Below are 117,880 nucleotides of genomic sequence, written 5' to 3'. Positions count from 1 at the left end.
AAGGAGAAGTGTGATAGGTTTTCAGCAGACATTTTGATAGACAGAAAGCGTTTACCAGAGGCCTTAAAAATAGCCCCGATTTCTGGTGGGATGTGGGGAGGATGAGAGAGGCGAGGAGGAGGGAAGAGGTTTCTGATGATGTGCCCTGGGCATCAAAGAGCCGCTGGTTTGGGATTTCTGGGTTTGGATGATTCCAAACTGTTTCCCTCTTTTCGGCAAGACCCTCCTATCATGCTGGCATTTGCTGACTCTTCTGGAGCCCCCCTCTGGGGTTGTCGTGAGGTTGGAAGAGAGACTCTGCACAAAGCTTGCACGTGAGAGTGTGGCACGCTGCCAGTGACTAGGGTGTTTGTTGCCTGGGAGATTCATGACATCCTCATTTAGGGAGGCGATGTGTCCCTTTCTGTGAATTAGGGAAGGAGCGGAGGGGCCAGGGAGGGCGGCTGCCCATGACTCCCACAGAAGGTCCCAGCCGCCTCGGCCTGGTGTGTCAGGGGCCAGGCTGACTACAGTGACTGTGCTGGACGAAACCCAGCCTGCAGGGTGGTGGGCTGCCCGCCGGGGTCTGTTTCACGGCAGCCCGGCCCTCCTCTGAGCACCCTAGGGGTCCGGGTTGTGCCCAGGCAGCATTGCTGACCCACCAGCATGGTTAATAGAAAAGCGCCCCCGCTATGCTCTGTAAAGGGCCTCGTCAATTGCGGAGTGCCCGGGAGCAAGCTGTACTTTATGTGGCAATAGCTTTAGCTCAGGCCCTCCAAGCAGACCTCCCCGTCTCACCCTCCTCCACCCTCACACAGCCACCAAGAGGCCTGTCTAGAACCGACTTCTGATTTGAGTCATGATATACTCCTCTTTGATGCAAAAAGCTGACTCATCTGAAAAGACCCTGATGCTGGGAAAGATTGAGGGCAGGAGAAGGGGATGACAGAGGATGAGATAGTTGGATGGCATCACTGATGCTATGGACATGAGTTTGAGTAAATTCTGGGAGTTGGTGATGGACAGGGAGGCCTGTTGTGCTGCGGTTCATGGGGTCACAAAGAGTCGGACGCAACTGAACTGAACTGAACGCTCCTCTTTGGGGCTTCCTTGGCGGCTCAGCAGTAAAGAATCCGCCTGCAATGCAGGAGATGCGGTTTCAATCCCTGAGTCAGGGAGACCTCCTGGAGGAGGGCACAGTAACCTCCTCTAGAATTCTTGCTTGCAGAATCCCATGGATGAAGGAGCCTGGCGGGCCACAGTCCATGGGGTCACCAAGTCAGACATGACTGAGGCGACTAAGCATGCACACATGCACGCTCCTCTTTGAAAATCTCTGCAGGCTCCCCTTTGACCTCCAAGGGTCAAGTGCACAGTCCTTAGCATGGCTGTCAGGGCCCCTTGACAATCACCCCACCTAACACCTCCCCCTCCCCCCAGGAAGACACATCCCGGGTCCTCTGCGCTCATCAGTCACGCAGGACAGGCCCTTCCTGGCTCCACACTCATCCCACTGCCTGACAGGCTGTCCCCTACTCCCCCCCCTCCCCGCCTGGAACCTCCTGTTTCAACATTTAAAACTCAGCTACAAGGTGACCCCCATCTACGAGGCCTCCTCCGACGTTCTCAAGCAGAAGTTCGCACACTCCTTGACCACCAAGGAGCCTCCTGCCTGATGAAGGCCAAGATGTTTCCTGTTATTCAAGGGCCAGCCCCTGCCCCCTGCCCCCCAGCTTCTGCACGAGGCTTGGGTATCTCTGAACGGTATAGCCTGGCCTTAAGAAACGTCACACGCTTTCCATTTCAGCCTCCTTAGGAGACTTAGGGTAAACATTTACCCCAGAAATTGTCCTAGGCGTGGGAATTGTGTAACGGAAGATTAGAAGATATTAAATGCCATTAAAAGGTCTCATCATTTCTGGGATCACAACACAGAGAAGCACTGGGACCTAGAACTGCAATGCGCTCTGAGCTGTGGCGGGCTTCCCAGGTGATTGAGTGGTTAAAGAACCCTCCTGCCAATGCAGGAAACATAAGAGACATGGGTTCGATCCCTGGGTCGGGAAGATCCCTTGGAGGAGGAAATGGCAACCCACACCAGTACTCTTGCCTGGGAAATCCCGTAAACAGAGGGTCTTGGCAGGCTACAGTCCATGGCGGGGGGGGGGGTCACAAAAGAGTTGGACACGAAACTCTGGCAGGCGTTCTCAACTGGGGGTGGGAGTGAAGGCGTTCTGGGCTTTTCTGACCCAGACTGGATGCTGAGTCCACTCCTCCCACCCCACCTGGCCTAGTCACTGAGTATCAGAGTTGCCCGTGTGTGGGGCAGTCACACGTGCTTCCTGAATCTCCACTTCCCCATCTGAGAAAGGGAGCAGGTGAAGCCGGCCTCAGAGGAATACCCCGAAGGTCAAATGAGCATCTGCCCACGAGGTTCTTGTGCTGTGCTTACTCACTCAGTCGTGCTGGGGTCTCTTTGAGATCGCAACGGTATCCCGCCAGGCTCCTCTGTTCCTGGGGATTCTCCAGGCAAGAGTACTGGAGTGGGTTGCCATTTCCTCCTACAGGGGATCGTCCCGACCCAGGGATCGAACCCAGGTCTCCCGAATTGCAGGCGGATTCTTCACCATCTGAGCCACCAGGGAAGCCCAAGAATGCTGGAGCAGGTGGCCTGTCCCTTCTCCAGGGGATCTTCCCCACCCGGGAATCCAACCGGGGTCTCCTGCATTGCAGGGGGATTCTTTACCAGCTGAGCTCCCAGGGTTCTTAGCAGACACTAAAACCAAGTGAGTCCCACTCTCCTGCCCCTTCCTCGCGTCAGCTAGAAATTCCCCCTGGGTCCCACAGGTGCTGGTGGGCGGGAGTCCTCAGTTGTGGTGCAAAGAGACGCTGAGGCCAGAGGGTGGGACGCCCCTGGGCAAAATGCAGCCGCCTCTCCTCTTCTTCCTGCCGCTCAGGGGGAAGCTCAGACGCCGCGTGGCAAGGGGCTCTGTAGCGCTCACTCGTGTCTGCGCCCGGGGCTTAGGGCGGAGGTGGCCCAGGTATGCCCGCGGACTTCATCGTGGGGTGTAGCCCGGCCTGGGGTGGGGTGAGGCCCGGCCTGGGGTGGGGTGAGGCCCTCTTCCAGGAAGTACACCAGGGGGCGCTGTGGAGCAGCCAGAGGCGCGGCGCAGGGCCGCGGGAGCCCGACCAGGCCGTGACGCGGGCCGGACAGAGATCCCTTGGAGGCCCGCCTGCCGTCGGCACAGGCGCCCGGCTCAGGAACACCCCTCCGACTCATCTGAGCACCAGCCGGAGCACCTCTGTCTGAGTTCCTTGCAGAGTTGTTGACAAGAGCGGGTGACAATGTGCCACGTTCAATTGTAGGTGCTTTGTGTAAATGTGTGTGTGAGTCCCTCGGTTGTGTCTGACTCTTTGCGACCCCACGGACTGCAGCCCGCCAGGCTCCTCTCCCCATGGGATTCTCCAGGCCGGCATCCTGGCGTGGGTAGCCATTCCCTTCTCCAGGGGATCTTCCCAGCCCAAGGATCAAACCCAGGTCCCCTGCATTACAGGCGGACTCTTTACCAGCTGAGCCACCGGGGAAGCTTCCTGTGTGATAACTGGAAATTCTCACGACCCTGGAAGCTAAGCACACAAACCACCCTAACGAGAGACACTGGCAGCTGAAGCGGAGGGGTGACACGGTGCCCCAGGTGACCTGGCCATAGGTGGGAGCAGAGAATGGAGCCCCTTGGCCTGGCCGCCTTACACAAACAGCTGAGTTTGCCCCCACAGCTTAGATACCGTTCAGGTTACCTCCAGTGACTTCAGGGTAAAGCAGCAGCAGCCCTGGCCTAGAGAAGATAGCTCAGGAGGCTAAGGGTCCCACTTCCTCTTGGGTGATGGACCTTTCGGTTGCCATTTTCAAGAAGCCCAAACCCAGCGTGACTGGCACGTGCTCTTGGCCCCGGGGCTTGCGTTCACTTCTTCCCAAAATGTTTACCAGCCAGGCAGCGGGTGCCAGGGGCGCAGACAGGCAAGTTCCCAGTCCTTGTGAACTTTATACTGGGGTTGGGAAACAGCTAACAAGCAAATCCATCAATAAGAAAATTTCAGAAAGTAAAAGAAAAAAAAAGAGAAAAGCAGGTTGGGATCTTCCTGGTGGTTCAGATGGTAAAGAGTCTGCCTGCAATGCAGGAGACCCAAGTTCAATCACTTTGCCAACAAAGGTCTGTATAGTCAAAGCTATGGTTTTTCCACTAGTCATGTACAGATATGAGAGTTGGACCACAAGGAAGGCTGAGTGCCAAAGAATTGATGCCTTCAAGTGTTGGTGCTGGAGGAGACTTTTGAGAGCCCCTTGGACAGCAAAGAGATCAAACCTGTCAATCTTAAAGGAAAACCCTGACTATTCATTGGAAGGACTGATGCTGAAGTTCCAATACTTTGGCCACCTGATGCGAAGAGTTGACTCATTGGAAAGACCGTGATGCTGGGAAAGATTGAGGGCGGGAGGAGAAGGGGATAACAGAGGATGAGCTGGTTGAATGGCAATGGACATAAAAGTGTGTTAGTTGCCCAGTCATGTCCGATTCTTTGTGACCCCATGGACTGTAGCCCGCCAGGCTCCTCTGTCCATGGGATTTCCCAGGCAAGAATACTGGAGCGGGTTGCCATTTCCTGCACCAGGGGATCTCCTCAACCCAGGGATCGAACCCAGGTCTCCTGCACCGCAGGCGGATTCTTTACTCTGGGACATGAATTTGAGCACACTCCAGGAGTTGGTGATGGACAGGGAAGCCTGGAGTGCTGCAGTCCATGGGGTCGCAAAGAGTCAGACGTGGCCGAGTGACTGAACAGCAACAGCAAAGCAGATTAATGGGCCAGAGATTGAGCAGTAGTTGGAGGAGGGGGAGGGAGAAAAGAGTGATCAGGTCGGTGCAGCAAGATCGTTCTGCATGAAGTCCGAGCCGCACATTTCCAAATTCTGTGATCTCCTTCCAGAGGAGGAAACGGCATCCGACCTGCACGGCACCCTCCTATAACCACCTCTCCTGTCATAGCGTCAGTTTAGGCACACGTTGTGCATTAAACAAGGGAAGACTTGTTTTCCAAGTGCCAGAGGTCTGGAGCTCAGGCAGGCCGTCTGCGCACCTCACTTGCTCACCTGGCCCCAGGTGTAAATGGCACAGAAACGCAGGCCCATTTGGGCTGGGTAGCTGGCCGGGTCAGAGGGCTCTGTGGTAGTTGTAGTTTTGAGCGTTTTGCAGGAAGGAGCCTGTTTATGCTTACAGTTGGCAGGAGCTGTCACTCTAAGCCAAATTCCCAGCTATGAGCAATAAAGATCCAGCCCCTGTGGGCTGCAGAACCAAAGAACTGAAGGATCCCTGAGAGATTGCCCAGCCTCTGTCTCCAGACAGGGAAGGTGTAAACCCTCCTGGCCCCAAGGCACTGTTTCTCTTCTTGAATGTATCTAAGGGCAGAGGCCATAGAGGAACCCCAAATGCAATCACCACCCGCCCCCGCCCCCCGCCCCATGTCCTCAGGGTTACATTCTGTCTCTGGTTGCAGGGTTTTCACTCAGAAATGTGGTCTCCAAAAGGAACCTGAGCAAAAGTCATTAAAGGATTGGATTCCTTATCTGGTATCCAGGGGCTGTCTCCCCTGCAGACTGAGCTTCTGTTCTTATGAAAATGGGAAGCATTTAGAGAACAGGAACCTCCGTGTCTTCACCGCTAAGAATGTATTATCTTGATTAAGGTAATGAAGGACGTGCTCTGAAATACGTGGATGCAGACCAAAGCAGATGGACAGAATTAATCTGTGTTTGCCAGCTCTAGCCAGCGCACTGCAGGGACTTTGCAGACCATGCCAAGCTCCTCAGGGATGGCACAGTGGAGACGTGTCACTGGGAACAGGCTGAAGGGCTTGGGTGACCCCAATGACCCAAGTCAGGTCTATGCCTTTGATGCTGAATATGTGTTTTGTTTTGTTTAGAAGGCAGGATATTTTAAGGCAGTTTCATTTTGGAGACGTTGACAGCTACCATGGGCAGCCCCATTGTTAGGACACAGAGGAAGACAGGATGAATGAGTCGTGGGCCAGTTTTGTTTTTAACATACTTTTTTGTATTGGGATATAGCCGATTAACAGTGTTGTGATGGTTTCAGGTGAATAGCGAAAGGACTGAGCCGTACATAGCCATGTATCCATTCTCCCCCAAACTCCCGTCCAGGCTGCCACATAACATTGAGCAGAGTTGCCTGTGCCATAGAGTAGGAACTTGTTGGTTATCCATGTTAAATGTAGCAGTGTGTACACGTCCACCAGTCATGGGCCAGTTTCGAAGTCAGAGGGCCCAGCTGTGCGCTGGTTCTGGAACATCGCTCCTCCCTTGGCTGGGTCTCTCCTACCGGGCCCCGGAGCCCCCAGAAGCTTCCCCCGCCCTCCATCTGTGATTCCATTGTATCCTTCAGCGCGTTCACTAACCCCCGCAGTGCTTGCTGAGTGCCTACTGCGTGCGGGGCGCTGCTTAGACGGTCATGCTAACCCAGTGATACGACAGTCTCCTGTGCATTGATGGGCCTTCCTCAGTGCAGGGTTGGGGGGCGGCGGGCGGCGGGCGGCTTCCCGAGGACCGTGAGCATATCTTCATTCTTGCATCCCCCAGCCCCTGAAGCAAAGCCGCTGCTCTGTAAACGTCTGTGGAGCCAATGAAGAGAGAAACGGCAACAGTGTAAGAGGGTAGGTCCTGAAACAGAAATGAGCATTTCTCCCTATTTTTACGGGTGTCAGAACATTCTCAGTAAGCGCTGCTCCGTCTGAGTCTTCACAGCGGCCCCTTGAGATGCACTTGTCCTCATCTGCAGCGGGAAGGCAGCAGCTCGGGTGGAGGATGAGCCACTCAGTAGGAGAGGGGACTTTAGAGGTCACATCCTCTGCTCGTTCTACTCCACAGGGCAGTGCTTGGGGGAGGGGAGTACTGAGCTGGGGAAACCCAGGGAAGGGAGCGATCGCTCGCCACGGAGAACTTCAGAGAAGGCTGGGCCCAAGGCTGCAGAGGGAGGGAGGAGGAAGCCCCCCTGCCAAGGTTCGGTGGCTAGTCATTGAGTCCCTGGCCTGGCCTGTGGTCTGGCCTGTGGAGATGGCGCTGAAGAGAATCACTGACCATAGGTGTTGGAAGTCACCTTGGAATGACCCAGCCAACCAGCCCATAGCCTGGGGACCCTTACCATTCCCTGGGAGTGCTTCTAAAAGTGTGGTTCCCAGGCTCCAACTCTAGGTCTGGGGCAAATCTTCCTAAAACCCTTCCAGGACCTTTGGGGTGCTGGGGCCCCCTTTAAAAGTCCATTCTGAAGTTGTCTGCCTACTGGACGCAGTCATCGAGTTCAAAGCCGCTTGGGAGGCGGCATGGCTCTGCTGAGTCAAAGGCTCATTGGGGGTGGTCTGAACTGCCCCCAGAGTTTGCAGTCTCACCCCTGTCTCCCGGCTGCATGCCCCCTACCCTTGGACACATTGGTCCTCCCTCTCCTCTGCCTGAACACCAAGGCGCAGCCTCCGAGGTTGCCTCTGAGTCTGTATGCTGATCTGGTCTCTCTTGAGCACCGAGCTCACCCCTGAACTGCCTGGTGCTGGATGCCGTGGCTGGTGGGGCATCGGGGGGAGGATGGCAGGGGCGTAGCCCAGCGTGCCGAGCCAGCACCGCGTCTGGGAGCATTTCCAGCTAATCCCCAGACTGTCTCTTCCATGGCCCCTCTCCAGGACGGACAGCAGTGGGGGCAAAGGAGAGCTGGTTTCCTGGGCTCCCACACTGGCCTTTGCCGCCTCCATCCTCTTTCTAAAACCCAGATTAAAAGGAGTGAGAAGACTGTGGCTGGGGGGTCATTCATGGCTTTGACCAGGCTCCTGGGCAGCTGAGCGGGAAGGCCTCCTTCCAAGACTATTAGCTGCAGGTCAATGGGATTGTTTTCTGCCACGCTGGCACATAGCTGGTCTCAGACTACAGTCAAAGGAGGTGAAAAGCAGGCATGATACTTACCACACGTGATTTTTAAAAATCTACACGCCTCTTCCCACTAGGCTGGAAACTCCCTGAGAGCAAAGACCCGCCTGCTTCACCTTTGTGCTCTGCGTCTGCTGCCTCTACATGTCCAGTTTGTTGGTTCAATGAGAAGACCTGCATTTAACTAAGATTTGAGTCATAAAAATCCAACATGAATATAGTTTAGTTCATGACTCTCTCTCTATATATAGAAAAGTACAATGTTTCTGTCACCAAAAATGCACATATCAACACATATGAATATTTAGAACAAATTTCTCTCTCAGGCCTCCCCCATCAGTCCCCACTTTCCTTGGCTGGAAGGAAGTACTGGAATAGTGGAATAGCGTCCCAGATTATGACAACAAGTTAACTACACCTTGAATTTTAATTTTAATATTAAAAATATTTTTGAAAGACATGTAAAAAGTGTTAAGACTAATCAAAGACATCAAAAATATGTTTAAAAAACTTTTAGGTTCTATTTTCAACAAAAGTGAATTCGGAAAAGCAGTAACTTCAAAACTGAAGAAGCTGCAGTGAAACTGTTAGGTCCTTGTTATATGACCCTTCAAAAAGCAAAGCAAAAAACTGAAGTTTTTTTGTGTGTGTGTATATAACTGCACCAACCTATCCTATTCCTATCAGAGTGGCAGAAGCCTATCAGGGCTTCCCTGATAGCTCAGTTGGTAAAGAATCCGGCTGCAATGCAGGAGACCCCAGTTCAATTCCTGGGTCGGGAAGATCTGCTGGAGAAGGGAAAGGCTACCCACTCCAGTATTCTTGGGCTTTCCTGGTGGCTCAGCTGGTAAAGAATCCACCTGCAATGCGGGAGACCTGGGTTTGATCCCTGGGTTGGGAAGATCCCCTGGAAAGGGGAACAGCTACCCACTCTAGTATTCTGGCCTGGAGAAGTCCATGGGTTCGCAAAGAGTCAGACACAACTGAGTGACTTTCACTTTCACATCCTATTCCTGCAGATCTGTCCTAAAGAAATAATTCAAAAGCTGCAAAAAGCTACACAAAAGAAGATTCCAGCCTTGACTTCTGAATCAAAAACAAAAAAATCTGGCAAAGTGCAAATGTTCCCCCAAGGGAAATACTTAATAATTTACAGTACATCAACACATTGAAATCTTACTCAGTCTTATAATAATTATGAAGACTATAGAAATTTGGAAAAAGAATATAGTTCTGCTGATTTTGCTGGGATTACAAATGTTAAAAATATGCATGTGTGCCTACTGGCAAGAACATAATGTGCAAAATAATGTAATCTTTGAGAATGAGATAACGTATACCAAAATATTAACAATGGTTATCTCTGACTGAAAGGAGTATGGATGGTTTTCGATTTTTCCCTTCAATCTTCTCTGTATTTTCCACGTTTCCCATGTGTTTTGTTTTGGAAGGAGAGTATAATGGATTCTAGAGTCAGCCTTTTCAGCCTGGAAAAATCATTTATGATGATGATGCACACTGTGGGTTAGCATTTACTTTACTACTATTTCTACAATAAACTCAAGTATTACTTCTTTAAAAAGTAAATGGATTAAGATACCCAGAGGCTGACTGCTTCTCACGACGTCTGTGGCCACCTCCCTGGTCTTCACTGCACACCTGTATTGTGGACCTGATAGCGTCCACTTGATTTCCCGTCTTTCGCTCTGGTCTGGTCTGATCACAGCAGCCGGAGCGCTGATCTGAGTGTGTATGTCAAGTTGACCCTCTCACGGCACCCTGCAGGGGCTCCCGTCCTACCCGGAGGTGCAGCACCTTAGAGGTCCCACGTGCTCTGTCTCCCCACCCCCATCTCCAACAGCTCCGCCCACTCCTCCCTCCAGCCACACTGACTGCCCTTCCCTCCTTGGGACCTGGGCATCCCCTCTGCCGGGAGCAGGCTCCCCACCCCTGGAGTCCTCATCCCCCCACCCCCTGCTCCCAGGAACATGGTTGATATTTCAAGTTTTCTGCTGCTCAGGCGTTGCTTTGTCTGTGAGGTCTGCCTGGACCAGCCACCTCCCTGTGTGAGATCGCGTCCTCTACAACCCCCCGTGCTCTCCAGACCCCTCTCACTTTGCTCTGCTTTTCCATTTCCCATCACCTGTATCCTTCTCTATCATACTACTCGATATATTATTTACTATATATATTTTTTCTTTTCTGTCTCAGGCATTAGAATGTAACCTCCCTCAAGGAAGGAAATTTGGGTTTGGTCTGTTTCCCTCAAAGATTTAATACATGCCTGTCTTATAGGTGCCTATAAATATATTTTGAACTACAGCTAATTTAAATAAGATGCGCTCCTGTTAGGAACTTCATTAAGAAGGAAAAAAGCAGACTTCCCTGGTGGGACAGCATGTAAGAGTCCGCCTGCCAATGCAGGGGACACAGGTTCGATACCTGGTCCAGGAAGATTCCACATGCCGCAACTAAGCCCGTGGGCCACAACTACCTAAGCCTGCGTGCCCAGACCCTGTGCAGGCAACAAGAGAAGCCACTGCAGTGAGAAGCCTGTGTGCTGGAGGGAGGAGTGGCCCCCACCTGCTGCAACTAGAGAAGGTCCGCGCACAGTGACAAAGACCCAGGGCAACCGAAAATAACTAATTTTTTTTAAAAAAGAAGGAAAAAATCGAGCTGAGGTCCAGGCCTGAGTTGGAGAAACTAACAAAGCTCTACAGGGTCTGGATCCGGAGTCTTCGGGACATGGCCCATGGAAGTCAGGTCTGGGTTGACCCTGTGGTTTATCCCCGGGCTGGAGCAAAACCCTGACCAGAAGCCAATGTGCATAGGAAGGAAATGCATGATAGTTTTTTGTGTAAAGCGTGTAGAGAATCTCAAAGCTATTAATTGCTTTAATTAAGAGATGCAACTAAAATGTTCACTTCACTTAATGTACAGTTTAACTCAATTACCATCTAACTCTAGGGGTGTGATTACCGGCCAAGGTTACTTTATAAGAAACCCTTGTTTCAGTAAAATAATACATTGTTTATCTGAACCTCTTCCGTGCCTCCCTCCCCTGCCTCTGTTCATTCCATTCATCCAACTCCAACATCCGATTTGGGGTGCATTTCCTCTCAAGAGGGCAGATAAAACCACTGTCTTTGGTGCAATTAACAAAGCTCCTTGTTTCATAATTTCCACGCCCACCTGTTCTTCTGTTCTTTGCAATGAGGAGGTCTGAGCCACAGGGCCTTGGGCCAGCTGAAAGCTGTGCCTCTCTGACACCCACCCTCTAGCAGAGAGGTGGGACCGTGTATCTGCTCTGGCTGGTGGGTGCCACCGACAGACATCCTGGGTCTGCTCCAGCCCCGGCCCACTGTTAACAGGAGTGCCCAGCCAGCTGCAGGCAGACCATTCAAAAAACGAGGATCATGGCATCCGGTCCCATCACGTCATGGAAACAGATGGGGAAACAATGGAGACAGTGACAGACTTTGTTTTCTTGGGCTCCAAAATCACTGCAGATGGTGACTGTAGCCACGCAATTAAAAGACATTTGCTCCTTGAAAGAAGAGCTATGACCAACCTAGACAGCATATTAAAAGGCAGAGACATTATTTTGCCAACAAAGGTCCGTTTAGTCAAAGCTATGATTTTTCCAGTAGTCATGTGTGGATGTGAGACTTGGACCATAAAGAAGGCTGAGCGCTGAAGAACTGATGCTTTTGAACTATGGTGTTGGAGAAGACTCTTGAGAGTCCCTTGGACTGCAAGGAGATCAGTCAATCCTAAAGGAAATCAGTCCTGAATATTCATTGGAAGGACTGATGCTGAAGTTGAAATTCCAATACTTTGGTCACCTGATGCGAAGAGCCAACTCATTAGAAATGACCCTGATGTTGGGAAAGATTGAGGGCAGGAGGAGAAGGGGATGACAGAGGATGAGATGGTTGGATGGTATCACTGACTCAATGGACCTGAGTTTGAGTAAACTCTGGGGGATGGTGAAGGACAGGGAAGCCTGGTGTGCCGCAGTCCACGGGGTTGCAAAGAATCGGACAGGACTGAGCGACTGAACAGTAACAAAGTCCACTTGGGTAAATCCCAACTTGTCAAATTATCTTGTCTTTTAAGAAAATGGATTATGTATCCAGAATCCGACCATCTCTCATCAAGTCTATGACTACCATCCTGGCCCAAGCCACCACCGTCTCGCCCCTGATTACTAACAGCATCCAGGAGTAGGTCTCTCATCTTCCACCCTGACCCCTACAGTCTGCTCAGCTCCACAGGACCGTGGGACTGAGGCTCGCTTCATTGAACCTATTCGAAGCTGTCATATCAGCTGCTCATCTTCTTGAGATGAGATCTAAGTGTGTCCAAAAATACTTCCAGGGACCTGGGCTTGGGCATCAGCTGTTCAGGGTGGCTGCTGTTTCCTCAAGCGTTTGAAGACAGGGGCACGCGGAGGGACGTCAGCCAGGGCTGGTGGAAACTGCCCTCATCAGGAGAGGAAAATGTCACATCGCCAGTGTAGACACAAAATAAAACACCCAGTTTCATGTTTGTGATGTGAGTGACTGTCCTGTGTGTTGATGTGTGAGTCACCAAGGGTCTGCTCCTCCTGGATGGCTAACTCGTCCACAGTGGGCCCCTGCCCCCCCTGCTTCTATGGTGGAGTTTGGTCGGTTCTGGTTTCAGGGCAAGGGTAAACATGCTCAAAGCCTTAAGTTTATTGTGGGGTGTTGCCTTGATGGGACTAAGAAAACAGATACGCCTGTGTTATTCTCAGAATGATTTCCAAACTAACGCTGAAGCAAAGTGATCTAGTTTTCTTTGTAATTCTGTTTAAGAGGCATAAAAGTAGATCCACTGACTATATAAAAGGCTTACCTAAAGTATACCCTGAACCACAGGGAGCTGTGCACCCTTTTATCTCAACTTATGATGAAGCCCTTAGTTAAAAATGTGTAAAGAGAAACTTTTTTGCTTCTTGGGGCAAGGTGGCTTTCTTTGCCATCAGACAAATGGTTTCAAATGGTTGTAGAGTGTGAACAAAAGCAAAGTCTAGTGTGTGGGAGGCCTTGCTTTTGTCATGCCTGATAGTGAGAGTGATCCGTCACTAGTCCTGGAAGATTTGCACTGGAATAGAAGCCTTGAGCCTTGTCGTGTTGGTTGTTTTGTCTGTTTGTTTGTGGGGCACTCAGGGTGGCTGCCAGCCCATGGTCACGCTTACCTTGCCTCTTCAGCAGGATTGCCCTGGATTTGCGGCTGTGGGCTGGGTCCCTGGGTACTTTCAGGGCAGGGACTGTAGTGTTAGAACCTGCCATCTGTTGGTGAAAATTTTTTGGATTCTACGAGATGAGTCACTTCTTTCTCCTGCTGTTCCTTCTGCTGCCAGGTTGAATTTACCTACTGGACTTTATCAGGGGATGCGCTGGAGTGGCTTGGCATGAAATGCTTTGTCCTGTGCAAAGTTCAGGTCCCTGACGAGTGATCATCCCAGGGCCAGTGTTAGAAGAGGTGGGGAGGAGGCTCCCCTGAGTTTCCACAAGATGGAGAGAAGACCAGATGCCATCCAGCCTGGCCCTCACTCCAGAGCCCTCCCGGATAGAGTGACAGCCGTCACCATCAGCTGGCTGGAGTCTACAGTCTAAGGTGCTTCCACATTTTCTTGCCAACGCCATCATGCTAGGGTGCCCACGCCATCATGCTAGGGTGCCATCATTGGCCAGCAAGCGCGGCACAGGGCAAGCCCTGGGCCACTGTTGGTTAAACAAGTAAGTCAGGCCTGCTGCAGAGGGGCCACCTTCAGACCTACTAGGGCCAAGAGTTGGGTCCTGGGCTCGGCTTAGCCCATGGGGCCAGGGCACCTGATGGGCAGTACCACCTACAGAGCCAAGAACTCTGACATTCTGATACAGCCTGTTCTTGCCAATCTCAAAAGGAGAGTATGTGGAATGATCTGGGGGAGAAATTCAGAAGTCTCTTTCCATACAAACAAGCTTAATGCTTTGATAGGCTTCCCTGCTGGCGCAGCTGGTAAAGAATCTGCCTGCAATGCAAGAGACCCCCTGCAATGCAGGAGATCAGGTTTGATCCCTGGGCTGGGAAAAGCCCCTGGAGAAGGAAATGGCAACTGACTCCAATATTCTAGCCTGGGAAATCCCACGGACAGAGGAGCTGTGGGCTACAGTTCATGGGGTCGCAAAGAGCTGGACACGACTTAGTGACTAGACCACCATAATGCTCTGGTATGAGCTGAGATCAGCAGCTTTGGGAAGGGCAGACATCTGGAGTGCCTGGGAAAGAAGACTTGGAACTCACAGCAGACCCAAGTGCTTTGCCAAGGAGAAAACTGCAGACCGGGTCCACGCAGCTGCTGTCCACGGGCCAAGTGTGGTGGCTGAAGTCTTGGGCTGAAATAAGAGGACTTCTCTACTGACTCATTTTCACGTAAATTGACCTTGTTAGTATTACCATCTTTTGTCCCCTCCAACACACACACACACACAAAAAGCTTATTAAGGAGTTTCAAATCTAACTTTATTAACAGATCCCCAAATATACTAAAATATTTCTATGCTTTATGCTTTCCATTTTTTTTTCCCACCACCCCAAAATTCTAAGCTAACAGCAGCAGCAAATCCCTAAGTGCACAACATTCTAACTTCTTCAAGCATGCTCCGTTTCACTGCAGTTTTCTAAAGATTTCCTGCCTGGAGAAATTACCAAGTCCCAGGTGGGTGGGATTTTATTCTTACCACAGAGTAGGTGTGATTTCGTGGGAGGCTCTTCCTTCAGCCTCCAAGATCAGAGGCAGAGTTCTGAGCTCTCGTCCCAGGTGGGAGGCGAGACTCCTGGACTGTGAGTACCAGGCATGAGCTACCTGGCCCTCTGCGTGGTCAGCGGCCGGAGGATGTGGCCAGTGGCGGGGGCCTGACTGAGGCATTGCCCGCCCTGGCTGACCTTTGCAATCAGAGGAGCGGCTAACCAAATGGCATTAAGAAATGTTGCAAAACATTCCAAAATAGCCTATTCTAGAATGATCTGGGTGGTGTGGGATGCGGTTTGGGACAAGGCAAGCCTTCTTCAGAGGAATGATGCTGGTGTTACTCTCCAGGGCTGTGTTATCGATTGGCTGGAAGTAACATTTCCAACTGCAGGCCTTACCTATGCACAAGATGCACCTGTTTTTGGTTTTGGTTTCTTTTGCTTTTTTGGCAGCATGTGGGATCTTAGTCTCCTGGCCAGGGATCGAACCCACGCTCCCTGCATTGGAAGCCTGGAGTCTTAGCTGCTGGACCACCAGGGAAGTCCCGACATGCGCTTGCTGCTATGTTTCTAGCAGTCCTGCCTTCTCTGTGTACCTAGCAAGTGGGGGTGCTTATCAGTACTCAGAGCTTCCTGACAGCAGGGCTCTGGGAGGACAAGTGTTCCCCACTCTGCATGGTGATTTGGCCATAAATGGGATCCAGATGCGACGTGGGAGCCTTGCTGAGCTCACCACACGAGGGAACTTTGGCAGATTTCCACGTCAGCACTTCAGAGCTGAAAAACGAGGCTCGGGGGCCTGCCTCACAGCTGCAGGCATCATGCTGACTGGCCAGACGTTTACTCGGGCACGTGGTCTCAGCACAGGTGCCGCAGAGTGACGCCAAACCCAGGCGCCCTCTTCCTCCAGGGGACTCTAAACCAGAGAACGCGGGCACCTGTGTTATCTCCAGGGCGCCTCTGTGCTTGAAGTTGGAAGACCCTGAAACTGGGGGATGAAACAGCATGCCCACACCCAGATCAGCCAAGGGGGCCTTTCCTACAAACTTGTGCAGACTCGTGGGTTTTTGTGTCATTTAAAAACAAAAGATACCACCACTGACAAATGCCAAGGATGTCAGATTCTGCTGGCTTTTCTCAGTTTGGGGGAAATTTTGTGCAGAGAGCAGCTACCAAAAATTGTAAACCTGGTTAGACTCTGTTATAAATATAAAGTGGCTCCTGGCTACTCGCTGCTTACGGAAGGGATTTATTTTCCAGCTCTTGGACTCTCTTGGAAATGTTGATATCTTGGGGGATCTTGGGGGGTATTAGCTAAAGACCTGTTCTTTCCCCTGAAACCACCTCACATGAATGGTAATCCCCGAGAACTCGAGCCACCCGAGACTGGCAGAGGGGCTGCTGCCCAAACAGGGTCAATTGCCTGCTTCTTAAAGATGCTTGCAAGAAACACAAATGCCAGTGCAGTACTTCCTCAACCCTGGTTATTTAACAGACCAGAATCCTCTCTGGGAAGTGTTTAATCCTGCATCAAATACAGAAAGGTGAACCGCTGGCTTCAAACGAGTGCAAGTTCATTGTAAAGGCAAGCAGGTGCTCCAGGAAGGACCTGAGCAGCGAAGGAGAAGGCCTGGGAACAGCTCTTCGGGGAACAGCCTTGGCCGCTTGCCAGTTCACTCCAGCGATGGAGAGAATTGAACAACGGGAAGAAAATCTTCATAACACATTCGGTGCGTGTGTAGATTTCACGGCTCCGAAGAAGATGCTTGGAAGGCGGGCATCCCAAGAGCCACAGATGCACCAGGTCCACATGGCACTTGGAAGCAAGCTGCCGGGGAGGCCGTGGCACCCATGCACGCTCCTCGCTGAGACACCCACAACCCCAGTTCGATGGCTGCGGACTCAGGACCAGCCTTCCCCCTCTTCCTGGGAGATGCCCAGCACCGACTTGTTGGGGATTCCACAGTCCTGCAGAGATTTGCTGAGGTCAGAGAAACGTCTCCTGGGCACCTCCATCGTTTCGACGCTGCAGGGTCGGTAGGTGGCCTTGTTTGTGTGCTCGGCCACGGCCACAACGGTCTGCAAGGCATCAGTTGGCCGGAAGTGGCGGACGAACCTTCGGCCTGAGGGTGAGCGGACGGCGAGCAGCAGTCTGGGGTCTTGATCTGATGGCTCTTCCAGGTCTCCAGCCCTGGAGGAGGTCTGTCTCTCGGTCCGCACGAGGACTCTCCTCTCTGGGGAACAGGCTTGAGCCTGGGGATCTTTTTCACCCATCTTCATGGTGCAGGTCTCCTCCTGGGAAAGAGCCTGGGCGCTGCTAAGCTGCAGGGAGCCGGCTTTCTTAGCGACTGTCTCCAGGGCGCCCTCCTCCAGGGTCTTCCTGTTGATGGAAGGGAGGACTGGGTATTTATTGAGGGAAGAGGATGCCCCAAAGGGTACCTGCTGCAGCAGCTCCGGGATCTCACTGGGGGCTCCCTGATCTGGAGATTTGGGGGTGCAGGCTCCTGGTTTCTGGCTGCTCGGCGACTCGCAGGGAATGGCCGGAGGCAGAGAAGGTGGTGCGCGGCCAGAACACCCCTCCGTGCCCAGGCGCTTGTGCAGTCTCGGCCGAGTGCGCCCCTTGGCGGACTTGGGCCTCGTGACATGCATGTTTAGTGAGTCTGGCCGCCAACGGAAGCTGTCAGTCACTGCGCTGCCACCGGGGCTGCACTCAGGGGGGGCTCTATTCACAGGGGCTTCGGTGGCCATGCTTCTCAACACCCCTAAGGGAGCAGGAGAAAAGAGGAGGCCATGGGTTAAACGTTCTGGGACTTCTGGACCTGAGCCGTTCACTCCCCAGGGGCCAGAATAAGGACCAGTCACAGTGGGGGTGGGGAGAGGGGTGGGGTACAGAGCAGCTTCTCTCTAGAAGCTGCAATTCATTCATTCATTCATTCATTCACTTCAGGCATTGGAATTGATCAGTGAACCCAAGTCCCTGCAACTCAAAATATTACAGCGAGAAGAGACTGGTGTTAAACCCACAGCAAACAGATCTTTTGAAAGAGTAACAGCTGCTATGAGGAAAATAAAAGTATTGCACCAGAGAGTGACTGGGCTTCCCTGGTAGCTCAGGGGTAAAGAATCCGGTTGGGATGCAGGAGACTGCCTACGATGTAGGAATGCTTAGTTGCTCAGTCATGTCTGACTCTCCAATCCCATGGACTGTAGCCCACCAGGCTCCCTTGTCCATGGGATTCTCCAGGCAAGAATACTGGAGTAGGTTGCCATGCCCTTCTCCAGAGGATCTTCCTGACCCAGGGATGGAACCCAGGTCTCCTGCATTGCAGGCGATTCTGGACCGTCTGAGCCACCAAGGGGCTCCCTTTTTTCCAAAGAGGGCAAGGAACCCGGTTTGGTTGCCCAGCTGGGAAGCCACGCTCAGCTTCACTTAAGAGCTGAAAGCTAGACCCACAAGCGGCTTGCACTCCTCACAGAGGAGGGGCCCAGTCCTCACTGGGGAAGAGCCCCTCTCTGCCACGCGGTTTTCCCTCCCTCCATCCTTCCTCCCTCTTTTCCCACCTCCCAGAGCTTCTTTTCATTCAACCCTGCTGTGTGGCTCTGTGCACGTCACTTCACGCACTGACCCTCTGCGGCCCCCAGTCACCGGGCCAGGGGAGGAGAGGAGACCCCCTGCTGATCCACGCACTGGCCAGCACTCAGCGAGGACTCGGCTTCCAGACCGGGGTCGGCAGTCCCTTTCCATAAATGGCCGGAGAGTAAATATTTTCGGCTCTGTGGGCCACCGTCTGTCGCAGCTCCTCATCTCTGCCCGAGTGGTGTGAAAGCCGCCATCAACAGTGTGGAAATGAACGGGTGTGGCTTTGCTCCAAGAAAACTGCCTTTATGGACGCTGGCGTTTGGAGTTCGTCATTTTCATGCAGCACGAAAGCGTCTTCCCTTTATTTTTCTCAACCGCCCAACGCGGTCGTTAGCTTGCGCAGTGCTGTGCTGAGTCATCAGGCGTGTCCGACTCCGTGTGTCCCCACGGACTGCAGCCCGTCGTGCTCCTCCGTCCGGGAGGATTCTCCAGATGGGAACACTGGAGTGGGTTGCCATGCCCTCCTCCAGGGGACCTTCTTGACCCAGAACAAACTCAGGTCTCCCATGTTGCAGGAAGATTTTTTTACCGTCTGAGCCACCAGGGAAGCCCTGTTAGCTGGTGAGCCACACAGAAACGGTGGTGTGGGGACTCTCCCTGGTGGTCCAGTGATTACGAATCCACCGCGCCACGCAGGGGACATGGGTTTCACCCCTGCTTGGGGAACTAAGATCCCACGGGCCGTGGAGCAACTAAGCCCGCTCGCTGCAACCAGAGTCCGTGCAGCGCATCAGAGATCCCATGTGATGCAACTGACACCAGACACAGCCAGATAAATAAATAAATATTTTTTAAAAAAACCCAGAAAGGAAGAGTGACGCCCCAAGGCCATCAAGCCAGCCTGAGAAACAGAACCCAGGTCCGTAACACCCAATCCTCAAGGACCAGGCTCAGCTTCTCCCCCACCACCGATCACGTGTTGCGTCTTCGTGAGCTGTTGACATTTCTGGCACGTTGCTTTCTTCATCTACACAAGTAGCTGCATGGCCGGAAAACATTATGTAACTAGCGCTAAACCTCAGCCTCTTTGTCTGCAGCAGGAGGACAGTAATATGAAGCAGAGTAGGTAAGGCCGTGAAAACCAGACTTGTAAAGGTTCAGGCTTTTCTGCTTTAGGTTTCCTGTGTGTTTAGGGCTTTCAATTATTTAAGGTCCAAAAGTCTTACCAGCTGCCTCAGAGTTCTTCTCCAGGGTGTCCGCGGTGGGTCCACTCCCAGTCACCTCCGACTAGCTGGGTGACTCATGGGACCCATGTCTGCCCCCCTCACTGCTCAGAAATGCCCGAAGGTGGACTCCAACGAGCTACTGCTTATGAAACTGTCCCCCCAAAAGTGTTCTAATGCGTCCCTTCTTCTCCCACAGTTTTTTTATTTATTTGTGGCTACGCCCCACAAGGTGTGTGAGATCCTAGTTCTCCGACCACAGATCGAACCTGGGCCCTCGGCAGTGAAAGCAGTGTTCTAAGCACCCGGCCACCAGGGAGTCCTCCTAATCCCACCCTCGAGTCACACACTTACCTCTCACTGACTTACTCCAGGCGACTTTCATCACACAACCCTGAGTGATTCAACTCAAGCCTCTTAGTTCTGCACCCCAATATTCCCATTCTGTGCCTCCTCCTACCACTGCCTCATTTTAGGGTGCATGGCCTTCCTCGCTACTAAAACCACAACTGAAAACAAACACGCAACATCCCTGTGTATTAAGTCCTACTCAGCTCAAAGTCTGCTCTGCCTTAGCTGCAAGGACCTTGTGCGTACTCCACTGTGCTCACAGCCCTAGCCTTTCCACACTCCCAAGTTCCCACTTCTTGTCTTTCACACTCAATCTGGCTGCTGGGGAGTTTGGGAGCCTTCTCAGCATTAAAAAAAAAAAAAAGCCTGCCCAACTCCTTGTTAATTTAATCTATTTTCTGATCAACTGTGAAGAATGTGGGGTTTTTTCCCCTTCAATTTCAAAGCCTTTCACTTGTAATTAAGCAGCTCTGCACCTGGACTCAGCTGCATGGGAAGGTCAGAAGTGCCCAACTGTTCTGCCAAAGAGAAGCTCAACTGGGAAGCCGACTCCCCCTCTCTGCCCACCTTCCCCCCCTCGAGGAAAGGCTATTAATTCGCCACAGCTTCTACAGAATTATCACAGACTTGGCTTCTAACTCCCACACATGCCTGGGGAAGGTTTAACTGTCAGTAAGTTTGGTAACTTAGAAACCTCTTCCTTAACAACTTTGATGAGGAAAGTCATGTGTTCTCACAGGCTCTCTGCTGGATTATTTTTAACTGTAAAACTTGACTGTGTGCATGCACTTTCTATACCTTTTGGTGCTATATAATTATCCATGTTCAGGGGGTGTCATAGTCAAGACACCCTGGTCATAAGATAACATGACTTTGAGCTATCTCAGAGGGAAAAAAATCCTCAATTATGACTAATTCCTCTAAGCCCACTCATGGTTATTTAGAGATTAACACCTCCTTCAGGTAAAAGCGTTCCATCGAACCTGCTTTCATAACCCTCTGCCTCCTCGCGAGCGCAGGGACCATCTGCTTTGTGGAGGGAACACCAACTCTCCTCAGCTTCTCCCGCACAGAGAGGGGAGGTGGGGGAACAGGTGTCTGGGGACCTGGGCCAGCGGTGCCTTTAGATTCTCACCGTGGGTCTCACACTCTACCTGGAAGGCTTCTGCCACCGCCATCGTCAACCCTGCTCAGCTCAGCTCAGCACCTCTAGGCCTGGCACACTCTCAACCACAAAGTGATTTTTGACAGGATCTAGGCGGAGGCTTCCGTCAAGCTGCCAGCTGAATAGGCAAGTGGCCTGTTTACTTAAAACATAATAGATGTACCCAGAGGCCTGCTAGGAGTCAGAAAACAAACACTGATAACTGCTCCCAAGGAACCGCCTAAAGGACAGGTGCCCACTTCTTAGGATTAATTCCCAAAGCGGCTGGAAAGAAGGAGAATTTTGACCAGAGAACCTAAAGTCATATTCCTGCTTCCCAAAGGCTCCGACCTCCCCCCAGCGGGTCAGACCACCCTATATCACTCACAACCCAAATCTAAGCCTACGATAAATGCAATAAAATATAACCACCCACACACCATCTGCTGGTATATGCCAAGGATACATACATTTGTTTTGAATTGGTCTTCTAAAAATGTTTATCAGTTGATACTCTCCCCTGCCAATCCCCACCCCTCCTTGCGAGGCTTTCAGGATGAAAACACTCAGAAGAATCAGGAGAGGACAGTTGGCCTGAAAATGAGAACACTTTGGTACCATTCCCAGTTCTGCCTGGACTAATGATTGGAATACACTGTCCTGTGCAGGGTGCCCCGTTCAAAACGGGGGAGTGGAAAACGGGGCCACAAGGACACCAAGTGATCAAAGGTTTGGAAAAGGAACTGGGGATGATTCCAATAGCAGTGAGGAGCAGGGATCAGGGGTCGGTGGAGGGGAAGAGCTCAATTCTTTTCCAAGTACAGGCAGCTCCAGAAGGAAGCAAGCTTAGGCAGCAGGAGCAATGTGGGAGGAGGGGCAAGAAAGAGCCTCTAGAAAGTGCCAGTTGACTTGGGTGAAAGAACACTGGTCTGGGGGAGGCTCAGAGCCGGTTCCGGCCTCTGCCCATGTCACAGGACGTCCGCCTGTCCCTCTCAGTCAGCGTCCGGTCTGTACTGCCCACCCAGGAGGACATGGCCCAACGGTTTCGGTTTCCAAGGCCCCTCGGCTTCAGCAGAGCCCGGGAACCGTCCCACTGCGGCAACGGTGAGCTCTGGCCAGCCGGGCTGGCTTTGCCCCTGGGGAGCAGCCCCTTCCCTCCTGGAACCCTGGCCTGTTTCCTGGGGTTCGCCCCTGGGCCCTGCTCTGGGGAGGACGGACGAGCCCTCTGGGGCTCGAGTCTGGCCCCTCCAGGCCCCCGGGGAGGCGGAAGACAGACCCTGGGGCCCGCCCAGCGGCCCTGCCGGCCGCGCTCACCTCCCCGCGCGGCTCCATCTGCTGTCGGTGGCAGGGCCCAGCCCGCGGGTAAACAGCCTGGGTCTCCCGGGCAACCACGCGGGTGGGCGGCCACGTGCTTCCGGTCTGACCGGAACCGGCCAGAGGGGGCGGGGAGGGGCTGGGCGCGGTGGGGGTGGGGGGTGTCCCTGGGAAACCTGGGGTTGGGACCCGTGCCGGCCTCCCCTGCCTCCTCTCCTTGCCTCGCTTGCCTGGCTGCTCGTCCCCTGGGGGGAGAGGACACCAGGGGAGGGGAGCCTGGGGCTGGGGGCCGCCTCCTGCCGGCTTCAAACCCTTTTTGTGAGCAGTGGCTCAGGCGCTGACCCTCCTCAGTGTCCCGGCTTTTCAGAAGAAGCTGCTGAGCTGGCTGGTTCTTGTGAACCCCGGAATCCCAGCGGCTGTTGTGGGGCGTCTGTTTGGGTCTGGTACCGCTGACTGCCTGATGTGTGTGCCTTATCTCAGCGCCGCCCTGTCAACACCTGTCTCTTGACCTCCTCCTTTCCCCATCGGCCCTCCACTCCCAGGCCACATCCAGAACCCTCCTGTAATTACATCTGCAGCCGTCTGACCCTCCTGACCACTCCTTCCGCTGTGGTTAACTCCAGCCACTTCTACCATACTTGTCTTCCAGCGCCTTCCAGAGGCTGGTTCATGGCCTTTTCTTCTTTCTTCCCATCAACCTGCGTCTTCCCTACCCCGTCGAATCCAAGCTCCCTTGCCTCAGCTGTTCCCTCTCAAGCCCTGACCTGTCTTTCCATCACTCCCACCGGATGAAATCCCAGCCAGTCCACCCACAGCAAGGTCCTGGAGAAATCCTGACAGGCGGTGATGTCATGGACACGTGCAGTCTCCAGCCTCAACTGGACCCTCAGCCTTGACACAGAAATCCTTCCCCTCTCCCCCAGCTTGGTTTTGACTCCTGTCTTCTCACTGGCTGTTTCAAACCTTGTCCTCTCTCCTGGAATCCCTCACCTTTCCCCATTCCTCCTGCTCAGAAGATAACCTTTCTCTCTCTTGAGAGAGAAAATAGAAGCCGTCAGATGGAAGCTTCCTCAGCTTTCTGCCCTCAGACCTACAGACTCGCCTACTTCTGTCTGCTTGCTTTTCTTTCTGCCTCCGGTTCCAATGGGAGGGGACCCGTCCTCTGATTCTAAGACCAGCGGCTGCTCCAGGGCTGCCCTGAAGCCTGCCCCTGTCCACGGGGCCCTGCCCTTCCACAGCCTTCTCACACCCCAGACCTTCACTCCTGCTGTCTCCTCTGCCTGGAACATTCTTCTCCAGTCTCCGCAACCCTTCATCCCCTTCCTTTGCCTCATGCCCACCTCAAATCCCAACTTAATAGATGAAGGTTTTCTTCCAAGATGGAACTAAGGGAGCCTCAGAAGGAGTCCTCCCTGGACTCTTTGGTCTTTCAGGCCCTGTTCTAGACTCTTGAAATTCACAAAGGAATGACTAGCAACTGTATCATCTGAGGACTTGGTGGCTCAGATGATAAAGAATCAGTTCACAATGCAGGTGACCTGGGTTCGATCCCAGGGTTGGGAAGATCCCCTGGAGGAGGGCATGGCAACCTACTCCAGTATTCTTGCCTGAGGAATTCCATGGACAGGGGAACCTGGTGGGTTACAGGCCATGGGGTTGCAAGGAGTCGGACACGACGGAGCCACTAATGCTTTCACATAGATTATTAGAAGATTGTGTTAGGAGACATTCAAGAGCCGTATATCATCAGAAGAAGGAATTCGGATTCATTGTGTAGCCTCATGGCGATACATTTGCTACCTTGGCTAGCTCAGATATGTGGACCCAGGACTCTAATGGAGCTCGGCCCCGACCCTCCGGCATGGTGTTCACACTTGGCTGAGCAGACAAGTTGCGCAGCCATAGGGAGTTACAAATCAGGTCCTTCTCAGCACAGTCTGAGCCACAGGCTGGAAGAGCAGTGCTGGCCGGACATGATTCTGTGCCAAGTGACTGGCAGGGACCGGAAGTTCTCCGGGGGCCTGGGGAAGGGGGGCTTGTTTCAGCAGAGGTGTCTCTTCCCATCTCAGAAAAGAAGCACCTGATCTGGGGGAGCCGCTGGAGAGGGGCCAGGGCTGGGCCGGCTTCCTGCGCGGGTCACCCCCTCACCCGCCCTGCACACCCAAGGAGGCATCTGAGGACCCACGAGGGTGCAGAAGGTGGAGGTTTTCGGAGCTGATGGCTCTGCAGCTTTGTGCTGCCGGCTTGTTTCTTGTAAATGGTTTTGTCAGAAAATATCTAAGCCGGGCTCTTCAGCCCTTCAACGCCCACCCCAAAAGAAGATGAAAGTGGATTCTTCATCAGCTATTTTAATATCACCTCGGGATTATGCAATCTTTTGGAAAATCAAATTGGCTTCTCACCCCGTTTGTGTGTGTGTGAGTGAGTGTTTGTGGGCGTGGATGTGTCCCCATGTGGGCACACGGAAACAGTGCTATCCCGGGGTCTGTTTCATCTATAGCAGTCTGTGTCTTTTGCTCCCAGGGGCCGTGGAATGCACAGCTCTGGGGGGGGACTGCAGGGAAGGGAAACAGAGGAGGCCGGCCAGCCAGTTGCTCTTCCGCCTGCCTGTTAAAGAGAAGGCTGACTCTGTGCCTTTGTCTTGCCTCCTTTGAAGAGGATGTCTTTAAAGGATGAACCCTGTAATACTGGGTCTCTGACGCATATACAAAGTGGACTCTCAGTAAACATGACCCTGGATCACTGCCCTGTGGGTTTACATGTGGACTCACCTCCTTTCCAGCCCTGGGTCTCTCTGCTCCCCAGCCCTCATCCTGGGCTCCAGCCAGCTTGTTTCCCAAATGCACCCTCAGCTTTTTCATCTTTAGGGTCTTCATGCCTGCCTGCCCGACCTTGGTCCCTTCCTTGAAGTTAATCCAAATTCACTGACCCTTTGAGACTCTTCTTAAAAATCACCACTTTCTTAAAGCCTTTCCTGACCTTACCCGCCCCCCACCCCCGACACCCTGCTGTGCCTTCTCTAACCCCTTCCAGTCCAGTGGAACATACCAAAGATGGCACCGTGGACTTTACTAGGTCAGCTCTCCTGATCTTCATCACTCTCCTCCTTACAGTGTAGTTGTAAAAAACAATTGAACTTCAGAGGCCCCCAAGTTAATGATTGGCAGAGCAGTGTTAGAACCCCAGTTTGGCTGATTCCAAAGCCCACTGTGTACCCCGAAGCCCCATCTCCCACCCCGGCGTTCCCACCTGGCACTCGCCCTGTGCCCGCCTCTTATGCTGGTCACGAGGCGGCAGGCATGACCCCTGGGGTCAAGGCTTGAGTTTGAATTCCAGCTCCACCACTTGCTAGCTGGCGACCTTGGGCAAATGCCTTAACTTCTCTGGACCTCAGTTTCACATCTGAGAGTGGAGATGATAAGAACAGGATTGTTGTGAGGGTGAAATGAGATGACGCATGTAAAGGTCTCAGCCCTGCGTGTGGCACACAGTGAATGCTTGATGGGGGTTTAGTCCATTACCCTGTTGTTCTCGTCTCACAGGGCAGGCACCTCCCCTTCAGTCGGTCATGATCTCCCTGTGGGCAGGAGCTTGCCCGTGTCGGTGTCCCCTGCTTTGTGGTAGGTACATAGCCAGTGAGAATTAAAGTAATGGCAGTGGTGATGTTGGTTGCACCAGCTAACTTTTCTGTGAGAGATCCTGCAAGCTGCCCATTGGTATCCCCCCCGAGGGTATGTGGCTTGAAGTGGAAATAACCTCTCCCAGGGCTGGGCTGAAGGCAGGAGCTTCCGTTTCTTAGCAGCTTGTCCCCAGAGACCAACTGGCCTTTCTGTTTGTTTATTTTTTAATTAGAGACTTGTGGATTTTGGCGTCTGTGCCCCCGTGTCCCACTCTGTCTGTCCTCCATCTCATTAGACATGTCTGTTGAGATCCCAGATAGCCTTGAAGCAGAAGGTAAACTGGGTGGGCCTTTTGGTAAAGAGGCCAAGAGACTGGCACAGTTAGTCATGCCTCCTGATGAATCAGCTTCCTGAGGGCACTACAGGAGAAGTTTCTAGAGAAAGAAATTTGCCCCTTGAAGTACCGCAGCTGGTTGTTTTTTTTTTTTTTAATGTTATTTCTGCCATATGGTTGGAAAATATCCAGAAATGTATTGCCTACTTCCCAGTGTTCTTCAGCAAAGCATACCAGACGTGGTAACTCACCTTGGCTACTGTTGACCAAGTGCTTTTACCAAGAGCTTGCTGAGTCTTGCCAGCAGTCCATGGGGGGCCGGATTATTGTCTCCGCCCCACAGATGAAGACGCTGAGGCTCGGAGAGCTTCAGTGGCTCTGCCAAGAAGTGGTCGACTCTGCACAACGCAGCGTTTTCCTGGGGCTTGGAAGGCGTTAACTACACCCCAGGTGAAACCCTGTTGACGTGACTGCAGCCACCTGCCCCACACTCACAGCCCCAGGTTCACGGCCTCGGTCAGTTATCCTTTTAATCATCCCTCTCTCTCCCTCGCCTCCTGCTAAGAGCAGCCACTCTTGTCATTCCTGTCCTACTTCTGCGTCTCAGAAAAAGAGGCTGATTCTCTTGCTAGAATTTTGTCCTCCGTGAGAGCATTGCGCCGTGAGCTTGGATGCTCCGCATGTCCTGCGGTTCTGTTTTCTCAGCTGTGTTTTGGATAGTTAGAGGGCTCGGCTCAGCGACCCCCGGGTAAGGGGGTTCGGGGTGCTGAGTTTGGAGTCAGACGATCAGATGCAGGGGGCATGGGGTCGATCCCTGGCTGGGGAACTAAGGGCCCACAAACCTCGTGATGGGCAGACAAAAACAAAAGCACAGTGGACTCAGACACACTTGGATTAAGCCCTGGCTCTGTCAATTTGCAGGCAGCATACCTAACCTCTGCCAGTCTCTGTCCCATCGTCCATGAACTGGGGTTGATCATCGGTGCCAGGCTTAGCCTCATTCTGGTCCTTCATGGTTGTAGCTTTGCTTTTATTTATGAGACTTGAAGCATGGTAGGACTCAGACCATTCTTTCATTTGATCCTCAAATATTGATTACTGCCTTCCTCAAATATTGATTACTGCACATCTCTCCACATCTAGTTTTCTTTATCCGAAAAACAAAGATAATGACAGTACTTATCTAGCCGAGGACTCGATATGAGGACTTAATGTGTAAATATGTGTGAAGTGGTCAGAATTGTGCCACGTATAAAGTAAACGTGATGCACGCTGGCCATCTTCTTTAGTAGTTGGTGCCAGGCACAGGGCTAGCTGGACTCCAGGTGAACAACATAATCGTGACCCTTACAGACCTTGCAGCCTCCTTCCTCCTTATGTTCTCCAGGGGGAGAAAAAAACGAGCAATGTTTTATCACTGTCCATGTAAGATGAATTGATGGGTTTGACAGAGTCACTCTTAGGGACCCGCCTACCCACTGGCTCCCTCCATCTCCCCCTTCATCAAGTCTCTGTGCCTCTGATCCTGTGAAACCTGGAAGGGTTTCAGTGAGGAGCAAATAGATGCAGAAAACAAATTTGAGGTCATGCAAGGCCCCCCCAAATGCCTCCTTCCTTTTGGAGGTGAGTCCAGGGCTCCTTTCTCTGAGCTCAATGGCATTTATTTACTCAGCCACTAGGGGGCACACCCATCACTCTCCTAGACTGGCCTCCCTGGACCCAGGCCCGGGCGGAGGGGTGCAGCCCCTGGAGGCTACCTGGAGAGAACATCTGTATAAAAGCGGACACCGCAGAGTTGGGGAGCAGGAGAAGCTGACACCTGGAGGCAGCTGCAGAGGCCACAGCCGGCCCCCCAGGGCGCTCAGGGCCTGGGCTGGCCTTTCAGAGATGTCCGGGAGGAGGCAAGGGGGCCGCCCTTTATTTATTTTTTTACTGAAGTACGGTTGACATACAGTATCATGTTCATTTCAGGAGTACACCGTAGTGGCTGATGAAACATGCTGCGAAATGATGACCACGATAAGTCTGTTAACCATCTGTCACCACATGAAATTATCACAATATTATTAACTATAGTCCTTATGCTGTGTATTACGTCCCCGTGACATTTGATAACTGGAAGTCTGTGTCTCTTCATGCCCTCACCTCTTTTGCCCAACCCTCCACCTCCCTTCCCTCTGGAAACCACCTGTTTGTTCTCTGTATCTATGACTCTGTTTCTGTTTGATTTGTTCATTTGTTTTGTTTTTCAGATACCACATATAGGTGGAATCATATGGTATTTGTCTTTCTCTGTATGACATTTCACTTGATCTACTATCCTCTAGGCCCATCCGTGTTGTTGCAAATGGCAAACAATTTAGTTTTTTATGGCTGGGTAGTATTTCATTCTGGAGAAGGAAATGGCAACCCACTCCAGTATTCTCGCTTGGAAAACCTATGGACAGAGGAGCCTAGAGGACCTCAGTCCATAGGGTTGCAAAGAGTTGGACATGACTTAGCAACTGAACAACAATATTTCATTATATATACATGTCAAGGAATGCTTAGGTTGCTTCATATCTTGGCTATTGTAAATAATGCTGCAGTGAATATAAAGGTCATATGTCTTTTCAGATTAGTGTTTCTGTTTTCTTTGGGTAACTACCCAGAAGTGGAATAGTTGGATCATACGGTAGTGATGCAAGGAGATCCAACCAGTCCATCCTAAAGGAAATCAGTCCTGAATGTTCACTGGAAGGACTGATGCTGAAGCTGAAACTCCATTACTTTGGCCACCTGATGTGTAGAGCTGACTCATTGGAAAAGACCCTGATGCTGGGAAAGATTGAAGGCAGGAAAAGAAGGAGACGACAGAGGATGAGATGGTTGGATGGCATCACCGACTCAATGGACATGAGTTTGAGCAAGCTCCGGGAGTTGGTGGTGGACTGGGAGGCCTGGCGTGCTGCGGTCCATGGGGTCACAAAGAGTCAGACAGGACTGAGACTGAATCTCGTTTGCAATTCAGATTGAGATTGATTGAGATTGAGACAAGAGTGAACTGACCTGAGCTGGTGGTAGTTCTGTCTTTAATATTTTGAGAAACCTCCACACTGTTTGGCTACACCAATTCACATTCCTGTCAACAGTGCCCAAGAATTCCCTTTTCTCAACATCCTGGGGGCTTGGCCCTTTAAATCATCACCTCCAGGGGCTACTCCTCCCATCTTGGCTGGGCAGGGTCACAACCTTGGAGCAGACAGAGGCAGTTCCCAGGGGGTGAGTGAGAGCGTCAGGAGCAGCTGATATCCCATCCCTGAAGAGGGGGCCTGCCAGAGACTGCCAAGCATTCAGGAAGCCCTGGAGAACCACACAGACTTTCTTCCCATGGGGCGCTTTTGATCCATGTATGGTCTATACTTACCTACTTGGTCTCCAACCAGCTTGGAGGCCCTCCTGGGGCCACAATCTTGTCTCCTTAGAAGAAGGCATGTGTGTGCTAAATTACTTCAGTTGTGTCAGACTCTGAGACCCCATGGACTGTAGCCCTCCAGGCTCCTCTGTTCATGGGATTCTCCAGGCCAGAATACTGGAGTGGGGTGCCATGCCCTCCTCCAGGGGATCTTCCTGACCCAGGGATCAAAACCAGGCCTCCTGCATTGCAGGCAGATTCTTTACCGCTGAGCCCCCAGGGAATAGTTGATGCTTAATAAGAGCCTGTGCTATCTCATTACCAGAAATGCACCCAGGTCCCTTTCTTCTCACCAAAGTGTCATCACTCGCTGTTTTGAAAGGTATGAGTCCCTTCGTCATGGGCTAAACCATCACACAGTTATTTTTTTTCACACTCAAAAGAAACAAAGGAAGTCAGCCTGTAAGATGGAACCTAATTTAAAAACATCCCTTGCAGCATCTGAGATGAAGTCTGGCTGGGACCAGGCCCGGTTAGGCCCAGCCTCTCAGCATCTACCAGAATCTTGCCAATGAGGGCAAAAGTAGCAAATTCTCCCAGGATGCTCCGGCAGGACGCTTGTTTTGAAATTTTCTTGGGAAACTTTGCCACGGGGCTCCACGGGAGGACATGGGATCCTGAGCCCACATTCTCCTCTGCCATCCTGTGAGAAGTGTGCGGGCTATGGCTACCCTTACCATTGCTAATGACCTTCCCAGATGGCTTGGAGGTGAAGAATCTGCCTGCCAATGCACGAGACGCAGGTTCGATCCCTAGGTCTGGGAGACAGCCCTGGATGGGGGGGATAGCAACCCACTTCAGTATTCTAACCAGGAAAATCCCATGGACAGAGGAGATTGGCGGGCTCCAGTCCATGGGGTTGCTAAGAGCCGTGCATGACTGAGCAGGTACACATGCACCGTTGCCAGTAGTGATGAGAAGGGTGCGGTCACCTGGTGCAGAGTTTTACAGTGCCGGTCTGTTTTACTTGCTTTATTTTAGTTGATCTCCACAAGTCGGTGCAGTAGGGGGCTGTGTGAGCAGGAGGAAGTTGTCCAAACTCACCGGGCCTCAGTTTCTCCATCTCGAAACTGATAATAGAGTCTCTCAGGTTATTGCGAGGATTAAATAATGTACAGACATGAAGCCCTTAAGGAAAATGGCACCTCGCATTTACTAATTTCTATTTCTTCTTTACAAAGAATTTACTTTATTAGAAATAGATAGATATGCTACAGTGATCTGCTAAGCGTTTTTTTTCTTTTTTTTATTGAAGTGTAATTCATTTACAATGTTGTGTTAGTTTCAGGTGCATAGCAGAATGACTTGTATGTGTTAGTCACTCAGTCCTGTATGACTCTTTGCAACCCCATGGACTGTAGCCCACCAGGCTCCTCTGTCCTTGGGCTTCTCCAGGCAAGAATACTGGAGTGGGTTGCCCTTCCCTTCTCCAGGGCATCTTCCCGACCCAGGGATTGAACCTGGGTCTCCTGCATTGCAGCAGATTCTTTACCATCTGAGCCACCAGGGAAGCCCCACTTAGTTATACATATATCTGTTCTTTTTCAGATTCTTTTCCCATGTAGGTTATTACAGAGTGCTGAGTACAGTTCCCTGTACTATGTAGTAGGTCCTTGTTGGTTATCTATTTTATTTACAATAGTGTGTCTCTGTTAATCCCAAACTCCTGATTTATCCCTCCATCCCCCACTTTCTAATCATAAGTTTGTTTCCTATGGCTGTGAGTCTATTTCTGTTTTGCAAATAAGTTCATTTGTATAATTTTTTTAAGACTCCAACTAATTTCTTAATAAATGTTTGAAATGACTGATAGGCAATTTTAGTCTCTTTAGGAGAGCAAGCTAGGATTCAGAGGGGCTAGGTTTATGAATAAGTTACCTGGTCATCAAGGAAGGAAAACCCAGGGGGACTGCCATGTAAATGGGGCCAGACTTTCCCACAGTGGATTCCCATCATGAACCGTATTTGCCTGTCAACTTGGCAACACAGGAAATATTGACTCTTCAAAAGAAAACTAAAAAAGGATGAAGGCTTAGTGTTGCCAAAGAAAGAAATTGAAAAAAAAAACAAAAACAAAAACATGGACTTTTCAAACAATTGAACCATTCTTATCTTTATATTTAGGTCTAAATACCCGAGGGGGTATTGTATTCAGAGATGATTAGGTTTGAAAAGGTCTCTTTGCTCGGAGCCCTCCACTGAGGGCTTTTGAAGACCTGCGCTGTGGTTGTGGGTTTCGCTACCACATGGCTTCCCTCATTTTGGTTATTTTCTCTCCAAATAGGACTTCAGCTGGCAGCGCCCTCGAAAACCGCCTGAGCTCCTCGGGAATGAAGGTCTTCGGGGTTCTCGTGGTCTTTGCCTCCTGCTGTAAGTAGTCACAGCGGGGCGAGCTCCAGGGTGTGACCCCCTGTCTGTCTCTGGGGCGACCCCTCCTCAGGTGGCGTCAGGTGAGCGGAATCACGCGTCGCTCAGAGGGGAGCCCGCAGTGAAGTGGGCCCCCACCGAAGGCCTCCTGCTTCTGCTGCTTCTGCAAAAAGCACTCACCCCAGTGCTGGGATCTCACAGAACATTTAGAAAATCAAAGGTTGCTAACCATTTGCCAAGAAAGAGGGCATCTGACCACTGTTGTACCACACACATACCTTTCAGGAGTCTTTGGATGCCAGTTGCGTTTATTTACTTATTTTTAAATAGATTTTTATTGGAGTATAGTCGATTTACAATGCTGTGTTAGTTTTCCCTGCATGGCGCAGTTTACGGATGTACATTTGTCCCCCCTTTTATAGGCTTGTTTCCCACACAGGTCGTTAGAGAGCTGAGCAGAGTCCCCTGTGTATACAGTGGGTTCTCATCAGTCACGTGTTTTATGTGCAGCCCTGCGTGTGTCAGCCCCTGCCTCCCGACTCACCCCGCCTCTGGCCCCCTTGGTCACCCTGGTTTGCTGTCTTCACCTTAAGTTGCCTTCATTTAAAGTCGTATGGATTCCAGAACAAAAGCGTGGACATACATCTAGCTAATGTAGGAATGATTAATTCTCCTCAGAAAGGCGTTCTTACGGTGACCTGTGGAATAATGGGTAATTATAAGTCATTGCTTCCAGGAGATCAGATTACATATTTCTGCAAAGTGAAAGAGAACTTACTAGGAAACAGTGTTGGGTGTGCTGGAAAACTCTCTGACTTGTTGCTTTGATGAGATGAGTGGAGATTTGCCCAAACCCATTTTTCTGTCTGTTTCAGCTGTGAAGCAATCACTTTTGGGTCCCTAAGTCAAAATGTCAAAAATGGGGTCCCCGTTTCACTTAGTCAGTGGTGGAAGGCACCATTTTTTCAAGATCATGATGTTAGAGGCAGGGGATCCGTGTGCAGGAAGGACCACTGCTGCAAACACCCAGCTCTGTGTACACCAAGAGCGGTGTCTCAGGATGGTCCTACCCTCTCTCCAGGCGCTGCTTCGGCCGCAGAGACCGTCCCCAGGCTTGGGCCCCTCCGCAGAGTTTGGGACCACAGGGCATCCAAAGTCACAGAATGAGATGGGAGGGCTCCTGGAAAAATCTCCCTAAACCTCCCATTTTGGGTTTTCTTCTTCATGTTTTTATTTTATTTTTATTGTAAAACTAATATTCACTTGTAATTGAAAAGTAAAATACATTAGTATAGAGTAACAAGATAAAACCCCTTCCCATCTTTCACAGACCCTTATCCATTTCTATGTAAACCGTCTTCAGAGTTTGATATACATCCTTTTAGGCCTTTACCTGGGCTTCCCAGGTGGTGCAGGGGTAAAGAATCCACCTGCCAATGCAGGAAACCAGAGAGACGAAGCTTTGATCCCTGAGTCCGGAAGATCCCCTGGAGGAGGAGACATGGGCTTGATCGCTGGGTCAAGAAGATCCCCTGGAGGAGGAAATGGCAACCCACTCCAGTATTCTTGCCTGGAGAATCCCATGGACAGAGGAGCCTGGCAGGCTACAGTCCATGGGGTTGCAAAGAGTCAGACACCACTGAGAGACTGACATACACTCGGGCCGTTACATACATGTGTTGCCAACATTTCAATAGAAAAGTAACACAGACTTGTTGTAAAAAATATATATATCAGACAGCATGAACGTATTTAGGGTTAATGTTGCCTGTTTTTTTCTCCACCTACTTCCTCAGTCCCACTGCCTAGTGATATTGCTATTAAAAGTAGTATGTTTTCAAGACATCATTTAGTTATTATCTCCTTGTCAGCAGGCATGTGGGTAGTCTCCAATTTTTTGATATCACAAATAATGCTGCAGCAAACATTCCTCTCTCCATATATATATATATACATACATATATATAAATATAAATATATACATATACATATATATATATTTCCCCTCACTTTCCTAAGCACTTTGTAGAAGTAAAAATTGCTAAGTTCTTTTGTGCGTGTGTGTGTGTGTGTGTGTGTATGCTCATTCATGTCTGACTCTTTGTGACCCCGTGGACTATGGGCTGCCAGGCTTTTCTGCCCATGGAATTTTCCAGGCAAGAATGCTGCAGTGGGTTGCCATTTCCTACTCCAGGGGATCTTCTCCACTCGGGGATCGAACCTGCATCTCTTGCATCTCCTGCATTGGCAGGGGAATTCTTTACCACTGTGTCACCTATATTTGCTGTTAAAAAAATGAATCGAGGACAGCTTTTTCTGCCTCTTAAGTATTTTGTTTCTCCTGTGAGACTGTAAGAGCCCCAGTGATTTTTGCAGGGACTGGCATTTCTGGCTTTGAACCTTTCTTGTTAATGATTAGCGTCAGACCTGAGGGTGTTTCTGCACGGGATGGTGGTCTTTTCCTGTGGGGAGCAGACTGTAGTTGACAGCATTGTCCTGAACGTCCTGGAAACTGGGTTCTCCCCCTGGGATAGCAAGAAACTAGCTGTGTGATGCAGTAGACTGACCCTCTCCCGTCCCCATTAAAGGGGCTGGCGTCCAGTTTAGGGGGCTCCGGCTAGGGGATGTGAAAGCAATCTTTCTCATCACTTCTTTCCTTCTTCCTTATTTGCTCCTCGGCAGTGATGGCCCCCACGCACAGCAGCTTCTGGCAGTTTCAAAGGATGGTCAAACACATCACAGGGCGGAGCGCCTTCTTCTCATATTATGGATATGGCTGCTACTGCGGGCTCGGGGGCAAGGGGACCCCCGTGGATAACACTGACAGGTGAGTGCAGAGGCTCTGAGGCTTTCTGTCACTTGATTCTCATTGAAATCCCTTCCTGAAGAGAGAGAGGATGTTCGGACTTGCAAATTGCAAGGAACAAACCCATTCGGGTGAGCCTGAGCAGAAGGACAAAACTGAATGGGAGTGGGAGGGAGGTCCTGAGAGGCCCAGGGCTGGGGCTGGCTTCCTGCCGTCTGGGGCCCGCAGGAGGTTCGCCGCTCGGCTGTCACCATCTTGAAATGCTGGATGGTGTTTGAATAAGGGGCCCCTTCGTTTTCATGTTGCACTATGCAGATCGTGTGGTCAGCCCTGCCCAGAGCTCTAGAAAAACGCCCAGCTCTCAGTCCTCGTGGCAAATGCCATCTTTTCTAGGGCCCTCACGTTTTAGGATTATCAGTGCAGCAAGACTGACCGCTGTCTCCCATCCTAATTCCATTCTGCGGGAAGGAGAGAGAATCTGAGTGGCCCAGTTTGGAGAAGTTGTCCATCTGGGTGAGGCCACATGGCCCAGACCTGGCTGCCAGGCCTGCTTCTCAGGATGGGGAGGGGGGAGTGTGAGTTCCCAGAAAAGGTGGAGGTTGGTGTTATCTGCGGAGGGAACGGGGAAGTAGGAGACAGGACAGTCTGTGCATCTTTTTATTTGAAGAAATAAGAAGCAAAATGTTCCTGGCCGCTTTCACCAGAGTGTGGATGAATATAGCCCCACAGCAGGGCCTGAATATCATCCCTGGAGCTTGAGCCCTCTGGGCTGGGCTCTTGAGACCACAGATTATTCCAGCCAGGAAGACTCCAGAGCCCTGGAGGGCGCCTGGCACTGCCAAAATGCCCGGCACGCGCTGAGCCCTGGGACTGGTGCTCTGCACGCAGGGCCTGGTTTAATCCTGCTAGCGCATGGTCGAGGCCAGGCCACTGTCTCCATCTTATGGGGACACTGGTGGACATTTTACGGGGGACCCGCTGAACAAAGCTGCAGAGACCGAAGACCTTCAGCCCCTTGAGTGGCAGACTCAGGATTTGCACCAGAGTTTTCTTGTTTCAAAGTCCAGGCCCTTTAACGCTCGATGCCTCCCCTTCCGAGTCCTAAGGCTGATGAGCATTCCAGCACTGTTAGCCAAAGATGACAGACAACCAGGAGCCCACGTGTGGATACAGATGGTGATGGAGGAAGACTGAGCGTCCAGCCCAAGGGATCAGCCAGTCCCCATCTCTGCATTCCTGCCACTCTGACTTGGCTGGGGCGGCGGGCCGAGGCCATCCCCAGCTGTTTTCTCTCCTCCAGCGCTGTCCCCGCTCCGTCTATCCCATTGCCGTCTCACTGGCTTTGAGCCTCAACGGAGCAAAGACCGAAGGATTACGTCTGACGTGCTGACCTTTGTCTGCTCAGAGCCTCTCCGAGGGCTGGGCACATAGTTGGTGCTCCATCATTAACTGAAGGCAAAAGGAGAAGAGAGCGGCAGAGGATGAGATGGTTGGATGGCATCACCGACTCAGTGGACAGGAGTTTGAGCAAACTCTGGGAGTTAGTGAAGGACAGGGGGAAGCCTGGCGCGCTGCAGTCCATGGGGTCTCAGAGAGTCGGACATGACGTAGTGACTGAACAACGACGGCAAGTCATTAAATGGATGAATACGTCATGGGAGCCTAGATTTGGGGGAAATTCACCTCTGAACCTCGTTTCCTCCCCCACAGAATGGGGACAAGGACTGCACCTCCTAGGGTCACTGTGAGGAGCTCATGAGCCAGCAGTAGGTAGAGAAGGGCTCTTTCTACGATTTTCAACACCATCAGGAAGTCACCTCCCTGCCTTCCGCACCTTGTCATCTGGGAAGGAGGCGGGTGAGTCCTTTCCCGCCTTCTCCCTGGGGCCGTCCTCAGGAAAGCCCCCATCTCCCTCCATCTGGCCCACAGGTGCTGCCTGGCCCACGACTGCTGCTACGAGAGGGTGAAGCGGCTCGGCTGCCAGCCCGTGCTGAACGGCTACCAGTTCCACATGGTCAACGGGACCGTGGTCTGTGAGTAGTCCTCTCGGCAGAGAATGTCCTTGACCCTGGGCCTTTCTTTAAGTTCAGCCTCGTGGGCCCAGAGAAATTTGGGAAAAGGAGATTTTTTTTCCCAAGTGCTTTGGGATGGAGAGTGGCCATTCTGAGCATCAACGCTTCCTGAGAGCCCAGCCCTGGTACCCCCCTGGTCCCCCCCTGGTTCCTGCTCAAAGCTGCGCCCCCCAGCTCCCTCCCCTGGAGTTTGGGTTTCAGCACACAGTCCCCACCGCCCACCCGGGGTCTCTCCTGGGCTCGATAAGTAGTTGTTGACCGAAGATTACAGTGAATCTTGTGCTTGGCAGCTGTTGCTATTGAGAAGCTTCTTCCCGATGTCTGTTGTGTGTTAACAAAGCAGCTCGGCTGTCTTTCAGTTGAACAAATATTTGTGAAGGGGGTTGAGTGCCAAGATGGGTAGATGCCGTGGGGGACAGCAGAGTGAATGGTGGGGGGCAGGGTAGGGAGCCCATCTGTCTTCGAGGCCATTCAGGGAAGAGGACAGAGGACAGGCGGGCCAGCGCTGAGTGTCCAGCACGTGCGGAGGGGCCTCCGAGCTCTCAGCGTGATCCGGGGCGGCTGGGTGGTGGGTAGGGCAGGCTGGATCTAAAGCGCAAGCTCACTTGCAGGCAGCCGGCCACAGCCTTGTCGCCAAGGCCGTTCAGTTCAGCAGGGCGGGTGGTCTGAACGCCCCTTCGAGTGAGTGACTCGCCTTTCGCGCGGCCTTGTGGAGTCACGGGAAACACTGTCCTCCCTTGCGTGTTTATTCAGAGCTGTGAGCGTGTCTTGGAGATCATCTGTCCCCTTGCGGGGCGGGGAGACCACCTCCCTTGCCTTCATCTCCACCCAGAGCTCAGGCCCAGGACACACTGAGTCAGGTTGGCATGGTCTGCCCGGTTCTGGCACCGGGGAGCTGGAACCTGGCCCAGACCCCTGGGGGCGGGAGGCCCAGCTTCAGCGGAGTCTGCTTTTCCGCTCTCCCATCTTCGGGCCTACTGTCGATGGGGAAGGGACCCCGTTTTTCCTATGTGAGCGCAAGAAGAGTTCCTGACCGCCCTCCAGCCTAAAGCCAAGCATCTCCACTGTGAGACCCCCTCGGCCGCGTCCGGGACACGGGGCGGGATCACGGTCTGGTGGACGGGGGGCAAGGGGGGACTGGAGGAGGGTGAGCTCAGAGGATCGCCTGCTTCCACAAGTGGTGGCACCGAGTTTCTTGTCCCTCCCAACCCCGCGTGTTGGGGGGTGGGGGCGGGAAACGGGGCGAAACTGGCTCTTGCTTGGTGGGGGAGGGGCACACAGAAAAGCTGCCCGAGGCCTCTTCATCTGGCTCGCGGTCTCGCCTTCACGTGGTCTCGTCTCATCTCGTTTCACCTTGAACTTGACCTTTGTCACGTCAGGTGTCACCTTAGGGTGGTGGAACGGGCATCGCTGGGAGAGCAGATGCGCTCCGAGAGCTCTCTCCCCTGATGCCCCCGTAGAGCCCAGGAGCCGAGAAGGAGGGAAACAGCTCTGAAGAGGGAAGCAGGTTTTCAGTAGGTGCCAAGGACCTTCCTGCCCTGCGGTCCCGCGCCCCCGACCAAACCCTCTGCTCCTCTGGGCGGGCCTGGGTCCTCTGCTCCTGGAGCAGCTTCTTTAGCAACCCTCTTCACCTTCCGCCGTGGGGACCAGAGCCGCAGCCGGGGACCCCAGGAGATGGAGGAAAGTGACCTGGGAGCAGAGGCTGGAGCCCCAGCAGGTGGCACAGAACGTGTTGCCTGCTTGGCACATCACGCTGGGTGTTGGTGGTAGGTGCAGGCAGGACCTCAGAGATGGGCTGGAACGTTCGTGGCCTGGGCTGTGCTTTCCACAGATGCTGGCCCCTGCCAAGCAGCAGCGGCCAGTTGCTCTTGAAGCTTGACCAGGAATCCCGGAGTCCAGCACCTGTCTAAGAGAGTTAGCGAGGAGGGACGTTTAACCATCCTCACCAGGGCACTAGCACCCCCTTCTGCAGCTGACCTAGCCAGTGAGTTCCAGGCTGACCCCCTGCTGTTCCCACACCCACCTCTGTTCCATCACTCAGTCACACCTGACTCTTTGTGACCCCAGGGACTGCAGCACGCCAGGCTTCCCTGTCCTTAGCCATCTCCTGGAGTTTGCTCAAAGTCATGTCCATTGAGTTGGTGATGCCATCCACCCACCTCATCCTCTGTCGCCCCCTTCTCCTCCTGCCTTTGATCTATCCCAGCATCAGGGTCTTTTCCAGTGAGTCGGCTCTTCGCATCAGGTGGCCAGAGTATTGGAGCTTCAGCTTGCCAAGTCCCTATTTCCAGGAACAGGGCTGGGAGCCAGGTGGCCTGGCTCCTGCTGCCGATGTGGGCTGAGACCCCAAGTGAACCCCACCCACATCCATTCCCGTGCCCAGTATCAACTGAGGACCCACAGGGTACCCATCCAGGGCCGGCGCTGTGTCAGGGCCCGGGGCACAGAATGAGGCAGCCCTGGGCCCTGCTGCCAGTGCTTTTGGAGAGCAGCCCGACCAACCCCTCACTGAGGCCCAGAGATGGGGAAGGGCTGACCCAGGCCTCAGGCAAACTCAATCTCATGTGTCTTGAGACTTTCCGGTGCTCTGGAACACACTGCTGGCCAGAGTTTTCTGAGTCTGCATCCGTAAAGCAGGTGCATTCACCACAGCTGAAGTTCATCAGCAGCTGAAGGAGGCTTGGCACTCAGCTCTTTGAATCCACAGTAAGCCTCTGAGGTGGGCACTGTCCTCCCCGTTATCGGGAGGACCCTGAGGCTCAGAGACGTGAAGTGAGACAGCCAAGGCCACACAGCCGAGGAAAGAACCGCTGGGACTCAGACCAGGTCGTCCGACCCCAGCTGGGGCTCCTGCCTCCCACCGCCTTCCCCGCTGGCGTGAGACTGCTGGGAGGGGACTGGACTGGGGGGCTCACACAGATGCAAGTCTTGTTACCTACAGCACGCCTGGTGTCAGAATGTTCGGCTCCGGCCCAGGGGGCAAAGGAAAGCCGAAGGAGCTTGCCCCCCGCAGCGCCCTGGATCTTCCTGTCCCAGCTCCGTACACCTCGCTGAGAAGCCCAGAGACAGCAAATGCTCTGGGGTCAGGCAGAGCCGGGCCTGAATCCCAGCTTCGTTTTCCAGCTGAATTAATTGCACGACCACCCTGGGCCTTAGTCCCCTCCTCTGTAAAGCACTACTCAGTACTTCCAGGGGTCTCTAAGGTCACTGGAGGAGGAAATGGCAACCCGCTCCAGAATTCTTGTCTGGAAAATTCTATGAGCAGGGGAGCCTGGCGGGCTACAGTCCTTGGGATTGCAAAAAGACTGAGCCCTCCCCAACTCAGAGGTCTGACCCGGAGTGGGTGCTTAATTAATACCTTTCCTTTTAGAAGTTGAGATGTCTTCTTTTTATTTTTTTAACCCTAGTTTCCTTTCCCCCTTCACTTCATGGGAAAGCACTGGTATTTTCTTTATTACTGTTGAGAGATTTCTTGGAAGCATCTCCTCTGCATTGGCCTTCCCTTGAGCTAATGTCATTAACCCCTTATAGGATGATAGCTCTCCCCCCCACCCCCCACCACAATCCCCAGTTACACTGCAGTTCAAAGAACTGCCCTGCAAGGGTTAATCACCTCCCAAGCCTCCCAGTTCTGAAATCTGGCACCCAAGCCTAATTCCGGGTTGCCTAGCAACCAGTGGCTGCTCCTGAATGTGGTTGGTATGAGCAGGGAAGGGAAAGGAGAGAAACAGCCTGGTCTGTCCACGTCTCGAAATGTCAGTGGGAGAGCAGTGCAGAGAAAGGCCTGAAACCCAAGCCCTGGGGCCAACTTGCCAGTGGTGACGGCTGCCCTCAGGCGACTGGGGAGGTCATTAGCCCTCTGTTGAGTGGGCTTGCATAAGCACTTGGCATTCGCGAGGGATTTTAAGATCTGCCGCTGGTGATGCCCCCTCCACCCACGAGTGCCCACATCTGTCGGGCAGGGAGGGGCCCGGCCGTGGGCGGCAGAGCCAGAGTTCCAGCCCGAGGCCCCTCTGTCACCTCCATCTCTGAGCCTGTGACTCTGCCCTCTGCCCAAGGCGGAGGGCGAACCAGGTAACCACTGGAGTTTGTAGTTTGCAAAGACCTTTCTCCTTTGCTGAGTTTACTCCTCACAACAACACCTCCACTCACTGACGCATCACCCTTGTCCTTTTCTAGAATCTGTCTCAACCTGACATCATCTCATCTTGTTCAATTATTTGTTTACTCATGGGTCAGCTCTCCCCTCAACTGGAGTTTGAGCTCCAAGAGATTGGGGAGCACTTGTTGGGGGCGGGGGGGGGGGCGGTGCATGCATGCTCAGTCTTGTCTGACTCTTCTGCGACCCCTGGACTATAGCCTCCCCCAGGCTCCTCTGTCCCTTGAATTTCCCAGGCAAGAATACTGGAGTGGGTTGCCATTTCCTCCTCCAGGGGATCTTCCAGACCAGGGATCAAACCCACGTCTCCTGCATTGGCAGGCTGATTCTTCACTGCTGAGCCCCCTGAGGAGCCCCGGGGTGGGGGGTGGGTGCTTACCCTCATAAAGCCACAGAGAAGGATGCCTGAAGCCATGCAGTTGTGGGGTCTGCTTGCTCAGACCTGTCCCCCTGCTTCCTAGCCAAAGGCCGGGCATATGTTAGAAACTCAATCAATATCCGATGATCAAATGAGTGAAGAAATTCATGAAATGGTCTGTACAAGGACCTGTACCCTCATTTGAAAGCCTAGGGAAGAGACTCAGAGAGGAACAACTTCCCTGAGTTGCCAGAGCTTTCAAGCGGCAGATCTGGACCCAGAACCTGACTCCCCATTTCTTGGGATGGGAACTCTGTTCACTGCCCGGCGGGCCATGTCTAAGTCCAGCCAGTGAAGCAGCAGCATACGGTGATGGAGCCCTTACCGCGTGTTTGCCGCCGAATATCTGCAAGAAAAAGACAAACTCCATGACCGGAAGGAGCTTATGTGCAGGCAAGGAGAGAGTCCATGAAATATTCAGAAAGAAAGATAGACTCGGGTAGCGACAAGTGCTGTGAAACCTCTGAAATAAGGCCACAAGCTACTGAATGAGGACGGCAGTGGGGGGTGGATGCTACTTCAGGTGTTGGGAAAGGCCTCTCTAGGGAGGTGGCATTTAGCCAGAGGAGGGTGGGGGGTGGGTGTCCCATGAGAAACGAGTCTGGCGAGGCCTGGCTGTGGAGTGAGGGGCTCCCCTGCTCCTTCAGTTGCAGGGAGAAGCCTTCAAGCAGAAAGTGATCAGCTCAAATTTTCCTTTAGAAAGAGGACTCTGGCCCCTGCCCAGAGAAGTTGGGGAGCAAGGGAAGAAAGAGGGGGAGCCACTAGTGGGCTCTTCCCGTCACACTGGGGGGAAGTGACCGTCGTGTGGCTCGGTAGCTGGGGTGGAGTGTCAGACGCTGGGCGTGCTTGGGAGGTGAACCGACAGAACCTGGTGTTGGATTCGTTTGTGAGGCTTGAAGGCGAGGGAGGCTGACTCTGACATCGTTGTTCTGAGCGTCTGGGGGTAACCATGCATCTATGAGCTTGTGCGGATAGAGGTGCACAGACTCTGCGGTCACAGCAAGAGCCTGGATGAGCCGTGCTGGGTGTGAGATTCACATCGGACGCTCGAGGGGCTATGTGAACACACGCATATTGGTGTCTGGAGCTCAGAGGGCTGCGGGGAGAACTGGGGAGTCTCTGCAGGGAGAAGTGGGGAGTGGGCAGTGCTCAGGCGGTATGTAGAGCTCTGAGCTTTAAAACAAGGGCACCCAAGGAGAGGGTTCAGAGACCAGGACGGGCCAGGTGCAGACAGGGAGCGGCCTGGCAGGCAGTCTAAGTGAGCTCACGCAGGAGCGTAGACCTTCCCATCTCATTGGTGGAAGTGTGTGCTTGCGTGCGTGCTAAGTCGTTTCAGTCATGTCTGACTCTGCAAACCATGGGCTGTAGATCCCTGGGCTCCTCTGTCCATGGGATTCTCCAGGCAAGAATACTGGAGTGGGTTGCCATGCCCTCCTCCAGGGCATCTTCCCAACTCAGGAGTGGAACCCACGTCTCTGATATCTCCTGAGTTGGCAGACGGGTTCTTTACCACTAGCACCGCCTGGGAAGCCCAGGTGGAAATCTTTCAGTCTGTTTCATGGAATGCGAAAGCATGATCAGTTCCGTCTTCATGTCTCCATTTCTCCATGAGCAAGCTGAAGGATGCAGAATCTGGATTTGGGCTTGTTGTTAAAAGATGACTTGCAGGCCTGGCATTTCTTGGCCCAGGGCTGCCTCTTCTTCTAGCGAGTGACAGGCTTGACCCTACTACAGCTGTGGGATGCCCACAGCGATAGACTGCCACGCCGGGTCGGTCCCCACGGCCTGGGGACCGGGTCAGTCATTAGACGTAGAGCTGATCGTCAGGAGAGAACTACGCTTCGCGCTCTGGAAAAGACCAGAAGACAAAGCAAGAAAGGGGAGTGGTGAGAAAGGAAGAGGGAGGCTTGGTGAAAGGAGATGGACGAAAGAAGAGATGGAGAAGAATAGGAGACCAAGAGAGAGACAGAAAGAGAGAAGGGGAGAGAGAGGAAAGCGTGGGAAATGTGACTCCCTTCCGGTTTCCAGGCAGGCAGCACCCGGGTGATGGACAGCACAGGGCACCAGGCCCTTTGGGAGGGAGGAGAGGTTGGATGGGCTGGAGCCCTGCGCCCAAATAGCCCTACTGCGTGCGCAGCCTCACGACCTGGGGGCCTCTATACGGCGGCTGCCTGGGGAGGGAATCCGGGGGGAGCTGGGCGCAGCAGAGGTGAGAGGCCCGGACGTGGATGGGACGGGGGCTCTCGGGGAGCCCCAGGGGAGCGGGGGCCCCGTGGGTGTTGTAGGATTGTCACAGATGTGCAAGGGCAAAGGCGATCCAGGCGCCAGGAGCAGCGGGAATGGCAGGAACCGTCCCTGGCCCATTTTCCGAGGGTGAGTGGAGAGCTACCGAGGCGTGGGGTGGGCGTCAACATGTCTTGAGAAGCCCAGGCTTCAGCGAGCTGGGGGAGGACAGCTTCCTGCAGGAATTGTGGACTTCAGAGAGGGAGAAGGAAAGCAACCAGACTGTAGCCAGCAGTGGCCCAGCTTCAGAGGGGCCTTCTTCTTCTAGCATGTGCAGCATCGTCATGATAACAGCGTCTATAGAGGCCTCTGTGCTCCGGGCATATCCAGACCACTCCATCTGTAAAAACAATGAAAATCCTCACGATGCCTGAAGCAGACGGCATTGTTTCTTTTTGACGCTATTGTTTTTATCACCATTTTATAAATGATACTGAAAGTAACTTGCCCAAGGCCAACACATCAGGGGATCTGGCTGCCTCACTTCCTCACCCCAAGCCTCAGAACAGAATGGAGGCTGCCTATGCCAGGGGTCCCCAACCCCCAGGATCTAATAATGCCTGATGATCTGAGGTGGAGCTGATGTAATAGGAATGGAAATAAAGTGCACAATAAGTGTGATGCCCTCGAATCATCCTGAAACCATCCCTTCCTCTCCCATCCCCAGTCCGTGGAAAAATCATCTTCCATAAAACTGGTCTCTGGTGCCAAAGAGATTGGGAATCGTAGTCATGTATGGATGTAAGAGTTGGATGATAAAGAAAGCTGAGCATCAAAGAATTGATGCATTTGAACTGTGGTGTTGGAGAAGACTCTTGAGAGCCCCTTGAACTGCAAGGAGATCCAACCAGTCCGTCCTGAATATTCATTGGAAGGACTGATGCTGAAGCTGCAACTCCAATCCTTTGGCCACCTGATGTGAAGAACTGACTCATTTGAAAAGACCCTGATGCTGGGAAAGATTGAAGGTGGGAGAAGGGGGCGACAGAGGATGAGATGGTTGGATGGCATCACCAACTCAATGGAGATGAGTTTGAGTAAACTCCGGGGGTTGGTATGGACAGGGAGGCCTGGTGTGCTGCAGTCCATGGGGTCACAAAAAGTCAGACATGATTGAGCGACTGAACTGAACTAAACACACACACACACACACAGCAACACCACTCGGACAACTCTGACTACTAAATAAAAGATCCCCACCTAGTGGTTATTTGGCCACAACGCAGACACTCAATCCCAAAGGCCCATTAACGTTTCATTCATTTACTGAAGGACTGTTAGTTGAGCACATACTGTGTGCCAGCATTTGTTCTACTTGCTGGGGACACTGGGAGGGACAAGACGGAAAAAGCCTCAGCCTCACATAGCTTACACTTTGTCAAGGAGAGACCGACACAAGCAAGTAAACAAATGTAAGAGGAGTGAGAGATGCGAAAAGTACAGCGGATCAAACGGGGACATGAGGGAGAGTGGCTGGAGAAGTTTAGCTGGAGTGGTCAGGGAGATCCTCTCTGAAGAGAGGAAATTTGACCAAGACCCAAAGGTGGGATGCCTCCAGCCACTTGAAGATCCTGGAGAGAAGTGTTTCAGACAAAGAAACTAGCAAGTGCAGAGGCCCTGGGACAAGACCAACCAAAGCATGTGACCCAAAGAGGCCAGTGTTCCTGGAGCAGAGGGCAGGTGAGAGTGGAGGACTGCGGGCGTGGAGAGGCAGGCAGGGGCCCTGTTCCGGCAAGCCTGCTTCAGAGTCCATGGCAAGGATTTGGGATGTCTTTGTTCAAATAGTAGGAAACCACAGCGGGGCTTTCAGCAAGAGAGTGAACCTCGTTCATTCCAAGACAGCCCCTGTTTATTTCCTTCCATTAGGGCGGGAGAGCTGGTGATGACAGGGATTGGGGTCATGGCCAAGAAGATGGGGAGAGGAGGGCAGAGCGTGAAATATTCTAAATGTAGAGACATCCGCGGAACTTTTGGGGTGGATGGAATGTGGGAGTGAAAGGAGGGCAGGGGTCAAGGTTGGCTGCTAGTTTTCTGACTTGAGCGGGAGGTGGTACCAATTCTGAAGCTGAAAGTGTGGGTGGAGGGCCAGATCAGTGGGTAGGGCAGGGGGGCACTTACATCAAGAGCTTCCTTTGGGGCATCTTATACTGGAGATGCTAGTGATTTCCAGGTGAGATGCCAGGTAAGCTGTTGGAAATAGGAGTTGAGCTCTGAGAAGATGGGCTGTGTGTCCTTGCCCTGGGAGCTGCTTGGGGACACTAACTCAATGCTCCCCCCACTCACGTGCAGCCCACACCTGCCCCTTCTCCTGTTTCTTTCCAGGTATCTCTTCAGGGCATGTCTAGCTGTGATGGTGGAAGGGCTTGGAGATGAAGGAGAGGGATTCCCAGTTCCTTTTTCCTTTCAGTTCTCAACCCTTGACCTCTTGCAGCGAGCTCCCTGTTCTCCCCAATCTTAGAACCAAGCCCTGGGGGTTGGCTGGAAGCCCCCGTGACCCTCTGTCTCCCTGCAGGCGAATGCGCCCTTGGTCCTGGCGTCAGCTGCCTCTGCGGGCTGCAGGCCTGTGAGTGTGACATGCAGTCTGCCTACTGCTTCAAAGAGAACCTGCCCACCTATGAGAAGAACTTCAAGCAGTTCTCCAGCCGGCCCCACTGCGGCAAGCACAAACTCCAGTGCTAGCGAGGCCACAGGGTCCCTGGTCAGGCCCGGGGTACTCCTTTGTTACTCAGCATCAGAGGGCTGGAGATCAACAGTGCGAGAGACAGAATCTGGGCCTTCGATGGAGGGAGCCAGATCATAAATATAAATAAACGATTTGTTCCAACCACAGTAAGTGCTAAGAAGCTATCAAACAAAGTGACAAGGTAGAGAGATGTCCCCTACCCCCATCCCAGGAAGATTTCAAAAGGGGAAAAGGCCCCAGGATCTGCCTTAAACTTTCCCTTCATCCCCACCCCAAAATCGGGATGCCGGGCAGACTTGAGTACCAGACCCACATCCCAGATCCAGCTGTAGCCAAGCAAGGATCCTGGAAAAGAAGGTCTTGGGTGGGCACATGCCAAGGCCCCGACAGGTGCACCTGGACCCCTTGTTTCCTGGAGGTCTGCCTTCTGAAAACCCTAAGGTAGGCAAACATCGGTGCCATTTTCACCTCTTAGGAGACAGAGCCTGGGAACATCCATGCCCACGACTGCCACCCGGACATCACAGCCAGGAAGATGCCAAAAAGATGGAGAAAGAGTGGGGGAGGGCGAATCAGGGGTATCCCAAGGTTTCTGGTCACATTTAGAAGCCCCTGGTTACGAGGCATAAATTATAATAAATACTAAAGTGATCCAGTCTGGGTGGACTCTCATCATTCTAACGCTCAGCTTGTATGGGAGATTGCAAAAATGACCACAACTGGAGATTTCCCCAGGGTCCAGTGGTTAAGACTCTGCCTTCCAATGCAGGGATGTGGGTTCAATCCCTGGTCAGGGAACTAAGATCCCAAAAGCCACAGGGTAATTAAGCCCATGTGCAGCAACTAAGACCCAAGGAAGCCAAATAATTAAAATAAATAAATAAATAAAGACTCTTTGGTTAAAAAAAAAATGACCGTCATTGTTCTTCCCTCTCTGTATCCTCACCCCTCAGTCTGTCGTTCAGTTGCTCAGTCACGTCTGACTCTTTGCGACCCCGTGGGGTGCAGCACGCCAGGCTTCCTTGTCCTAATGCTCAGCTTTTCCCATCAAGAGGTAGAGTCTGTTTCCCCCCGCTGTGAATCTGAACTCTGAACTGGCCTTGTGACTTACTGCGGTCCATAAAACATGATGGAAGTGGTGGCCCACCAGTTCCCCAGCGAGGACGCAGGAGGCCCAGTGCACACCCTCTTTCAGAACACTGCCACCGCCAAGAGAAAAAGCCCAGGGAGGCCTGCAGGAGGATGGGAGACCGCCCAGCCATGACGGTCAATGGACATGAGTTTGAGTAAACTCCAGGAGCTGGTGATGGACAGGGAGGCCTGGCGTGCTGCAGTCCATGGGGTCGCAGAGAATCGGACATGACTGAGCGACTGAACTGAACAGAAGTGATAAATCCCCAGCTGCCCGAGGCTCAAGGCCACACAGCTGACACGTGGAAGGACAGTGACTTGAGCCTAGCTGACTCTCCTCGCCCTAAGGTTCCTGCCGCAGGCTCATCCCAGAAAGAATCCAGTTCTGGAGAGACCAGGGGGAAGGGTACTGGAGGAGGCTGCCCCGGGATTTACACTTGCCCTGCGGGGAAGCTGAGCTTCTGGGTTTGGTTATTGTTTGTTTGTGGTCGCTAAGTCGTGTCCAACTCTTTGCGACTCCGTGGACTGTATAGCCCGCCAGGCTTCTCTGTCCATGGGATTTCCCAGGCAAGAATGCTGGAGTGGGTTGCCATTTCCTCCTCTCAGAGATCTTCCTGACCCAGGGATTGAACCCTTGTCAACTGCATTGACAGGCGGATTCTTTACCACTGAGCCACCAAGTTGTTGTGTGGTTTCATTCATTCATTCGTGCGTTCACTCAATGCCCAGATGCCCAGTGTGCTGAGACAGGGCTGGATGCTGGGGGTTCAGTGGGAATAGGAGGCCCCCTCTCCCCTTGACACCTAAAGCTCACAGCTGAGCTGGAGACAGGTGAGGAGTGTGGGGCGCCCAGATGCAGACATACCTGGGGGTACCCCATCCAGGCCTGCTGGTCAGCAGAGGCTTCTAGACCTGAATGTGAGTTGGGAGTAAGCCAGGCAAGGCAGACAGAAGGGAGAGAGGGCGAGGCAGAGGGAATGAGCAGAAGCCAGGCAGGAGATAAGGGAGGAGAGGCTCTTGCCCCGGAGGCCAGGGGTGAAGGTGAGTTGGAGGCAGGAGTGGAGATGGAGGGGGCTGGGAGCCAGTGAGCGAGGGGGCTGGAGAGAAGGCCAGGGTCTCCTGTGAAGGACCCTGGAGTGAGGACCACCGCACACAAGCCCCCTTCCTCTTTCTGGGCCCCAGGCTTCCTATGATAATGAAGAACCAGCATTCGTGTACCCCTGACCCTTCCTGAAGCCCCCTTTCACCTGTCCTCATGTTGTTGGTCAGCAGCAGGATCTCAGGACAGCGTCATCCCCATTTCACAGATGGAAACAGAGGGTCTGAGCCGGCAGGTGGGGCTGAAATGGGAACCCGTGTCTTCTGATTCTAACTTTCTTCTTTCCCATCCCCTTTCTCGCAATGAGGGCCGGGGAGTTGACGGGTTGCTCTCTGAGGCTAAGGTTCTGCAGTTGGGGTTCAAACCCTGCTTCTGCTGCTTGACCTCGAGTAACTAACTTGGCTTCTCTGGGCCCGTTTCCTCCTCCTAGAAACAAAGCTCTGAATAGCCCCCGCCTCGTAGGGTTTGAGGAGGGTTAGCCGAGTTGGCACACGCAGAGCTCTGAGCCCAGTGCCGGCTGCAGGAAGTGCTTAATACACTTGGCTCTTCTTCCTGGGCCCCGACATCCTGAGACCCCAGACTGCCAGCCTGGGGGCAGGAGGGCAGCGGGGTTCCAGGCGCGTGTGCACACCCCCTCCTCCCGATGCCCAGCTTTGCTGGTGGCCAGAGCTGGCAGCATCAGCTGCTCGTCAGAAGCCGTAGCCAGGGAAGCTGACAGCGCTGTTTCTGTGCCAGCCTCCGGGGAGGACAGGGCCGCCTCCTGCGTTCACAGCCGGCCCTGAGCGTGGAGAGCTGGGCAGGCTGGGTCAGGTCAGAGCTGGGCAGGCGTCAGGTGCCCGGCCGTGGGTCTAGGGCACCAAGCTGCCTCCTTCCCTCCTCCTTCTGCCTCCCCCTCTCCCTCCCCTCCCCGACCCCCCAGCAGCCTTGTGCAGAGAGCCCGGTTTTCTTGCTAAACCACAGCTTTGATCTGCCAGCTTCCCATGTGCCGGAGAAGGTCACAGGCCATCCATCCCCATCAGCATCTTCCTTCCTCCCACCCACCGCCCTTTGCGGACCTGGCCACCAGGACCTCTGTCCCAACACGCAGCCCAGGGCCCCCGTCTCCAGTGCTGACTTTCCAGCCTCGACCCCAGGCCTTGTGCTGGCAGCATCCACCTCCGTGGCCTCCTGTGGTTCTCAGACCCCACTATGCTCGTCATTATTACCCACGTTTTACAGAAAGGGCAGGTGGAGACTGGGAGTGGGTGGGGTGACTAACCCAAGGCCAAGTGGCCCTTGAGCGACAAAGTCCGTGTTGCGCCCGGTCGGCTCCTTGTGAGATGTGTGTTGATGGCGATGCTAAGGTGCAGTGACACTGACAATTTCCTAGTGCTCTCTTGGGCATCGCCCGCCTGGGCAGCGTCTCTCACTTTGGGTTCAGACCCAGAGGGGCATCAGGTGTGGAGCAAAGCCTGGATGGTGACCGATAGTGGCCCATTGTCTTCCGTGGTGGCTCAGACGGTAAAGAATCTGGCTGCAATGCAGGAAACCTGGGTTCGGACCCTGGGTATCAGGAAGATATCCTGGAGAAGGGAATGGCTACCTACGCCTGTATTTTTGCCTGGAGAATTCTGTGGACAGAGGAACCTGGCGGGCTACAGCTCATGGGGTCACAGTCTGACCCAACTGAGCTACTAACATCATCATCATCTATGTGACCACTAGGTGTCACCCAAGTTCTAGAAAAGACTTGACAGCCACTCCCTGGAAGGGTCTGAAGAACAGGAGTGAGAATGGAAGGCTGACCAACCTCTGGGCAGAGATGGTGCAGAAAATCAGAACCGGGCAGAAGTTAAAGTGGTGAAAGTAGATTTTGTTAACTATCGCAACAGGGGGAAAAGAGAATAGAACTGGGCTCAGTTTTTTTTTTTTTTTTCTTCTTTTCATTTATTTAGCCGTACCAGGCCTTAGTTGTGGCAGGCAGGAGCTTCAGCCTCAGTTGTGCATATAGGGGTCTTCAGTTGTGGCATGTGAGATCTAGTTCTCTGTCCAGGGATGGACCCTAGGCCCCCTGCGTTGGGACCGTGAAGTCTTAGCCACTGGACCGCCGGAGGAAGTCCCTGGGCTGAGTTATGTTAAGAACAAAGAAAAGTGGGGGTTTCTAACTAAGGAGAAGGGTGGGGGGAATCAGTGGATAGAAACTTGCTGAGAGAGTAGGGGGTTTTACTAAATTGACCTAACAGGATTCTTGCTAAAGACAGGTCATGGTGGTCAGATATCACCTGTGAGCTGGGTGGTGGGGCAGGGCAGGTGGGGTGAGAAATTTGATCAGATATTGAGGAAAGGTGGGAATCTTCACTAAATTGATATAGCATGATTCTTGCTAAAACTCACTCCAGTATTCTTGCCTGGAGAATCCCTTGGACGGAGGAGCCTGGTGGGCTATAGTCCATAGGGTCGCAAAGAGTCGGACACGACTGAAAAGACTTACCTTGCATGCATTGCTAAGACACAGGAATGATGCAGAGATGAATACAGAAGCCCGCAGGTTGAGGGCAAGTTGAGAAAAGGTCTCAGAGCAGCCTGACTGAAGTTTGGTCAAGGAGAGAGTCTTTGCCAGTCTTTCCTCGTTCAGGGAAAGAGGAGATCTTCTTTCTCCTGAACCGTATGAGTTCTAAGAAATGGAATATTTCCTGCCATATCAGTAAACAAAGGATGTCGCAGTCATCAGTGATTGCAGCCTGCGCAGATGGTGAGCTGGTGAGCCCTAAGGGAACTTCGAAGGAAAGAATACCTGCCATCTAGCAGCCATCAGACTGCAGCCACTCCCTATGGTGAGCCCTGGGGAGACTCAGGGTGTGAAAACACAAGATGCTAGACCCAGATAGGTGAGGTGCAAATCGAAGGAATGATTTCAGCATGCCCAGACTCTTGCATCTCTCCATACATAGAAAGGCGCAAAATTCCTTAACTTGGGATACCTGATTTCCACTCATTTACAAGAAGCTTTTGATATTCACCACTACCTGCCCTTTGTTGCAAAACTCCGATACAGTCCTAGCTCCTCTCCTTGCCTTCCCAGGGCAGATTCCCAAAGCTATTGAAACACTGTCTCTCAGGCTGCAGTTCTCATTTCGCCCCAAATAAAACTTAACTTGCAACTCTCACATTGTTCAAACTTTTTTCAGTTCAGTTCAGTTCAGTCATGTCCGACTCTTTGCGACCCCATGAACCGCAGCACGCCAGGCCTCCCTGTCATCACCAACTCCCAGAGTCCACCCAAACCCATGTCCATTGAGTCGGTGATGCCATCCAACCATCTCATCCTCTGTCATCCCCTTCTCCTCCTGCCCTCAATCTTTCCCAGCATCAGGGTCCTTTCAAATGAGTCAGCTCTTCGCATCAGGTGGCCAAAGTATTGGAGTTTCAGCTTCAACATCAGTCCTAACCAATGAACACCCAGGACTGATCTCCTTTAGGATGGACTGGTTGGATCTCCTTGCAGTCCAAGGAACTCTCAAGAGTCTTCTCCAACACCACAGTTCAAAAGCATCAATTCTTTGGCGCTCAGCTTTCTTTATAGTCCAAATCTCACATCCATACATGACTACCAGAAAATCCATAACTTTGACTAGATGGACCTTTGTTGACAAAGCAATGTCTCTGCCTTTTAATATGCTGTCTAGGTTGGTCATAACTTTCCTTCCTAGGAGTAAGCATTTTTAAATTTCATGGCTGCATCACCATCTGCGGTGATTTTGGAGCCCAGAAAAATAAGTCAGTCACTATTTCCACTGTTTCCCCATCTATTTGCCATGAAGTGATGGGACCGGATGCCGTGATCTTAGTTTTCTGAATGTTGAGCTTTAAGCCAACTTTTTCACTCTCCTCATTCACTTTCATCAAGAGGCTCTTTAGTTCTTCTTCACTTTCTACCATAAGGGTGGTGTCATCTGCATCTCTGAGGTTATTGATATTTCTCCCAGCAATCTTGATTCCAGCTTGTGCTTCATCCAGCCCAGCATTTCTCGTGATGTACTCTGCATATAAGTTAAATAAGCAGGGTGACAATACACAGCCTTGACGTACTCCTTTTCCTATTTGGAACCAGTCTGTTGTTCCATGTCCAGTTCTAACTGTTGCTTCCTGACCTGCATACAGGTTTCTCAAGAGGCAGGTCAGGTGATCTGGTATTCCCATCTCTTTCAGAATTTTCCACAGTTTATTGTGATCCACACAGTCAAAGGCTTTGGCATAGTCAATAAAGCTGACACAGATGTTTTTCTGGAAGTCTCTTTTTTTTCGATGATCCATCGAATGTTGGCAATTTGATCTCTGGTTCCTCTGCCTTTTCTTTTCTTTTTTTTCCTCTGCCTTTTCTAAAACCAGCTTGAACATCTGGAAGTTCACGGTTCACGTATTGTTGAAGCCTGGCTTGGAGAATTTTAAGCATTACTTTACTAGCGTGTGAGATGAGTGCAATTATGCAGTAGTTTGAGCATTCTTTGGCATTGCCTTTCTTTGGGATTGGAATGAAAACTGAACTTTTCCAGTCCTGTAGCCACTACTGAGTTTTCCAAATTTGCTGGCTTATTACGGGCAGCACTTTCACAGCATCATCTTTCAGGATTTGAAATAGCTCAACTGGAATTCCATCACCTCCACTAGCTTTGTTCATAGTGATGCTTCCTAAGGCCCACTTGATTTCACATTCCAGGATGTCTGGCTCTAGGTGAGTGATCACACCATCGTGATTATCTGAGTCATGAAGATCTTTTTTGTACAGTTCTTCTGTGTATTCTTGCCACCTCTTCTTAATATCTTCTGTTTCTGTTAGGTCCATACCATTTCTGTCCTTTATTGAGCCCATCTTTGCATGAAATGTTCCCTTGGTATCTCTAGTCTTTCCCATTCTATTGTTTTCCTCTATTTCTTTGCAGTGATCGCTGAGGAAGTCTTTCTTATCTCTCCCTGTTATTCTTTGGAACTCTGCATTCAAATGGGTATATCTTTCTTTTTCTCCTTTTCTTTTCACTTCCCTGTTTTCACAGCTATTTGTAAGGCCTCCTCAGACAGCCATTTTGCTTTTTTGCATTTCTTTTTCTTGGGGATGGTCTTGATTTCTGTATCTTGTACAATGTCATGAACCTCCATCCATAGTTCATCAGGCATTCTATCAGATCTAGTCCCTTAAATCTATTTCTCACTACTGTACAGTCATAAGGGATTTGATTTAGATCATACCTGAATGGTCTAGTGGTTTTCTCCACTTTCTTCAATTTCAGGCTGAATTTGGCAATAAAGAGTTCATGATCTGAGCCACAGTCAGCTCCTGGTCTTGTTTTTGCTGACTGTATAGAGCCTCTTCATCTTGGCTGCAAAGAATATAATCAATCTGATTTCAGTGTCGACCATCTGGTGATGTCCATGTGTAGAGTCTTCTCTTGTGTTGTTGGAAGAGGGTGTTTGCTATGACCAGTGCGTTCTCTTGGCACTGCGCGGCGGCTGTGATGGCTCAGGAGCGCGGCCGAGAGGAGCTACCCCACGTCCAAGGTCAGGAGCAGCGGCTGCGCTTTGCTGGAGCAGCCGTGAAGAGAGACCCCACGTCCAAGGTAAGAGAAACCCAAGTGAGACGGTAGGCGCTGAGAGAGGGCATCAGAGCACAGACAGACTGAAACCACAGTCACAGACAACTAGCCAATCTGATCACACGGACCACGCCTTGTCTAACTCAATGAAAGTAAGCCATGCCATGTGGGGCCACCCAAGACAGACGGGTCATGGTGGAGAGGTCTGACAAAATGTGGTCCACTGGAGAAGGGAACGGCAAACCACTTCAGTATTCCTGCCTTGAGAATCCCATGAACAGTATGAAAAGGCAAAAAGATAGGATACTGAAAGAGGAACTCCCTAGATCGGTTGGTGCCCAGTATGCTACAGGAGATCAGTGAAGAAATAACTCCAGAAAGAATGAAGGGATGGAGCCAAAGCAAAAACAACACCCAGTTGTGGATGTGACTGGTGATAGAAGCAAGGTCCGATGCTGTAAAGAGCAATATTGCATAGGAACCTGGAATGGTAGGTCCATGAATCAAGGAAAATTGGAAGTGGTCAAACAGGAGATGGCAAGAGTGAACATCGACATTCTAGGAATCAGCGAACTAAGATGGGCTGGAATGGGTGAATGTAACTCAGATGACCATTATATCTACTACTGTGGGCAGGAATCCCTTAGAAGAAATGGATTAGCCATCATAGTCAACAAAAGAGTTCGAAATGCAGTACTTGGATGCAATCTCAAAAATGACAGAGTGATCTCTGTTCGTTTCCAAGGCAAATCATTCAATATCACGGTAATCCAAGTCTATGCCCCAACCAGTAATGCTAAAGAAGCTGAAGTTGAACAGTTCTATGAAGACCTACAAGACCTTCTAGAACTAACACCCCAAAAAGATGTCCTTTTCATTATAGGGGACTGGAATGCAAAAGTAGGAAGTCAAGAAACACATGAAGTAACAGGCAAATTTGGCCTTAGAGTACAGAATGAAGCAGGGCAAAGGATAATAGCGTTCTTCAAAGAGAACGCACTGGTCATAGCAAACTTTTTTCAGCAGTTCATTTCTCAACTGATCATTTTTTGTTCATTAGTGACCAGTGGAACCATCTGTTGAGACTTGGCAGTAAAGGGTATTTTCTGGATGGTTGTGAACCATCAAACATTTAAACGAGGGGGATTTCTATGAAAAAAAAAAAGAGAGAGAGAAGAAAAACAGAGATTAATGAGTAGAGCAATTAAACAGTTTCTCAGTCGAGAGGGCAGCCAACTGAGAGGTTGGGCTTGAAGCATCTGTAGATGGAGAAGCGAGGAGAGCGGCAGCAATCTGTCTTCTTCCTGGTTTGCAGTTTGCAGCATCTCTGTGGATGGCCCAGACGTCGGTGTCTCGGTCACGTTCGAGTCTTGGAGAAGAGCCTGGATGCATCCAGCTTCAGGTCACAGGGCTTCTTTAGAAAGTTCCTATAAGTTTCTGGAGAGTTGGGTTTAGTTCCCCGTGATTCCAAGTCGAGAAGGATGGGGACAAAAATTGGAAACATTCATTTGGAAAGTTGTAGCCACACTTTTGGAGAAAACTAGAAGAATTAATCAAATGTGCAGGATGGCAGAATCTGTGCGGGTTTAAAGGCAGATAACAAAGCATAAAGGCAAATGGCGTCTAATTGAGAAGTGAAAGATAGCTCAGAGACAGTGAATAGGACTATGATATAATAACCCATGAGGCGGTACTAGGTTTTCCCACTGAAAGTGAGAGGGGTCGACTTTTCCAAAAGGCACAATGTGAGAGATGTGAGTTAAGTTGTATTTAGGGCAAAATAAGAACTATAGCTTCTGAAATAGTGCTGAGGAAATGCTCCAAAGAGTTAAAGAGGGGAGGAATCAGAATATACGTGATTTTGGTGAAGGAAGTTATGCACCATCAAGTATACATTTTGACAAAAGATTCCTGTTAGTCAAGAAGGTTGCTGCTTAGTTATGAGGAGCAGACGTCTCCATAAGTGATTTTAGTGCTTTTCTAGATATGAGAAGATGCTAGAAATTGGGCTCATAAAATCTTCTCCTGAAAATATCTAACTGTCTGAAGACCTGTTCTGCCACTTTTTCCCAGAGCACAGAGAGCCTCATTCCTGAGGCTCATTTCCACCCTGAACTCCTTTTAGGGAGTGTTGAAAGTCAGTGGCTGCAGTGTCTAGTGACTTCCTTCTTATGGAAGTACCTGGCAAGTGACAATTTTTAGTTGGCAGAGATCCCAGGGTCCAGTGGTGAATCTGACTCCTCCACCTGAGTCACAGCTCCTAGCAAACCAGAGATGGACAGTAAAGTGGCCAAAACAGACTTTTATTCAATAACTCCTGCAACAGGGGCCAGTATAGATTTGGGCTCAATTCCAAATACGTTTTCAAGTCCTCGGTTTTCTGTTTTTTTACTGGAGTATAGATGGTTTACGGCATTGTGTGGGTTTCTGCTCTTCAGCACCCTGAAATCCTGAGTTTTCTTAAGTGGGGATTTATAGCAGGAGTTGGAGGTGGGGACGGAAAATAGTTGAGAGGGTAGGGAATTCCTGCTGAACTGACCAAACAGGATTCTTGGAGAAGGAGGGTGGGGGTGATCTGATATCACTGGTGGGGGGAGGGGTGGAGGAGGAGAAATCTGATCAGATACTGAGGGTGGGTGGAGGTGCTCAATGAACTGACGTAGCAGGATTCTTACTAAAATGGAGTGACAGAAACCCACATGTGGAGGCCTGGTTGGGAAAAGATCTCACAAGAGCCTGCCCAAACTGTGGTCAAGGAGAACGTCTTTGTCGGTGGCCGCCCTCAGACCAGCGGAAGGAGGTCCAGTGCCCTCCTCAAGCCTTAGCATAACAGACCTCACTAACTTGAGGAGAGAAAGACCACCCAGACTGGGTTAAGCAGAGTCCTTCCTCAAAAACCATGGCCCCGTTCTCCCTCGCCACCTCCAGAGGTATCTAATACACCGTTGCAGCTCCACCCCCCCACTCGGGGGCCACTTCCAGGACTGACACAGACGTGCTCGGGCTCCATCCTGACCCCACCTGGCCCTATACGTCAAGGCTGTCGGTCCACGTGTCTGCCTCCCCCACCGCCCCGCCCCAGGCTGTGGGCTTCCTGTGGGCAAGAGCTGTGTCTGATCAGCGGTGTCTATCGTGAAGCCCAGTCTTGCCCATAGGAGACCACCAGGACAGGTTCACTGAATGAACGAACCAATCAATGGATGACCACGTCCAAGGCTTTCAACCTTTCGGCCAAAGAGTCCCTTTTCTGCTTGCAGTAGCTCATGTGAAGGGGCAGTAGGTACCGCAGGAAAAGCAGGGTTGCTCATGGAAGGATGAGTAGGAGGCCTCCAACCCCTGTCTGCTCAGCGTCCCCTTCCCCAGAGGTCACCCCTGGGTGTCCCAGGAAAATCCGCAGCTTTGGGGAGCCTCTGAAACAGCTGCTCTAGTTTCTCAGCACTTGGGGAAACTGATGCCCCTTACAGGCAAGGGGTCAAGCCAGGACCATGGAGCTGGCACCCTGCTGGACTCTTAGTCACTTGTCCCACTGGCCCCAGCGGCCCGAGTCCTCGTTAAGAAGGTGCAAGGAGGTGACATGAAAAGTCAGAGGCTGAGGATTCAGAGCCCAGCACCATCACTTTCGGCCTGGGTGACTTTGGGCAAGTTACCCGCCCTCTCTTGGCCTCTGTTCCCCAACAGAAAAAAAGATGGGATGGATGGAGAGCATCATGGAGTGGACGCCGGGCAAGCTCTCAGCCCACTGGCTGCTCGCGCTGTCTGATCACTGGACCGCAGCCCTACTTTCCAACCCTCCCGACACTTGCGCCTCTGCTGGAGGGGGGCTGCTTCTGTTAGGCCAGGGGCAGGAAGGGGGCAGGACATGCCCACCGCTGGGCACCAGGGAACCCATTTTCCCCAGAGCCGGAGACCCGGCAGGGAGCCGCTGTGCTTTCCCCCGATGCCTGGCCAGTGGGTGCCCTGCCAGGGAGGATCCAGCAGCAAGGAGTTGAGGAAGGAGGCCTTTATTAGTTTGAGGAGGGGGTGTCGGGTCCTGTGAACAGTCTCTTGGGGTCGCAGCACCTGGGAGAGTCTGGGGTGAGGTTGGGGGGCAGGCAGAACCCCTTAGCAGCAGATTCGCCTCCCAACACCTGGACTTTCAGGAGGGTGAGGGTGTGTTTGTGTGTGGAGGGGCACAGCCAGGGCTCCCATGGGCAAGGGGCCCTGGCCTCTGCGGTCCCCACCTCTTGGGGGGGGCTCCCCATCCTGACTCCATCCCTGCCTGGTGTTGGGGGGGTGTGGCAGGGGCAGAGATTCAGCTCAGAGAAGTCGGGGGTCAGCCCAGAACGAGGAGGAGAAGGTGGGTTCCTGGGAGGACCTTGGCGACTGCGTAGGTGGGGTCAGGGCAGGCGGGGGACCACAGCCGTCACCCCGTGTGGCCAGCAGGACAGCAGGGGGTGAGCGGTGGTCCCACACTAAGTGAGTGCTGACCCCAGCCCCCGGGGCAGGCGTCCTAGAAGCTGCGGTTCGGTGTGGCTTCGTCCAGTCCTGTCGTGGTTTTTTGTAGACATTCTCGCCACTCCCACAGCCCTCCCCTGGGGACTGTAAGTCCTCGGGGCGCCCTGGGGAGGGCCGAGATTCCTGGTGGATGTTCTGAGCATCCCTGGGGTTACAGCACTGCACCACTGGGTCCTTTGGGGTTGACACCAGACAAAGACAGAAGGCGGGATGTGGTGGGGCACCCTGGTCGCCCGGAGGCCGCTGACACCTGAGGTCAGCAGGGCAGGCAAGGAAGGCGTACCTGGGGAGACAGGAGGGCTGGGGCAGCGTCAGGGGGCGGCCTGCCGGGCCTGACCCTCCTCCCCCCGGCCCGCGGTCCCCTGGGCGCCAGCGGGAACCTGGGCCCGAGGGTGTCCCCCGTCCCCGAGGCTCCTCCACCCCCTTCTCCTGCCAAGACCACTGTGGTCTGGAGTCTGGTCTCCGCCCTGTCTCCCCGCTCCCCCCTCCCTTCCCTGTCCTCATCCTGTTCCCAGTCTACCCCTTCTTGAATCTTCCCCACGGCCCCGGTCCCTCCTGCCTCGTCTCCTCTTCCCCGAGCTGGGTTCCGGCTCTCCGCGCCCCCCGCATCGGGGGATTCGGAGTTGAGGCTGCGGCCTTGTCCCTCCTTGTCCAGGGAGAGAGGCTTCTGGCCCATTCCGCCCTGCCTGCCTGCTGCGTGGGGGCAGGCGCGGGGGACGCCTGGCCGTCTGGGCCGGGACCCCCGGGCCTGTGTGTTGTCAGGGACCCGGGGTACTGGGGTCGGGGCCTCCTCAGAGCTGGTCAGGGCTGCGGGGCTGTGGCCAGGCTGCTCCCCTGACCTGAGTGGGTCGGCGGGAGAGGCAGGACGGCCTGCCCGGGGGAGCACATTTGTGTGTGCCCCCATCTGGGTCCCTGTGGAGCTGGGGCGGGGCGGGGTGCATGTGGGTTCTGTCAGGGCCCAGGAGCCTGCTCGGAGGCTCTTTGGGTCACTGAGGCTGGATTTTGGGGCTGGGACACAAGCCCTCTGACCATCCGATCTGGGCCGGGACACGTGTGCCAACTCGATGGGGGCCAGGATGCTCTCTAACGGGGCTCTGGAGACCCCCAAAGCATGGATCACCCCAACTCGTCCCGCAGTAGCAGCCGAGGGGCCCCCAGAACCCAGACCTGTGACCAGCACTCTGTCTGCCTGGGAGCCCGCTCCTAGGACACAGTGAGCTCTGGGCCTGTGCTGGCTGCCGCAGGCCTGGGTCTTGAAGACCCTGGGATCCACCCTTTCGTGCCTGGCTCAGTCAGCGAGAGGCCCCTCTTGGAGGCCCCCAATCTCTTCCACGCTTGGGAGAGACCCCAACAAGGCATGTGCCCCCTGCCATGTCCAGGACAAAGCCACATCCAGGGCTGGGCTGGAGGAGCCTGGTGGCCAGGGCCAGGACCCAGACCTTTCCTATTCCTCTGGGGCCAGTCTCGCTGGAGGGCTCCCGGGGGGAGGTGGCCAGACGCACCCCGGGGCTCCCGATCCACCCCCACGTCTGCCTGCTCCATCCACCTGGCCCCCAGAGCCAGAGCCTCCTCCCGGCCCCTCCGCCAGCCCCCGGGGGACCTAGGGAGGTGCGGGGGGCGGCTCGTAGACGCTGCAGCTGGGCGTGGGGCCCTGGCAGTAGATGTTGAGGTAGTTGCGGTGCTCCTCCCTGTATATCTGCTTCTGGAAGCACAGAGCCACGCTCCTGTCACACTCGCATGTCTGCTTGTCACACTCGGTCTGGTTGAGCTCGCCTGTGGAGAGTGGAGCATGCGGACCCCGAGGTCACAGGGGGCCTCCGAAAGTGGTCCCGGGCCTGCTGCACCATCGTCCGGGGGGCCCACCCCGGGCCTGCAGGCACAGGAGGTCAGGGCCGGGGCCCAGCCTCTTGCATCCCCAGCCCTCCAGGGGCCCCTGACATGTGGGAAACAGAGAACCATGGAAGCCCAACTGGACAGTGTTGAGTTGGGGAAACTGAGGCTCAGGATGGGGTGTGGTTTGCCTAAGTCACCCAGCAAACCCGGGGCTGAGCTGGGGTAGAAACTCAGGTGTCAGGAACTAATCCCCCCCATCTCCACCCCGCCTTCTCCCCACTTTCTGCCATCACAGGCTTCCTTGCTTCAAGCCCAGAATCCCAACACCCCCACTCTGGAGGGCGCTGTGGTAAGGATGGAGGGAGCAAAACACTTATGCAGAGCTTAGCTCAGTGCCTCCCACGGAGCAAACGTTATTATTATTGGCCTTCAGAAATCATCTACCCTTGAGTTCTCAGCTCAGGTGAGCTTTAGGATACTCTGCTTGTCACTGATCTGCCGCTAAGTTGTGTCTGACTCTTTGTGACCCTGCAGACGGCAGCACGCCAGGCTTCCTTGTCCTTCACTATCTCCAGGAGCTTGCTCAAATTCATGTCTGTTGAGTTAGTGATGCCAGTCAGCCATCTCATCCTCTGTCGCCTTCTTCTCCTCTTGCCCTTAATCTTTCCCAGCATCAGGGTTTTTCTAATGGGTTAGCTCTTCACATCAGGTAGCCAAAGTATTGGAGCTTCAGCCACAGCATCAGTCCTTCCAATGAATATTCAGGACTTATTTTCTTTAGGATGGACTGGTCGGATCTCCTTGCAGTCCAAGGGACTCTCAAGAGTCTTCTCCAGCACCACAATTCGAGAACATCAGTTCTTCGGCACTCAGCCTTTTTTATGGTCCAACTCTCACGTCCATACATGACTACTGGAAATACCAAAGCTTTGACTATATGGACCTTTTGTCAACAAAGTGATGTCTCTGCTTTTTAATATGCTGTCTAGGTTTATCATAGCTTTCCTTCCAAAGAGCAAGTGTCTTTTAATTTCATGGCTGCAGTCACTGTCTGCAGTGATTTTGGAGCGGACAAGAAAATGAAATCTGTTTGGAGGGCTCTTAAAACAAAGGCTGCCCCACCCCACCCCTGGAGATTCAGATTCAGTGAGTCTGGGGAACCTGATAACTGCGTTTCTAACACGTGATGCTGATGCTGCAGATTCAGGGAACCCTCTTCAAGAACCACCCACTAGCCCAGTGGTTTGCAAACTTGCAAACTTTCCATCAGCAGAATCCTTTCTCTGATGTGAAACACTTTATCAAAGATGAATATCTCAAGTGGCTAAAAGAGAAGCCATTTGAGCTATAAAATACAGCAAAAGGCCAGCTGGACCACTCAGGGGTACCTCCCCATCAACGCTCACAGCAGCTGACCTGCTGGTCCCAGAAGTCTCCAGAACCCAGTGTGAAAACCACAGCTCAGGTTGGTCCACAGTCTTGGGGGTTGAGGAGGGAGATCTGACCTGCTTAATGGACTCCTCTCTCAAGCAGCGCCTCCACTCTCCATCTGAACAGCAGCATCTGAGGAACTCTCAGCCCTGGGCTGCCAAGGGGCCCCAGAAGTGCTTGGGTCCCCACCAGACTCTTTCCCAGAGAACAGGAGTCTTGAGTTTGTTTTTGTTTTTTTTTCAAAACTGACGTTGCTCGTGAGCTCTTAGTGAGGCGTGACACACAGCCTGGTTAGTGTAAGGGGACAGAGGGAGCCTGGGCCGCCCAGGGGACGCCTGCTGACCCCGGCAGGACCACTGAGGGGAGCTGCCACAGGCGGGGATGCTGCGCCCCTCGGGGAGGGAATGACCGTGGAGAGTCCATGGTAGAGCGAGGGAACCTGCCAGGCCTGGCTCCAGCATCTCAAATCCCTAGAAACACTGGGTGTTCCTAGCAGGGGGCCACCTCATTTACTGGGGTCCCAGTGAGAGAACTAGAAGGGAGGGGGTCTGCTCACATCCAAAGCCCTCAATGTACCCATGGGGAGACTGGAGCCAGGTGGGGAAGGACCCTGCCCAGGGCCACACAGGGAGGAGATGCTGGCCGAATCTGGGTGTCAACACAGGACTCCAGACTCCCAGGCCAGCCTGCTACAGAGTCCCAGAATCACCCGAGGATCTAGTTAAAAACAGAGAGAACTGGGCCCGCTCCAAACTCAGCCCACTGGGTCAAGGTCACTCTCTAAGTTCTCCAGAGCTGAAGTGGGGCCTGAAGAATCAGGGTGTCTATTCAGGCGGGGGCCTCAGAGCGCTTCAGGGCTATATGCCAGAGCCTGTTAGATTCAGCAAGCAAGCAAACAAAAGCAAGGTGCCTGGTGAAATCTGAATTTCAGACAATAAACAGTTTTAGTATACCACCACCAGTGAAGTTACTCAGTCGTGTCCGACTCTTTGCGATCCCATGGACTGTAGCCTACCAGGCTCCTCCATCCATGGTATTTTCCAGGCAAGAGTGCTGGAGTGGGTAGCCATTTCCTTCTCCAGGGGATCTTCCCAACACAGGGATCGAACCCAGGTCTCCCACATTGCAGACAGACGCTTTACCATCTGAGCTACCAGGGAAATTTTAGTATAAGTGTATCCCAAATATTGTGTGGGATATACTTACACTAATTCTTTATTTTATATTAATACTAATTAATGTTCTGCTAAGATTTAGTATAAGTATGTCCCATGCAATATTTGGGCTTCCCAGGCGACGCTAGTAGCAAAGAACCCACCTGCCAATGCAGGAGAAATGAGAGAGTTGGGTTCGATCCCTGGCTTGGGAAGATCCCCTGGAGGAGGGCATGGTAACCCACTCCAGCATTCTTGCCTGGAGAGTCCCATGGACAGAGGACTCTGGCAGGCTATAGTCCATCAAGTCAAATAGAGTTGGACACTGCTGAAGCAACTTAGCGTGCACACACACACAGGCACACACACACACACCCATGCACACGCATGCACACACACACATGCACACACGCACACACACACACAATATTTAGGATATTTGTTGTTCAGTCGCTCAGTTGTGTCTGACTCTTTGTGACGCTGCAGCACACCAGGCTTCCTGTCCTTCACCACCTCCTGCATTTTGCTCAAACTCATGTCCATTGAGTCGGTGTAAACTTACATGAAAACACTTTTCATTGTTTATCTGAAATTCAGAGTTACTGGGACATCCTATATTTCATCTGGCAGCCCTGCCCACAGCCCCCGGCACAGGCTAGGGCGATGGCTGGCAGTTCCTGCTTTTCCTGGGGGAGGGGGGTGATGGTGGGGGACACTCACTGCAGACAATGTTAGTGTTGTTCTCAATGGTGTAGTCATAGTGGTCCACGTAGGTGTGGCAGCCCAGGTCAAAGAGCTTCTGGTAGCAGCAGTCGTGGGCATGGCAGCACCTAGGGGCAGGGAGGGGAGGGTAGGCAGATGTGGCCAGGCTTGGCCCCTCTCCCGCCGGCAGTGAGCCCTGACCTGATCAACTGTTCCAATCCCTCACAAGTAAGACCTTCAGACCGTGGCCCAGAGAGGGCAGTTACTTGCCTGAAGTCACACAGCCAGAAGGAGTCAGGCCAGCGCTCCGGAATCTTGTCCATGACCCCCTCTCTCTGTCCTCTCCCCAGAGCTCCAGCTCTCCCTACCCGGAGCCCTGGCTGCAGCTGTCAGAGGGGTCCGGGTGGGAGAGAGGGGCCTGGGTGAAGTCCACGGCGGAGGAGACTGGCTAAATGAAGGGGCTACTCCTGACTGTGCAAGATGGCCAGGGAGGGACCAAGGTCTGGAGGGGTAAGAGGGGCTTGGGGGTGGGGGACAGGGAGCCACTGCTGATGTGGCCGTCCCATCCCCTCTCGTGAAAGGCAGGCAATATGCATTAGTCAATATGCAATATTAGTCAATATGCATTTATGAAGCCCCCAGGGATACCAGACTCAGTGCTGGCTGCTTTGGATGGGGGAAAGGAGCAGAGAACAAGCCACGGCTTCCAGGAACTTCCAGTCTGATGGGGGAGGCACGGTCCTGCCCTACAGAGCCTCCTGTCTGAGGAAGCAGGGGTCTCAGCCCTTGCTTTGTCCAGCTTTGTGATTACTGATCTTATGTGTGTTTGAAAGAACGTGAAAAGAAAAGTGAAAGTGAAATCACTCAGTCGTGTCCGACTCTTTGCAACCCCATGGACTGTAGCCCACCAGGCTCCTCTGTCCATGGAATTTTCCAGCAAGAGTACTGGAGTGGGTTGCCATTTCCTTCTCCAGGGGATCTTCCTGACCCAGGGATGGAACCCGGGTCTCCTGCATTGCAGGCAGATGCTTTACCGTCTGAGGCACCAGGGAAGCCCATGTGTGTTTGGGGACGGGACAAAGGTTCTGAGAATGGAAATTCTAGACCCTGATGCTGGGAAAGATTGAAGGCAGGAGGAGAAGGGGACGACAGAGGATGAGATGGTTGGATGGCATCACCCACTCAATGGACATGAGTTTGGGTAAACTCTGGGAGTTGGTGATGGACAGGGAGGCCTGGCGTGCTGTGGTTCAAGGGGTTGGAAAGAGTCGGACATGACTGAGCGACTGAACTGAACTGAACTTAATGCCTCCAAGCCCAAGACCTTGGAAATGGACGACAGGAAGCGTCCCAGATGGTTGAGGAGAACATAGGTCAAATGTCAGGCTTCTGGTTACAAACTCATTGAACAAGCCTCCTTGGGGGAAGGGCCTTCTCCCACCACTTGGAGATTGGACGGTCTGACCTGGGCTGTCCCAGCCCAGGTCTGAGAGTAACCCAGCCTCTCAGGACCTACCAGTCCACCTCATCCATGGGCAGGCCGCGGCCCCCCAGCCCGCAGTAGCAGCCGTAGCCCACGAAGGACAAGATGGCGTTCCTCCCGGTGACCGTTTCCACCATGGACTTGAGGTTGAGCAGGCTGCTGCGCGCCGCAGGCAGGACTGGGAGAGAGAACCGAGGGGTATGGTGAGCTCCCGGCCCCGTTCGTGGCCGTTCCCGCCTGCCTGGCTGTCCTCCCAACTCCCCAGGGCTGAGGCCAGGGGACGGGAGACAGGGGGCAGGGGAGGAGGGCAGAGGAGAAGGAGGGAGCACTCCACAGGGCGCCCCGTGTGGTGCACTGCCCACGTCCTCACCCTGAGCCCCACATCCCCCAGAATAAAGTGATAGTGGGCCCTGCCCGACGCCCTTCCATGCCTGAATCCATCAAGTGCTCACTGCTGCCCTGTTTTAAAAAAAAAAACCATTTTACAGATGAGGCGATCGAGGGCCAGAGCATTTAGCAACTGGCACAAGGAGACATTGTTGAAAATCAGTGGAGGCAGAATTTGGACCCAGACAGGGAGAGCCCAGTGCCTGACACACCCTAAGGGGCTTCCCAAATGCCACGTGCTCTCCTGAACACGGTTCTGGGCCCTGCTGGTTTGGCCTGGCTCCTGGGCTCCCAGCAGGGCCTGGGGCCAGAGCATCTCAGGGTTAATCCGGAGACAACTGGGTGTTCTGGACTTGCAGTGAACACACTCACACATGCACAAACACACACACACACACACACGTGCCCATGTATACATTTCTTCCCCTTTATCCTTGTCTCACAGGTAGTACAACAACCCTTCCGATACCAGCAGAATCATGGAGTCGGCTTCCTGGCGTTCTTCAGGCAGCTCACCCCAGGGCCGTCTGCTGCCCTCCTGTTTCCCTGCCTCCCAGGCTCCCGGGTGTGGTGGCTCATGGCAAAGTCAACATCGAGCCTGGTGTTTGGGTTCTTACCTGGGTGAAGCTGTCCACACCCTCCCAACACACACAGGCAAGAGGGCCGGTCTTACCCCATTTTATGGATGAGCAGCTGAGGCTCAGAGAGGTGGTTTGCCCCTTGCAGCCTGGACATCTGTGGCAGAGCCCAGACCTGAACCCAGGTCCGTGACCCCCGGGAGCTGGGATGCCAGCTCACCACCCCTCACCCCTGCTGCTCCCCTGGGAGGCTCCTCCAGCTGTGCCCGGGTCAAGGCGCCTAGTTCAGCACCTTTCCCCCTGCTCTCAAGTCATGCTTCCCACCCCGCTCCATGGCCTGATAGAGGAAATGCACTGGGAGAGAGAGGAAGCCAAGAATTTCAGAAACAGAGCCCAGATGGAATCCCAAAGGCTGAAATGACTTGCTTCTGGAGACTTGGCTGTCCAACATCGCTAGTGATGATGGGGGAGCTCACCACCTCGACCTGCCTCGGTGAGAAGGGCACAAACTTTGGAGTCAGACAGATGCAGGCCCAGAACTAAGGCTCCCTAGGCCTCGGTCTTCCCATCTGTAAAATGGGAATAACAACCCCAGCCTCCAGGGAAGTGCAAGCACCCAGCTCGCACCAGACGCTTGCTCTTCCCAAGGCGTCTCAGAGAGCTGATTTAGGGAATCCTGCTCCACCTGCCTCTTCCAGTCAATCTTTGGGATTTTTGTCGTTACAGAGAATAAGTAGCAAATGAAAGAGGAAACAAAGGTGCGGGGAGAAATGGCCGACGACCTTAAGAGGGTGGTTTAGAGCTTGTAAATGGCTGTTTGGGCCTGGGGCAGGGAGGAAGGGGTCCCTGCGACCTGGGGGCCTGGCTCTGATTTGGCCACGATGGAAGAGAGAGGGGGGCTGGAAGGGTCCCCAGGAACATCAGCTTCCCCCAGTCCTTTCTGTTCTTCAGGGTTCTTGTCACCAGAATCAAATGTGTCCCCAGAAGTCTGGGGGTCAGACAGACCCCCATCTGCAAGCAGACTTCTCCATTAGTGCTGCGGGGCCAGGGGCAGGGTTCATAAGTAAGGCAGACCCTCCCCTCCAGGGCCCGGGACCCATTGCCCGCTGTGAGGTCCTGGCCTCCTGCCCCTAATCCTATAGGTGTTAGCCCCGGTGGGGGGCAGCTTCCATCCCCGGGACCCCTCAACCATCAGTTCTCACCGAAAACTCACCCATCCACATGCAGGACAGACACACGTCATACCCTTACACGCAGGCAGATGTAAACATACACTCACCCGCCGCACACTCTCCTCCATATATCACACAGTTACACGCACACTCACCCACAAATACCTCCTACCCGCACGTGGTCTCACAAACAGACCCACACTCACCTCCCACACCTATACACACACATACACACTCCCACTCTCACACACATGCAACACCCAGGGCGGCCACGTCCGCACTCCACTCAGAGCAGGAGAAACAAAACCTGTGTTCACTCAGCCTGCAGCCTCTGTGCCCGGCCCCTGGGCTGGGCTGGACTCAAGGGGTTATTTTCTAAATAACAGGCCACTGTGCCTGAATTCAACCAACCATTTCTCATGTCTGGCCACATTTAACTTCATTTTGGTTCTGGTATTGTCTTTCTTTGTCTCAAACCTGGCTGGGTTCCGGGGGTGCTGACCAGCTGGACAGCCAGCCAGTGGAATACTCAGCCTCTCTTCTGCCCACACAGGGCACCTGCCGCCAGGACGCCTGCCCGTGAGTCAGCAGCCTCGGTGGTCCAGGGCAGCGGTGGGGGGGTCCCTCCAGAAAGAAGAAGGAAGAGGCCCCCGGACCACCTCCATCATCTTCCGGTACGTCTCACACCCAGATACTGCTCCACAACACGTGTGTGCAGATGTGTGCGCCCTACATGCACCTACACACTCCAGAGACACACACGCTGCCATGAACACGTGCTTACCCCTCTTCCAGACGTGTGTTACGCAACACAGACATCACCATGTGCCAGACACACCCCCTACACATAGACCTGCGGATACCTGCCTGCAAGCTCACTAGCTCCTGTCTGCACGTACACGCGTGTGTACACAAACACGTTTTCCTGTGTACACAAGCGCCCCAGTGTCGCAGAGTGTCCTGACGCACAGACACCACCAGCACTTTATGATGCTTGCTCATTTGTGCGCCCTGCGCCCTGGAGGCTCGTAAATAGTTAATGCTGACCGCCCTGGGCGTGTTTACAGGTGGCTGGAGGAGTAAACAGCCCCACAGTGAGAACGAAGCCCGGCGGAGCCAGGGAGCAGAGACCCAGCGGCGGGTCTCAGAGCCTGTGGCCAGTGGCTGAGTCACAGGAGAAAGGCTGGAGTCGGGGTTGGAAGGAGGGGTTTCCCGGCACCTTCACTCACCGCTGCCGGCCAGGATGGTGATGATGATGAAACTCTTCATCCCCAGGCGAGATCTGAGAGGGGGAGAAAGCCCAGTCCTCAGTCTGTCCCTCCCGCAGTATGTGGTTCCTGGCCTGTGGCTCCCTCCTGGGCCTCGTTACATCCTCGGTCAACACCACCCCTCGATGCCCGGGTTCCTGCCGCCCTTGCCCTGTGATTAGCTCCTGTAGGAAGATCTGAGCACCTCCCGCCTGCCTGCACCTCCGGGAGGAGCAGCAATGCAGAGCCGAGAGGCACAAGAAGCCTCCTTCCCTTCCACCCCGAGCCAGGCTTCCAAGACAGGAGAGCTCCCTCTCTCGTGGGGTTGGATCTGGTCACACGTCAGAACCAGCCCCTTTCATTCGCACGCCAGTCACGTGACCCCACCTGGTGGCTGGCTTTTGTACCCGGAGCCGAGAGACCAGAGTCCCTGGGTTCTAGCTGCAACTCTACATCCAAAATGCTGTGTGACCATCAATAGATCCCTTACCCTCTCTGGGCCTCAAGTGCCTACGAGGACTGATGGATCCCAAGGGCTCTGGTAGTGCAGAAAATGCAATATCTCAGCCATCATCAGAGGCTCAGACTTTCTGAAGAAGTGGGTTCTAGGAGCCAGCTCTCCACCCACCTCCCTGCTCATCTCCACCGAGGGCTCCATCCCAGGGAGGCAGGCACCTACCTGGAGGTTCTTGAAGAGGTCCTGAGCCTTGGGCCCCTCCTCCCAGGGGGGTGTCTAACCAGCCCCTTCTTCCTGTACCCTTTGGGGTTGGCCGGAGCCCCATCTGGCATCTTCTGGGTCCTGGGGGGCCAGCGACATAGGGCAGGCAAGGTCCACAATCTGCTCCAAAGGCTGCGGGGAGCAGGCCCCAGCGTCTTGCTGCCGCGCACTGGCAAGGGAGTGCCGGGGCAATGCCCCTGGGCAGGAAGCAGGTGGCACATGGCCTAGAAAAAGGAGGCCCCGCCTCCTCCCTCCGCCCCCGCCCCGCCCACGGCTGCCAGGTCACATCTCACCCCAGGGTGCTTGGGCCTGTGGGATGTACTGGACAAGGACTTGGCCCTTCCCCAGGCATCTGCAGGGAAACGAGCCCACGTTCTCTCCTTTCCCACCGGAAAGGGATGAGGATAAGTTAAAGAAAAGCATTCAGTGATGCTTGTTAAAGCACAGCCAGGCAGACCATTTATTCAAGGGGGTCGTTGGACCGGGTGGAGGCACCGCTGACTCCCAAGAGTCCTCGTAGAGAGAAGTTGAAGGTTGTGAGCCTGGCTGGGGAGAAGTTGCCATCGAACTTTCCATCAAAGGAACTTGTGAGAATCTTGCATCCTGGGGACTGATGAGCAGGCTTCTGGGTCAACGTGCTGAGGCTTCCCCGGCAACACTCCGAGTCCATGATAACCAAGAGAGAGAAGGCTGGAAACCGCTCTGATGGAGTCTTGCTGTGGAGGAGACAGATCAGATTCAACCCCAAATAGAACAACCTAGAAAGTGGGAATTTGTAGCCAAGGTGGAGGTCAGCGGATGGGAAATTACTAAGAAACACCAGGAGTAGCGGAGATTCTAGCTTAACCCACTGGAAGGATCTGGCTGAAGGCAGGGAGGGTGGCGTCACCTAGCGACGGGGGTGAGGAGCCCCATCAGACGTCAGGATGAGGGATCCTGGCCGAACTGACTCAGCAGCGTGTGCATGCTCAGTCTCGTCAGCCGTGTCCGACTCTGCGACCCCACGGACTGCAGCCCGCCAGGCTCCTCTGTCCGTGGGGTTCTCCACACAAGGATACTGCAGTGGGTTGCCATGCCCTCCTCCAGGGCATCTTCCCAACCCAGGGATGGAACCTGCGTCTCTCATGACTCCTGCACTGGCAGGCCGATTCTTTACCACTAGAGCCGCCTGGGCGCTCCTGACTGAACAATGCCGAAACGAATATGGAAGCCCAGAAGTTGGGGCCTAAGAGGAGAAAGAGAGTTCACGGAGCTGGAACAGGGTTGGGTCACGGAGCGGCTCTGTCAGGGAGGGCCTCCGTGTGGACACGCGTGTGCCTGTAGGACCTCCCTTCTAGTCTGGAAGCGCTTTAGTCTAGAATCTGCAGAGAACCCTCCACCTACACCTGCAAGCTGCGGGTGCCCACCTCTGGCTGAGACTGGAGCGGGCCACGGCTGCAGGCAGACAGCAGGAAGCCTCCAGCGCAGGCGTGGAAGGGCGAGCCCGCGCACCGGGGACGGGGCGAGTCTGCACCCCTCACCACTGCCGTGTGGCCCGACGTCCGTCTGGTGGGGCCATCCTAGGCCTCCTCCGGGCTTGGGCAGCACCCCTCACCTCCGTCACCAGACCCAGTGGCTGCCGCCTTCCTGGGCTCCACCCTGGCTTCCCAGGGGGCGCTGTGGTCCGTAGGGCTGCAGCGAGTCAGACACAGCGGAAGGGACTCAGCGCGCACGCACGCTCCGCCCTGCTCCCCCCGCCGCCCCCCGGCCGGCTTCCGAGAAGCAGAAATGTCTCCACACATCGCCAAATGTGCCCTGGGGAACCTGGTCACCTCTGGCTGAGATCTTGGTGGCCTGGGACTCAGTGCCACTTGCCTCTTGTGGGGAGCGGGTAGGAGTGCGGGGGGTGGGGCGGCGGCTGGAGCCCTGGGAGACCCCCAGTGTGGACGGTTACACGGATAAGATGCTCTGACCCCAGCACCCCGACTTCATGACTCTGCCATCCTGACAAGCTAGCTCCGGTCCTTGGGCCTCTGTGTCCTCAGCTGCAGGGTGGGTATAACCAGGCGTCGCTGAGGAAGGATCCTGCTCACAGATAATAACAGACCACAGGTGGTGTGCGCCGTGAGGCTTAAGGCAGGTGCTCAAGCTTGTAACCTGTGTGTTACCGAGCCAAGATCTGTTCTCCAGCCTTGAGATGGATTAGGGTGGTGGGACGGGGAACAGGGAGGGAGGCGAGAAGAGTTCCACCAGAAATGAAACCTCCAAACTGCGCCCCCACCTTCTCATCATCTGATCCTTCTGACGTCCCCAGACTGGCTGGTGAGGAACAGCAGTGAGCCCCTCCCCACCCAGGACTTCCCTCCCTATCCCCGGCTTTTCCGCCTTGTACTTCTAGCTCTACCAAACCAACCGGGCTGGCTGGTCCCATTTCCCGCTTCCCAAACCCCTCCTCTTCCCCTGCCCAACTTCCTATCTATGAGTCTGGATCCTTCTCTTTCCCAGGAAGTTATCCTACAAAAGTCCCACTGCATCTAATCACCCATCCCTTCATGGATGCCGGTGACTGGTACCTGCTGATACAGTCTTGTGGGCACCTGTACGTGTTTTGGTCTGTGGGTCTTTGCACTGCACTCAGGCCAGGGATCCTGGGGAGCAGAGGGCTGTCATTTCTCCAGTAAAGGCCAAGGGTTCCCCCAAGGACAGGGGTTGCATCTGCCCTGTCAGACGGGCGCTCCCTGTGATTGGAGTGTGACGATGGGAGGGTGAAGCTGGTCTCTGCCTTCACTTGCCTGTGCAGAGCTTGGCTTCAGTTCTTGCTTCGATTTTTGCAGATGCTTCTTAATGATATCACTCAACTCCAAAGGAGGAAGATCCAAGAAGTAAGGCCCAGTCCATACTGATGACACAGCTGCCAACATACAGGCAACCGGGAGCCACTTAGATCCATGCCAAGGAGGTCATGGCTGGGGTGGAGGGCAGGCGGGGGTGCCCTGGGAGTCTTTGCATAGTCCTGGGCCATTTTCTCATCCCACACTCCCTCGGGCTGCCACCGGTTGGGCTGGTCCCTCGAGGGGAGGATGGGCACTTCCTCCCTCTCTCCTCTCCCAGCCAGGGCGCTCAATCAGAAAAGTCAAGGATAAACTTGTCGACCCAGTAATTCCACTTCTGGGACTATAAACCAAGATACAAACCTGAGTAGTTCCTAGAGGCAGAATATTGACTGTGGTATTCTTTACAATGTTACCCCCTGCCCAAATCAGAAGCATCTCAAATTAAGGACTTAGTTAAGCAAATTTTTAACCATCCATCCATAATTATGTTTTCAAAGACTTGATGATTACAAAAACCCTGGATATTATGGGTGATAATAATTTTGTTTAAAAAAAAAAGGGTGGGGTGTTGTTGAGGGGAGTTGGTGGGCACCTGTATAAAAATCATCTGGAAAGATATACAGCAAAACATTCGCAAGGGTTACTTTTAGACAGTAGAATAACTGATGGTTTTATTGTCTTTTAAAAATGTATTTTTTTTTAGTTGAAGGATAATTGCTTTACAATATTGTGTTGGTTTCTGCTGCACATCAACATGACTCACCATCGATGCACACGCGTCCTCTGCCTCTCGACCCTCCCTCCCAACTCCCACCCCACCTCACTCCTCTAGGTTTCACAAAGCACCAGTCTGACCTCCCTGTGTCATACGGCAGATTCACAGTTACATTGCAGGGTATGTGTTTATGTCATTTTTTCTGTGCTAAAATGAATGCAAGGCAGTGCATTCCACAACTAAGATAGAAAGTTCCATTTCCTTGAAAGACACAAACTCATTCAACTGGAAATAGCCCCTATGTCTATGAAACAAATGGAGCATGTAGTTTAAAACCTTTTCATAAATAAACTTCAAGTTTAGATGACTTCACAGGTGAATACAACCACATACTTAAAGGAGAAATAATACCAACTGTATTAGGCTGCAAGGAGTGCCATAACAAAGTACCATAGACTGGGTTGCTTAAACAACAGAAATTCATTTTCTCACATTTCTGGAAGCTTGGAGTCCAAGATGAACGTGTTGGCAGAGTTGATTTCATTCTGAGGCCTCTCTCCTCAGCTTGCTGTGTTCGCACATATTCTTTCCTCAGTGCACGCACATCCCTTCTGTTTCTTTCTGTGTCTGAATTCCCTCGTCTCATAAAGACCAGGCCCCTGGACTGGGAACCCCCTGATGGTCTCATTTAAACTCAGTTAAAAACCATTTATCCAAATACAATCATCTTCTGAGATATTGGGCTTCCCTTGTGGCTCAGCTGGTAAAGAATCCACCTGCAATGTGGGAGACCTGGGTTCAATCCCTGGATTGGGAAGATCCCCAGGAGAAGGGAAAGGCTACCCACTCCAGTATTCTGGCCTGGAGAACTCCATGGACTGTATAGTCCATACAGTCACAAAGAGTCGGACAAGACTGAGGGAATTTCACTTTCCACTTTTTTTCTGAGATATTAGGGGTTAGCTTCACATATAAATTTTGGGAGGACACAAATGAGCTCATCCACACAAATTCTTCCAGAGAATATAAGTGGAGGGAATGCATCCCAATTTGTACTATAAAGCCATGATTATGCTGACAGCAAACAAAGAAACAAAAAATAATGAAGACATTATAAGAAAATAAAACTGCAGACTAATATCCCTCATGAACATAGATGTAAAAAATTTTAATAAAATGTTAGCAAACAGAGTCCAACAAGATATAAAAAGGAAAATACACAATGATCAAGTGAAGTTTATGACAAGGAGGAAAGCCAGGTTTTACACCAAATCAATCAAGGTAATATATCCTGTTAAAAGAATAAAAAAGAAAAACCATATAATCATCTTAATAAATGCAAAAAAACTCATTCATTTGACAAAATCTTACACCTGTCCCTGATTTTTAAGAAAACTGTCAGAAAACTGAGATAGAAGGGATCTTCCTTAGCTTGAAAAATAGCATCTACAAAAATAACCTTGCAGCTAACAAGGTACTTAATGGGCAAAGACTAATTACTTTTCCCTCTGAGATTAGAAACAAAACAAGAATCTCCAGTATCACTACTCCTATTCAACATTTTACCTGTGGTTTCAGCCAGTTCAATAAGGCAAGAAAATAAATAAAAGGCATTCAGACTGGAAAAGAAGGAATATTGTCTCTATTTGCATAAACATCAGTTCAGTCGCTCTGTCGTGTCCAGCTCTTTGTGACCCCATGAACCACAGCACACCAGGCCTCCCTATCCATCACCAACTCCCACAGTTCACCCAAACCCATGTCCACTGAGTCGGTGATGCCATCCAACCATCTCATCATCTGCCGTCCCCTTCTCCTCCTACTGTCAATCTTTTCCAGCATCAGGGTCTTTTCAAATGAGTCAGCTCTTCACATCAGGTGGCCAAAGTATTGGAGTTTCAGCTTCAGCATCAGTCCTTCCAATGAACACCCAGGACTGATCTCCTTTAGGAATGACTGGTTGGATCTCCTTGTAGTCCAAGGGACTCTCAAGAGTCTTCTCCAACACCACAGTTCAAAAGCATCAATTCTTCTGTGCTCAGCTTTCTTTATAGTCCAATTCAAACATCCATACATGACTACTGCAAAAACCATAGCCTTGACTAGATGGACTTTTGTTGACAAAGTAGTCTCTGCTTTTCAATATGCTGTCTAGGTAGGTTATAACTTTCCTTCCTAGGAGTAAGCGTCTTTTAATTTCATGGCTGCAATCACCATCTGCAGCAATTTTGGAGCCCCCAAAAATAAAGTGAGCACTGTTTCCACTGTTTCCCCATCTATTTGCCCTGAAGTGATGGGACCAGATTCCATGATCTTAGTTTTCTGAATGCTGAACTTTAAGCCAACTTTTTTATTCTCCTCTGTCACTTTCATCAAGAGGCTCTTTAGTTCTTCTTCATTTTCTGCCATAAGGGTGATGTCACCTGCATATCTGAGGTTATTGATATTTCTCCTGGCAATTTTGATTCCAGCTTGTGCTTCCTCCAGCCCAGTGTTTCTCATGATGTACTCTGCATAGAAGTTAAACAAGCAGGGTGACAATATACAGCCTTGATGTACTCCTTTTCCTATTTGAAACCAGTCTGTTGTTCCATGTCCAGTTCGAACTGTTGCTTCCTGACCTGCATACAGGTTTCTCAAGAGGCAGGTCAAGTGGTCTAGTATTCCCATCTCTTTCAGAATTTTCCACAGTTTATTGTGATCCACACAGTCAAAGGCTTTTGCATAGTCAGTCGCATAAACATAATGTTGTTGTTTTTTTTAATCCTATAGAACCTACAAAAAAATTGCTAGAACTAATTCAGTTTAGTAGCAAGGGGGAGCAGGATACAAGATGAAAATACAAGAAAACTGTGTTCCTATTTACTAACAGTCAGTTTAGTTCAGTTGCTCAGTCGTGTCTGACTCTTTGTGACCCCATGGACTGTAGCATGTCAGGCTTCCCTGTCCATCACCAACTCCTGGAGCTTGCTCAAACTCATGTCCATCAGGTTGGTGACTCCATCCAACAGTCTCATCCTCTGCTGTCCCCTTCTCCTCCTGCCTTCAATCTTTCCCAGCATCAGGGTCTTTTCCAATGAGTTAGTTCTTCATATCAGGTAGCCAAAGTATTGGAATTTCAGCTTCAGCGTCAGTCCTTCCAATGAATATTCAGGGCTGATTTCCTTTAGGATGGACTGCTTGGATCTCCTTGCAGTCCAAGGGACTCTCAAAAGTCTTCTCCAACACCACAGTTCAAAAGCATCAATTCTTCTGCGCTCAGCTTTCTTTATAGTCCAACTCTCACATCCATACGTGACTACCGGGAAAACCATAGCCTTGACTAGACGGACCTTTGTTGGCAAAGGAATGTGCTTTTTAATATGCTGTCTACGTTGATCATAGCTTTTCTTCCAAGGAACAAGCACCTTTTAATTTCATGGCTGCAATTTCATGTTTTTTAATTTCTTTTAATTTCATGTTTACTAGCAATAAACAACCAGAAAATGAATTGAAAAATATACTTTAACAGTAACTTCCAAAAATATGAAATATTTAGGAATAGTGGAAAAGAAGAAGGAAGAAAGTGAAAGTCACTCAGTTGTGTCCAACTCTTAGCAATCCTATGGACTATAGCCCACCAGGCTCCTCTGTCCATGGGATTCTCCAGGCAAAAATACTGGAGTGGGTAGCCATTCTCTTCTCCAGGGGGTCTTCCCAACCCAGGGATCAAACCAAGGAGTCCTGCATTGCAGGCAGATTCTTTACCATCCGAGCCACTAGGGAAGCTTGTGGAAGACTTGTACATATATAACTATGAAACAATGCCCAGAGAAATCAAGAAAGATCATGTTTATGAATCAGAAAACTGCATTTTCATAAAGTGTCATTTGCTCTATAGAGTCAATGCCCTCTTAATAAAAATCCTAGTACACTTTTCTTGTAGAAACTGACAAACTGATCCTAAAATGCATATGGAAATGCAAAAGACCTAAAATATCAAATTGACTTTGAAAGCAGCAAAGTTGACAGATTTATACTACCTAATTTTAAGGCTTATAAAGTTACTTTAATCAACACAGTATAGACTGGTATAAAGACAAACAAGCAATGAAATAGAACAGATGATCCAGAATTAGACCTACACATTTATGGAGAATTTATTTTTGACAAAAGTATAAAAGCAATTCCAAGGAGGAAGAATAGATTTTCAAAAATGGTGCTGGAACAATTAACAATAGTTATGAAAAAGAGAGAGGAGGGAAATAAGGGAGGGAGGAAGGAGAAAAAAAGAAAAAAGAATTTTTTCCATACCTCTCACCATATTCAAAAATTAATCAGAATGGACCATAGTTCAACAAGGGTGCCAAGACAATCAAGAAGGAAAGAGGCTTTAGAAAAATGGCGCTGAAACACTAGATATCCACATGTAAAAGAATGAAGCTGGTTTCCTTTCCCATCCCGTACACAAAAATTAACTCAAAATGGATAATAGCTTTAACTGTCTGGATTAAAACTATAAAGCTCTTAGAAGAAAACACTGGAGTAGATCTTTGTGACCTTAGTTTAGGTAGTGGTTTCTTAGAAACTACAACAAAAGCATAAGGGACCAAAAAAAGAGACAAATTGAACTTCATCAAAATTAAAGACTTCTGTGTTGCAAACCATACCTCTAAGAAAGTAAAAAGACAGCCCATAAGATAGAACAATATATGTGTAAATTACACATCTGATAAGGGACTTGGGTCCAGAATATGTAAAGAACTCCTGTATGTCAGCAATAAAATAATAACCCAATTTAAAAGTAGGTAAAAGACTGTTCACCTTAAATTACCACCCCATTGTTAATTTGCTATACCCCAATACAAAATAAAAAGTTTAAAGTTTGAAAAAAAAAAAAGGTGAAGGACTTGAATAAACATTTCTCTAAAGAAGATTAACAATGACCAATAAGACCAAGAAAATTTGCTCAACATCATTAGTCATTAGGGAAACACAATCAAAACCATAATAAGAGATGACTTCACACCCACTAGGATGACAATATTGGCGCTCTCTCTCTCTCTCTCTATATATATATATATATATATGACAAATGATAACAAATGTTGGCAAGGTTGTGGAGGAATTGGAAAGTTTATATTTTGCTGATGGAAATGTAAAAATGGTGCAGCCGTTTTCGAAAACATTTGACAGTTCTCAAAGTGTTAAACATGGAGTTACCATACATGACTCAGCAACTCCACTCCTAGGTATGTACCCAAGAGAAATTAAAACATACATCCACGCAAAAATTTGCACACAGATGTTCATAGCAGCATTATTCATAATAACCAAAAAGCAGAAAAAAGAAAACAAAAAACAAGTGTTTATCAGTTGATGAATGGATACATGAAAGGTGGAATATCTATTCAATGGAACATTATTCATGTTTTATTCAACTATTGTTTGAATTCATGTCTTATTTGACAACTGTTTTATTCAACAATTAAAAAGAATAAAATACTGATACATGCTATAAGACGAATGAATCGCAAGAACATTGTTAAAAGAAAGAAGCCAGTCATAAAAGGCCAAATATTACATGATTTCATTTACATGAAATTGAAGGAGCAGCAGCTCTATAGAGACAGAAAGTAGATTAGCCATTGCCTGTGGCTTACGATGGCTTCCCTGGTGGCTCAGTGCTAACGAATCCTCCTGCAATGCAGGAGACTGCCTGCAATGGAAGAGACATGCTTTGATCCCTAGGTCGGGAAGAATCCCCTGGAGAAGGAAATGGCAACCCACTCCAGTATTCCTGCTGGAAAAATCCCGCGGACAGAGGAGCCTGGGACATGACTTAGTGTTGGACTTGACTTAGTGACTAAGCCACCACCACCAGGGCTTAGGGAATGGAGTGGGGGGTAGAGGAGGTTGGGGAGTAACTGTTGGGGTGATTTCTTTGGAGTGTGGTGAAAATGTCCTAAAATTAGATTGTGGTGATGGCTGCACAACTGTGAATATATAAAACAATTATACTCTTGAAATGAAGGAACGGTATGATATCCAAATTATACTTTGGTAAAGTTATTTTTAAATGGATTATATTATTCAGCTTTAAAAAGAAAGGAATTTTTGACATATGCCATATGAACAAAGTTCTCAAGAACCGAGAACTTCCAGATGTTCAAGCTGGATTTAGAAAAGGCAGAGGAACCAGAGATCAAATTACCAACATCTGCTGGATCACTGAAAAAGCAAGAGAGTTCCAGAAAAACATCTACTTCTGTTTTATCGACTACACCAAAGCCTTTGACTATGTGGATCACAACAAACTGGAAAATTCTTCAAGAGATGGAAATACTAGACCATCTGGCCTGCCTCCTGAGAAATCTGTATGCAGGTCAAGAAGCAACAGATAGAACTGGACATGGAACAACAGACTGATTCCAAATCGGGAAAGGAGTACATCAAGGCTGTATATTATCACTCTGCTAATTTAGCTTCTATGCCAAGTACATTATGCAAAATGCTGGGTTTGATGAAGCACATGCTGGAATCAAGATTGCCAGGAGAGATATCAATAACCTCAGGTATGCAGATGACACCACCCTTATGGCAGAAAATGAAGAGGAACTAAAGAGCCTCTTGATGAAAGTGAAAGAAGAGAGTGAAAAAGCTGGCTAAAGACTCAACATTCAGAAAACTAAGATCATAGCATCCAGTCCCATCACTTCATGGCAAATAGATGGGGAACCAATGGAAGCTGTGACAGACTTTACTTTCTTGGGCTCCAAACTCACTGCAGATGGTGACTGCAGCCATGAAATTAAAAGACGCTTGCTCCTTGGAAGAAAAGTTATGGCCAACCTAGACAGCATATTGAAAAGCAGAGACATTATTTTGCCAACAAAGGTCTGTGTAGTCAAAGGTATGGTTTTTTCCAGTGGTCATGTATGGATGTGAATGTTGGACCATAAAGAAAGCTGAGCACCGAAGAATGGATGCTTTTGAACTGTGGTGTTGGAGAAGACTCTTGAGAGTCCCTTGGACTGCCAGGAGATCCAACCAGTCCGTCCTTAAGGAGATCAGTCCTGGGTGTTCACTGGAAGGACTGATGCTGAGGCTGAAACTCCAGTAATTTGGCCACTTCATGCGAAGAGTTGACTCGTTGAAAAAGACCCTGACGCTGGGAGGGATTGGGGGCAGAAGGAGAAGAGGATGACAGAGGATGATATGGCTGGATGGCATCACCGACTCGATGGACACAAGTTTGGGTGAACTCCGGGAGTTGGTGATGGACAGGGAGGCCTGGCGTGCTGCGATTCATGGGGTTGCAAGGAGTCGGACACGACTGAGCAACTGAACTGAACTGAACTGAATTGAAGATAGTAGAAAGACACATCATAGACCAAAAGAAAATATTTGCAAATCACACATCTGATAATGGACTTTTATCCAGAAGAACTCTCAAAACTTAGTAAGAAAACAAATCACTCAAGTTTTTAAAATGAGCGAAGCATTTGAACAGACTCTTCACCAAAGATGTAGATTGATAAACTAGCATAGAGAAAAGATGCTCCGCATCATTAGACATTAGGAAAGTGAAAACTGACATTACATGAAATTCTGTTACAAATCTGTTAGGGTGCCCCAAATTAAAAAGACTGACCATACCAAACTTTGTGTAAATTGTAGTTTAGAAAGTTGACTTTGGGGCTTTCCCAGTGGCTCCACAGTAAAGAATCCACCTGTATTGCAGGAGACATGGGTTCATTTTCTGGGTCGGGAAGATCCCCTGGAGAAGGCACGGCAACCCACGCCAGTGTTCTAGCCAGGAAAACCCCGTGGGCAGGAGATTGGCAGGCTGCAGTCCACAGGGTGCAAAGAGTCAGACACAACTAAAGCAACAGACCATGAGCAAACTTGCCTTTAAGGAAACAAAAAATTAAGAAACACATGTTCCCTCACATTTGAAACAAAAATGTTTTATTAATATATACATACACACATATATAATGACTATTCCAGTTCAGTTCAGTTCAGTCGCTCAGTCATGTCCGACTCTGCGACCCTATGGACTGTGGCATGCCAGGCTTCCCCGTCCATCACCAACTCTCAGAGCTTGCTCAAACTCATGTCGATCGAGTCGGTGATGCCATCCAACCATCTCATCCTCTGTTGTCTCCTTCTCCTCCTAACTTCAGTCTTTCCCAGCATCAGGGTCTTTTCAAATGAGTCAGTTCCTCACATCAGGTGGCCAAAGTATTGGAGCTTCAGCTTCAGCATCAGTCCTTCCAATGAATATTCAGGACTGATTTCCTTTAGGATGGACTGGTTGGATCTCCTTGCTGTCCAAGGGACCCTCAAGAGTCTTCTCCAACACCACAGTTCAAAGGCATCAGTTTTTTGGTGCTCAGCTTTCTTTATAGTCCAACACTCACATCCATATATGACTGCTGGAAAAACTATAGCTTTGACTAGCTAGTCAAAAAACATAGCTTTGCCAACCATACTTTGTTGACAAAGTAACATCTTTGCTTTTTAATATGCTGTCTAGGTTGGTCATAACTTTTCTTCCAAGGAGTAAGTGTCTTTTAATTTCATGGCTGCAGTCACCATCTGCAGTGATTTTGGAGTCTGAAAAAATAGTCTGTCACAGTTTCCATTGTTTCTGCATCTATTTGCCATGAAGTGATGGGACCAGATGCCATGATCTTAGTTTTCTGAATGTTGAGCTTTAAGCCAACTTTTTCACTCTCCTCTTTCACTTTCACTAAGAGGCTCTTTAGTTCTTCACTTTTTGCCATAAGGGTGCTGTCATCTGCATATCTGAGGTTATTGATATTTCTCCCAGCAATCTTGATTCCAGCTTGTGCTTCATCCAGCCTGGCATTTCTCATGATGCAATCTGCATAGAAGTTAAATAAGCAGAGTGACAACACACAGCTTTGACATACTCCTTTCCTGATATGGAACGAGTCTGTTCTTCCATGTCCAGTTCTATCTGTTGCTTCTTGACCTGCATACAGATTTCTCAGGAGGCAGGTAAGGCGGTCTGGTATTCCCATCTCTTGAAGAATTTTCCACAGTTTGTTGTGATCCACCTTGGACTGCAAGGAGATCCAACCGGTCCATCCTAAAGGACATCAGTCCTGGGTGTTCATTAGAGGGACTGTTATTGAAGCTGAAACTCCAATACTTTGGCCACCTGATTCGGAGAGCTGACTCATTTGAATAGACCCTGATGTTGGGAAAGATTGAGGGCAGGAGAAGGGGATGACAGAGGATGAGATGGTTGGATGGCATCACCAACACAATGGACATGGGTTTGGGTGGACTCCGGGAGTTGGATATGGGCAGGGAGGCCTGGCATACTGTGGTTCATGGGGTTGCAAAGAGTCAGACATGACTGACTGAACTGAACTGAAATGAACACAGTCAAAAGCTTTGACTTAGTCAATAAAGCAGGAATAGATGTTTTTCTGGAACTCTCTTGCTTTTTCAATGATCCAGTGAATGTTGGCAATTTGATCTCTGATTCCTCTGCCTTTTCTAAAACCAGCTTGAACATCTGGAAGCTCATGGTTCACATACTATTGAAGCCTGGCTTGCAGAATTTTGAGCATTACTTTGCTAGCGTGTGTAATTAGAGCAATTGTGTGGAAGTTTTAACACTCTTTGGCATTGCCTTTCTTTGGGGTTGGAATGAAAACAGATGTTTTCCAGTCCAGTGGCAACTGCTGAGTTTTCCAAATTTGCTGGCATATTGAGTGCAGTCCTTTCACAGCATCATCTTTTAGGATTTGAAATAGCTCAACTGGAATTCCATCACCTCCACTAGCTTTGTTCATAGTGATGCTTCCTAAGGCCCACTTGACTTCACATTCCAGGATGTCTGGTTCTAGGTGAGTGATCACAGCATCATGATTATCTGGGCATGAAGATCTTTTTTTGTATAGTTCTTCTGTGTATTCTTGCCACCCCTTCTTAATATCTTCTGCTTCTGTTAGGTCTATACAATTTCTGTCCTTTATTGTGCCTATCTTCAGATGAAAAGCTCCCTTGGTATCTTTAATTTTCTTGAAAAGATCTCTAGTCTTTCCCATTCTATTGTTTTCCTCTATTTCTGTGAATTGATCAGGGAGGACGGCTTTCTTATCTCTCCTTACTATTCTTTGCACAATGTCACAAACCTCCATCCATAGTTCTTCAGTCACTGTGTCTATCAGATCTAATCCCTTGAATCTATTTTTCACTTCCACTGCATAACTGTAAGGGATTTGATTTAGGTCATACCTGAATGGTCTAGTGGTTTTCCCTACTTTCTTTAATTTACATCTGAATCTAGCAATAAGGAGTTCATGATGTGAGCCACAGTCAGCTCCCAGTCTTGTTTTTGCTGACTGTATAAAACTTCTCCTTCTTCTTCTCTTCAGCTATATAGAATATAATCAGCCTGATTTCAGCATTGACCATCTGGTGATGTCCACGTGTAGAGTCTTCTCTTGTGTTGTAGGAAGAGGGTGTTTGCCATGAACAGTGCATTCTCTTGGCAAAACTCTGTTAGCCTTTGACCTGCTTCATATTGTACTCCAAGGCCAAGTTTGCCTGTTACTCCAGGTATCTCTTGACTTCCTACATTTGCATTCCAGTCTCCTATAATGAAAAGGACATCTTTTGGGGGTGTTAGTTCTAGAAGGCTCTGTAGGTCTTCACAGAACCATTCAATTTCAGCTTCTTCGGCATTTCTGATTGGGGCATAGATTTGGGTTACCATGATATTGAACAGAGATCATTCTGTCGTTATGAGATTGCACTCAAGTGCTGCATTTCAGACTCTTTTATTGACTATGATGACTACTCCATTTCTTCTGAGGGATTCTTGCCCACAGTAGTAGATATAGTGGTCATCTGAATTAAATTACCCAATTCCAGTTCATTTTAGTTCACTGATTCCTAAAGTGTTGATGTTCACACTTGCCATCTCCTGTTTGACCACCTCCAATTTATTCTGATTCATGGACTGAACATCCCAGGTTCCTATGCAATCCTTAACAGCAATCTGACTTTACTTCCATCACCACTCACATCCACAGCTGGGTGTCATTTTTGCTTGGGCTCCGTCTCTTCTTGATCAAGATGGCAGAGTAGAAGGATGTGTACTCATCTTCTCTTGCGAGAACTCCAAAATTACAACATGCTGCTGAACAACCATTGACAAGAGAATGTTGGATCCCACCAAAAAAAGACACCCCACACCCAAGGGCAAAGGAGAAGCCCTAGCAAGATGGTAGGAGGGGAAAAACCACATTTAGGATCAAACCCCATACCCGCGAGGGACTCTCAGAGGGCTCAAACAATACCTTGCTCACACCAAGAGACCCCACAGCGACTGAGCCAGACCTGATTTTGAGTGTTTGAGTGTCTCCGGTGGAGGTTTGGGTCAGCAGTGGCCGGTTTCAGGGGCAGGGGCTCTGGGTACAGCAGAGCTGGGTATGACATAAGCCCTCTTGGAGGAGGTCACCATTAACCCTGCCATAGAGCCGCCAGAACTTACACAGGACTGGGAAACAGACTCTCGGAGGGCACAAACGAAACCTTATGCCTGCTGAATCAGTCATTGCTGGGTTCCTCTGGGATCTGTTGGACATGTGGTCTTTGCCTCCCATAAGATAGTACTAATAACAGCAACATCAACTACCATTATTGAACACTTACTGTGTTCAGTTCATTTCAGTTTAGTCGCTCAGTTGTGTCTGACTCTGAGACCCCATGGACTGCAGCATTCCAGGCCTCCCTGTCCATCACCAACTCCCGGAGTCCACCCAAACCCATGTCCATTGAGTCGGTGATGCCATCCAACCATCTCATCCTCTGTCATCCCCTTCTCCTCCTGCCTTCAATCTTTCCCAGCATCAGGGTCTATTCAAATGAGTCAGCTCTTTGCATCAGGTGACCAAAGTATTGGAGTTTCAGCTTCAACATCAATCCTTCCAATGAACATCCAGCACTGATCTCCTTTAGGGTGTACTGGTTGGATCTCCTTGCAGTCCAAGGGACTCTCAAGAGTCTTCTCCAACACCACAGTTCAAAAGCATCATTTCCTTGGCACTCAGCTTTCTTTATAGTCCAACACTCACATCCACATATGACTACTAGAAAAACCATAGCCTTGACTAGACGGACCCTTGTTGACAAAGTAATGTCTCTGCTTTTAAATATGCTGTCTAGGTACAAGCCCCATACCTCAGAATTCTCACAAGAACTCCAATAGCTGGGTGGCCTCATGTTCCTTCACCCCATTTAACAGACGAGAAAACACAAGTGGGGGTCAGGATCCACATCTGGTCTATCTAACCCCCAAGCCTCCTTCTGAATACCCAGGCTCTGCTGCTTCCCAGGGTAATGTGACCTTGAGGAAGGTCACAGGGACTCAGGCCAAGTCTGAAAACAAGAAGAACCTTCAAGCAATTGCTATGTTGAAGTTGCTGGGAAGGCGGGTTTTGAGTGATTCTGAAATCACATTCTGTGGCCACTTGTCTGAGAGGTCTAAGTGGAAATTCCCTGCTCCATGACCAACTCTATCATTTAGAAGCAAGAGTCTCTGGGCCTGAGGTGTAAGGGGAGCTCAGAACTTTAAACTCCTTTCTCCTGGGGAGAGGGGTCACCAGGTGCCATGCATTTACTGTCAACTGTGTGCCAACCCTTCTACTTGTAGTCATGACAACAGACCTCAAAGAGTGCATGTCGGCCCCAGTTTCAGATGGGAAACTTGAGGTTCAGAGAGACAAAGTAATGTAATTAACACCATAAACAAGCTTGAATTTGAAGCCAGATTTGCCTGATATCGAAGTAGAAATTTGTTTTCACTGCACAGTTTCAGATGCTGTTCATAATTTAGTAGGATATCTTACCATCTAGAAACATATTGGATGACGTAGGAGACACAGGAGACATGGGTTTGATCGTTGGTCCAGTGTTGGATCCCCTGTTGAAGGGCATGACAACCCACTCTGGTATTTCAGTCTGGAAAATCCCATGAACGGAGGAGCTTGGCGGGCTACAGTCCATGGGGTGGCAAAGAGTCAGAAATGACTGAAGTGACTTAGCACGCACAGACACACACACACACAGAAGAACACTGGACCACTTAGAAGGATATTGGATCACCTAGAAGGATACTGGGTCACCTAGAAAGATATCTGATCATCTAGAAGGATATTGGATTATCTAGAAGGATTGTCTGATCATCTAGAAGGATATCTCAAGTACTTCCTACCAAAGTTTGAGTCTACTTGCTTTTCCTCTCATGATCTTCATTTTCGTTGTGATTACTCACATTCATGGACTTGTAAATGATACACAAGAATATACAAATGAAAGCTGAACTGCTGGAAGGATTTTCGGAATATGAACACGCCAACGTCACCAACACCAAAAGAGAAGGACCGTCGGTAGCATCCCTGAAACCCTCTTAGTAACCCCACCGGTCACCACGCCCTTCAACGGGTAGCCACTGTCCTGACTTCTAAAAGCACAGATTAGCCTGACTGTCTGGAAGCTCACATAAATCTCTCTTACAACCTGTACTCTTCTGGGTTCAGCATAATGTTGTCAGGTTTTTCCCTGTTGTTATGTATGGCTGTGGTTTGTTGGTGTGGTATAATCACACAATCTACCATTCTGCAACAGACAGACCTTTGAGTGGTTTCTGATCATTTAATTCACTTGCTTTAGTTCTGCTTTGGTACAGCTGCAGAAAAGTGGGTCACTCTCCCACAAAGGAATTTCAATCTCTCCCTCCTCCTCGCTTGCGTGTCAGAGATGAAGCGCAGAAGACCCCAAGGAAGTCCAGCTCCTTTCTTTAATTTCTTAATTTATATTTTTATTGAAGGATAATTGCTAACAGAATTTATTTGTTTTCTTTCAAATTTCAACTTGAATCAGCCATAGGTATACATATTTTTAACCTATTTTTCTATTTATATTTTTTATTTAATTTCTATTTTGTATTGGAGTGTAGTTGATTTATCATGCTGTGTTAGTTTCAGAGGTACAAAAGAGATTCAGCTCTACACATACATGTATCTGTTCTCTTTCAGATTCTTTTCTAATAAAGGTTCTTGCACAATATTGAGTAGAATTCCCTGTGCTGTACAGTTAGTCCTTGTTGATTATCTATTCTACATACAGTAGTGTGTAGTTAATCCTAACTCCTATTTTTTCCCTCCCCCATCTTTCCCCTTAGTCTGTCAGTCCATTTTTATTTTGTAAATAAATTGACTCGTGTCATTTTTTTCAAAAGATTCCACATATAAGTGATGTCATATAGTATTTGAGTTTCTCTGCTTTTCTTCACTTAGTGTGAACATCTCTTGGTAAGCCCAGCTTCTTTCAATTTCCTCTTCCCCTGCAGACTTTCCACATTAATAATAATAATTCTGAGCTGCATCTAGCCACCTCTGGCAGGTTTCATCACAGATGGAATCCAGGCAGTGGGACCATTTCAGTAAATGGGACTTTATGGAAAGGGCTGACAGAGGAGCCTGGCAGGTTACAGTCCGTAGGGTTGCAAGGAGTTGGACACAACTGAAGCGACTTCGCACCTGAGTCAAGCAAAGGCCTCTGGTCACTGGCTGAAAGGGGGTGTCTCTTAGGAGATGGGGGCTCACCGTCTCTGCAGTGAGGTTGGGGGCAGCAGGCTCCAAGCTCTGCCAGCTCTTCTCATTCCCACCTCCATCTATGTTGGCTAAGAAAGTAGCCCCTGGGTACAATGACTCACCTGCATCATGGGGATTCGGGCAGTGCCTCTTTGCACTTCCTCTGTGTGAACCACTTATAACAGTGCCCTGCATGTAGTAGGGGCAGCTCTGGCTGACCTGTATTCTGACCCAAATTCTGCCACTCACCTGCTGCTGCATGACTCTGGCGTGTTCCTAACCTCGCTGGGCCCACCGCTGGTGGTAACTATTCTTAATAGAATTTGCACTTCAGGGTCTAAGCCCTCTCTGGCTTCCTTCATTGTCCACCTGGAGATCTTTTTTTTTTTTTTTTCACCTGGAGATCTTGATGGATCATGGGTGAACAGTATCACCGTGTCCCCACTGTTTCCAAGAAAGTGAAGACACGGATTTGCTGGAAAGTCTCAGGAAATGATCGGTTCTATCTATTATATGCTGCTGATGGAGCCAAAAGCTAGGGAGTTTCTAAATTTCTACCAATTTCAGAAAAAGGAAGAACACTAAGAACCTTTCCATCTTCTGATTGTGCAATTTCACTTCTGGAAATCTATTTTAAAGAAACTTCCCTTTTAAAATAGACAAAGATTTATTGTTATCATAGTCTTTTCTCTTCTTTTCTTTGGTCACATAACATGGGGGACCTTAGTTCCCCAAAAAGAGATCGAACCAGCACCCCTGCAGTGGAAGCTCAGAGTCCTAACCACAGGACCATCAGGGAAGTCCCCACAGTGTTTCCTATATGATGAGCAATGGTGACCTAAAAGTCATAATGAAAAAAAAAAATCTATAGAAACAGACCTAGGAACAAAAGTGATAGGATTAGTAGATAAAGATATTATGACAGTCTCACACCAATATTCTATATGTTTAAGAAAATAGAGGAAAGCTTGAACCTGTCAATTAGAAACATAGAAAAAGAAAGTGAAGTAGCTCAGTTGTGTATGACTCTTTGCGACCCTACAGACTACAGCCTGCCAGGCTCCTCTGTCCATGGGATTTTCCAGGTAAGAATACTGGAGTGGCTTGCCATTTCCATCTCCACGTGATCTCCCTGACCCAGGGATCTAACCTGGGTCTCCTGCACTGCAGGCAGGCTCTTTACTTTCTGAGCCACCAGGGAAGCCAATTAGAAACATAGAAGATATTAAAAAAAAAAAAAAAAAAAAAAAAAAAACCAGATCAATTTTCTAGAGAGAAACAAATACACTGAGATGATAGAGTGGATAGGATGAATTCAGATCAGACAATGCAAAAGAAAAGGTTCGTTATTTATTCTGTTCATCTTAAGCAGTGAAGGTGCAGATGAAGATGATGGTGGTGGGAGTGACCGTAGCTCACATTTGCTGGTTTCTGGCTACTGACTGAGCTCTGTCCCCGTATCACCTCATGTAATTCCCACAAGCCTATGAAGGATGTGCTATGGTAATCAAGCTGGACCCTATGGTGCTTTCCCAGGACAGAATTGCCCCCACTTGAGTCTTCCACCTGCCGCTCACTATTAAAAATCTTTAACCTCCTAGGTCTTCCCCAAGTTCCAAAGAATACCTTCAATCAGAAAAGTAAGAAAAATGCAAAGCCAAAAGGAAACAGTCAAGCAAGGCAAAAATAATAAAAGTTTAGCCATTAAACAAAGCTGAGGACCTTCAGTTCCTCTTTCAGCGTTGTTCGGAGCCAGTCTTATGAACTGTTTCACACACTCCACCATGTGGAAGAAGTTACCTGTAAGGTGTCACAAGGAAAGAGACTCTAGACAATTAGAACCAGAAGGTTGAAGCTATTGACCCCTTAATTCTCTTACCACCAACCAATCAGAAGAACGCCCATAGGCTGACCACACACACCCAAACCCCTCCCCCTCATCCTGTCCTTAAAGCCTTTCCCTGAAAGCCACCATGGGAATTCATGCCTTTTGAGAAAGAGTCCGACACGACTGAGTGACTCAACTGAACTGAACTGAGCATTGGCTGTGTGGACTGCTTGCCTGGCGCCCTGCAAGAAACGATGCCCTTACTTCACCATGACCTGAGGTCAGTAGACTGGCTTTTCTGGGCAAGCGGACTCAAGCTTGGTTCAGTAACACTCTCACCACCCTGTTTCACACCTGAGAAAATGGAAGACATGGAGCTGAGCAGCTTTCTCCCAGTGAAGCAGCTGGAACGCCAGGGAGGCAGCCTGGGCTTGGGTCCCACCTCGCGGCCTCTTCGTCTCCATGTGATGCTCCATAACCTGTGTTGTGGTCACTATAACGGCATTCTCTCTGCGGGTGTGTTGTGTGCACTGTGTTGTGTGTATGTGGTCTCTAAACCCCACGGCCATCAGAGGAGAGAGGGACAGTTGTCTCCACATTGTCCATGTTCTGCAAATAAGGAAAGCAAGGCACTTGAGGTCAAGTGACTTGTCCAGGATCCCAAGCTGGTAGGAGAAGAAGCTAAAGTTTGAATGTGGTCCCTTTGAACTGTGCCCTGGGACCTCTGGGGATGTCTGGGACAGCAGATTTTGAAGACTTTTTGCAACATCTATCATGTTTTCTCTCCCACCAGGGCAAAGACTTCTGGAATCAGCAGAAGTCCTGGCTCTTTTTGCTTCTGTCCGACTGATCCCAACTCAGGGGGAAGCTGGGGCTCAGAAGGGTAACCGCAGATCTAGACAGTTCACAGGAAGGTCGCACATTAGTAAGAGCATAAAGGAACGACTACAGAGGACACATGGGGGAGGCATGCCAAAGAATATGCCAGCGAGATTGCATGTATTTGCTGCTTAGTATTTTGCATGCAGATTGCTTTTTCATGTATGAGATGATCAGCTAATGACTGAGTCTAAGGATAAAGGAAAATTTGATTTTAAAGAGACAGGGAAGAGGGAGAGGGAGATCGCCCAGCAGTGACTTGACTTTTTTTGGGTAGACCAGTTAGCTGGCAGCAAAGAGGTCAGCCTGTGCTCTATGTTTTTGAATAGCCATCTGTTGGGCACAGAAGAAACCCAACTTCTGCTCTCATGGACTCTCCAGCAAACCTTAGAAGGTTCCTGGTAGAGCGTTTGTAGCAGACTATCCATTTGTAATGCCAAGCATATCCTGCCATCAGCATCTCCACCCTAGTTGGGCTGGGTCCACATCATTTGCCTCCTTAGGAGTCCCATTTTAAACTGGGGCAGACCTTCTGCAGGAGAAGTTGTCAACACATATCAATTGCCTTCAAATTGTGTGTGTGCTTTGACTCAGCAAGCCCACTTAAGGGGTCGACCCTAAAGAAACAATTCTGGGCAGGGACGAGATTTCATCTCAAAGATTTCTTTCACTGTCCTGCTGAGTGGTCTAGAATAGTACAACTTTGGAAATAACCCATATGCCCAACAATAGGGGGTTCTTTAAATGAATGGCATACAAGACTACCTTTCAAAATGTTTCTGCAGAAGATGATTTAACAACATAGAAATATGTTCAAGTTATTTTAGTAAATGAAAAGAGAGACTACAATGTTTTACCTGTAGCATTTACCTAATCTGGTCAGGGAGACGTGTGGAAAGATATATATATACACACACACATATATACATGTATGTATATGTATAGTAATAGAACCAGGAAAACATTGACACCAAGATCTTAATGATCAAAGCAACTTAAGTGCCCATCAATGGATGAGTCCATAAAAAGATGTCATTTTATGTATGTGTGTGTGTGTGTGAGTGTGTGTGTATGCAAACATGTTAAAATAGAGAGTAAAATGGTGGTTACCAGGAAGTAGGGGACAGGGAGGGCTTGGACAAATTTTGTATATTTGTACGAACTTGCAACAAGTAGTAAATGAGTCCTAGAGACAGCACAGTGAATATAGACAACAATGTTGTGTTATAATCACCAAACTTGCCTAGAGACTAGATCTTAATGATTCCAACCACAAAAAGAAATTGTAATTATGTGACGTGACAGAAATGTTAATTATTGCGGCACTAACACTCAGATTATGATATATAAATGTATCAAATCAATATATTGTACACTTAAATTTACACAATGTTATATGTCAATTTCATTCAAAAAATTAATGGTAATGAATGGATTCACAAATGATTTTAAATTTCTTGTAGCTGTTCATATTTTCCAAATATTCTATGCCAAACATGCAATCAAAAACATTGTTTAAAGATATTAAAAAACAGGAATAATAAAACTCCGCTTTGCCAGAAAAGAGGAAACACAAAGAGCATGGGTGACCTCCGCCAGAGCTGAGCTGGGAGGGGTGGGAGCGAGTTTGGCGGGTAGGGGTCATCTGATATAAGGGGCTGCTGGCCGAGAGGGGACTTCCAGCAGCCAGCTCCACTGCTCTGTGCTGGGATCATGGACCTTTCCCTCCTCTGCACACTGGTGGTCTTCGCTGGTAAGTGCGGGCAGCACCCACAGCCGGGAAGGCAGGGAGGGAAGCCGGGATGCCCTGTGTCTCTTTCCTATCGGAGCTGCTGGGCTGGTCTCACAGCCCCGGTCTCCACTATTCGGCCCCTGCAAGGAGTCATCAGTGGCTCAGTCCCCTGGAACAGTGGCTTCGGTCAGAGAGCTATGGGCGGCCAGCAGTGTGGCAGGAATGGACAAGAAGCTAGAAGTTCAGAAACTGGGGTCCAGCTGAACTGACGTCTGTGGTACTTTGGACACAAACTACAGAAATGGATCTGCTCTCCTGTGTCCCTGTCACCAGATAATAGTGATCTCTTACATGTGCATACCTCTCCACACCTTTAGGGGGCTTTCCTGTGGCCCAGTCAGTAAAGAATCTGCCTGCAATGCAAGAGACCCAAGTTCGATCCCTGGATTGGCAAGATCCCCTGGAGAAAAAATGGCAATCCACTCCAGTATCCTTGCCTGGGAGATCCCATGGACAGAGTAGCCTAGCAGCTAGAGTCCATGGGATTGAAAGAACTGAACCATAAACCACCACATTTTTGGAACCGTTTCAGCACCCTTGACCCTGGGGGTTCTGTTGTCCATTGAGAAATGGTGAAGTTTCCACCTGATCTTTAACAAATCAAATGTCGCAAATCCAGTTGCTAGCAAACTGGACTTTTTACTTGTTGATCCATCTCAGAATATGTGATATGAGAAAGGATTTGCATTTCATTTTTGAATGTGCTTTATGTTATTTTGGGGGGCTCCCAAATTCCCAAGAGGAACACATCACCAGGGTTACAGTGAAAACCATTAGGAAAACTGCAGTCAAACTGCAGAAATTCATCTCTCAGATGCAAAGAGACAATACAGTGTAGAGATGAAATACACAGATGAATCTGCATTCAGATGCTGGCTCATCAATTTCCGGTGGTATGACCTTGGCCAACTCCCCCTACCCCTCTATGTCCTCATCTGTAAAGTGGGCACAATAACATCCCCTTCATTGGGTTGTTAGAAGGACTCTAATGAGAAAATTTATAGAAAACGCTTAGCAAGTGTAACAGCGCGCAGTAAGTTAGCACACAGTGCACGCATGAGTTAGCGGTGAGACATTGCCCCGCCACTGTCGCTAACCCTTGGGAGAAGGGGCTCCATCCCTCTCAGCGACAGCTGAGGATGGAAAAAGCAGCCAAGGCAGGAATCACTGTCAACCTGAGTCAGTGTCCCGAAGCCCTCTTGACCACAAGTTGAGCTCCTCCATTCCCCAGGGCTGGGTTGACCTCACTGTAAAACTGTAAGAAATAAGACCACCAAAATCACCCTGAATCCAAGCTGAACTTGCTTGCCGAGGAACAGCTGTAGAATTCAGGTGTGAATTTGTGTGGCGACTTCTAAGCTGAAATAGAAAGGCCTGAACTTGGGGTGCACAAGGGGATGGAGGTGCAGCAAAAGGTGAGATTCCGCATTCGGATCCCTGGCTGGCCTATTGGGTGGACATTAACTCTCTTGGCCGTGGGCTGTTTCTGGGGCCTCATCACCAAATCTGGGGTTCCAGGGGGCCTGGGGTCATTCCTCAGCACAGTCAGAATTAGTAAGGTTTCTCTTTAACATCTGTAGAGCTAGTGGCAAACTAGAGCGGCGATGTTGATTCCACACTCTGGGGACACGACCTACCTGCAGGTCCCAGACGCTGCCAGGCACCGTCTAGCTGCAGCGCTGGGGGCTCAGGCAGTAACGCATCTGCCTGAAATGGACCCAGATTCGATCCCTAGGTCGGGAAGATGCCCTGGAGAACAGGATGGCTATCCACTCCAGTATTCTTGCCTGGAGAATCCCATGGACAGAGGAGCCTGGCAGGCTACAGTCCGCGGGGTCGCAAAGAGTCGGACACCACCGAGTAACTGTCACTTTCTTCACCAGGCAAGCTCCCTGCTCTGAATGGCATCCCTGGCCCACGGCATGAGTTCATCCCAGCCCCAACATTGCCCACTAGGGCTCTCCCCTGGTTATTACTCACTTTATTTGAGTGTAGAGCTTTCACTATAACACCATTTACTTGAGGGTAGGGGGTGAGCGTCCAAAACTAGGGTCACCGAAAAGGACCTCCCCAGCCCAGTCTCTCTGAGACTCTGGGCTCCGTCTGTGTTCTTGGGTCATCTCCCAAGGTTGCACACAGGTACATTCCAGTCCCCTTTGCATCTCGTCTGTTTCCCCCAAATTCTTCCCTAAATCCATTGACTTAATGTATGTTATTTCTCCTAGCTCAATGTAATGTTTCTCTCTCCCAATAAAATGAATTCCCCTTATGATCAATTCTAACCAGCAGATATTATAACTGAAGTGAAAAATATTCATGAAAAACATTGATTTCTAAATCACACTGCTTCCCAAAGGAGTCAGGCATGTTTTTTTAAAAGAAGCCTTTTTTTTTTTTTTTTAAATAATTTTATTTATTTTATTTTATTTTTGGCTGTGCTGGGTCCCCGTTGCTGGGTGAGGTTTTCCTCTAGTAGCAGTGTGCGGAATTCTGGCTTCTCTTGTTGTGGAAGGAAGGCTCTAGGGGGCGTGGGCTCAAGAGTTGCGGCTCCCAGGGTCTAGAGCTCAGACACGATAGCTGTGGTGCACGGGCTGCTGCCCCTCGGCACGCGGGAGCATCCTGGACCAGGGATTGAACCCGTGTCTCCTGCACTGGCAGGCGGATTCTTTGCCACGGAGCACCCAGGGAAGCCCCGTGCATACTGTGCGGGTTCTCTATGGGCTGCGGGGGGAGTGGGGGTGGGGGGGCAGCGTCTTCCTCCTGTAGAGTGTGAACCCCGAGACGGAGAGCGGGACCCGACGGCCCTGGGTTTCAACCCTGCCCCTCTGTCTACCCGCTACTGTGACCCGAACAAGTTACTGAACCTCCGTGCGTTCATTCCTCTCGTGGGGGTTAAAAACAGGATTTATGGTTCCAATATTGCTTTCTTAGTTTTCATACATATACCATGATGAGAGGAAACTGAATGGGGAGGTGTATGTGACCTCTTTATATGATCTTGGCAACTTTTCTCTTCATCGAGAATAAACCAAAATAAAAAGATTAAAAAAAAAAAAAGAGTATCTCACGGGATGCAAGGAGTCAATAGATCACTACATGAAAAGATCCCTAGTAAAAAAAAAGAAAAAAAAAAAAAAAAGATCCCTAGTAATCACTTAGCAATTGTCATTATATTTTCAATAGCCATAGGGTTTGCTGTTACTTTATTATCCCAGGTCCTTGGTTTGGCCCAGGAAGAGCACAGGTGCCAGGCCTGCAGCCCACTGGACTCCCCTGAGACTCACGTTCTCTCCTTGTGGCTGGGCTCCTTGGCAGGTGTGGTTCCAGCCGAGGGCGACATCCTGGACCTGAACAAGATGGTCAGACAAGTGACGGGGAAGACCCCCGTCTTCTCCTATATGTCCTACGGCTGCTACTGCGGATTTGGTGGCCAAGGCCCACCCCGAGATGCCACGGACTGGTAATTCCTCCCAATCGTGTCTGCCTCTACCCAGGGACCCGCCTCTTTCCTCTCCTCTTTCCTCTCCGTCCATTTATTCATTTGGTACCAGGGGCTGTTGAAGCCTAGCCTGAAGGATTTTGAGCATTACTTGGCTAGCATGTGAAATGAGCACAATTGTGTGGTAGTTTGAAAATTCTTTGGCATTGCCTTTCTTTGGGATGAGATTGAAACCTGACTTTTTCAGTCCTGTGGCCACTGCTGTTTTCCAAATTCCCCTGGCTTATTGAGCGTCCTGGATGCTTTTACAGCATCATCTTTTAGGATTTGGAAGAGCTCAACTAGAATTCCATCACTTCCAATAGTTTTGTTCCTAGTTATGCTTCCTAAGGCCTATTTGACTTCACACAACAGGATGTCTGGCTGTAGGTGAGTGATCACACTATCATGGTTATCCAGGTCATAAAGACCTTTTTTGTACAGTTCTTCTGTGTATTCTTGCCACCTCTTCTTAATCTCTCCCACTTCTGTCAGGTCCATACCATTTCTGTCCTTTATTCAGCCCATCATTGCATGAAATATTCCCCTGGTATCTCCAATTTTGTTGACGAGATCTCTAGTCTTGCCCATTCTATTGTTTTCCTCTATATCTTTGCATTGATCACTGAGGAAGACTTTCATATCTCTCCTTGCTCTTCTCTGGAACTCTGCATTGACTTGGATTTATCTTTCCCTTTCTCTTTTGCCTTTCGCTTCTCTTCTTTCTCAGCTATTTGTAAGGTATCCTGAGACAACTATTTTACTTTCTTACACATCTTTTTCTTTGCGATGATTTTGGTTACCGTCTCCTGTACAATGTTCTGAACCTCAGTCCATGGTTGTTCTTCAAGGCACTCTGTCTAGCAGATCTAATCCCTTGAATATATTAAATCCCCTCCAAGGTATAATCATAAGGGATTTGATTTAGGTCTTAGCTGAATGGTCTCATGTTTTTCCCTGCTAGGAAGTCCACTGAGCTCCAATCCAGCCCCAGCCCTTCTGGAGGGTTCCCCAGAGTTTCTAAAGGCTGCCTTGCACTCTCAACCCCAAACTAGTTAGAATAGCCACAAACACTTCCCATTGCCATTGAACACTGGTTTTAAAAAGTCCCACTTCTTTTTGCCATGATCTCACTTGGCTTTCACAGCAACCCAGGGATCTGCCAGAGGAGGGATGAGAGCCAGCCAGGTCCGAGGTCAGCACCCTCACCCGCCACATACAGGCTGTGTGACCCTGGGCAGGTGGCCGGACCGCCCAGAGCCTCAGTTTCCTCCTTTGTGAAATGGGGATAATACTAGTACCTCTATCCTAGAGCGGCCAAGAGGATTAAGAGAGAGTTCCTCGATAGAGCAGGTGCCTGGTACACAGGAGGGAATCTTCCCTCGTAGCTCAGAAGGTAAAGAATCTGTCTGCAATCCAGGAAACCCAGGTTCAATTTCAGGGTCAGGAAGATCCCCTGGAGAAGGAAGTGGCAACCCATCCCAGTATTCTTGCTTGGAGAATCCCATGGACAGAGGAGCCTGGCGGGCTACAGTCCATGGGGTCACAAGAGTCAGACACGACTTAGAGACTACACCACCACCTGGTACACAGGAAGCACTCGAGAAGCTCTAGCTAGAAAGAAGACTAGACCCTGCAGGCCTTGACTTCTGAGGCGGACACGCAGTTTCTGCTCTGGGGCAGGGGCAACCTGAGACTCGAGTCCGCCAAGGACTCACCCACCTCCTGTCCTCTCCTGCCAGGTGCTGCCACGAACACGACTGCTGCTACGGTGACCTGACTCCCCACAACTGTGACATCCGCTACGACCACTATGACTACACCTTTTTCCGGGGGAAAGTCCAGTGTTGTGAGTGCTGGGGCCTCAGGGTTGGAGTTGGAGCCTGAGCAAAGGATGTGTCGCACGCATTGCTTTCACGTGCTGTGTGACAAAGCCCAGGCTGCTCAGCCTCTCTGCTTTTCTCATATGTCCAGTGGCGATATCTGGGCTGGGAAGGAGAGGCAGCAATAGGGGTAGGAGTACTGAGAGGTCCCATAGAGACTTTGACCCCTTTAGGATCTGGAAGGCTGCCAGACCTCAGTAGATCCCAGACCCGCCGCTGACAAACTCTGTGACCTTGAACACTTTGCTTACCTTTTCTGAACCTCAGGTCTTCCTCTGGAAACTCAGGATGAGAACAGTATTCTGCTGCATAAAGTTAACTCAAAAACTAAAATAATAGGAGACATAAGGTGCCCTGCAGATGCATACTAGATAAATCACTCAGGCTACCGAGGTTCAGTTCAGTTCATTTCAGTCGCTCAGTCGTGTCCAACTCTTTGTGACCCCATGAACCGCAGCACGTGAGGCCTCCCTGTCCATCATCATCTCCCGGAGTTCATATGCAAACCCATGTCCACTGAGTCGGTGATGCCATCCAACCATCTCATCTTCTGTCATCCCCGTCTCCTCCTGCCCTCAAACTTTCCCAGGATCAGTTCTTCAATGAGCCAGTTCTTTGCATCAGGTGGCCAAAGTATTGGAGTTTCAGCTTCAGCATCAGTCCTTCCAATGAACACCCAGGACTCATCTCCTTTAGGATGGACTGGTTGGATCTCCTTGCAGTCCAAGGGACTCTCAAGAGTCTTCTACAACACCACAGTTCAAAAGCATCAATTCTTTGGCGCTCAGGTTTCTTTATAGTCCAACTCTCGCATCCAAACATGACCACTGGAAAAACCATAGCCTTGACAAGATGGACCTTTGTTGACAAAATAATGTCTCTGGTTTTCAATATGCTGTCTAGGTTGGTCATAACTTTGCTTCCAAGGAGTAAGCATCTTTTAATTTCATGGCTGCAGTCACCATCTGCAGTGATTTTGAGCCCAGAAAAATGAAGTCAGCACTGTTTCCACTGTTTCTCCATCTATTTCCTCTGAAGTGATGGGACAAGATGCCATGATCTTAGTTTTCTGAATGTTGAGCTTTAAGCCAACATTTTCACTCTTCTCTTTCACTTTCATCAAGAGCCTCTTTAGTTCCTCTTCACTTTCTGCCATAAGGGTGGTATCATCTGTGTATCTGAGGTTATTGATATTTCTCCTGGCAATCTTGATTCCAGCCTGTGCTTCTTCCAGCCCAGCGTTTCTCATGATGTACTCTGCATAGAAGTTAAATAAGTAGGGTGACAATATACAGCCTTGATGTACTCCTTTTCCTATTTGGAACCAGTCTGTTGTTCCATGTCCTGTTCTAACTGTTGCTTCTGGATCTGCATACAGGTTTCTCAAGAGGCAGGTCAGGTGACCTGGTATTTCCATCTCTTGAAGAATTTTCCACAATTTATTGTGATCCACACAGTCAAAGACTTTGGCATAGTCAATAAAGCAGAAATAGATGTTCTTCTGGAACTCTGCCTTTTCAATGATCCATTGAATGTTGGCAATTTGATCTCTGGTTTCTCTGCCTTTTCTAAAACCAGCTCACACATCTGGAAGTTCTCGGTTCACGTAATGCTGAAGCCTGCCTTGGAGAATTTTGAGCATTACTTTACTAGCGTGTGAGATGAGAGAAATTGTGCGGTAGTTTGAGCATTATTTGGCACTGCCTTTCTTTGGGACTAGATTGAAAACTGACCATTTCCAGTCCTGTGGCCACTGCTGAGTTTTCCAAATTTGCTGGCATATTGAGTGCAGCACTTTCATAGCATCGTCTTTGAGGATTTGAAATAGCTCAACTGGAATTCCACCACCTCCACTAGCTTTGTTTGTAGGGATGCTTCCTAAGGCCCATTTGACTTCACATTCCAGGATGTCTGGCTCTAGGTGAGTGATCACACCATCATGACTATCTGGGTCATGAAGATCTTTTTTGTACAGTTCTTCTGTGTATTCTTGCCACCTCTTCTTAATATCTTCTGCTTCCGTTAGGTCCATACCATTTCTGTCCTTTATTGAGCCCATCTTTGCATGAAAGTTTCCCTTGGCATCTCTAATTTTCCTGGTGATGTCTCTAGTCTTTCCCATTCTGTTGTTTTCCTCTATTTCTCTGCATTGATCACTGATGAAGGCTTTCTTATCTCTCCTTGCTATTCTTTGGAGCTCTGAATTTAAATGGGTATATCTTTCCTTTTCTCCTTTGCTTTTCACTTCCCTTCTTTTCACAGCTCTTTGTAAGGCCTCCTCAGACAGCCATTTTGCTTTTTTGCATTTCTTTTTCTTGGGGATGGTCTTGATTCCTGTCTCCTGTACAGTGTCACGAACCTCCATCCATAGTTCATCAGGCACTCTGTCTATCAGATCTAGTCCCTTAAATATATTTCTCACTTCCACTGTATAGTCATAAGGGATTTATTTGGGTCATACCTGAATGGTCTAGTGGTTTTCTCCACTTTCTTCAACTTCAGTCTGAATTTTGCAATAAGGAGTTCATGATCTGAGCCATAGTCAGCTCCCAGTCTTGTTTTTGCTGACTGTATAGAGCTTCTCCATCTTTGGCTGCAAGGAATATAATCCATCTGATTTCGGTGTCGACCATCTGGTGATGTCCATGTGTAGAGTCTTCTCTTGTGTTGTTGAAAGAGGGTGTTTGCTATGACCAGTGCATTCTCTTTGAAGAACTCAATTAGCCTTTGTGCTGCTTCATTCTGAACTCCAAGGCCAAATTTGCCTGTTACTTCAGGTGTTTCTTGACTTCCTACTTTTGCATTCCAGTCCCTTTGATGAAAAGGATATCTTTTTTGGGTGTTAATTCTAGAAGGTCTTGTAGGTCTTCATAGAACTGTTCAACTTCAGCTTCTTCAACATAACTGGTCAGGGCATAGACTTGAATTACCCTGATATTGAATGATTTGCCTTGGAAATGAACAGAGATCACTCTGTCATTTTTGAGATTGCATCCAAGTACTGCATTTCGAACTCTTTTGTTGACTATGATGGCTAATCCATTTCTTCTAAGGGATTCCTGCCCACACTAGTAGATATAACGGTCATCTGAGTTACATTCACCCATTCCAGTCCATCTTAGTTCGCTGATTCCTAGAATGTCAGTGTTAGCTCTTGTCATCCTCTGTTTGATCACTTCCAATTTGCCTTGATGCATGGACCTAACATTCCAGGTTCCTATGCAATATTGCTCTTTGCAGCATCGAACCTTGCTTCTATCACCAGTACCATCCACAAATGGGTGTTGTTTTTGCTTTGGCTCCATCCCTTCATTCTGTCTGGAGTTATTTCTCCACTGATCTCCAGTAGCATATTGGGCACCTACTGACCTGGGGAGTTAATCTTTCCGTGTCCTATCTTTTTGTCTTTTCATGCTGTTCCTGGGGTTCTCAAGGCAAGAATACTGAAGTGGTTTGCCATTCCCTTCTCCAGTGGACCACATTTTGTCAGACCTCTCCACCATGACCATTCGTCTTGGGTGGCCCCACACGGCATGGCTTAGTTTCATTGAGTTACCGAGGTTACTGTTCATTTTTTCTTCATCATCGGTTCTTAGAGCAACCCATATAGGCATCATCCCCCCTCTGGTGATCATTTTCTTGTTGTTGTTGTTGGTCACTAAGTTGCATCTTACTCTTCACAACCCCACGAACTGTGACCAGCCCGTCTCCTCTGTTCATGGAAATTCCCAGGCAAAAATACTGGAGTGTGTTGCCATTTCCTTGCTCGGGGATCTTCCTGACCCAGGACTTGCACCCACATCTCCTGCTTGGCGGCCAAGTTCTGAGCCACCTGGGAAGCCCTGATCTCCATTTTACTGACAAGAAAACGGAAACCAGAGTGAACTGTTTTCTCAGGGTCACACAGATACACATGAGAAAGCCTGGGCTGTAACCCAGGTCACCAAGTCCCGGGGTCCACGCCTGGAGAAAGGCGGCAAGTCCCGGGGCTGGAAGCTGAATGGGCTCACCAACTATCCCTATTAACTGAGAACTTAGCGGCAACAGCTGTAATGGCCAGCATTTATTGACCACTTAAATGGCAACCCACTCCAGTACTCTAGCCTGGAAAATCCCATGGACAGAGGACCCTGTTAGGCTACAGTCGAAGGGGTCACAAAGAGTTGGACATGACTGAGCGACTTGACTTTACTATGTGCCAAAGGCTTTGCCTACTTACATTAATCTGAATATATATATATATGTATCCATATTCTTTTTCAGATTCTTTTCCCTTATAGATTATTACAAAATACTGAGCAGTTCCCCATGCTATGCAGCAGGTTCGGCTCTCTCATCCCCGTTGGACAGATGGTGAAACTGAAGCACCATGGCCCGTCTTTCCTCAGAGTCTTTGCACATGCTGTTCCTTCTGCCAGGAACAGCCCCTCTCCTCCACCCTGGCTTTCCAGAGTAGGAGCAACAGCTCGCTCTTCTGATCTCAGCTCAGATGGCTCTTGACACTCAGTCAGTCCCATGGGTTACCAGCTCAGGGCCCCTGCATTGTTCCTTACTCCCGGGTAAGCACAGTTGCACTCACTTCTGTGAAGGGCAGGGAAGCCTGGCACGCTGCCATCCGTGGGGTCACAAGGAGTCGGACACGACTGAGCGACTGAACAACAACGACCACACACTCCTCCAACATCTGCCCCCTGCCGCTCCCCCCCTCGCCCCAGGGGAGTGTGAACTCGCATGTCCATTCTGCTCTCCTCTCCCTCCTGGGACTGCCGAGGGATAGGTGCTCAGCTGTTTACTGAACGGATGAATGAACAAAGGAGCAATGGCATCCAGGGAGGTCATGCCCCATGCCCAAGATCACAGAGCCAGAGTCCAAGGAGCTAGGAAGGGCACCAAAGGCTGGTCAAGGGCTGAGCTGCCTTCAGGGGCTCCCCTCCAGGGGCCACACCCACCCAGCCACGGGAAGGGGCAGACCGCTTAAGTGCCTTCCTCCACCCGCTCACAGCCACCAAGGGGAGCTGGTGTGAGCAGCAGCTGTGTGCCTGTGACAAGACATTGGCCTACTGCCTGCAGCGGAACCTGAACACCTACAAGAATGACCTGCGTTATCTGTCCAGCTGCGAGGGCGAGATCCCTGAGTGCCACACCCTCTAGCCTGTCCCTCAGCATCTTGAGCTCCGGGGAAGACCCCAAGGACCACTGGCCACACCCCCAACCCCAGTCTGGCACCTTTAAAGCACTCCCAGGAAGAGTAAGGGGCTTAGCCCCGCCCCTAGCTCCCACTTGCCTCTTGGACCTTCTGAATCTCCCCAGCTGTCTCCTCTGAGGGTGGACTGAGATCTTAGGAAAAACCAAGGCCCGGCAGCAGCCAGGGGAGAGTGTTTGGGCCAAAGCGGTGGGCACTGGGGGCAGGGTTGGGGGCGGGGTGGGGCAGGTTCTCCCTTCATGACCACTCACCAGGCCCCTCCAGGCTCCCCCTGCCCCTAAAACACCATCCAAGCAGCTGCCAGAGTGGCCTCTGTAAAGGCTGATACGGATGTTTCTGTCCATGGGATGCCACTTCTTCAAATCCCAAGGCCCCGAGTCCTGCCTCCCGCTCCAGCCCATCCCTCCAGTCCTCCCAGGAGACACATGTACCTATGGCTGATTCAGGCTGATGTGTGCCAGAAACCAACACAATGTTATAAGGCAATTATTCTCCAATTAAAAATAAATAAATGAAAAAAAAACCACAACCCCAAGGCCCTGCACCATCCAGGACGGGGCGGGGGGGGGCGGCGGGCGGGGAGCCTGGGTCCCGTTTCTGCCTGGCACTGTGTCCCTCTCCCTTGGAGCCTTGGGGAGCCTCGCAGACTTGCCTCATGCCTGTCTTGGACTCACTGCAGCCCTGGTGCCCGGAGCCCAGAAGGGGCTCAGGAAATACTTTTCGAGCGAAGGACTCACCAAGCGGCCAGCTGCCTGGGCTCCAGGCCATGGGACTTCCGGGCACTCTTTCCTCTCTGGCTGCCAGGCATTTGCTCAACCTGGACTTCTGCAGCGATGCTCCGCTGGCCTGCTGTCTCCCAGGTAGCTAAGCCCACCCTAGGCTCCTCGGGGTCCAAGGGCCGCTTCCTCTCCAGTTCCACCGGCTCACTGCCACCCTCAAGCTCCCGCAGCACTCCACGGGTCTTCACCTTGCTGAGCTCCCACCCGCGTGGCATGCGGTCGTCTGGCCCGCTCTGTGCAGACTGGAGCTCTAGGAGGGTGGAGTCCGGGTCTCTCGCATCTCCGCTTCCTCTGCTCCCCCAGATGCTAGGTGCGCAGTCAGTGCTTTGGAATCAAAGGAGCCCCCAGAGGAGAGACGGAGGTGGGGGCAGGTGGAGTTCAGGCCCCACCCAGATCCCCTCCTGGCCCAGGTCCCCAGCCCAGGGGTCGACTGCCAAGTCTGCACTTCAGCCTCCTTCACTTGAGGATTTCCCCAGGCTGCTGGGCGCTGCTCTGCCCATCACCCACCCCTCCTTGCCCACCTCTAACCAGTGAGTTGGGAGAATGATACCGTGGAGGGCATAACCGCCCTCTCCCCGCCTGATGCAAGACCATCTGGGTCGTACACTGTGTGCCCCAGAGCTCCTCCTGGGTTCAGGCTAGATGTCTTGATTTGTGCACTGGCCAACCTGTTTTCCTCTTTCTCCTGTAGGTTTCTCCCTAAGGGCATTTCCTCAATAAATCATTCCCTTGCCCAGGAATTCTCATCTCAGGCTTGACTGTTAGGGAAACTGCCTTCAGATGGATGGATGGATAGATGGTGAATATATTCTTACAAGAAGTCCCAACCTGTCATTCATATATGCTTAGCCGTGATTCCAGCTATGTGGCCGGGGCACCTGGAGCCACCCACACCCTCCGGTCTGTGACACACATCTGTGAAAGAGCTGACTGAGTGGTTTTCGTTCCATGTGAAGCTCAGAGGCTAATGCCAGAGAGCATAGCAGAGGCTCCAAACTATGGGTGCCAGGTTCAGATTCCAAGGACTTTATTGGCAGTCCAGTGGCTAGAAGTCTGCAGTTTCACTGCCAAGGGCCCAGGTTTGATCCCTGTTTGGGGAACTAAGATCCCCAAAGCTCTGCAGTTTAGTGCAGTTCAGTTCAATCACTCAGTCGTGTCTGACTCTCTGTGACCCCATGGACTGTAGCATGCCAGGCTGCAGCATCCCCCACCACCAACTCCGGGAGCTTACTCAAACTCATGTCCATCGAGCCAGTGATGCCATCCAACCATCTCATCCTCTGTCATCCCCTTCTCCTCCTGCCTTCAATCTTTCCCAGCATCAGGGTCTTTTCCAGTGAATCAGCTCTACACATCAGGTGGCCAAAGTATTGGAGTTTCGGCTTAAGCATCAGTCCTTCCAATGAACACACAGGACTGATTTTCTTTAGGATTGACTGGTTGGATCTCCTTGCAGTCCAAGAGACTCTCAAGAGTCTTCTCCAACATCAGAATTCAAAAGCAGCAGTTCTTCAGTGCTCAGCTTTCTGTATAGCCCAACCCTCACATCCATACATAACTACTGGAAAAACTGTAGTCTTCACCAGATGGACCTTTGTTGGCAAAATAATGTCTCTGCTTTTTAATATGCTGTCTAGGTTGGTCATAACTGCAGTGCACCCAAAAAAAAAAAAAAAGTCATTATCCCACCGTCTGCCTCGTGAGCTTATATGAAAAAGCTAGGTTTCCTTGTGTGTGAAGTCAGATGGAAATAAGAAAATAAGATGAAGCCACTGTATTAAATAAGGTTAATGTGTGTTAAGTCTTAGCACAATTCTTGACACATGGTAATTTCTCTTTTAAAATCCAACTGTTACTTGTTGTTGTTGAGTGCTAAGTCATGTCTGACTCTTTATGACCCCGTGGACTGTAGCCCACCAGGCTCCTCTGTCCATGGAGTTTCCCAGGCAAGCATACTGGAGTGGGTTGCCATTTCCATTCTCCAGGTAATAGTCCCTACCCAGGGATGGAACCCAGGTCTCCTGCATTGGCAGGCAGATTCTTTACCGCTAAGCCACCTGGGTGGTGTTGTTATACAGAGACAAAACCTGAAACCTGAAACCCCCTCTTTTCACCCACTTCTTCTCTCCTTTCTGCACCCAACCTGTGTATGTTAGATCATGACACATGAGGTCTACTCAAGATACAAGGTCAAGAGCTGGTGTCCTCACTGGCTCATCAGAGTGCCCAAACTGTGGCCTTGTGACAGTACCAGTGTTGGCAGATAAGGACGTTATTATCCCCATTTTACAATGGAGACCCTGAGGCTCGGAACCAGAACAGGAACCTCCAGGGGGTCCTCAACCAACAGAGCCCAGAGTCAGGGCGCCACTCCCACTGCCACGCTTCCCACTCTGCTCCCTGGCAACCCCTCCCATTCACACTGGTCAGGAAGCTTTCCAGCCAAAAACTCTGACTCAGTGAGTTTCAACAACAAGTGATGAGACATCTAGGAGGAAGGTGGCTTTTTAGTGGCTTGATGATGTCATCGGCTCCGGTTTCTTTCCTGGCCATCCTCCCTGGGCTGTCATTGCCCTCTGGGCATCTCGCTTCCTGTCTCTAAGATAGCAGCTACTGTCCAGACGTGAAAACACCCAGCAGAGGAAACGCTGTCTGTTCCTGTCTCTTTAATATGCCCTACTGCCACCACCATCTAGCAGACCTCCTGCTCAAGACTTAAACCATGACGGCCCCAGATGATGCAATTACCCTGGTTGGTTTATATTTCTCAGGATTTATTTACCCCTGATGCTGTGAAAGTGCTGCACTCAATATACCAGCAAATTTGGAAAACTCAGCAGTGGCCATAGGACTGGAAAAGATCAGTTTTCATTCCAATCCCAAAGAAAGGCAGTGCCAAATAATGCTCAAACTACCGCACAGTTGCACTCATCTCACACGCTAGTAAAGTAATGCTCAAAATTCTCCAGGCCAGACTTCAGCAATACGTGAACTGTGAACTCCCAGATGTGCAAGCTGGTTTTATAAAAGGCAGAGGAACCAGAGATCAAATTACCAACATCCAATGGATCATCGAAAAAGCAAGAGAGTTCCAGAAAAACATCTATTTCTGCTTTATTGACTATGCCAAAGTCTTTGACTGTGTGGATCACAATAAATTGTGGAAAATTCTTCAAGAGATGGGAGTACCAGACCATCATACCTGTCTCTTGAGAAACCTGTATGCAAGTCAGGAAGCAACAGTTAGAACTGGACATGGAACAACAGACTGGTTCCAAATAGGAAAAGGAGTACGTCAAGGCTGTATATTGTCACCCTGCTTATTTAACTTCTATGCAGAGTACATCATGAGAAATGCTGGGCTGGAGGAAGCACAAGCTGGAATCAAGATTGTTGGGAGAAATAACAATAACCTCAGATATGCAGACGACACCACCCTTATGGCAGAAAGTGAAGAGGAACTAAAAAGCCTCTTGATGAAAGTGAAGGAGGAGAGTGAAAAAGTTGGCTTAAAGCTCAACATTCAGAAAGCTAAGATCATGGCATCTGGTCCCATCACTTCATGGGAAATAGATGGAGAGACAGTGGAAACAGTGTCAGACTTTATTTTGGGGGGCTCCAAAATCACTGCAGATGGTGATTGCAGCCATGAAATTAAAGGACACTTACTCCTTGGAAGGAAAGTTATGCCCAACCTGGATAGCATATTTAAAAGCAGAGACATTACTTTGCCAACAAAGGTCCGTCTAGTCAAGGCTATGGCTTTTCCAGTAGTCATGTATGGATGTAAGAGTTGGACTGTGAAGAAAGCTGAGTGCCGAAGAATTGATGCTTTTGAACTGTGGTGTTGGAGAAGACTCTTGAGAGTCCCTTGGACTGCAAGGAGATCCAACCAGTCTATCCTAAAGATGAGTCCTGGGTGTTCATTGGAAGGACTGATGCTGAAGCTGAAACTCCAATACTTTGGCCACCTCATGCGAAGACTCATTGGAAAAGACCCTAATGCTGAGAAGGATTGGGGGCAGGAGGAGAAGGGGATGACAGAGGATGAGATGGTTGGATGGCATCACCGACTCGATGGACATGGATTTGGGTAGACTCCGGGAGTTGATGATGGACAGGGAGGCCTGGTGTGCTGCGATTCATGGGGTCAGAAAGAGTCAGACACGACTGAGCGACTGAACTAAACTGATTTACCCCTGAGAAGGGACAGGGGTCAATGTCCCTGAGGGGCAGGGAGCTGCCAGAACCGAGGCTCTTGGGGTTGTTCATAGGATGGTGGTGGGTGGGCAAGCTTAGGGCTGTGTCGGAAGGAGGACTCAGCCTGGAGCACCGTCTGTGAGCCAAGCACCTAGTGCTGGTGCCTGGTGATCACATAGTAGGTGATCAATAGATTGTTGAATGAATGAACAAATGGGTGAATGAATGAATCCCAGGTTGGTAATGACATAGGACTTTGGAACAAGTCTTGGGATGTGCAGGTGGGAGCTCAGGGAAGCCAGGACTGAGCACCCAAGGAGGAGGACTTCCTGCCCAATGATTTCTCATTCTGGGTCCGTTTCCAGCTGCTGGAGTTGGATAAGAGGCACAAAGAAAGGAGAGATTCACAGGCAGCTTCTGTCCTCCACCCCCAGGATGAAGGAGGCGGATGGAAGGACACTTACAGCGCTTCCTCTTTCCTCCAGGCTCAGGCTTGGAAACGGCAGAGGAGGGGCAGGGTGGACAATGAACGCCTGGGGTGCCCACCCGCCCACTGCTCTTACCTCCCCCAGAACACTGGAATTAACACCTGCATTTTCCAGCTGCAGAAACTGAACCTTGACATTGAGTCACTGCTGATAACTGGCAGTGCTGGGATTTGAACCCAAGTCTCTCTGGCTCCAGGGCCATGTCTCATCCTGCCTCCCACACTTCTTACTGGAACAGTTGTTGACTCAGCCCTGGGTACCCCAGGGCGAGGGGGTGAACAGCTACACCCAGAGATGAGGCAAGGGTGGGGTACAGCAAGACAGGATCCTGGGGGAAGGTATAGTGAGTAATAATCATACTGACAATAAGAGTTGTGCTCAGATTGAGCCCCCACATTGGGAGCACTTTATCCTGCACAAATCTCCTTCCCACCATTGGCTGCTCCAGTCCTCACCTGGATCAATCTGCACCTGGATGTAGCGTTCTGTCTCCGCGGGGCGGGTGCCTAGCCCAGGGCAGTGACGGGTGGATGACTTCCCCATGTCTCTGCCTGTTTTTCCAGCTGGATCTTGCTCCTTCCTTTTCAGTGGGATGTGCAGGTGGGCCTGGGGCCCCTGTCCTTGCCTCTGCCCTTTGAGAGGGGAGTGTAGTGTTCACACTTGGGGTCCTTGACATCCTTGCTGAAGTGAGCCTGAGAGCTGATCTGACCCCAGGTCAGCTGGACCATCCAGAGTCAGGACCTGCTGTCTCTCTCCCTCTCATTCTTTTTTCCCACTTAAAAAAGGAGAGATTTTAAGACAGTTAGTAAAAACTCAAAGCAGGTCAGAGAAGGTGGGCCAAGGGCTGCCAGTCTGTTCTCACTGCGTTAGGTTCCTGGCCAAGCTGTGCCCACCTTGGGGCTTCTCCTGGTGGGCACTTCCCTGAGCTCTTTGCAAAACAGACCCCTTCTTTCATCTGGAGCTCAGCTGACAGTCACTCCCCCAGAGAAAAGGCCCCTGCTCTCCCAGCCTAAAGCCTCCACCTCCCCACCCTCACCTACTCCCTGTCTCAAGCCTTATTTTCATTCTCTGCTTCACACTATCTGATGGTTTTCCTCATCACTTACTCATTCATCCACTAATCTGCATCACCCCAGAGCTTCACGAGTATGTAAACACGACAAACTCAGGGAGGGACCACAACTTCCCCAGCAACCAGACCATACCAGGGTCGTGGGAAATATCTGTTGAATGAATGAGTAGTGAGAGGAAAGCTCACCTTCTTTCTCTAAACTGGGTTACTTCCCAGCTGTGTGACCTTGGACCAGGAGTTTTACTTCTCTGATCCTCAATTTGTGATCAGTCAGATGGGGTGACAACACCTACCTCTTAAGACTGTTCATGATTTCCATGAAAGGGAATTTTTTTTTTTTTTTTTTACCAAACTTTCATCTCTTTCCTGATTAATAGCACGTCTGGTTGGTGAGAAGGCTGAGACAGAGTGAAAGGGGTGGGGTGTCCAGATTTCTAGGGTCCCCCTGGTGGCTCAGATGGTAAAGAATCTGCCTGCAGTGCAGGAAACCAGGGTTCAATCCCTGCTTTGGGAAGATCCCCTGGAGATGGGAATGATTACCCACTCTGGTATTCTTGCCTGGAGAATCCCATGGACAGAGGAGCCTGGCGGGCTACAGTGCATGGGGTCAGAAAGAGTCAGATGTGACTGAACGATTAACACTTTCAGAGAGGAGGCATGTTTTATCACCTCCCTGCTCCCTTCCTTGGACTATCAAAATCAGCTGCCCATCCTCTGCCAGGAACACTCCCTTATTCCCAACAGACCATGGAAGTGAGGTCAAAGGTCATTCTCCAGGTGGGCCGCTTTGTCTGCAGCCCTTCCAGAGGCCGGGCTGGGCTGGGGCCAGCAGAAGCTGAGGCTGTTCTGACCCCTCGAGGATCCAGCCCTGAGATGAAGCTGCCTCTGCTCCTGGCTCTGCTGATGGCAGAGTGTCCCTCCCAGGCCCCAAACACCCCAAGTCTGGGAATCACAGAGCAGAAGAAAAAATCCGTTGTGGTATCCTCTGGCTTCCCAAAAGGGAGACGAGAAAAAGCCATTTTCTGGGTTTCCTTGTGATAAAAACCTTATGTATGTTTTCTTCTTTACAGAGATGATGCTGTGAAAGTGCTGCACTCAATATGCCAGCAAATTTGGAAAACTCAGCAGTGGCCACAGGACTGGAAAAGGTCAGTTTTCTTTTTTTTTTTTTTTTTATTAGTTGGAGGCTAATTACTTCACAACATTTCAGTGGGTTTTGTCATGCATTGATATGAATCAGCCATAGATTTACACATATTCCCCATCCCGATCCCCCCTCCCACCTCCCTCTCCACCCGATTCCTCTGGGTCTTCCCAGTGCACCAGTGCCCGAGCACTTGTCTCATGCATCCCACCTGGGCTGGTGATCTGTTTCACCATAGATAGTATACATGCTGTTCTTTTGAAATATCCCACCCTCACCTTCTCCCACAGAGTTCAAAAGTCTATTCTGTATTTCTGTGTCTCTTTTTCTGTTTTGCATATAGGGTTATCGTTACCATCTTTCTAAATTCCATATATATGTGTTAGTATGCTGTAATGTTCTTTATCTTTCTGGCTTACTTCACTCTGTATAAGGGGCTCCAGTTTCATCCATCTCATTAGAACTGATTCAAATGTATTCTTTTTAATGGCTGAGTAATATTCCATGGTGTGTATGTACCACAGCTTCCTTATCCATTCTCTGCTGATGGGCATCTAGGTTGCTTCCATGTCCTGGCTATTATAAACAGTGCTGCAATGAACATTGGGGTGCACGTGTCTCTTTCAGATCTGGTTTCCTCAGTGTGTATGCCCAGAAGTGGGATTGCTGGGTCATATGGCAGTTCTATTTCCAGTTTTTTAAGAAATCTCCACACTGTTCTCCATAGCGGCTGTATTAGTTTGCATTCCCACCAACAGTGTAAGAGGGTTCCCTTTTCTCCACACCCTCTCCACCATTTATTGCTTGTAGACTTTTGGATAGCAGCCATCCTGACTGGCGTGTAATGGTACCTCATTGTGGTTTTGATTTGCATTTCTCTGATAATGAGTGATGTTGAGCATCTTTTCAAGTTTTTGTTAGCCATCTGTATGTCTTCTTTGGAGAAATGTCTGTTTAGTTCTTTGGGCCATTTTTTGATTGGGTCATTTATTTTTCTGGAATTGAGCTTCAGGAGTTGCTTGTATATTTTTGAGATTAATCCTTTGTTGCTTTGTTTGCTATTATTTTCTCCCAATCTGAGAGCTGTCTTTTCACCTTACTTATAGTTTCCTTTGTAGTGCAAAAGCTTTTAAGTTTCATTAGGTCCCATTTGTTTAGTTTTGCTTTTATTTCCAATATTCTGGGAGGTGGGTCATAGAGGATCCTGCTGTGATTTATGTCGGAGAGTGTTTTGCCTATGTTCTCCTCTAGGAGTTTTATAGTTTCTGGTCTTACATTTAGATCTTTAATCCATTTTGAGTTTATTTTTGTGTATGGTGTTAGAAAGTGTTCTAGTTTCATTCTTTTACAAGTGGTTGACCAGTTTTCCCAGCACCACTTGTTAAAGAGGTTGTCTTTTTTCCATTGTATATCCTTGCCTCCTTTGTCAAAGATAAGGTGTCCATAGGTTTGTGGATTTATCTCTGGGCTTTCTATTCTGTTCCATTGATCTATATTTCTGTCTTTGTGCCAGTACCATACTGTCTTGATGACTGTGGCTTTGTAGTAGAGTCTGAAGTCCGACAGGTTGATTCCTCCAGTTCCCTTCTTCTTTCTCAAGATTACTTTGGCTATTCGAGGTTTTTTGTATTTCCATACAAATTGAGAAATTCTTTGGTCTAGTTCTGTGAAAAATACCGTTGGTAGCTTGATAGGGATTGCATTGAATCTATAGATTGCTTTGGGTAGTATAGCCATTTTGACAATATTGATTCTTCCAATCCATGAACACGGTATGTTTCTCCATCTGTTTGTGTCCTCTTTGATTTCTTTCATCAGTGTTTTATAGTTTTCTATGTATAGGTCTTTTGTTTCTTTAGGTAGATATACTCCTAAGTATTTTATTCTTTTTGTTGCAATGGTGAATGGTATTGTTTCCTTAATTTCTCTTTCTGTTTTCTCATTGTTAGTGTATAGGAATGCAAGGGATTTCTGTGTATTAATTTTATATCCTGCAACTTTATTATATTCATTCATTAGCTCTAGTAGTTTTCTGGTGGTGACTTTAGGGTTTTCTATGTAGAGGATCATGTCATCTGCAACAGTGAGAGTTTCACTTCTTCTTTTCCTATCTGGCTGCTCTGATTGCCTGTGGCCAAAACTTCCAACACTATGTTGAATAGTAGTGGTGAGAGTGGGCACCCTTGTCTTGTTCCTGATTTCAGGGGAAATGCTTTCAATTTTTCACCATTGAGGGTGATGCTTGCTGTGGGTTTGTCATATATAGCTTTTATTATGTTGAGGTATGTTTCCTTCTATTCCTGCTTTTTGGAGAGTTTTAATCATAAATGGGTGTTGAATTTTGTCAAAGGCTTTCTCTGCATCTATTGAGATAATCATATGGTTTTTATCTTTCAATTTGTTAATGTGTATTACATTGATTGATTTGTGGATATTAAAGAATCCTTGCATTCCTGGGATAAAGCCCACTTGGTCATGGTGTATGATTTTTTTAATATGTTGTTGGATTCTGTTTGCTAGAAATTTGTTAAGGATTTTTGCATCTATGTTCATCAGTGATATTGGCCTGTAGTTTTCTTTTTTTGTGGCATGTTTGTCTGGTTTTGGAATTAGGGTGATGGTGGCCTCATAGAATGAGTTTGGAAGCTTACCTTCATCTGCAATTTTCTGGAAGAGTTTGAGTAAGATAGGTGTTAGCTCTTCTCTTAATTTTTGGTAGAATTCAGCTGTGAAGCCATCTGGTCCTGGGCTTTTGCTTGCTGGAAGATTTTTGATTACAGTTTTGATTTCCTTGCTTGTGATGGGTCTGTTAAGATCTTCTATTTCTTCCTGGTTCAGTTTTGGAAAGTTATACTTTTCTAAGAATTTGTCCATTTCATCCAAGTTGTCCATTTTATTGGCATAGAGCTGCTGGTAGTAGTCTCTTATGATCCTTTGTATTTCAGTGTTGTCTGTTGTGATCTCTCCATGTTCATTTCTAATTTTGTTAATTTGGTTCTTCTCTCTTTGTTTCTTAATGAGTCTTGCTAATGGTTTGTCAATTTTGTTTATTTTTTCAAAAAACCAGCTTTTAGCTTTGTTGATTTTTGCTATGGTCTCTTTAGTTTCTTTTGCATTTATTTCTGCCCTAATTGTTAAGATCTCTTTCCTTCTGCTAACCTTGGGGTTCTTCATTTCTTCCTTCTCTAATTGCTTTAGGTGTAGAGTTAGGTTATTTATTTGTCTTTTTTCTTGTTTCTTGATGTAAGCCTGTAATGCTATGAACCTTCCCCTTAGCACTGCTTTTACAGTATCCTATAGGTTTTGGCTTGTTGTGTTTTCATTTTCATTCATTTCTATACATATTTTGATTTCTTTTTTGATTTCTTCTATGATTTGTTGGTTATTCAGAAGCGTGTTATTTAGCCTCCATATGTTTGAATTTTTAACAATTTTTTTTCCTGTAATTGAGATCTAATCTTACTGCACTGTAGTCAGAAAAGATGACTGGAATGATTTCAATTTTTTTGAATTTTCCAAGACCAGATTTATGGCCCAGGATGTGATCTATTCTGGAGAAGGTTCCGTGTGCACTTGAGAAAAAGGTGAAGTTGATTGTTTTGGGGTGAAATGTCCTATAGATATCAATTAGGTCTAGCTGGTCCATTGTGTCATTTAAGGTTTGTGTTTCCTTGTTAATTTTCTGTTTAGTTGATCTATCCATAGTTGTGAGTGGGGTATTAAAGTCTCCCACTATTATTGTGTTACTATTAATTTCCTCTTTCATACTCGTTAGTGTTTGCTGTACATATTGCGGTGCTCCTATGTTGGGTGCATATATATTTATAATTGTTATATCTTCTTCTTGGATTGATCCTTTGATCATTATGTAGTGTCCTTCTTTGTCTCTTTTCACATCTTTTATTTGAAAGTCTATTTTATCTGATATGAGTATTGCGACTCCTGCTTTCTTTTGGTCTCCGTTTGCATGAAATATTTTTTTCCAGCCCTTCACTTTTAGTCTGTATGTGTCTCTTGTTTTGAGGTGGGTCTCTTGTAGACAGCATATATAGGGGTCTTGTTTTTGTATCCATTCAGCCAATCTTTGTCTTTTGGTTGGGGCATTCAACCCATTTACATTTAAGGTAATTATTGATAGGTGTGGTCCCGTTGCCATTTACTTTTGTTGTTTGGGTCACGTTTATACAACCTTTCTGCATTTCCTGTCTAGAGAAGATCCTTTAGCATTTGTTGAAGAGCTGGTTTGGTGGTGCTGAATTCTCTCAGCTTTTGCTTTCTGTAAAGCTTTTGAATTCTCCTTCATATCTGAATGAGATCCTTGAGATACAGTATCTAGTTGTAGGTTATTCTCTTTCATTACTTTCAGTATGTCCTGCCATTCCCTTCTGGCCTGAGGGTTTCTATTGATAGATCAGCTGTTCTCCTTATGGGAATCCCTTTGTGTGTTATTTGTTGTTTCTCCCTTGCTGCTTTTAATATTTGTTCTTTGTGTTTGATCTTTGTTAATTTGATTAATATGTGTCTTGGGGTGTTTCGCCTTGGGTTTATCCTGTTTGGGACTCTCTGGGTTTCTTGGACTTGGGTGGCTATTTCCTTCCCCATTTTAGGGAAGTTTTCAGCTATTATCTCCTCGAGTATTTTCTCATGGCCTTTCTTTTTGTCTTCTTCTTCTGGAACTCCTATGATTCGAACGTTGGGGCGTTTCACAGTGTCCCAGAGGTCCCTGAGGTTGTCCTCATTTCTTTTGATCCTTTTTTCTTTTTTCCTCTCTGCTTCATTTATTTCCACCATTTTATCTTCTACCTCACTTATCCTATCTTCTGCTTCCATTATTCTACTCTTGGTTCCCTCCAAAGTGTTTTTGATCTCATTCATTGCATTATTCATTTTTAATTGACTCTTTTTTATTTCTTCTAGGTCTTTATTAAACATTTCTTGCATCTTTTCAATCTTTGTCTCCAGGCTATTTATCTGTAACTCCATTTTGTTTTCAAGATTTTGGATCATTTTTATTATCATTATTCTAAATTCTTTTTCAGGTAGATTCCCTATCTCCTCCTCTTTTGTTTGACTTGGTGGGCATTTTTCATGTTCCTTTACCTGTTGGGTATTTCTCTGCCTTTTCATCTTGTTTAGATTGCTGTATCTGGAGTGGGCTTTCTGTATTCTGGAGGTCTGTGGTTCCTTTTTATTGTGGAAGATTTACCCAGTGGGTGGGGTTAGACGATTGGCTTGTCAAGGTTTCCTGGTTAGGGAAGCTTGCGTCAGTGTTCTGGTGCATGGAACTTGTTTTCTTCTCTCTGGAGTGCAATGGAGTGCCCAGTAATGAGTTTTGAGATGGGTCTATGTGTTAGGTGTGACCCTGGGCAGCCTGTATGTTGATGTTCAGGGCTATGTTCCTGTGTTGCTGGAGAATTTGCGTGGTATGTCTTGCTCTAAAACTTATTGTCTCTTGGGTGGTGGTTGGTTTCAGTGTAGGTATGAAGGCTTTTGGACAGTCACTTATTACTTAAAGTTCCATGTAGTCAGGAGTTTTCTGGTGTTCTCAGGTTTTGGGCTTAAGTCTCCTGCCTCTGGATTTCAGTTTTATTCTTCCTGTAGTCTCAGGACTTCTCCAACTATATAGCCCTGATAAGAAAACTTCTAGGTTAATGGCTAAAAGATTCTCCCCCGTTAGGGACACCCAGAGAGGTTCACAGAGTTACATGAAGAAGAGGAGAGGGAGGAAGGAGATAGAGATGAGCAGGAGGAGAAAAAGGGGGACTCAAGAGGAGAGAGACAGATCTACGCAGCTGTCTGTTCCCAGAGTGTTCTCCGTAGCCCAGTCACCTACAAAGATTCACAGAATTGGATTGGGAAGAGAAGGGGAAAGGAGGAGATAGAGGCGTTCTGAGGTAGAAAACAGAGAGTCAAGATTGGGAGAGAATAATCTTCGGTTTAAAAATAGGGCTTCTCTTCTTTTTTTTTTTTTTGTAAGGTTATAGTGTATTGAAAATGAAAATTAAGGAGTAGTAGAGGAGTACTAGAGGACTTTAAAAGAAATAATAGAAAAAGAAAAATAGAAAATAGAAGAGAAAAAGGAAAGAAAAAAAAAAGAAAAAAAGAAAGAAAAAAAAAATTTTTTTCCCCTAATTAAAAAAATCGTAAAAATCTATGGAAATGAAAGTTAAGGAGTAATGGGGGAGTAATAGGGGATTTTAAAGGAAAATAAAAGAGAAAAAAGAAAAAATAAAAAAAGAAAAAAAAAAGAGAAAAAAGTGAAATTATATCTAGGAGTTTCTCTGGAGCTGTTGCGGTCAGTGTGGGTTCGGCTCAGTTTCAGATAACTCCTCGTTCCAGCTTACGCTTCTGGATATCTACAGGCCCCTTCCAGTGTAGTCGGTGTTTTCTAGAGGGATTTTAATCTGTTCCACCAGTCCCTTCTGAAGCGGTTCCCTTTGTTTATTTGGCTTCTGTTTGCCGGTCTCTTCAGAGCCTCATTTCCGCCCTGACACCGGCGGGCGGAGGTGGACTCTTATTCAGGTAGCTAGTTCTGTCGCTCTGTGGGGCAGGGAGGGGCTGGCGCTGCAGGGAGGGGCTGATGCTGCTTTCTCCGTCTGCGCTGCTCAGGCTGCCGGCTGTTCTATATGGAGCGCGCCCCGCGCTGCGCGAGGTTCCAGCCCTCGGGTGTTCCACAAAAGCGCGGAACGAAAAGCTGCGCCTGCTCTCTGTGCCTTCCCCGTCAGAGCGGTCCAGGCAGCCAGGGGCTTGGTGGGTGCACTCTCCCCAGGTGTGGCGCGCCCACTCCCTTCCACGGACCCAGTCTCAGTTTCCGCTGGCGCCAGTCGTGTGCCTGTGCCTTCTGCCCTCCGCGTCCCCAGCCCCAGTCCCAGCCCGCGCCGGTCGGGTGCCTGCGCCCTGTGTCTCGCCACGACCTTCCCCTCCCCCCTGCCTCCTGCCTCCGGCGGGGCTGGGCCGGTCCGCAGCCTGCGAGCTCTTCCCTGGATTTTCTCGGTCTCTTTGTTCTGCGAAGGGCCGGCAGTGTGTTCAGGCCGGTTAATTTACTCTCTCTCTTTTGGTCTCCCACAGTTCAAGTTGGCAACTCACAGAAGCTCCCTCCGATTGTCCTCAGGGCACTCAGGCCCGGACCCTACCCCAAGCAATGCCGCCTAAGACTTCCCGGGATGGATCTCTGTCCTTAGCTCTTTTGCCTCACTTTTTATCTTTTATATTTTGTCCTACCTCCTTTCGAAGACAATGGGCTGCTTTTCTGGGCGCCTGATGACCTCAGCTAGCGATCAGAAGTTGTTTCGCGAAGTTTGCTCTGTGTTCAGTTATTCTTTTGATGAATTTGTAGGAGAGAAAGTGGTCTCCCCGTCCTACTCCTCCGCCATCTTGGCTCCTCCCCCTGGGTTTTTTATTATAAATATTTAAAATTCTGATGTAATTAGGCCTATTTTCTCTTTTATGTCTATGT

The 117,880-nt window shown here is 49.9% G+C and overlaps 4 protein-coding genes across 7 annotated transcripts; 2 read left to right on the top strand and 2 right to left on the bottom strand.

Moving 5' to 3' along the window:
• Positions 1-14,482: 14,482 nt before the first annotated feature.
• Positions 14,483-22,431, bottom strand: UBXN10 (UBX domain protein 10). 2 transcript variants are annotated; one of them, XM_043445767.1, is made up of 2 exons: positions 22,335-22,431; positions 14,483-17,484 (listed from the first exon to the last, which is right to left on the bottom strand). In XM_043445767.1, exon 2 carries the CDS (start codon positions 17,468-17,470, stop codon positions 16,625-16,627), a length of 846 nt encoding a protein of 281 aa, XP_043301702.1. In that variant the 5' UTR covers positions 17,471-17,484; positions 22,335-22,431; the 3' UTR covers positions 14,483-16,624. The 2 variants fall into 2 exon arrangements, with proteins under 2 accessions (XP_043301702.1, XP_043301703.1); XM_043445768.1 differs by lacking the exon at positions 22,335-22,431 and adding an exon at positions 18,349-18,805.
• On the top strand, positions 21,678-47,379 carry PLA2G2C (phospholipase A2 group IIC). Its single transcript, XM_043445769.1, has 6 exons — positions 21,678-21,749; positions 22,046-22,124; positions 32,027-32,112; positions 34,792-34,936; positions 36,845-36,948; positions 46,360-47,379. Exons 3-6 carry the CDS (start codon positions 32,073-32,075, stop codon positions 46,524-46,526), a joined length of 456 nt encoding a protein of 151 aa, XP_043301704.1. The 5' UTR covers positions 21,678-21,749; positions 22,046-22,124; positions 32,027-32,072; the 3' UTR covers positions 46,527-47,379.
• A 9,237-nt stretch (positions 47,380-56,616) lies between these two features.
• Positions 56,617-69,707, bottom strand: PLA2G2F (phospholipase A2 group IIF). Of its 2 annotated transcripts, none has more exons than XM_043445184.1 (5): positions 69,488-69,707; positions 68,791-68,843; positions 65,458-65,602; positions 63,960-64,069; positions 56,617-60,594 (listed from the first exon to the last, which is right to left on the bottom strand). In XM_043445184.1, the coding sequence occupies exons 1-5, from the start codon at positions 69,595-69,597 to the stop codon at positions 60,422-60,424; spliced, it is 591 nt and encodes a 196-aa protein (XP_043301119.1). In that variant the 5' UTR covers positions 69,598-69,707; the 3' UTR covers positions 56,617-60,421. The 2 variants fall into 2 exon arrangements, with proteins under 2 accessions (XP_043301119.1, XP_043301120.1); XM_043445185.1 differs by having other exon boundaries at positions 59,337-60,594; positions 69,566-69,698.
• A 22,363-nt stretch (positions 69,708-92,070) lies between these two features.
• PLA2G2D (phospholipase A2 group IID) lies at positions 92,071-103,235 on the top strand. 2 transcript variants are annotated; one of them, XM_043446005.1, is made up of 4 exons: positions 92,071-92,138; positions 95,493-95,637; positions 97,398-97,504; positions 102,541-103,235. In XM_043446005.1, the coding sequence occupies exons 1-4, from the start codon at positions 92,099-92,101 to the stop codon at positions 102,687-102,689; spliced, it is 441 nt and encodes a 146-aa protein (XP_043301940.1). In that variant the 5' UTR covers positions 92,071-92,098; the 3' UTR covers positions 102,690-103,235. The 2 variants fall into 2 exon arrangements, with proteins under 2 accessions (XP_043301940.1, XP_043301941.1); XM_043446006.1 differs by lacking the exon at positions 102,541-103,235 and adding an exon at positions 95,994-96,045 and having other exon boundaries at positions 97,398-97,452.
• Positions 103,236-117,880: the final 14,645 nt, after the last annotated feature.

Source organism: Cervus canadensis, chromosome 24 (assembly GCF_019320065.1).
Source record: "Cervus canadensis isolate Bull #8, Minnesota chromosome 24, ASM1932006v1, whole genome shotgun sequence".
NCBI classification, from domain to species: domain Eukaryota; kingdom Metazoa; phylum Chordata; class Mammalia; order Artiodactyla; family Cervidae; genus Cervus; species Cervus canadensis.
This window is presented reverse-complemented; position numbering and strand designations above follow the sequence as displayed.

What these genes read in the sequence shown, in the direction of transcription:
- UBXN10 (XM_043445767.1), bottom strand. Translation starts at nt 17,470, where the DNA reads ATGGCCACCGAAGCCCCTGTGAATAGAGCCCCCCCTGAGTGCAGCCCC.
- PLA2G2F (XM_043445184.1), bottom strand. Translation starts at nt 69,597, where the DNA reads ATGCCAGATGGGGCTCCGGCCAACCCCAAAGGGTACAGGAAGAAGGGG. An exon ending in ACCTCTTCAAGAACCTCCAG is followed by an intron (nt 68,844 to 69,487) that starts GTAGGTGCCTGC and finishes TCCCCCTCTCAG; the next exon opens with ATCTCGCCTGGGGATGAAGA. An exon ending in CAACACTAACATTGTCTGCA is followed by an intron (nt 60,595 to 63,959) that starts GTGAGTGTCCCC and finishes CACTCTCCACAG; the next exon opens with GCGAGCTCAACCAGACCGAG.
- PLA2G2C (XM_043445769.1), top strand. Translation starts at nt 32,073, where the DNA reads ATGAAGGTCTTCGGGGTTCTCGTGGTCTTTGCCTCCTGCT. An exon ending in CCCGTGGATAACACTGACAG is followed by an intron (nt 34,937 to 36,844) that starts GTGAGTGCAGAG and finishes TCTGGCCCACAG; the next exon opens with GTGCTGCCTGGCCCACGACT. An exon ending in GGTCAACGGGACCGTGGTCT is followed by an intron (nt 36,949 to 46,359) that starts GTGAGTAGTCCT and finishes GTCTCCCTGCAG; the next exon opens with GCGAATGCGCCCTTGGTCCT.
- PLA2G2D (XM_043446005.1), top strand. Translation starts at nt 92,099, where the DNA reads ATGGACCTTTCCCTCCTCTGCACACTGGTGGTCTTCGCTG. An exon ending in CACACTGGTGGTCTTCGCTG is followed by an intron (nt 92,139 to 95,492) that starts GTAAGTGCGGGC and finishes GCTCCTTGGCAG; the next exon opens with GTGTGGTTCCAGCCGAGGGC. An exon ending in CCCCGAGATGCCACGGACTG is followed by an intron (nt 95,638 to 97,397) that starts GTAATTCCTCCC and finishes CTCTCCTGCCAG; the next exon opens with GTGCTGCCACGAACACGACT.